This window comes from Lupinus angustifolius, unplaced genomic scaffold (genome assembly GCF_001865875.1).
Source record: "Lupinus angustifolius cultivar Tanjil unplaced genomic scaffold, LupAngTanjil_v1.0 Scaffold_134_32, whole genome shotgun sequence".
NCBI classification, from domain to species: Eukaryota; Viridiplantae; Streptophyta; class Magnoliopsida; order Fabales; family Fabaceae; genus Lupinus; species Lupinus angustifolius.
Window position 1 is genome coordinate 1 of NW_017725419.1, and position 122778 is coordinate 122778.

General features: G+C 32.7%; 8 protein-coding genes and 2 long non-coding RNA genes across 12 annotated transcripts; 5 read left to right on the plus strand and 5 right to left on the minus strand.

Annotated features, from left to right (window-relative positions):
* The first annotated feature begins 11679 nt into the window (after positions 1–11679).
* Positions 11680–15752, plus strand: LOC109340085 (E3 ubiquitin-protein ligase ATL59-like). Its single transcript, XM_019577657.1, has 3 exons — positions 11680–12169; positions 12852–12949; positions 14911–15752. The coding sequence occupies exons 1-3, from the start codon at positions 12011–12013 to the stop codon at positions 15335–15337; spliced, it is 684 nt and encodes a 227-aa protein (XP_019433202.1). The 5' UTR covers positions 11680–12010; the 3' UTR covers positions 15338–15752.
* A 1546-nt stretch (positions 15753–17298) lies between these two features.
* Positions 17299–30311, plus strand: LOC109340088. The gene is made up of 5 exons (XR_002106749.1): positions 17299–17309; positions 19858–19863; positions 25366–25370; positions 26627–26633; positions 30225–30311. It is a non-coding gene; the product is annotated as an uncharacterized LOC109340088 (long non-coding RNA).
* LOC109340087 (cytochrome P450 77A3-like) lies at positions 23607–25249 on the minus strand. The gene has a single exon (XM_019577660.1). It carries the CDS (start codon positions 25201–25203, stop codon positions 23650–23652), a length of 1554 nt encoding a protein of 517 aa, XP_019433205.1. The 5' UTR covers positions 25204–25249; the 3' UTR covers positions 23607–23649.
* On the minus strand, positions 30225–37293 carry LOC109340086 (conserved oligomeric Golgi complex subunit 1-like). The gene is made up of 7 exons (XM_019577659.1): positions 36408–37293; positions 34442–35935; positions 33370–33564; positions 32313–32590; positions 31664–31843; positions 31263–31437; positions 30225–30498 (listed from the first exon to the last, which is right to left on the minus strand). The coding sequence occupies exons 1-7, from the start codon at positions 37119–37121 to the stop codon at positions 30328–30330; spliced, it is 3207 nt and encodes a 1068-aa protein (XP_019433204.1). The 5' UTR covers positions 37122–37293; the 3' UTR covers positions 30225–30327.
* Positions 37294–39569: 2276 nt separating this feature from the next.
* LOC109340081 (glucomannan 4-beta-mannosyltransferase 9-like) lies at positions 39570–43677 on the minus strand. Its single transcript, XM_019577654.1, has 9 exons — positions 43107–43677; positions 42733–42831; positions 42193–42445; positions 41702–41812; positions 41471–41607; positions 41017–41130; positions 40731–40930; positions 40450–40644; positions 39570–39817 (listed from the first exon to the last, which is right to left on the minus strand). Exons 1-9 carry the CDS (start codon positions 43422–43424, stop codon positions 39655–39657), a joined length of 1590 nt encoding a protein of 529 aa, XP_019433199.1. The 5' UTR covers positions 43425–43677; the 3' UTR covers positions 39570–39654.
* On the plus strand, positions 39701–56895 carry LOC109340083. Its single transcript, XR_002106748.1, has 3 exons — positions 39701–40158; positions 47147–47149; positions 56824–56895. It is a non-coding gene; the product is annotated as an uncharacterized LOC109340083 (long non-coding RNA).
* On the minus strand, positions 55786–61135 carry LOC109340082 (glucomannan 4-beta-mannosyltransferase 9-like). The gene is made up of 9 exons (XM_019577655.1): positions 60851–61135; positions 60546–60644; positions 58878–59130; positions 58311–58421; positions 58082–58218; positions 57461–57574; positions 57148–57347; positions 56866–57060; positions 55786–56230 (listed from the first exon to the last, which is right to left on the minus strand). The coding sequence occupies exons 1-9, from the start codon at positions 61106–61108 to the stop codon at positions 56068–56070; spliced, it is 1530 nt and encodes a 509-aa protein (XP_019433200.1). The 5' UTR covers positions 61109–61135; the 3' UTR covers positions 55786–56067.
* Positions 61136–91834: 30699 nt separating this feature from the next.
* Positions 91835–95162, plus strand: LOC109340080 (GABA transporter 1-like). The gene is made up of 7 exons (XM_019577653.1): positions 91835–92191; positions 92417–92647; positions 93213–93310; positions 93412–93598; positions 93689–93819; positions 94114–94347; positions 94715–95162. The coding sequence occupies exons 1-7, from the start codon at positions 92062–92064 to the stop codon at positions 95093–95095; spliced, it is 1392 nt and encodes a 463-aa protein (XP_019433198.1). The 5' UTR covers positions 91835–92061; the 3' UTR covers positions 95096–95162.
* A 4131-nt stretch (positions 95163–99293) lies between these two features.
* LOC109340084 lies at positions 99294–103089 on the plus strand. The gene is made up of 2 exons (XM_019577656.1): positions 99294–99780; positions 102760–103089. The coding sequence occupies exons 1-2, from the start codon at positions 99427–99429 to the stop codon at positions 102874–102876; spliced, it is 471 nt and encodes a 156-aa protein (XP_019433201.1). The 5' UTR covers positions 99294–99426; the 3' UTR covers positions 102877–103089.
* Positions 103090–104424: 1335 nt separating this feature from the next.
* Positions 104425–118863, minus strand: LOC109340089 (phosphatidylinositol-3-phosphatase myotubularin-1-like). Of its 3 annotated transcripts, none has more exons than XM_019577662.1 (16): positions 118772–118863; positions 117988–118050; positions 114895–114944; positions 111301–111590; positions 111117–111190; positions 110910–110973; positions 110282–110341; positions 109255–109354; positions 109045–109158; positions 108445–108614; positions 108234–108318; positions 107676–107903; positions 107076–107135; positions 106882–106946; positions 105708–105984; positions 104425–105447 (listed from the first exon to the last, which is right to left on the minus strand). In XM_019577662.1, the coding sequence occupies exons 3-16, from the start codon at positions 114934–114936 to the stop codon at positions 104998–105000; spliced, it is 2079 nt and encodes a 692-aa protein (XP_019433207.1). In that variant the 5' UTR covers positions 114937–114944; positions 117988–118050; positions 118772–118863; the 3' UTR covers positions 104425–104997. The 3 variants fall into 3 exon arrangements, with proteins under 3 accessions (XP_019433207.1, XP_019433206.1, XP_019433208.1); XM_019577661.1 differs by having other exon boundaries at positions 117981–118050; XM_019577663.1 differs by having other exon boundaries at positions 105443–105553; positions 117981–118050.
* Between the last annotated feature and the right edge of the window lie 3915 nt (positions 118864–122778).

A 122778-nucleotide genomic window follows, 5' to 3' on the forward strand; every position in this document is an offset into this window, starting at 1 on the left:
TCACACTTTCAACAAATAAATGCTTATACAAACACATTTATAATTGTTAATATTCTACATATACACTCAAAAATCAATGTTAATATTGCACCTATATGAATGGGAAATATAATGTTTCAATACATGATTTATTGATATTATAAAGTATATGTATATTATATTTGCATTATGCATAAACAAAGAAGCGACTCGTGCAAGTGCACGGGTACAATGCTAGTTTGAAATTAAAACTGTCCTTTAAGGACATATGACTTTCCAAACAAAAAACTTTGACAAGTATAAGGTTTTTTGTAGAAGTCAGTTGAGATGTTTGGACTATGTAATTGTTTTAATAAGCAAATTTTGTTAAATGTAAATGCTAGGATTATATATTTTTTTCTTCCGCTTTTCTCTTCTCCTATTTATGTATTTCCCTACCTAATCATAATCACGTATACATATTTTTAAAACAAGTTTTTTGTTGCCTATTAATTGCAAATGATCAATTAATAATACACCAAACAATCCATGAAAAGATAGTAGATTGAATATGCTAATGTTATTTTGCTTTCTTATTTATTTATGTCGATGTTTAGTTTAAGATTCATGCAAGATTCAAGTGATTAATAAGTGAGGGATTAAACATATTCTTAAAACAAGATTGTTGTTGTATATTAATTGCATTTTGTAAATGGTCAATTAATAATAAATCAAACAATCCATGGAAAGATAGTACATTGAACAAACTCATGTTATTTTGCTATCTTATTTATTGATGTTGATATATGTTAAGTTTAATATCCATGCAAGATTCAAGTGATTAACGAATGAGATATTATCGATAAAGTTGGGATGTAGTTCTTAGTGTATTATGAGATGTAGGACTTGAATGATTTTTTTTATATGAGAAAGGAAATTAATTTTTGTTGTTGGCTTTGGACAAAGTGGTGAAAATAAGATACCAATAATGAAAGAATGATTGCACTTACTATTTGTGAAGTTTTATAGTTTTCATGTATATTTAGTTGTTTATGGTTTAGTAAGAATATTGAAATGGTTTACAAGATCGCATTTCTTCTTCTTCCATTCAATCTCATGTGAGCAAAAAGTTAGTGTAACAATGTTACTACAAAGATATGTTGCTAAGGTAAAAGACAAATAATTGTGTATCTATACTGAAAATAGAGGTTCAATGAATGATGTCTCTATGCACAAGGATATCGTCAAAATAATTACACAGGTTTTATAGTAAGCAGCATCTTGATCTAAAGTTTAGAGGGGGCAACACTATTTAATTACAATTTATAATTAAAATTATTGTGTAACAATAATATATAAAGATATATATATATATATATTAATTCTAAATAATAAAATTAATTAACAACTAAATATGTTAAAGTGAAGCTCTTTGTTCTTTTAAAGACTTATATTCACCACTCATTGAATTAGAGGTAAAAGATTATGATATTTTCTTTTCTATATAAATCACAATGTTGTCTATAAGAAATCATCTTACATCTTATTATGTAATCTTGTTTTGATTATGGTCATTGTTGAAAATGATCTTTTGATAGTAGTTGTAGAAATCGGAATAGTTAAGATAAAACAAATAACTCGATCAAATAAGTGTTATACATTCACCTTCCTGTTTTTATAAAACTACACTTATTTTAGAGATGGATGAGATGTTCTTCAAGTCGAATGACCGACGACATCAAAATAAAATATTGAAGTTGATATCTCAAACTAATTTTCTCTTGCTTATTGAAATCCATAGAATAAAATTTGTACACAAAAATAAATATATTGTAAATATTAAAAGTTTTATAGACATTGTTAGAATTCAAGCTAGTGTTGAGAGGGCAAAGTAAATATTTTATTGAAGAGGAAAAAATATATGCACTTACGATGTACGGATGTTGTACACAATTGGTTCATCATCCATCATTTATTTTATCATAGTCTCATCAAAAAATAATATAAATAATGAATGATGTATTAGCTATGTATAAATTTTTATACTAGCAGTACATAAATATTACACTCTTTAATAAATTAGTTAAAAGAAATATTGTAAACAAAAATTAAAAAATTCAGGGGGCAGCTGCCCCCACCTGCTCTTGAGATGATCTGTTTATGATAGTAAGCTCCTTTGAAAAAAGGCTATAAAGAAAAGTCATTCTAAGCCAATGCAATCTAAAAAAATTCAAAAAGGCTATGTGTGACACTATGCTACAAGGAAAATTGATCGAGGAATAGAAAAGAAAGTCTTAATATATTTTTATTGTTATGCTAAAATTTTCAAAATGCATGATTAACTTGCACTATATATTATGTTAGTGACTTTACGCGAAATAAATACTTCTTTTTTCTAACAAAATGAGTTAACCCTTCATAACATTTTTATTAACAATTCACATCAACAATAAAATACAAAGAAATAATCATCTTTTATGAGATAACCTTTCATAATATTTTTATTAACATATTAAGCAGTTATTTTTTAATTAATTTTTTGCAAAATACATTACCACCCATACGAATGCATAGGTATCCTACTAGTTGTAATACAAAAACATAATCTTACAACTTATAATATCAATCTAAAAATACATTCATTATAACTTTATAAGCTTTCTTGCTAATAGGATTGATTATTATTAGTACACATATGACGTAATAGATATTTTTTTTATGTTTTCCTTAAGTTTAATCACTTTATTAAAGTAAAATATTCATAATATAAAGTATGTCTCTTTCTTTTAACATAAGTCTTTGTCTCTAAGTTGATCTATATTGGTTGCTCACAATATATTTGATAAAATGCTCAAACCAATAGAATATATGTATATTGAAAGGTTTTGTATATGTAAATTGGTGTAAGGATGTAATTGTATACCAATAGTACGTAAAGTTGAAATAAAGTGATTTTAAGTATTCAATTGTCTCTTATAGCAGTTATGCTTTGTCTCAAAAATCACAATGATGAATAAGTCACTAATTTGGAACTTCACATAAGTAATGTGCACATGAAATTTACACAAACAACATGCATGAACTTTATACATCTATTTGCATAAAAAGCTCATTGGTCTTAAAATACAACATGATAAACACAACCTATTAATCTTAAAATACAATACATGTTAGGGTTAAACTTCTGCAATTTTCATATGTATTTATAGGGTGAAGATTCATATTATTCTTTGCAATAAGGGTAGAGGATTTAGGGTTTGCAAAGGAAATTTTAGGATTGAGGTTATTGGAGAGGAAATTGAGCATTAAGGGTGAAGATTCATATTATTCTTTGCATTAAGGGTAGAGGATTTTGGGATTTAGGGTTTGCAAAGGAAATTTTAGGATTGAGGTTATTGGAGATGAAATTGAGCATTAAGGGTGAAGATTCATATTATTCTTTGCATTAAGGGTAGACGATTTTGGGATTTAGGGTTTGCAAAGGAAATTTTAGGATTGAGGTTATTGGACATGAAATTGAGCAAATCGATGAGTTTAAAATAGTGTAAGAATGATTTTATAACTTAAGATTTAAGTATGACATGGTGTCTTAGTGGAAGTGGATGGTTGTGGAGGCGTCCTGCTGGAGAGAAGATGAAAGAAACACTAATATGGTGCGCATGGACTGAAATGAATGTTTTAAAAACCCGGTGAAAAAGGAAGGAAGAATGCTTATATTCTTTCTCTAAAGTGCATCATTTTACTTGTATATTCGAATAATCCACGTTAGAAAATAAATATTAACGGTGAAGATTCATATTATTCTTTGCATTAAGGGTAGAGGATTTTGGGATTTAGGTTTGCAAAGTAAATTTTATGATTGAGATTATTGGAGATGAAATTGAACAAATCGATGAGTTTATAATAATGTACAAATGATTTTATAACTTAAGATTTAAGTATGTCATGGTGTCTTGGTGGAAGTGGATGGTCGTGGAGGCGTCTTGCTAGAGAGAAGATGACAGAAAAACTAATATAGTGCGCATGGACTGAAATGAATGTTTTAAAAACCCGGTGAAAAGGAAGGAAAAATGCATATATTCTTTTTCTAAAGTAAAATCATTTTACTTGTATATTCGAAAAATCCACGTCAGAAAATAAATAAATGTCATGTGGAAAGTTAACATGACATGTCAACAAGTTTGTTAAGAATGACACAGACAAATAGATATAGGACTAGCATGGGTTAAAGAGAAAAACTTTGGGGGACTAAATTGATAAATAATTTTTTTAGGAATTAAAATGGTCACAATGGACAGCCATCATAAACTAAATGCATGTTCTAAGAAATCATGAAATGTCTTGTCCCCCACTAAGTGTCTTTGGGGCAATGAAAAGGCATAACTAGAAAGGTCATGCAATCAGAAATGAAAACCACGTTTATTCTTGGAAATCTAATACACGCAATCGTGTGTACCACTTAAGCACTTTAGGTTATGCTTGGCTCTATAGAAAAGGAGATGAAAGAAAAGGAGTGGAAAGAAAATGAGCGGAAAATACTATTTTCCATCATTTGGTTCAAACATAAAATAGGAGGGAAAGAAAAAATATACATGGGCCCACCAAAAAACTTTTTCCCCTACTTTGGATAGAAAATGGGTAAAGGAAAGAAATCTATAGAAAATTACAAATTTATCCTTACAACGTGAATGAATTGAAAGAACTATATTCTAGGTGAAAATAAACATAATGTAGTGAATTTCTTTGTTTATATTCATTTATATGTGATATTAATTTACTTAATTTTAATTTCATTACCTATGAGTTCACAAACAAATAGTAATTGTACATACTCAATAAAAATATAGTGAAAAAGTCATAATTTCTTAAAATTATATATAAACTGACAAATAATAAATAAATTATAAATACAAAATGCAAATGTGCGAAAGTGAAATGATTAAAAATATAAAAGTAGTTATCAAATACGAGTTATAATTTCTTTAGATACTTTAGTGAGAAGAAATATAAGATATTAATGATTTTCATTGAATTTTATAAACAAAAATGATTGTATTGAACTTTATAATTTACATTGTTAGCTAAAAAATATTAATTAATATTATCACAAAAAAACTATTTATGTAATTTGAAATAACGAAATTTAGTTTTTAAATACTAGACATGCTACATAATTTTTTTATATAAAACTAATTAGGGCATTTATGTCATTGTATATACATTATATTTTTTTTCCTCTTACTTTTCTTTCATTTTCAATCATACCAAACAATAAAATTATTATCTCATTTTCTACTATTTTTCTTTCCTTCTACTTTCTTTCCTCCCACTTTCTCTCCTAAACCAAATGTAGTGTAGTGTCCATTGTGCCACCATCAAATGATGATAAAAAACCATCCAAGTACCCCACCAATGATTTTTTCTCTACATGCTGCTTAATCAAAATAAACATAGTAGAACTCGTGATTCACACCCACCATTTCGAAGCTTCCTTGTAGTCTTCATATTCTTTTCATTTTGTCCTTCAAAACATTGTAGGTAATGGTTTTCCCACCATTGTGACTACTAGTGCATCGTTGAAAGGCTTAATTTCGATTGCAAGTTGTTTCAGATCGGAGTGATGAAAATTTTATTGAGTGGCGAATTTATTTAATTACTCTCTTTCGGGTTTTATTTAACTATATCATAAAAGGTCGATATTTTTTTATTAAGTTAACCATACCATTTCTTATGAAATGTTGGTATCAAATAATAAGATAGTAAAGTTAATATTTAACCGTACCACTTCATATGAAGGGTTGGTCTCATAATAAATTGTATCATTTCTTACGAAGAATAAAAGAATAAAGTAATAAATAAATTGTTAGATGTGGAAAATTAAATGACTGAATGTAAATAAACAAAATAAAGAATTAGTAGTTAGTTGCGCAATGTAAATGACAAAAAATAAATTTAGTAGCGGAAAATAAATAACAAAAAGTGAATGATAGCGGTTAAATTTATTAATTCATCACTCTTTTATTGTTAAGTAATAATTCATTGATTAAATTGTATATTTTTTATGTTGTTTCCATTCACCAAGTTACAAATCATGAATTGATTTGCACTTTTGTGAATAGACTTTGTTTTTAACAAGTAAAATTTATTGATAACACTTTACTATGTTACACATGCATCTCTTTCAAGATTTAATTGCAGTAAGTATAGGGTTATGTCAAACCAATGGCGGAAGTTCTCAAGGACAAGTGGGGGCAACTGCCCCCCTGAAATTTACAAAATAAATAGAATAATAATAATATTATTAAAATATGTTTGACCTAAACTTGGGTATTTAAATTAAATCCTAATTTCTAATTTTGGACGGCACATAAGAGGCACACAAAAGCCACACATTATCACTTTTATCATTATTGTATTCAGTATTCACACAACAACACAATATAGAGCCAACATCTCATTATCCTACTTAATATTCATCACTATTCACGCTATAGCACAAGCTGTACAGGAACAGTCCATAACAACAATAATTTGCAGGTGCGTTTTTTCACCAATACTTTCTTTATGTTATATTCTTATTTCCTCAATTGATGATTAATTTTGCAGTATCATTACTCCATATTGGGGTATAATTATTGACATTGTTGATACGTTTAGAATTTTTGTTATGACAAACACAGTGTTTTTTATAGCCACGCTCAGATTCTCTAATAATTTGATTTTCTAATGATTCATTATATGATTAATTTCAGGTTAATGAAATTATCTAAAAATGTACAATGTCTAAGCATAAAAAAATTGATTCTTATTTTAAAAGGAAACCTTTTGATAAAGATAATGAATATGATATAGCTTTGATATCTTTACCCCAACAAAAAATTTCATTTGGTCAAGTAGTTCAACCAGATCAGCAACCTTCAAAGGTTCAAAAGGTATCAATAGGTGAATATGATATTAATTCTTTAGAACGTGATCCTGGAAAATAACCTCAAATTTGGGAGTATCCAGTGAATCAAAGAGATGAAATTCAGAGAACTTATCTAAATTGGGGACCATATCCATGTGATGTTGAAGATTATCCATTAAATAAAGATAAAAATCCAAGACGATTTCAATCCACATGGCTCAAAATGTTTCCTTCATGGTTAGAGTACTCTATAGTGAATGATGCTGCTTATTGTTTACCTTGCTATTTGTTCAGTAATAAACCAAGTGCACAGGCTGGAACTTATGTCTTTACTAGAAAAGGATTTAGAGCGGGGGGAAAAGTCAATGTTGGGAAGAATTGTGCATTTTTTATTCACCTTGGTGGCTCGCCTCACAATAATGCAATAAAAGCTTGTTTTGATTTGTTGAACCAATCTAGGCATATTTGTAATATCTTCAATGTGCAAAGTTCTGATCAAATCAAACAAAATCGGCTACATCTTAAGAGCTCTATCGAACAAATGGCTATTGTTTTGAGGTTTGTAGATAAAAATGGTTGCATACAAGAACGATTTTTTGATATTGTGCATGTCAAGGACACTACATCTATCACTTTTAAAAAACAATATGTGGTGTTCTTTCTCAACATAATCTTGATGTTTCAAACATTCGTGGCCAAGGGTATGAGGGTACAATTAATATGAGAGGGGAATAGAATGGATTACAAGCGTTGTTTCTCAAAGATTGTTCTTATGCTTATTATGTGTGTTGCTTTGCACATAGATTACAACTTGCTTTGGTTGTTGCATCAAGAGAAGTTATAGTTGTCCATGAGTTTTTCTGAAAATTGACTTTTATTGTCAATGTTATGTGTTCCTCTAGTAAGCGTCATGATGAGTTACAAGCTGTCAAATCAGCTGAGTTAGAACATTTGCTAGAGATTGACGAACTTATAACTGGTAAAGGAGAAAATCAGATTGGCACTTTGAAACGGGTTGGAGATACTCGTTGGAGCTCACATTTTTCTTCAATTTGTAGCTTGATAAATATGCATAATGCAACTTGTGTGGTCCTTCTCAAAATTATAGATAACGGATAAAGTTCTCTTAAACGTGTAGATACAGATGTTGCTTATAATATTATGACTTCAATTGAGTTCATATTGATTTTACACATGATGAAAGAGATTATGAGGATCACAGATTGCCTTTGTCAAGCTTTGCAGCTAAAGTCCCAAGATATAGTTAATGTCATGCAGCTAGTTCGTACTACAAAAGAACTGATTCAGAAGTTGAGAGATGGTGGTTGGCAAAGTTTATTGAAAAATGTTACATTATTTTGTGAGCAACATGACATTTATATTCCTGATTTTAATAACGCTTATATAGCATGTGAAGGGCGTGCTCGTCATCAAAAGGATCGCAAAATATTTGAGCATCATTATATTGACAAACAATTACAATAGTTGAATCACAGGTTCAGTGAGTAAACAATGAAGCTTTTAACTCTGAGCACTAGTTTGGATCTTAAGGATGTTTATAAAACATTTAATATTGATAATATATGTATTCTTGTGCAAAAATTTTATCCTATGGATTTCAATGAGCATGAAAAGATTAACTTGAGATATCAACTTCAACATTTTATTCTTGATGCTGTTAGTCATTCAGATTTGAAGAACATCTCAACCATCTCTGAATTAAGTGCAACTTTGACAAAAACAGGGAAGGTGGATGCATATTACTTACTTGATCGAGTTATCCGTCTTATCTTAACTCTTCCGGTTTCTACAGCTACTACAGAAAGATCATTTTCAGCAATGAAGATAATCAAAACAAGATTACGCAGTAAGATGGAAGATGAATTTCTTGTAGACAACATGGTGATTTACATTGAAAAAGAAATAGCTGAAACATTTACATCTCATTCAATCATTGATGAGTTTAAGTCTTTAAAAGAACGAAGAACAATACTTTAAATGAATGTACATTTTTCTTTAACATTTTTAGTTGTTAATTGATGTTATTGATAATTAATATGTTATTTTGAAACTTCGAAATAATTATATATGTTTTTTATATTTTATTATTACTAAATTAATTTTAATCGTAAATTATAATTAAATATTGTTGTCCCCTCTGAATTTTTAATCAAGATCTGCCACTGTGTCAAACCACAAGGAATTACCTAATAGAAATGATCATATAAGCATATTATAGCAAAAATAATGATTAACAACTTTTAATAGTTTTGGTTTATGTTGTTGCATAAAATGACAATGAAATGTAAACTAATATTTACAAAAAATTTAGGGTAAATAAGTTTTGGTTTGAATGATGAAATTATTTCTTAACTTAAATGATTTTTAAAACTTTATGCACGTTATATGTTATACTTTGGTTAATTTCATACACCATGTATAAATCTTTCACCCAATGTCTTGGAATAGTAAAGATGATTTTCAAACCTTGTATAATACACTAAACAATAATTAACTGCCACTCATCGGACTAGGTTGTCACACCCTACTTTAGGTTTCGTTAACATTATTTAGCCTTGAATACAAGTTGCTTAAAATAAATGATGTGATATGACAAGTGAACTAAGGTATATGTTATACTTTTTGGTTCACTTGTCAACACTTTAAGAAGAAGCATGTTTTGGATCTTTAAATCAAATTTTAGGTGATCAAGCTAAAACCGCATTAGGAACTTCTTAAATAATAAAAATTAATTAAAAGTAATAACTTGAATAAGTAGAAATCAGAAGATTATACAAATGAAGTAAATAAATAACATTACATCATAATCCAAATCAATATGTAGGAGCATTATGCATCTATCCAAGGATGAGATGCTTTTGGATCCAAATGAGATTACAAAATCAACTTTTGTATCTCATTTGCCAACTCCCTTCTCCTCTTGAATTCTAAGAAGAACTACAAGAAATTAGGTACCTAAAAGGCTTGGAACCGTGGCCCCAAGTGTTTACAAAATGAGAGAATTTGAGAGAAGAGTTTGTGTGAAGAAGAGAAGTGAAGAATGAATGTATGAATGCATTGAAGTGCCTTCTATTTATTGGCTCCTACACACCACTAGCCTGGGTTTTCACACGCCAAGCTGCTGACCAAACCCTTCAACATGAGTTTGATCACTTGGTCAAGTAGCTTAGTAAGTTGCTTGGGGCTGACTCACCCAAGCTATGGTGGGCTACTTGGACCAACTATGGTGGGCTATCTCTGAAAAGCTGATGGAGACCATGTGAAGTGAGGTCATGCATGAGGTAAGCCTTGCTTGATGGCTAAGTCAACTTGTCCAACTTGTTGGGTGCAAACCGTTAGGCGCCTATGGCACCGCTGAGCTGTTTGCTTGAGCAGGTTGACTTGGCCAAGTTGGTGCTTGATGTTGAGTTGGCTAGGTGCTTGTCCAATCTCACCAGGTGTTTGGTTCCATGATGGGCGGTTATAGTGCCATGCTAAGCTACTCATTGAGCACTTGGCTTGTACCATGCTTATGTCTGACCATGCCAAGTTGGTGGACATGTCACGCTAGGTATGCCTTTGGTCCACGCCAGACTGCTTAGTGAGCAAGTTCATGTTGTTGAGCCATACTTAAGGTTAAGCACCTAGCATTCCATGCTAAGCCTAAGCATTCCATGTGTACATCACTTTGGCCTATGTGGATACATCTTGGCTTGATTTTTCTCTTCTCTTTTTCTTCTCTTTTTTTCTTCTACAAACTTTACATAAAGAAATGAAAAGGATGTGTACAAAAATATATATATCAACTACGAAAAAATTCATCTAAAAAGTGTTGAATTAAGTTGATTTTTTAAAGTTTGTATGAGATAAGTGTCATAAAAATATATAAAAATTAGGTATTTTTGATACTTATTGTACATCTTTCCATGAAACACATACCTCCCCAAAAGAGATTCATCAAGAGACACAAAGGGCTGCCAAATTCCCTTCTTCCTATACAACACCCATGAGATTCTCCATAATCAAGTCTCATTTCACTCTAGAGGTGGTAATTGTTTTTAGTCTCATATTTTAACTTTAAATGATACACAATCATACACATAGTTGGAATTATCTAACATCACATGTGGTCATTTTGCTGGTAGGGGAGGCGGTTCCTTCCTATGAGGAGAGAACACAATTCCTTTCATCCCCTTTAATAATAATTTGTGTTTACATAGAAGCAAACAAACGTAACATAAATATCTATTTTTAATACAAGATATTACCTACTTTTATTGAAAAGAGCACACATTAAGAAAATTATTAATTGCATTGATTTAGATGATATTTGTTATGATTTTTCCTAATATAATATTTCTTAATAAGTGATAAATAATTACATGAATTAAAAAATTAATTAAAAAATATTAAATAAGTCAAACATGAGAAATTATAATCAATCTATTCTTAAGACTTCTTATCCACAATAATAAAATCCATAATTAATTATAGGTAAATCATACTAAATGTAATTATATAAATTATTCATTTTTTTTTTACAAATATTGCACTACATGAAATATGTATTATTAAACTAAGTACCTCTACACAAAAGATGTAATATTTTAAATATGATAAATGTAATTAAGCCAAACTTATACAATTTACTCTTAAATCATTTAATCCTAGAATTAATTACATTCTTAATTAAGAATTTGACCAATCCAATTGACTTTCAACATTTTGATTTTTGATCTTAAAAATGCTGAGTCACCAAATCATAATGAATCCCGTTGAAAATAAATCAAAAAGGACACACTTTATTCTTTTCTTCTTCTAATCCAACTCAAAATGCAGCTTTCTCTTACTCACTCTCACTCTCTTCTCTCACCACCTTAATCACCATGTCTTATATTTCTAGGGTTTTCATTTTCTCACTCACTCTAACATTACAAAATTCCCAATTATTCTCACATTCTTGATACCAACATTCTCCTTCACTTCCCATCCACACCTAAACACAAAAAAACATGGTTCTTTGTTTCCACCTCCCCAAACCCACTTCAATTTCACATTCCTTTTCTCTGATCCATTCTTGAATTTGGGGGTTACGTTTGTAAAAATTGAATTTTTAGGGGTGCTTTTGGAAAAAAATTCTGGACAATGATTTCTTCTGGGGTTAACTTGGTTATGACTGTTATTGGGTTTGTTGTCAGCACCCTGTTCATTGTTTTTGTATGTACAAGGCTTATATGTGCTCGAGTTCACTTGAATGCTTCTAGGAGATCCTTCCCTGTAGCTTCCAGATCCAATCTCAGCATGGTAAAAAATTTGTTTTGTTGTGCTTTAATGTTCATTTTATAAGAAATGAAAAAAAAAATTGTTTTAGTTTTAATGTTTATAGTGTTACTAGTGAGTTTTAGTGTTCATTTTATAGGAAATGAATATATGGTCATTCTAATTTTAATGTTTATAGGATTACTAATGAGTAGTGTGTTTTAATGTTTCATCTAATAAGAAATGAAAAAGGGCGATTTGAATTTTAATGTTTATAGGATTACTAGTGATCAATGAGGAGTGTGAATAAGATGATTTGGAGTGCCAAGAAAAAGAAAAAGTGATTTTTTTGGTTCGGGTTAGAATTATGTTGTTGGTTGTAATGTAAATTATTACACTCTTCAGTTTTTTATGCACTGTTGCACTGAAACTTTAGTGTTTTCCAATTGAATGTGTCATTTTATTTGTATTGGGCATATCAACTATACATTTAATGAGTATAGATGATTTGGAGTGGCTATAGCCTATCCATGAAAAAAATAATCTTTTGGTTTTTTTTTATTCCGCGGCTCAGAATTGTGCTGTTGTCTGTTGGGCTGCTATGTAACTCATTACCGTTTTTAGTTCTTCATGCACTGTGCAGTGAAAATTTGGTGTAGTTCTAACCCATTGAACACGTCAATTTATTTGCCTTTTACTTATAACCTGGAAAATTTCATGCAATCAGATGGAACGGGGTTGCCATGGTCTTGAACGTGCAGCTGTAGCCAAATTTCCAAAAAAGAAGTACAGCGATAAGTTTTTTTCTGATGCTGAAAATACCCAGTAAGCTGATTTCTGTGCTTCTGAATTTTGTTTTCCTAACCTGTCTTCTTTATGCTAATGAAATTAAAAAATATCATTTTCGTATGGTCAGTGACTCGGTGGAAATAGTGAGGTGGGAGTAGTAAAAAAATATTGTAAAATACGGTTGGAGTATTATAATTTTCTTTGCTAAAAACATTATTAGTCTCCCAATCTGAGCTGGTTTTGGGTCTCAACTCTCATCCTAAAATCCTCACCTCCTCCGCTAGTTCAAAACTTCAAATTTTGATCATTTATACATAATCATATTGCGTGCCCGTACCTTAGATTTTCAAAAAATGTGGTATCTCATACTCGTATCTGTACCAGGTACTGGTACTGTAGCATTATTCGGGCAACATAGGCTCTCATGTTCTGGAAAATATGTATCTCATCTGAGAAAGTCTGTAATTATATTTGATTTATGTTGGTACGTCGATTTCTTGCTTTGGTATACTATAAAGTTGAAACCTTGAAATTATAGGCAGAAGTCAATTAAGCATGTGGATACTACATTATATTCTTATGTATGTAAAGAGATCGCTTTGTAGCCTTAAACCAGAGGCATCAATATTTACTATTGGTAAAACTTTTCTTCTGAAGTTGTGAAGATTTGGATAGTACCGTTCTTTACAGAACAATAAGTGTAAAAGAAACATTTGTTTTGGTCATGTACACTAACATCTGGTGAATATTCTTGCACACCATACCTTTTCTTCTAACACACTGCTTTCTGATGAGTGATGACCCACATCCACCATTCTCATTGAGTCAAACAGATATACTTAAAACAAAATCCTATTTTCTATTGATAGATGTGTTTATTCATCTCAGAAAATTGGGAATATTCTTGTCCTTCTCTTGAAAGGTTACACATTTGTTTAGTTGTTGACTATCCTATGTGTAGTGTTTTTCCAGTTGCATGGCATTCTAAAAGGCTTCAGAACTTTAACCTTTTAACTTCCTTAGTTTGTAACTGTGATTAACTTATGGACATCTTGTGGTATTTTTAATCAAAAATCAAAATTCACTGTCTTTGATCTTTTTAATTTTGTACTGTCATTGCTAATGATTTCTATACTTCAAAAGTTCAAATCTCTATTTGGTATTTGGCGGTTTTAGTAAAGATTCTGTTTCTATTTATTTACTTAAACATGGACCAATTTGGTCCATTTCTAAACCACTTTACTTTTACTTGGATGATTATCCCTGTTTGACTTGCAACCAAACATGCTGAAAGTGATCTGTTTTACTTTCCAAGTTGTGACAAACTTGTTCTGTTTGTTGCTAAAGGTAAACAGAAACATTGAAATTTAGAAATTTTAGTGCATGAATAAAGGCTGTCATGTTTGATGAGTTCAGAATGCTTGTAGAGAAATAATTTGTCACTCGGCTAATAAAAGATTAGTGTAACTGAGTGTCTCAATGATGAGCAGTTTCCCTATTCCAGGTGTATTATCACTATCATTTTCCGGGATGCTTATCAGCACAGTCTTTTGAAGTTCTGCTATTTTTTTAATGGGAGCAGGTCTTTAATCACGTCTTCCTTTTGCTGAACTGATAGTGTGGTACTGCTAACTGTCTTAGGAGTTAGGAATAATTCATGTCGGGGGGTATTTTGTCTTTTCTTTTTAGAGGAAAATCTACTTGCCTCTGCTGTAATGACTTTTCTTTGAACAAAATCTTTGAACTCTTTTCAACACACATACCTTCTTTACACAATCTTCCATACCAATGAAAATTATAAGATAAGAGAGGTTACTTTAACTTCAATGACTGAATGGATTTAAGTAGAACTAAAGCAAACGTCATGAGCGATCAGTCACTTTATTTTTGTTATTATGTGCTTTTATCCGTCTCGCTTCTAAATGATCATCAATGAACACTTCTCATTCAGATAATTATTTCCTGGTTACGATTATTCGATTTTGTTGTATGTGCAGATGCTCAGTCTGCCTCTCAGAGTACCAAGGTGAAGATGTACTGCATATCCTCCCCTATTGTGGACACTCATTCCATGTGACTTGCATAGGCATATGGCTGCAGCAGAATTCAACTTGTCCCGTTTGTCGAATATCATTGCGCGAATTTCCTGAGAGAAAGCAACTTATGCAACCCTTATCCAGCTCCGTTTTGCGACCTCATTATAGCATGGAATCATTTGACAGTGATCATTATTACTGTATGATGACTAATAATGGATTATCATCAACAATCCCTGAGAACAATGCGGCAAACACTACAACAGAGGATCATTTCCCACCCGAGGGTGGTCTTGAACCTGCTAGGGACACTATAACCTGTTTAAGTCCAGTTGATCTCATTAAAGACGAAAGGAAGAAACATGTAGAGAGCCCATCAAATTTATAGATTCGGTTCTTCATTGTGGTCCTTCGAAATCACAAATTGAGTAAAGGTCATGTTTCTAAATTGAACTAAAGTGTTTTGGCATGCTGAAAGTTGGTTTTATTGCTTTTCTTTCATTTTGCTGTATATATAGCAGAGAATCTTTTTTTCTCCCCTCATTGGGATGCCCTTTACTGTATTCTCTCCTTTTGTTATTTTCTTGAGCTTCAACACTAGCTAGCATTTGAGATTTATTTTCATTCTCTCTATCTCTCTTCCTTTTACAGTTGTAATTAGTTCTAAGACTAGAATTAGTTTAAGATCAGATGGTGTTTTTCTGGTGTTTCTTTCTCACTCTGACCATTGCATTAATACAGTTCATGAACTGCCATTAATGTATCTTGGTTTTGGCCAAGAAGTATATGATCTCTTTGTAAAACATGGGTAATTCTAGCAAAGTCGGTCCTTGGTGATTATTGTCCTCCTTGTTCCTCTATTTTTGGTATATTAATTATTTTGAATATGCAATAATTATGGTCCTTAGTTTCATGTGAAAGACAAACTATGTATGTTTGCAACATTTTCTGTCCATTTCTCTATTCATATGTACATTCTGATACCTTTTTCATATATTTTCACCACTTCTTTTGTTCCATTTCTCTCTTTTGCCAAACTCTCACATGAAACTTATATACAATCATATAGGTGTGTGCATGTTCATTTAACTTAAAAATTGGGAGCATGCTTTAATCATTCAAAGATTAGTTGTGTGCATGTTGCATGTTTGTGTGTGTATTTGTTTTCCTTTCACAAGATATTTTCGCATGAATAGATATGAGATTAATACAAGCATGTTCTCAAAGTGTTGAGTTCATATTCAAACCTCTCACCTTATAATGTAAAATTTGTTTAAAAGTGCTTGCAGTCTACCTCCACTGTGAACTACTCAGTGGATAGTTTCTCCTTGTGTGATTTGAACCAAGTTTAATGATATAAATATTAAATTCTCGTATAATATTAATCTACATATTTTTCTACACACTTCCAAATTATATAAGCAATTTGGATTTACCTACTTGTATTCACACAACCCAATGACTATCTAAATTAGGATGGATATTAATATGTTCATTAACAGAAAATGTATGATTTATTATGTCTTGTCTGCCCTAAATATGAGTAGGATGAACTTACATATCGTCCTATATCACGTTTTTAAAATTATATATTTTTAACATTGAAGTAAAATTAGAAAAACTTTGGAAAACTTTAAAATATATACCGGCCTGCCCACCAGAAAAGCTCATAGACTAAATGAGCATGATAGGTGGGCAAAACATGTTAATGAACATAACATTCATACAAGGCCTGCCTAAATAATAGCGACCGACGTGGATTCGTGGCTTGATTCGATTACCAACGCTACTCTTGAATATGAAATGTGTCATAAAATTAAGGGTGATAATTGGATTGATTTGAATGAGTTTGGATTCTAATGCATGCATGAAAAGCTATCCATCAATCCATATAAATTCATTACATCATATTTTTAAACTATTCAATTCATCCATATCTAGTGAATTTCAATCTATCTATTCTCTCCATGTATTTATTTTAATGGATTAGATTCATGGATATCCAATTTTTCTTTTTTTTAATTTGAACTCATCATTTTTAAAATTATCATTTAATAAAGCATTTTTTAAAATCAATTTCAAAAAAATAATTTTAAAACTTGTTTTTTTAAAAACACTTTTGAAAAATAATGTTTTTAGAAAACACTTTTTAAAGAATGTTTTTTAACAAACACTTTTAAAAAGTGTTTTTTTGAAAAAACACTTTTGAAAAGGTGAATCTGTGAAGTTTTTATCTATAAAAGTTTTTCGAGGAGCACTTTTAAAAATAGAATTGCAACATTATATATCATCTATACTTCTATATCTATACTCCTATACTATATATAAAGCCAAAGCATTTTATAACTACCTAATATGATGTAATTTCTTATTGCCTATTTTACCATTCTAATTAATTATATTACAATTTTTTATACATAATAAAAAATATTAATAGGAGTTAGAGAAAGTTACATACCTAAAAATAGCATATTATCAATGTACTTTTTTAAAAGAATTACAATCCATTTTCATATTTCTTTTATCACAAAAATATAATATGATTCTTTTAAATATTTAATACTAGGAAATAAGAATGTGGGTCGACATATACTAAGTCACACTAGTAATAATAACAACAAAAGGAATAGCTTGGAACATTAATAAATTATATCTTGTAATAGTTACCCACCATTTGTCATTAGTAACTATTACTATTAATTAACAATTCTTTTGGCCACCTAATAATCTAACAACTATACGAATTTTAATAGATTATATCTGTTAAATATTCTTGTGGCAGAAATTGGTAAAGCAATTATTAAATTTTAATAAATTAATATATCTGTGATAGGAATATTTGAGAAACATGTAAAAATATCATTGATTTTATTTCAGGCAATATGGATTATAGTTATGGGATTGAGGAATAAAATATCTACTATACTATGGATAATATTGTAAACAATATGATTAATTAAGAAGTAATTACTAGTTTGCTAGTAATAAGGTATGAAAACTTTTTTACATGTGGACTTTGCATGTTGTTTTTTGAGAAAAATAAATATATTTGTTTTGATGAATTGGGCATCCACCCAAATGGATATCCATTGGATATAATAGATGAATTTGAATTTACTCATTATCAATATTATTCATTGAATTATATCCATTTAAATACATTAGTTATAATAAATGGATTTGGATAAATTTAATTTGGGTAGATTTTGGATTATACATAATTTTGTCACCTCTACATAAAACAATATTTTTACTTAGTAGTGATTGTTTTGCAAGTAATACTGACTTTCTGATATATAAGAAGATTTATAGACTAATTTTATAGGAGAATATAACATTATTATTCATTGATACTATCTAACTTGAACAGGAATCCTTAAAAAGTGGGCAATGGAAGAAAAGTTATTTGTCTGATAGCCCACTAGACAAAATATGGCCTAGGCATACACCACATGTCCATAGGAAAAGAAAGTAACTAAAAAGAAGTTATGAGAGAAGAAGTACACATGTGAAGCTTTAGCTAACAATTCATTCTGGACTATGGCTTTTATGCTTCAATCAAAAAGAAACTTCAATTTTAAAAATAAAATATCTTTCATGTTTTATTTTTTTGTATTTTGATAGAAACCACATGTTTCTAAGATCTTTAAATACATATAGATTGCTGACATATGTACATATTCATCAAATATTATAAGCTTTGAAACAAATGATGTTTGAATCAGAGTTTTTTTTTATCTATGGGATGTTTAATAATTTAAACTTAAAAGGTGAATAAACCAGAATATTAAGTTTCTTATGTAAAACATTTTTTATTCAAACTTTTTATTGAATTTTATTAATATATCAGGTTAACTTTACACACAGTCTTGGAGGGGCAGTATGTCATAGAAAAAGACTGCATATGTTTTGGTTGTTTGCAATTATTGAGTTGTTGATCAAAACTCAAAAGTTTAATATTTGACACTTCCATTTTCACACCTCACTCTTCAGCAACCCAGTTTCATAACCTTATAAAAAAAAGTATAATCCTGTAATGTAAATATCTATATAGTCACTACATCATCCTTATTCATTTGAATTACTTTTTTGAATAGTTGAATAGCTAATGATAACTAAATATGAAAAATAAACGATACAATGACAATGTATAAACTCATATACTGTGTATACATTTTTTCTCAATAAAAAAATAAATTTGAAGATTTAAAACATTATAAATTGACTTAGGTACATCTTCAAGAATTACTTAGGTACACCTTCACCTTGAGCCACTCCACTCATATATAAAGGTGTGCATAAAGGATTATGATATTTTATAGGTCCTATGTGAAAAAAATTGAGTAACCTTATTTATTATAAAGTATATGTAAAATTTGTACAACAAAAGTTAAAAGAAAATGAAGAGTTCAAAACGGAGTAAAAAAAATGACTATCTGTATTTATATTTTTTTTAATAATTGTACTTTGAACAAAAAAAGTTTCAAGCAAATACACATGATATATTTTTCCTTCTTCCTTATTATTATCGTTGAATTCAATATATTTTTTTTATTTGGGGTTATTTTCTTAATGAATATTCAATGATTTAATACTTTGTTCATCCATAATGAACTATAATTTTAATCATATCAACTATGATAATATAATATAATAATAATATAGTCCATAATTTCAAATATGAGGTGTAATATTTTATAAGAGTAGGAGTGAACTTCTTCCGCATGAGTGATATTATTATCTACTAGCGTGTTGACCGTGCCTGTCAACCCATTTTTCTATTGTTTGTAATGTGTATTTTACGTATTAAGTTGTATTATATATTTTAATTTGCAGTTGAATATATATTCGTTTGAGGTAATTGTTCAATCTTAAAGAAATGATGCATATACAATTGTGTTCATCAAGAATAGAGTCTTCATATCTTCACTTAATTTTATTTTCTACCGTGTTGACATGTACTACTGTGTCTGTTAAACCGCTTTCATATTGTTTGTAACGTGTAGTCTAGATGTTTTAAATGTTGAATATTAACATACTCTTTACTCAATTGCATACATTGTGACCAATGCAATATATTTCATGCATTCCTATTTTTTAATTTAATGGATATACATTGTAACCAATGCAATAGATTTACTCAATAGATTTTAATTAATTAGATAAAAAATCACTTTTATATGTAGAATACACATTACTACAAACGATATGAAATCGGGTTGACAGACCCGGTAGTGCCTTTTAACACGCTAGAAAATAAAATTAAGTGAAGATATAAAGACTCTATTCTTGATGAACACAATTGTATATGCCTCATTTCTTTAAGATTGAACAATTACATCAAACGAATATATATTCAACTGCAAATTATAATATATAGTACAACTTAATATGTAGAATACACATTACAAACAATATGAAAGCGGGTTGACATGCACGATAGTGCCTGTCAACACGCTAGTAAAGATAAAATTAGAAGTTATAAAATATGTATAAGTATATATAAAGATGAAATTAGAAGTTATAAAATAAAATTAGAAGTTATAAAATATGAAGTATGAAAACCCAAAATAACTTCATGAAAGTTAGGTTAGGTTTTTCCTTTATTAAGTAGTATAGATATGCAACTTATAGTTAACTAGCGTGTACAGGCACTTCGTGCCTGCCGACGAATATTGTGTCATATTACATATTCAATTTTTATATATTTCATTATTTGAATTAGAATGTATTTGTTTGTTTGGTGTACTTTAAATTATATTTTTTTTTGTTTATGATAATGTTTAATTTAATGTGAGATATGTGGTTAATTAATGTATTGGTGGTAGTTACTTAGAATTATATAGTTTTTATGTAAAAATTAAATAATGTGAAGGGCAAAATAGGAAATGAAAATTACACCATGAAGGAAGTTATTTCAAGTTTTGGCTTTATATATAGTATAGATATATTTGAGGTGGTTATATAAGATTATATGGTTTTTTTAAATTAAAATTTTGAATGGTAAAATAGGAATATATAAATTATGTCATGGTGGTGGTTACACCATGTTTTGACTTTATATATAGTATAGATATAGATTAAGTAGTATAGATATGCAACTTATAGTTAATATATTTGAGGTGGTTATATAAGATTATATGGTTTTTTTAAATTAAAATTTTGAAGGGTAAAATAGGAATATATAAATTATGCCATGGTGGTGGTTACACCATGTTTTAGCTTTATATATAGTATAGATTAAGTAGTATAGATATGCAACTTATAGTTAATATATTTGAGGTGGTTATATAAGATTATATGGTTTTTTTAAATTAAAATTTTGAAGGGTATAATAGGAATATATAAATTATGTCATGGTGATGGTTACACCATGTTTTGGCTTTATATATAGTATAGATAGATAAAAATAAAAAGTAGTTACATCTGTTAAAAAAACATTTTGGGACCCCTTACATTTAGGTACTCAACAAAATTAAGTGATCGCCATTCATTCATTTTCTAATTTTTCATTATTGGATATACTTATAAGGACATTTATAATGATAATCATTCTCATTTTAAACACACTATACGATTAGTTAAGGTTAAAATTCACTCAAAAAATATGTTCCTCATCATGATATTGACCAATCAAATTAAATGTAATTATCATGATATCTTTACCGAAATTGAAAAATAGGATCTTGGTGATTATAAGTGATAATTTTTAATCCCTACCACGAAGCTTGGGCACCAATGGCCTAATATATAGTACCGAATGGTGGATTGTAGAATAATGGCATACACATGTGTTGGTTGAACAAATCTCAATAGAGGCTCCATTTCCATTTTTGAGGCAGAAATTATATGTCCCTAGTTTGGAAAAAATCACTTTATTAACTTTATAAAATGAATGTAATATCTATACATTAATATAATATAAATATTTATACATAATTAGTACATTATTCTCCATTTATTTGTTGACATTTATTTAAGGGTCAATAATCATTAAATATGAACATTGAATAATATAGTGATAATATAAAAATATTTTAGACTATTTTTTCTGTCTTATAAAATACCTATGAATACTAAAATGTCCAAGTTGGGCCAAAATTATTTTAGTTTTTTATAACTGCATAAAAAGACTAACCTGTGAGGGCTTAGTGCATGAGAGAAGCTTGCACTTATCAAGAGAGTGGTTTTTTGAGTTCTGGTTGAGGCTTGGGCTAGGGAAAATAAATGTTCGGTTATTTATGTAAACTTGATAAATGTTTTTTTTATTACTATAAAAAATATCCGTTTGTTTAATCACAACAAAAATAGTTTTGAGTTAAAGAGTAATAAATTGATTTGGATGATTAATATTAAAAATAATATTTTGATAAAATACCATTTTAATAAATGAATATTTTTTGTTATTTATAATTAAATTTAAAATATAAATGAGTTATTAGTTACTCTAAATTGGACACATTAGACTAAAAAACAATAAACTCATTAGGATGAAAGATTAGGTAAAGCGTAGAGATCAATATTTTATTAATGATCATTAATTATGATAAAACATCATGATGTAATTCGATCCATTGGAACTAATACTTAATTATTGTTATATTATTGCACTATTTTCATGTTGTAGATTGCTTACAGTATTTTAAATCCCAGACTTATGCAAAATTAGGATTCCTTTAATTAACAATTTTTTTAAGAGTGAAAAACTCAAATTAGTTATTGATTTTTTTCTTGAACAAAATTGGTCCCAAAAAATATTAAACCAACAAAAGCATTACATAATGATTTGACCACAAAAAAGCAAGCTTTTAATCAACAACTTTGTACCAACAAAAGCATTCCATTAACTATCTGGAAAGTGATGACTGCAACTACATGTGGGTTGCTTCAATAAAAATGGATTGAGATATCATCCACCGTTTTTCAATAACTATACTATACCCAATCTAGATTCTAGACTATGCAAAAATGTAATAGGCAAACCTAAAATATTGTAGGCAAAAGTAGGTTGAAATTGAATAGAAAATTATCATTCCATTAATTAACAATTTCGTACCAACTAAGGCATTCCATTAATTAACAATTTGTACCAACTAAAAGGCATTCAATTAAGAGTGTAATCTCTATCATTAACGGTGTAATTTATATACAATAAGTATATTGTCAACCATTTATTTGTATTGTTTTTATTTAAAAGTCAATTGTAATGATTAAAAATATCTTATACAGTTAGTATATATCATTTTCTCTTTCATTAATGTACGAAGAATTGTGAGTAATAATAAATATGAACAAAAATGTTCATATGAATAAGATGAAACTTTGAATTTCCAATACGATCCATTTTATGTGACTACCACAACAATTCCCTAAAACATAAAATACCAATTGAACATTATAATAATTATTGAAACATTCTTCTTCATGACATAATATTTGAACCTGTCTAGTTGTATCAAACCTTAAACATGATTTCTATATAGAAAACATAAATTTTTGTCATCAAATATTCTATGTGAAAACTATAACCAAACAAAAATTTACATCTTTACTATTTAAGTATTAGACCCTCTATTACCGGAATATAAGAGAAGAAAAATATTTTAATTTATTTAAATAAAAAATCTAGACTTTAGATTTTTTTGGTATTATGTGTTACTATATTGGGTCTAGTATCGGAAATGATCCAATCCTTAATTATTATGTTCTTGGCTTGATGGTTGCTCTTAGCGATTCCTTCATCACAACAGTGAACTCCAACTTTCCAGTGAAATCTAACTTCTTCCCTTGTGGATATGCACTCCACTCAAATTCCTGCACCATTCTAGCTAGCATAAGATGAATATGCACTGTTCCCATAGCCAAACCAGGACATATCCTTCTCCCAACACCAAATGGCATCATCTTAACTCCTGTTACACCAGTTATATCAGCATCTTCACCACCAGAAATGAACCTTTCAGGGTCAAACTTTTCAGGGTTGGTCCAAAGTCTAGGGTCCTCAGCAATGGCTGGAGTGTACACTTCAACATTTGCATGTGTTGGAATGTCATAACCTGCCAAAGTTGTAGCTTCAGTCACAGCATGTGTTAGCACAAAGTGTGTTGGTGGGTGCTTCCTTAGAAGCTCTTTCACTACTGCGTGTAGGTATGGCATTTTCTCAACATCTTGTTCATCAACTTTCTTGTCTCCAACAGTTTCTTTGATTTCTTGGAACAGTTTTGTTTGGACTTTAGGGTTAGATATGAGTTGTGCTATGCCCCATTCAAGTGCTGTTGCTGTTGTGTCTGTGCCACCATTGAGAAACTCTGAGCATAGTGAAACCAATTCAGGATTTGATGGTGCTGATTTCCTACCTTCAATTTTGAGATCAAAGAGTGTGTCTAGGTATGAAAAAGTTGTGGCAGTGTGATCTGAACCTGGGTTTTGGATTGCACTTTTTCTCTTTTCCATTATAGGGACTATAAACTCAACTTGTTCTTTTCTAACTTCCAAAGCTCTTTTTCTTTGCTTTGAGAAAAATGGACTTAGAATTGGAAGATAATCATCAAGTCTTGGATTCAAAGTTATGAGAACATTCTTCATAACCTGATCCATTCTCTCCACAGCTTCCTCATCCATTTCAAGACCAAAACACATAGCCACAAGTATGCAAAAAACAGCAAACCTAGCTTCTTTGATAACCAAAACAACACCATCACTATTCTTCTCAGCTTCACTTCTAAGCCTATTGATAAACTTCTCCATTGCCTTGTTCCTCACTCCTCTAAACTCCTTGATCCTACTTGAGCTCAGCATGTTCTGAACCATGTTCCTTCTCAGTGACTTCCAAACTGGTCCATAAACTGAAGCATTCACAGTGCACTTGTTAGCACTAAAAATGTTCCTTGTTGGATTCTCTGAAGGCCTAGTTGCATAGGTGACACCCTTTTGGATCATTGCTTCATGCACAAGTTTAGGGTCAGTGATGATTATCATTGTTGTAGAACCCATCTTAAGGGTGAATATTGAGCCATATTTTGATCTAAGATCATTGACATAATCAAAGAAAGGTTTTCCAGAACATGCAAATTGGAAAAGGTTCCCTACAATAGGCCATCCAGGGGGTCCTGGAGGAAGGTTAAGTTTTTTGGACTTACCTTTCTTTGCAAGTAAGAAAATAAGGGCTGATATGAGAAAAGCTAAGGCTGTGAAGATGAGATGGTAGTAGTGTGAAAGAGAAGGTAAAGAAGGTGAAGATGAAAGGGTAGCCATATTGGAGAGAAAATATGAGAGGGTTGGAGAAGTTGGTTAAGAAAAATGTGTGGAGATATAGAGGGTATAAAAATAGAAGGGTGCTTGAAATTGCAGGTGAGTTTAATTAAAGCACTTTCAAGTTTGCCATCAAAAACTGAAATGGTGGTTGTGGGGGCTAAGTAGTGGTTGTTAATGCCACAATGGTAAGAGAATTTTTAGTTTGAGGAGGAGGGTTGAGTAAAAGAGATATGTTTTCCTAAAATCTTATTTCAATTACTTTTGTTTAATAATAATAATGAAATAAAAACAATAATGAATGTTTAAAAAATTTAATTGACATTATATATGTTTTGATTAACTGAAAATAGCGTACAGTGTACATGAGACATCAAATGTTTGTTTGGGTTAGCATAAAGTTAAAATTTGGAGTGTGACCATTACAGGCGTGGCTTGTGATAGGGGTGAGCAGGACTCGGCCCTATCCACGTACGGTCTGATCACGATCGACCCCAAATATGGTCGGTTTCATCGGGTTTAGGGCTGAATTTTGGATTAAAAAATTAGACTTAGACAATATTAAGGACCAGGCAGCGATTAATCATGACATGGCCTAACCAGTTTCATGGCCACTCACTCATCATATTCGTATGTATCTCTATTCAATTGTGTACCGAGTAATGATACTTTTTTGGTCGAAAGTATCATTGATTGTCTGATTTTTTCATCATATATACATGATTAACAATATATATACATATATCATTTTACATGTCCAATAATATATTCATAATAATAAATAATATTGAAAATATTTTATCTAAAATGAGCATGCATTATTTTTAGTCGGATCTAAAGTCGGGTCGAGTTTAAAACTGATCCATCAATATTTAAGGTTTCAGATCTGAGGTTAGGTTCGGGTACAAAAAATGATTCGACCAATATTTAGGATCGGATAAGGGGACAAGTCTTAACTCATCCCAACTTAGCTCATGCTCGGGTTACTCCTACAACGTGTCCTTGTAAGCTCAAGGCTCTAGGTTGAGCAGCATAAGCAACTTTTAATTTATTATGAGTCCAAACAAAAAATTCAATAAGTTCTTGCCAGAGCATAATCTTTCTACTTTTTTATTTTTAATTAAAATATGATTCCCAGCTTAAGGGGTAACCATTCTCTACCAATGGGGAAGTTATTCTCAGCTTAAATTGCAAATTAAGGTGATCGGGTTTGTTTACAACAAAAAGAAACTTGCTAGATGATGATAGGTAGTTAATGGGACTCTGCATTATTGGAAGAGATGTTTGACATCATTGGATCACATAATAGGTGATGAAAATTTATGACTAGACTAGACTTGAAGGGAATAAATGGAAACTACAATTGGTGTGGGTCACTATTCAGGTCCACATCTTAGTAACAAAGAGGGGCTTAACTTTTAAATAGTTTCTCTGTATCATAAACTATTTTTACTGTTAGATAGCTTACTTAAATGATGAAACTTCTAACTATATTTTCTCTAAAAGAATGTTATTTAAATTAGAAATTTTGGCTCACACATGTTTAAATATGTTAAGGTTATTATTTTTATTAATTAAATTAAATTTATATAATTTAAGTAAAATTTATATTTATGACTATAATTGTCATGAAAATTATTATGTACATATCAATATTCTCATTTTTATTTTTATAATGGATAAAATTAGAAATGATGAACAAAATTAAAAATAAGTAAATTATGGAATAGAACTTCTCATGAAAGAATTTAAATTCAAACCATTCCTAACTTGTAGGTTTTTTAAGGAGTTATATGGCATAATGTATTTTACCTTTGCTTGTAGTGACTTACACTTTTAAATTTTAATATTTGAAGATCATTTAAGCAATTGTTTGAATATTCCTATAAGAAAATGAATTTTCTTTACAGCTAGGAGGTCATTCAATATAAAAGAGAAGATTGTGAAACATGTAGTTTACTAAAAAAAATAATACTAAAATACCACGCATATATCAACAAGACGTTAGTCTAGTACTTTAGTGGTGTAAGACTTCCTATTAGATTTTACGATGACCAAAAAGTTAAAAGTTTAATTTTTGAAAGCCGACATTTATTAGGAGAGATAACCACTCATTCCAAAAGGAATCAGTTTCTCACTAAAAGGTAAAAGAATATTCTTTATAATACATACTAACTTTCCATGTAAGTAGTCGATACTTTGTTAAAGTGTTGTGGTATATAAAACAAACAGTTTAAAATAATTTGTTTGAAAATCAATATTAATTAATATATGAATGTTGAGGATTTACTGATAGTGTAAAAAACATTTACAATGTCAATATATAGATATTAAATCCTAAAACAAAACTGATAAAAGTTGAGTTGCTTTTGAAGCGCTTTAGTTTCTACCCAATTTTTAGCATAAACAATATTTTCAAGTGCTGTTGAATAAATAATTTAAGTGTTGTAAATTCCTAAATTCGACATATTGGTTTTAGTAAATATTCAATTTCTAATATAAAACTATAATGTGAAAATAAATTATACTGCTAACATATATCCATCAAACTCTCATTGTGAAATGCTTCCACTGCTAAGAAGACTCTCAAAATCATAGATAAGAAAACCATATTTTGGTTGAACGGGAAATCAAAGAATTGGTTCTAATATAAGTATGATATAATAATTATATAGATAATATAATTATATTGATTAAAATTGTTTAAATTCACTAAGTAAGTCATATCAATCGATTTTCATTTAAATTATATTGGTTATACCAACCAATTTTCTTTTAAAATTATAATTTTTATAAAAGTGATTTTTTTTACCAAAACAATATGAACATGGTCACATGTTTGTACAAGTCACTACCTTTATTTATATTTCTAAAACATGTCTACCATAAAGTTACATATTTGTATTTAACCATTGATGTAAATAATAGTATTTATCAATTTCTTTATTAGTTTTTCAGTATTAATTTCATATGATATATGTATATATAATTCTACCTATGTAATTTTAGTTAATGAACTACTAATTAAACCATTATTTGTATCCAAAATTGTTTGATAATGAATATGATATTAATACTACTGCTCTAAATTAGGGATGACAAAAAATCCGACCCACAGGTATCCGTGGAAATACCAGCAATAATAGCTTATGGGCGGGAGCGGGTTTTGTGATACCTACTCCGCGGGTACCCGCAAATTTATATATTTAGTTTTTAATTAAATTTTTATATATATTTATTATTATTTTAAGATTATATACATATATTTTATTATTATTTCATAATAAATTCATGTAACAATTATTTTTATATATTGATTGTTACAAATTATATAAATATATAATTAAAATTAAAAACCCGTTGGGTATCCGTAAATACCCGCTACCCACACGGGTACCGCAAATATTACAGGTTTGGGCACGGGAAAGCATTACCCGCGCCCGCCCGCACTTGTTGCAACCTCAATTGAAGCCACTATTTAAATTTAAAAAACTTACACTAATTTTTTCTCTCCATGTTTTTCGGTTCCGGATTTGGTAAGTCTGTAAGCGAGTCTTGAATGATTGTCAAACTAAACTAAACAAAGCAGTGTTGTTGGAACCGGACCGGACTGGACGGTCCGACCGGTCTGATCGCTGACCGGACTTGAAAACGGTCATGGTTTGCCGTTTTAACCGAATGAGAGTTGGACCGCTTTGAACCGGAAAAAATCCGGTCCAACCATGTTTAACCCGGTTAAACCGGATTAACCCGGGAAGTAAACCGGACGGCTCACTTAAAAATAAAAAAAATGGGACAATGTTCTAATATTTTGTTTTACTACGGTCCAAAAAAGATAAAGGGGTATTATTTCAATATAATTATACATAATTATTAATTATATAAAGTTTTACATTTATATATAACTATATATTTATAAATAAAAATTATTAATTATGTACGAAATCACCCGGTCAAACCGGACGGTTTACCGTTTAAATCGGTTAAACCTAATACGGGACCTCTGCCGGTTTGACGTCCGGCTCGGGTTTCACAACACTGAAACAAAGCATTAATGTCCTCATGTCCTTTGATATATGTCCGGACATGATATATGTCCCTATCATGAGTTAAAGTCACTAAGTTTGGTTTGGTCCAACACATTTTAGGCCGAAGCATAACTTAGGAACCTAGAGGACATGGTATTGTGTGGCGCCACCACATTCTTTGCTCTTTCTATTGATTCTTTGAAACTTTGAAGATAGCACGTGTGAGGCTTCCTTAGAGTTAGAGGTATTCTCTAGAAAAAATATAACTTCAAAATCATGATAGGGTATATGTTATTAAGTTTGTTATATGGTTCATTAGAATAGAAATAAGATAGTTGATTATTTAAATTTAATAATTCAAAATATTATATAAGTATTTCCAGAATGTTTAAGATAATGATATAATAACAGAACAACACATATCCTATCAAATCACTTTTGTTTTTTTTTTTTTGCAAAAAATAAATTAAAATGGAATTGTATCCTTAACAAGTGCAATTTTTTAGTGAGTTCTTTTAGGTTTCAAACAAAGAAATGGCTAAACTATCTCTCTATCCTTAACTCTTCATTTTCATGCAACTATTGTTCTACAATTTATACTTCCGTCAAATGTTCTGAATTATCGTTTAAAAATGACAATAAATGACAATATTATTGCAAACCTAATTCATCCTCATATTAGGTTGCTATCTAATGTTTACATATACAACCACCATGACAGACAATAAAAATTAGAACCACATAATACAGTACTCACTAATCATAGCTGCTCTCAACTTTGATATTAGCAAGAATCCTTATCAGCTTCCTTTAAAACCAAATACATGAACATAAATCAGCCATCAACACTATTTCCCCTCCTCCTCAATCTGTCCTTAACTTCCCTCAGGCTTACAGAGCTTGTGCATTCATCACAGTTCACAACAATTTCCAAGCCAAAATGAACTTAACCCCACTCAACATTAAGAAACCGCATCATCCCTGTCTAAAAATGAGCTTGTTAGAATGGTGGCATGTATGACCGGTAGAGATTTGGGATGGTTTTATGAGATACCAAATACACTTTATAATAATGAGATTTTGCAAAAGAGCAAGTGGGTCATAATGAATCTGATCTGGTAGCTGTGAAAGATGAAAGAAGACCAGCAGCCTGAGCAGGCAGAATATCTCCGAATGTGGACATAGCTGATCTATCCTTGAAAATACCAACTTGCCCATCAGTTAGTATGGATCCCAGTTTAAAAGTACTCTCCCCAAACCTGCTTCCAACCTAGAACAAAGATTCGAAAAATAATATCAAATATCGACAAAATATGCCAATCAGATGACAGGAACCATTCAGACAATATATTCTAAATCAAAGTTAGATATAAAAGAATGGTGAAATATATGTTTCATGATTCATGACAAATGCATTTAAGACATTGTATAACTTAGTTAGCCATTTAATGGTCATTCGTGTAAGTTACTTCCATAATTCCCATATGAAGCTACTATTGCAAACAATATATATTGAAATCTACTTGGTCGTTATGATGCGCTTAATCACAAAGCATGACAATAAATAATACAACATATTTTGATCAAAAAATCAGTAACCAGAGATAACTTCCAAATAATTTGAAGGCATATGCTCAGCCTCAGCTTTGATCCCAAATAGCATTATAGCACTCTATTATAAAAGATGTATGCAAAAGGGAATTTAAGCCTTAGATGGGATTTATTGTTTACAGTTCAAGAAATTCACGACTTGAACCATTTCATTTGGATTATGTGTTGAAATTTCATAAAACAGTTGCTCCACAGTGTTTAAAGCAACTGTTTTTATAAAGAAGAGAATGCATTAGCATGGCTGCTCAAATGGATAGATTCCATCGCAGTGCCATAAACATATATATATATATAATATGCAAATGCAAGAAGTTGTGGAGTATCAAATCTCACAAGTTATTAGAAAATTCAACTAATTAGACAAAACCCAGCATTACACTAAACCAAGGCAAGAATTAGTACCAAAATTTGATAAGGACTTACTTGCATAAAAGACTTCAGGAATGGTGCTGCCACCCCCAGACTTGAGCTGTCATCCAAATTTATCTTTGGAGAAAGTTCTCCATTTGTAAGAGTGTTCCACGAACTTCTTGAAGAGATTTCATTTGAAGACGGAGTGAATGTCTTCTTTGTCCCTCTAGAGGACAATGCTGGGGCACTGCATTTACCAAAATCAAGTTTGTGAACAGGAAATGATATTTTAGAGTATTAATTACTTGCTTTGGTACAGTAACACTATTCTCAGCAAAAAGTACCATAAAAATAGTCATTTAATAAATCATTGGAATCAACTTATAGTAAATTAAACAAGTAGAATGATGGTAAGAGAGACAAGCACATAACTGTGAGTTCAAAGGACAAATAAAATAAAAAATGAAACTGACCTGATAGGGAGGTATTTAAAACGGGGGACTGTAGAACACCTCAGAATATTAGACTCTGAATTAGTAGGCAGTTTCTGAATAGTGTCTGTGTACATCCGGTTAAGTTGCACAAAGAAACCAAAGAGGACAGCATGTCGTAGATATGACTGCCTCTCATTTTCCCAGAGATATGGCTCGTACCTTTAACATATTAAGTTATATAAGAAATCATTACCAGATCTGACAGATCAACAGAAAAACTTGAGAGGATAGTACAGAAATCACTAGAACGACAAACTATCACCCCCACCGATTGAACTATATACAAGAAATGCAATAACATTTCAACATCCCAAATTGTGAATGCATTAAATGATGGTTGTTGCCATGACATGAACAATGAATCTTCAAAACTCAGGATCGGTTCTTTGACTAATAATATTTATATATTTGACTGTAAATCTTCGAAAGTTTGTGCCTTAGAGTGTCATTTTCCTTTTCTTCCACCTTTATTTTCTTTAAATTTACCTAATGTTATTTCCTTGCAGGTGTAATAATTATCATATAAGCTGTGTTCACTGACTGCACTTAGCCACTTACTATATTCCTTTAAAACACTATTTAAGTAAAAACAGAAAGACAATTGTTGAACAGAAGTGAGAATGCTTACGTAAGCCAGTCTATTGGATCCAGTCTCTGGGAAAGGGAATTTAACAACCGCTCTAAACTTTCTCTAACAGCTGAGGTTGGCAAACTATGTTCCTGCTTCCTTCGGACAGGAAACTTTGGCTTCAGGTTGCTAGATAATTCCCCAGAAGCATTTGAATCACCACCAGACAGAACATCGGTGACAAATTTGACATCTAACAAAAGCTGCAGGACTCCTTTTTCTGACACTTGTTGAGAACCACCTTCTGTTGAAAGGAAGTCCTCAAAGATTCCAATTACCTGTGCAGTAAAAAAGTCATTGTAGATATATACATAAAGGTACATACAGTCATTGAAATGACAACAGTATGATAATTTCTACTGCACTGAGTTCCGTGTGCCACACACCACAACTCTTGTGTACTCCTTAAATTTTAACTATAAACTAACTCAATGCAAATCCAAGAATACCAACCTCCATTCTAGACACACCTACGAAGTAAGTAGCCCACAGCAGACTGAAAGAACGATAGTTTAATAGGGACTAGAACTTGGGAATCTACAATTAAAACGACACTTGGATTAAATATTGATTTACTGAGGTAATAACTCTGAAACTACCAGGGGTCAAAGAGACTTTAGTTATGTTAGCGAAAGTAAAGATATCAGACAGAGTGGGCAGCCTTGCTGCATTCTTAGTTCTCATCTTGTTCTTATTTACTACTTGTATTCAATGATTTTGAGCATAAATTATCACCATTGTCATCTACTCCTTTTCTCTTCAATGAAATTTCATTTTTCTATAAAAAAATAATTACTACCAAAGGGAATGATTGGGAGGTTGAGCCTCGCCGTAATAGTAAGGTTGCTGCTTAGTGACCAAGAGGTCACGGGTTCAAACTTGGAAACAGTCGCTCCGCTTGGAGGGTAAGGCTATGTACATCGACTCTCCTCATACCCCATTAAGTAGGAGTCTTGTGCACTGAGCCGGCAAAAGAAATAATTGGGGAAATAAAATAAAAGGAGTCAATAGTAGTAGATTTGAAGATCAAGTGGGTAAACATCCACATAAAACTTACCCTTTCCAATAGTTTTGATGCAAGCTTTTGCAAAATCTTCTTGTCAATTACATGACCTCCAACTTGATGAACTTCTTCACATGCTCTAAATAGGAATGAGATGATATAAAGAGAAGGCATAGATGGCAGTGATATTTTCATCTCCGATTGGTTCTCATCAGACATATCTTGCTTGACTATGGTATCCTCCCAGCCCTGTTCACAAACAAAAAGTATTAATAATAATACAACGCTAATACAACAATACTTGAGGTTGATGACACCTACTTCCACTTCAAAAAGGCAAACAAAAGGTAAGCTGGTTCAATATTAAAAGGCTGTAAGTTTTCATTCGGCATATCACCAAAACATGGTTCTATGCCAAGGAAGTAAAGATAACAAAGAATTATAATTCTAACCAACCCAATATCACTTAAGGCCAGTCTCTTACAAAATAGTCACAATGAAGCCTCATCCCACATTCCTACCAGGTAGCATCAACTACATGGATCAATTAATGCTATTGAGCTCTATTATCAAATATTTGGATTTCAGGCTTGTTCAGTTCCTTGTTTATCATCCACAAAGATGATACCAAGGACTTGTGTCTACGCTTGTTCAAATCTGGTTAATGGTCTGAAAGGCTTGCTCAAGTCTGGTTAATGGTCTGAAAGACATGGTGTAACTTTCAAAGAAACATTAAAATGGAGAAACCTGCTCAAGATATGTCTGTTAAGGGGCTTTCCCTTCTACTGATATGATATACAAATGGATTGAAAAGCTTAAATTTATTGATTTTCTGTATTTCCTGTTTATTATTTTACTCTTTGTAAAGAATTTCTTATTCTCTTTCCCAATGCTTTCTTTCTTTATCTCTTCTGACTAATTATTTTACTTCTTTTAAGTAAAAAAGATCTTCAAAAGGAAAGAACATGTCCTTTCCTGAGAGAAAAAATCTCCAAATAGTAGAGGCTGAGAAGCAGAAGACTAATAAGAACTCAGAAAAAGGAAAAAAAAACAAGCTTAACTTAAGGCATAACTAGGTCATAAAAATAAAGGAAAATGAATAAAGGGAAAAGCAAATGACACTTACTCTCCAAGGTGTACTCAAATATAAGGCATCATCTTGTTTAAGATCCCGAGAGACAATAGCAGAAAGTTCATCAGACAGCCATAATATCCACAGGTTGTAAGCTCTAATGCAAAGATCACCTATAGTCCTATTCAGTTCTTCCAATTCATTGCTTGCACCTTCTCTTGCTCCAAGCAAAGCATCTGAGGCAAAAGAATTTTGTCTTCTAGAGCCAAGGCTCGTTTGTCTTCCCGGACTATCATAGACACTAGAATCACTTCCAAATCGAGATTGTTTCACCAGAGAAGGTAGTTTCCCAGCAGCAGATGTATTCCCACTGACCCAAAATCTTGGAGAACCAAGTATTAAGGGTATATGTTTAGAATGGTTTTGGAATGCAAACAATAGCCGCCCAATGAAAAGAGATTTTTCAACAGTAACAGTGGTTGGCACCTCCATGTCACCATTTTCCATGGATGCATATAAATTATCAAGTTCTTTTTTCAGTGCCGTCAATGTAACAGTCAAGCTTTCATAACATACACTCTGCAGATAGGGTGCCAGGTCCTTCAATCTTCGGGAGGCCTTTGGAGATTCTAAGAAACTTAAAAGATCCTCGAGAATACTCTGACAAGAATCATCAACTGCGTCCCTGATTCGACTTACTTCAGGACCAAAATAGGCATTAAGACAAGTCTGAAATTCATTCTCTTCAGGCTGGACTTTAAACCCAGAAGCACCTCCAGTTTTTCTGGAATTGGATTCAAAAAACCAAACACCACCAGCCCTAGAAAGCCTGTTCAAGTATCCCTGAACATCATTCTGCTTGGCAAAGGACTCACCTACTGTAGAAATTGAGTTCACCACATCAACAGCGCGAGTTAGATCCCTAAATTTCAAGTCAATGATTGCTTTCATCCTGCGAACAAAAGCATCCTCAAATATCTCATCCCAAAGATCAGAATCATCTTCCAGAACGAGTTCCCTAATCCTACTCCAAGGCAACTCAATCTCAGATCCAAAAACACTTTTGAGCCATTCTAGACTCCCTTCCAGAACTTGTTTACTTTCCATTGTCCCCCTTATTGATTTCTCAGCAGAAGCTAGGTCCTGGCCACTACCAATGGCATCAATCAAGTTTCTCCCACTTATCTTGTTTACACATTCCCTTAACCATGTAAAACAAGTATCAGCAATGTAATGTTTATCAAGCATTACAATGATCGATTCCAGTTTATCCCGAAACGACTTCCAAAGCCGAACTTCCTCGTCAGGATTGGGAATCCCACCAAACAATTGCGATGCCGGAGGAGATCCCAAAATGACTTTGTAGAAAAGGGGCATATCATTCAATACTTGCAAAAACAACTCACCTACCTGACCCACGCTGACCTGAATTATACCCAACACATCACACAAGACAGAAACCACCACAGTGGAAGCATCATCAACACCAGCATTACCCAAAACATGCAATATCCAGGACTTCCTTGATTCTAGAAACAAGCCCAACACCTGATTTTTATCAACAAATCAGTTTCAAACTACCAAAAGACAAATTAAATTAATCACCAACCCACACCTCAAATCACATAGATCTACAGAAATTGAAGCAAGGACACACTCTATTACAACCTAATTCTCAATCCAATTCCACACTCAAAAACCTCCACCCCATCCTACTATATGTTTTTCATCAACAAGTCATTTTATCCCTACCAAATTAAGAACCAAATTCCTAACTACAAACTCAAACTAATTACACACCCCTAACTACAAATCTACAAAATCCGAAGCAGTGACACACTATCTTACACCCCAATTCTCAATCCAATTCCGCACTATTCTACATTTTTACTACACGAGTTTTTCATCAACAAATCATTTTACAAACACCAATCAACAAATTACGAACTAAGCTCCTAACCACATCTCAAAATAAGACAACTCTACAAACTCAACGCACTATTTCAGCCTCAAATCATACCTGCTTTGGCTCGAGCTCATCGATAACAGCAACCGCAGCCAGAGCATCAGCATAAGCCGCAATAGGAAGGCCACGATCCAATAACCGGTCGCGACTCCTCTGCGAGATCTGCACCTTAAAGCTCTCAACGATCTGCCACTGATGCTGAATCAAAGGAAAATTCAACAAGATCTTATTCTTCTGCTCATCACCATTGTCTTCAAAAAGACGATGGTGAACGTGCTTGGCACGCACGTACCTGGAGGCTGCCTCGAGGAACATAGCTTCGTCGAGGCAGCCCCATATATTCTCCGGAGTATCAACGAGATACTTGACGCGGCACGCGATGCCATAGGTCCAGGCTCGGGGCTGGGAATGGAGTTTGGTTTGGGAATTGGAATTTGAATTTGATTGGGAATGAGAGAGGGACCGGATACGATCATGGATAACGGCAATGTTGGCGGAGATAGAAGTGGAGGATGATTTCATGCGGACGATGGAGTCGGCGGAGTCGATGAGATCGCGGTAGCGGTTACCGACGAGTTGCCGGAGCTCTTCTTTTTTGTCGTCGATCTGTTTACGGGTTTCGGATTCGGTTTTACGGATCTCGGCGATAGGTTTGGAGCGGAAAAGGGATTCGGCGTCACGGTAGCCATGGGTGGGATTGGAAATGCGGTGGTCGTCGGAGTGAGGCGGCGGTGGGGAAGCTGCTGTGGATGGGGATGATACTCTCATGGTTGGTTGTGGTGGTTAATTGTTTGGCATTGACGGTGGTGCGGTGAAGTGGTGTGGCGGAGGACGGTGGAGGAAGAGTGAGAAATGAGAGGTATGGTTAGAGAAGGGAAGAGAGAGAGGGTCAAGTATTATTAAGGTTATTTTTTTAGTTTAAGAAAAGTATAACGACGTCGTTTTCTTGATGGCAAAATAGCTACCATATCACGTGTCTTTCAAAAATGAGAAAAAGATATTACACCATTAAATCATTCACTATTACATTCAAGTTTAAATATATTTTATGATATTATACTCTAAAAATATATTAAAAATCATTTAATATGTATACACTGATAATGTAAATATTTTTTACATTGTCAATCAATCATCTACTATTGATTTATTAATTATCATTTATTCTCTCAAACAAAAAGTAATCTAAAATATAAATCAATACTGATGATGCAGTCACAGTGTAAAAACTGTCAGTGGACATATTTTAAACTTTATTAAAAAATATTTACCTATTATTATAGTTTTATTGTTTTGATTTAAAAACAAATTTTTTTCTATGTCCAAAAACCCAGCTTTGTAATGTTGGTTAAGTTTTATTAGAGCAAATTTTTTGTTAAAAGTATATGTTCTAGTCAACACTTTGTGTCCCAAAGTTTTAATGATATGTCAAATATATATTAATTTTTTTCTAAAATTGAACATGTAGAGTTACAGATCTTGTGTAACTGGGTTGAATTAGTTTGAAAATTGGTTTTTCTAGATTTTTGACAGAAGATTTGTGTACACAACACATTTTGGAAGAAGTTTCTTTATTTCATAGTTAGGAGAAAGAGATTAAAGAACTTTACAGATGGGTTAGGATCACATATGTTGTTTCATAATGAGTACACACTACGTATTATAACTTTATTATTGACTGAAAAATATATATTTTAATTAAAATTTAATTTTTAATTATTTTTTGACCAATCACACTACTTTTTTGGAGGCCTCTACCATGCACGGTGTTTGATTTCAAGTGGAGATTGAGAAAAAAAGTTTTGGTAACCTTACAAATCTAAAATTTAGTGATACATATAAGTTTTTTTATTATGTAACATCATCCCTTATAGTATATAGTATACTACCAAATGTATCCCTTTTCAAAGCTGATCCTTCTGGGTTTGTGGCTATAGGAATCCAATCTCACCTTTTGTTCATCCCACTCATCATTGTTGGTGTTTTATTAGAACAATTTGAATACTAAGTAGTAAGTACTCAATTACAACTTTTGATTTGAGGCTTAGGTCATTAGCCCAAGCATTCCACTTCCCCTGAGAATTGCATTGACTTGAAACTATGTGCATATGGACTAGAAAACAATATCTGTCTGGCAGAAAGCACAATCTTGAAGTGCAAATACATGAATTGATGGTTGCTTACAGCATCATGGTAACCGCCATCGAAGAAGTCCTAAAAAGTGGATTGGATGCAGCACTTATAGATGATAAGTTAGCTGCTGATTGAGGAACATAGATCTGTTGTCGGAGATTTTGTCTCATATGTTGTCTCGCGTAAATAATAATGAAGCAAAAACAACAATAATAATGCAGCGTATAGGACATGAGATCCCTGTTCCTGATTGGGAGGCTGTAATTTCTACTGTATTTACATATTTTCTGCACTTCCAGGTTTTCTTCTAATTTTTTTCCAATAATATAACTTTTACATGTGCTTCATATATTATATATGCAAATTAAGATTTTTTATATATAATAAATCACGACTCTTATTTGAGGTTTTTTCCATCTTCCCAATTATTAATAAATTATGGCGTTTAAATGAGACAAAGCAATATTTGAGAGCAAAGTTCAAGAAATCAACTTTTCAACCAAAGTTGAATTTGGATTTTGGCTTGGAACTTGAAAGCCAGAAGCTGTAATTGTAACAATTAACTAAGCAAAGAGCAAACTTTGTGCTACATTTTTTGTTTCTGGCTACTGGGCTCTTAAGTTCATTTATCTTTATTTTCACACAGCCAAATTTTCAGGCGACAGCAGTAAAAGAAGGGAGCAGAAGCTGTTTCAACTTTCAACTTGCTTCTAAATTCCAAATTCCAAATTTCCAATTTATTGATTATTCTTTCTAATGCATTTGAAGTAATAAACAAAGTTTGTATTGGAACTCAACATGGTGAAAAATATGAAGATTGTACTTTATTGATGATGATGAAAATTGATTGATTGATAATAATGAAGAACTTGCCTTATATAAGAAACTAACTAACATAACCAACTTAACTAACTAAACAGAAAACAAAAGAAGAAAAGGAGCTTTATATGAATAGCCCAATAGCCTAATACAATAAGCCCAATAGTTTGTTGTGTCATTTTCTGTCTTACTTAGCTATTTCCATAACAGAGCAATTAAAATGAGACAATATTGTTGTAAAACAGATTGAATGGCAGCTTCCAGCAGAAGAAACTGCACTTTGTTCCTTCATATAGTGAATAAGATGCTAAATGACTGACACTTGAATAATTATGCTGCAGGAGTTCCATTAAGAAATTGGAAGAAAAGTTCCAACATATCCAACCCCGGCGACAAAGAACGCGACAGATTGTACGAAAAGATATATAAAGTAGTGGTTCCTCCCAAAGGTCAGATCATAGCATCCACAGAAAAACAGGTAGGCCCCCACACCAAGTTCTAGGAAATGAAATCTGTTAATCATCAACAAGCAAATAGAAAGGTGAAATAGTTAGTTCTATTTATACAAAACACATTTTAAATTGTATGCAAAATGATTACTGCCATGCAAATAAAATAAGGGACGATCCAGTGCGGGAGGCTCCCACTTAGTGAGGTCTGGGGAGGATAGATATACGCAACCTTAGTCTTGTAAGCGAAGAGACTGTCATGTAAATGCAAACACTAAATGAGGGAATCAACTAATATTTGTAATCTAGTACCTTTTTTGGTTATAAATAGGGACAGGTTAACAAAGTTAGACATCCTTCTACCTCCTTGCTCAAACACTTTTTCAATAAGGATCACTTAACTAGTGAGACTTTCCATTCTAGAGAGGGGAATTTGATAGCCAGTGTACTCAGTGATTAAACTCTCTAATTTATTTGAGGAATATTAGTTTTTTGCACTTACGCCTTTGAAATTTATTCTTGTAGCTAAATTGACTACATTTGAGCAAACCATATCAAACATCACTTGATCTCTTAAACTTCGGATAAATTTAAAATGCATGGTTAGAGTGTTAAGGATTCCTTCTCTACACCATTTTACACCCGAGAATGAGGTGTAAGACAAACATTTTCCACAAGAATGTAATAAAACTTACCTTTCCCCAATCCGGATACGAGGTTTCTTCGGTGTTTTGCCACCAGATTTTGTTTTAAGAGCATCTCCCAATTTTTCGGTAACTACCCATTCATTCACTCTCCCTGTCTCTAGCAACCCTATGAGTGTTGCCTTTGTCCTATGCATTGACATAACATTTTCAAAAAGGATCCAGAATACCAGTAAGTGAAGTGACCTGCAAAAGATGGTGTTTGGAAAGTTACTTACAAGTGAAGGTAAGAAAACATACACTGCAAATTTTTCGCAAGTTAACATTCTTACCTTGGAGTTCCGACAGCGTTAAGGAGTGTAATGATACAAGGTATATAAACTGCACCCCACTTTGGAACTTCTACTTCTGGAACTAAAACAGTAGCTGGCAAAATGACACAGTAGAATACAAATGTAACCACATGTGCTATGATTTTCCGGACAAAGAAAAAACTATAAATCACATATAACTTCTTCCACATGGAAACTCTCTGCACAATATGGTAAACAGAGAATTAGAAGAGAAGATGCGTAATTATGATTTGACTGATTAAAGAAATTTCAAGGATAATGATACCTTGTTTCTTATGATTTCCATTGCCATTTTCCTGATGAGATTAGCAGGGCCACATGACCATCGGTGCTGCTGATAACGGTAGGCTTTGAAGGTGCTTGGCAATTCATTTTTCACCTAAATTTATTTAGATAAATTAGTGAAATTCTTAGTGTAGGAAAAAACCAAAATACTAGAAACTGGATATATAACTGTTTGCACAATCTTATTTTCTAAACAGTTTTTTGAAGAAACTCCTAAGGATGTCTATTTTGTAGTCTTAGCATTTTCGAAACTCGTGTCCTATTACTCATCCCAAATAGGGGAAACTAACTGCATTATCAGGTGAAATAACAAGGTTTAAAATCCTAGGCCCTTCTACCCAAAAAAGAATCCAGCTTGTAATGGATTAACTATTGTTTGGTTATTCCATTCCATAGCAAGTCATGCAATTAGTTGAAGTATAATTGAATGATACCTTAAGGTCACTAAGGTACACAAATTTCCAGCCTTTGAGACTAGCTCGAACAGCCAAGTCCATATCTTCGACTGTTGTTCGTTCCTTCCATCCTCCAGCTTCATTTATAGCAGAAATTCTCCATACACCAGCTGTGCCTGCACCATATAATGCCCTTTTATATGACTGCTTTTAACTGAAGAAATACATTTGTACAGTTTACATTTTGTTAGATTTGTCAAGCATGATTACCATTGAAACCAAAAAAGGCATAGGTTGAGGATCCAACTTCCTGCTCCACAAGGAAATGGTAGTCCAATGACATCTCTTGCATTCTTGTCATTAAGCATTCATCAGCATTAACTACAATACACAAGAAATGTTGCTCTTACTCAGTTCCAAATGAATCTACTACATTTTCAAACTGCATCACGTGATGCGACAGCGATATTGCGGTTGCGGTGAATCACCCTCGCAATTGTGGTGCGACAATGAATTATAATGATGTGGGCTTATCGTGCCGCAACTGTCAGTCCTTTTTTTTTTCTTTTCTTTTGTTTAAACTGTTGATATGTATCTACTTAGTTAAATGACTTTTATTCTGCACGAGTAATCACTGAACACTAAAAAAGTATTAGTGTTCATATCAAAATATTTTGAATTTTAGATTCCATCAAAATCTTTAAATCAAATTCTAAATGAACGATGCAATAATGAGGTTCATGAAGGTTAACAAGAACTACCGAATTTCCAGCGAGCTTGGACCAATGCAACTTTAGGGTTGTGAACCAGGAATGGTATGGTGCGCCAAAGGAAGTTAGGCTCAGGCTGGAAATCGGCATCAAAGATGGCTACATAGTCACACAGTTTGACATAGCTGTGTTTCATTCCTTCTTTCAGTGCCCCAGCTTTGTAACCATTTCTATTCTCTCTGATCTCATACTTTATATTTATGCCTTTGCTGGCCCATCTCTGGCATTCCACAGCCACCATATTCTGTGTTGTTTTTGTCAAAAGAAACAATGTGTTTAAGTTAGCACATGACAAATAAATTGTTCATAGATATGGTTTGTGAAGTTCCATGCAAGTTAATCCAGATAATGAGTCTAAGTTTTGTTTAAGGAGCTTATAAGAAATATAAGGAACCCAAAGGTAGAGGGAGAGTGTAAATACTTTGGAGCAAAAATAGGCTTATGTTGAGTAAGGTGAATAGAAAATACAAATATTTGGCAATGTTTAATCATTGCAAGATAAAGAAGCAAATTGTCAATGGTTATGTCAACCTTAATGATAGGATCTGTTGAGTCATCAAGAACTTGAATAATAATCCTATCAGATGGCCATGATAGTCCACATGCAGCTCCAATTGACAATTGATACACCTGCAAGCAATGGAACAGTATCCACAAAAACCTTCACTTTAACAAACAATTTTACCAGTATCTCAAGCAACATTCTAAAAGAGTGACACAATACACGAGACTCCCACTTAGTAGGGTCTGGGAATGGTAGATGTATGCAGTCTTACCCTCGCAAGCGAAGAGGTTGTTTCCAGGATTTAAACCCGTGATCTCAGGGAACATTCTATTTCATAATTTTTACTTTATATTTAAAAAATGTTTGTTAAATGAGAGATATTATTTCAATTTTCAAGTACCTCTTTCTCATTGTACATTGGAATTTGCACCAGAACCATTGGGTATGCAGTGTTTCCAAGCTCAAGATCATCCCTGAGTGGCTCCCATATGTAATGCTTCTCTGGCTTATACCCAAACAACTTCACAAAAGCTATGACCACACCCATATAAACTCTCTCCAAAAATAGCATCACTGACATAACTAGGCATAAAACCACACACAATTTCAGCACTGGAACAATAAAGGGTGACCTGACTTGCAGCCAAATGAAATTCATTTGGCTTGCAATGCCATAATGAACACCTTCAAATGTAGTTGCTGATGAAAACCCTTCCATTTGATGAGGCTTTCTTTGTTTCCTATGGTGAAACAAAGTGTACTTAAAATGTTAACTTAGAATGTGATGGTGCTATACTACTACTTGTGCTTGGTTATGTAGTAAGGTTTTAGTGGCTAGTTGGGTTTGCTAAAAGAACAAGATTTGTTTATAGTTTTCACTTTGGCTCATTCATTTGAGTGTTTCTTAGGAGTTACTTCAAGGCAATAAGATAGTGCTAGTGTCAGTGGGCACTGATATAGCACTGTGCTAAATATGCACACTCATTGAACTATCTAGTTGAGTTCCATGTGCCAGATTTGGCCACAACCATAGTGTGAAACTCACACCAAATATAGTAAAAGTATGTTGCAATGATTTTTCAATTTATCTCTCTACTTTTTCATTGATCATGAAAGAGAAAGAGAAGTATTTAGGTGTCTTGAACTTCTGAGGTAAAGCACTATTTGTTGTTCTTAAAGGAGCGTTTGAGGCATAGAAGAATAATGTGTTAAGTATTTATATAATGAGAAGTTGGAGAGTTTGTACCAAAGAAAATTATACAAGAAAATGCATTGTAGATAGAAGCTAGTTTGAAAGTAGAAATAAGTGATACATTCTGATTCTAGCAGCATTTGTAGCTAACAGAATCTAAAACATAAACCATGGTTCTACATGTTTCTAATTACTATTTCGTATCAAATAATTTGCATCAATAATGTTTTTTAAAGAGATTATATCATAATATTTTTTGAAGAGATTGCATCAATAATATTTTTTTAAAGAGATTACATCAATTTAATATTATTAATCATAGAAGTGACACTAAAATTTTGTATACCAAGAAAACTGTTATGGAGAATTTGATATTTATTAAGTTCTAAATTGATGTTATTTTCTAGGACCAAATTAATATAAGTTTTATTTAGAGAATACAAGTAATGCTTATTTTTAATTACATCATAGAAGGATGAAAGTGAGATTTAATTACATGTAAAGGGTTAACATAGACCATAATAGACTTTCCCTTAAATAAGTAGAACATATATAGTACACAAGTGCTTAGATTTGCCCTACTTACTTATTTAAAAATAATTTTAAAGTCTAAGTCTGACGTGTTTAAAAGTTTGACATAATTTGTTAGTCTATTTAAATAGTAAATATATATTGTACTATAAGGTCTTGAAATAGGTGAGTGTACTCACATTTAATTAGGCTAATATGTTTATTTTAAACTAGCTTCTTCTAACTCTTACAACTAAATTATATTTTTATATTAAAATTACACATTTAATAATATTAATATGAATCTAAATTACACATTTAATTTTAATATTAATATTAAAATTATATTATATTTTTAATCTTAAAGTCTGACTTGTTAAGCTAAATATTTTATAAAAAAAACTAAAAGCAAAATTTGATCTAATATGAGTTGTTATAATAAATAATAAGTTATTGATACCTATTTCACCCATAATTCACATTAAAATGCAAATATATGTATAACTGAGATAGCTAGCACCTTCTTACATGGTTGACGTTATTGCTCATGATAAGGATGACTTGAGATGGTAAAATGGGCAATTCGGCCAGTTGAGCCCGCGCCCGTAAATACCCGCAAAAATTTAGGTGGGTGTGGGCATGTCCGCGTTGATTTATCGGACAAAACTCAATGTCCTGCCCGTTTTAAAATGGGCTAACAGGCTTGCGGGCGGCCCGCAGACATTGTTGAATAATTAAAAAATATAAAAAATTCATATAATAAATAAAATTAAATAAAGTAGTTGAAGATAAAAAATTAACAAATTTTTTGATATTTTATATGAAGTTTAATAAATCACATTAGAATACAATTTATTTTAGGGATTAAAAATCACATTACATCATAGTTTATTTAAAATTTTCTTACGTTTTCCTTAAATTATGTTTATAGGCCGCCTGCATATCCAACGGAAATGCCCACGGACTTGGCGGATAAAACGAACCGGATGAAACAGATAAATGGACAAAATTTGTATGTCATGTCTGCAAAAAAATTCGAGCTATGCGGGCTCGCGTGTTCATTTTGCCATCTCTAGGCATGACTTGAGTTTGAATCCTTGTTCCCCTTCACCTTAAGCAAAGATGATATCTAATATCCAGCTTAGTTCATAAAGTTTTTTAACTCTGCATATCCACATGTGGCTTGTGAAGCCAGTTAAATATGTTCTTTTTCTAAAATGATTAGTCCAATTCGAATATCCAACATTATAAAGTTAATTTGAAGTCACAATACTTTCTTACTTCAATCAACTACTTTGGAGTATAACCCAATGAAGTTTTACTTGTTTGAGGCACATTCAGAAAGTTGAAATAAATTTCCATTCCTTTGATGATATGTAAAGGGAAATATGAAGTATAATTTTTTTGTGATTTTTACGTCTTGTGATTAATCTTCAGTTGTTAGGGGATACATTCGTATATGTTGGAAAGAAAAGGAAAACAGAAGAGTGTAGTTTTGTTTATGATTATTACTGTATATCAAACAATAATATATTAAACAATTATAACCAAAAGTATGAGATACTTGCAAATTTTATTTTCCACTTTACAATATCAGGATTGTCTAACTTTTGCTTTATCATATTGTGTTACAGATAAGTTCTCAATACCAAGGGTGAACAGACCCTACTACTCATGTGATAACTTAGTGGTGTAAAGTTCTATTAGATTCATGGGTAGATCAAAATGTAAAAAATTTGATTTTAGGAGTAACACTCGTTGAAATCAGTAACCACACACCCTGAAATAGATTAGTTTCTTATGCATAAGGGAATGAGTAATCGTTGGTTATACTAAAAAAAAAGTGAATTGACTCTACCATACCCTCTAACCCAATTTAACCAAAACATAATTAAACCGTATATGGTCGGTTTACATCATTTTTAGGGCTAGGTTTGAATTTAAAAATTAGACTCGATCAATATTTAAGTTCAGGTACGGGATAAAAATGTCTAACTTGTCCCTTGATCACCAATGACTTTTTTTGAACACGCCTATTCAATTTATACAAAATAATGACATTTCTTTGACCCAAAGTAAATATATTTTATTACAACAACCTATCTACTGATATAATTTTATATTTTAAGCATATATTTACACTCTTTTGTAATTGATTTATTGCCATAATGTTTAAATCATTTCATATGTAATTTATTATCTAATTTTCATTATATATACATATATGTAAATGGTTAACAAAATATCTATATGTATATCATTTCATATTTCAAATTATATATATATATATATGATAATAAGTCATCTTAAGAAGGCTTTATTTAAAAAGAGAAATACATTATATTTAATCAACTCTAGGTCTTAAGTTCAAGTTAATTAACCCAGTCGATATTTAGGATCAACTTATCTTTTTGGAACTAGGTTCAAAATACAGTCTTATTTAAGTAAGTAAGGGATAAGTCTTACCCGAACCAACTCAGCTCATATCCTTATTGTAACATCCCTCCTTTCAGTGCCTTGCTTAGGTAGACATAGAACTATAAATGTGTGTGTGTGGATGTGTGTGCTTATATATATATGTTTAATAGTTGTTTTGAAATAAGAGTTATTAGAATAAGAATTAACTTACTTGGATAACAAGTAATTACGTGTAGAGTTTTGTTAAGAAGTAGTAGTTAGAGAATTTCTTTACATAGATGAAAGTATATTAGTTCTTAATATATAATTAAGATTAGAAGTGGGTTTAGAATGAGAAAAATAAGTTAGTCTAGTTTAACTTCCTAATGTGTCAAGCTCAATTCCGCCCTATGTGTTTTAGTGTTCATCTCAAGATAATAATTTTTCTGAAGTGAATCCGAGCCTCCTAAGTCAAATTCTAAGTTTTAAACTAACAATGTCTCTGGAAATGTTTTCGTGCCTGATTAAGATCTTAGTTATATCCAAATTAAATATTTGGGTACCTTCTAATGTCTAGAGCCCCATTAAGGTGTTTTCCTTTACAATCTGAATAAATTTAGTTATATCGAAATTAACTGTTTATGACCTAATTAGGTACTCGGCACTTGGGCAATCGACAACAAAGGAACATTAAGTTCAATAAGGTTAAAGGTATGGATAGAAGTGTCTTTATATAGGAGCTTAGAAATGATGCCAAAGATATTCGTGCATCTCTAAGCTAGGCCATATACGGATATAGTTACATACTATTTCTATGGCTGCGAATAATCGAGTAGCGAGACTTAGTTGTTCGTAAATTGATTTAATCCTAAGTTATGATTGATATGTTTGACTAAAGTGATCGAATGAAATTGAATGTTTATGTATGTTTATATAAATGATTATTATGACTGAAAATTGATTATGAGAGTACTAATTTAACTGAATATTCTGTTGAAACTCTAAACTGTGAACTATCGTTGAGTTGATTGTTGAACTGTCGTCAAGCATTTTCATGGCATAGCATATTGACATCCTTGATGGAACTTAAAGAATGAAAGACTTTGCTTATGAAAGATTTGACAAAGGGTGAAGGGGAAATGTTTTTCTGAATTTTATCGGAACTGACATATTTTTACAGTTAATAGAAAATCCTTTCGATCAGTAAACCAGTGAGTTAGAACTTGAAGAAAATGTCATAATTGAGTTTCAATGAATTTTTTTTGGTTATTACCCTAAAAAAAAGGTTTCCCCTGATTCTTCTTTTTAAAATAACGAAAAGGTATGCTTTGTATGAATCAGAAGATTCACGTCACTATGTTTACCATTTGTAACACAATCTACGAAAAGATACAACACTAAGATTGTGTTGAGAACCCATAAGGGTACCTTGTATGTGTGACTTGGTTGAGGGGACATTGTGGGTGGAGATTGATTTGTCAGGAATAAGGTAGCTCACTTGAGCTGATAGAACTCTTCGTAGTAACTACATCGACCTCTCACACCCCCTTGAAGGTATCATGCTCAGGATGATGCATCGGTTATCTTTGTCGACCGGTGGGTATTCGGCGCTATTGAGTGCACGATAGCTATGTGTCTTTTGGTTACCAATGGTTGGCACGACATTGTATTCGTCCTGTTCGCTTCCTAAGAACAGAAAATGGCTGGTCGGGCTCGATCAGTCGGTACCATTGCTGTTGATGTATTGTTAAGGGCCCAGTTAGGATATGTTTTCTCCATGCACTCATCCACAGAATAATTGGTCTTATCAGATTAAAGAGTGCATTCATCATTACATCATGCTCATACGAATGGTTAAATTGTCATATTAATACATGTATAATATGTTTTATGTTATAACCTTATTAATTGTTGATCGTTTATCTTATATAGAGATACTTACTCTCCAATCTCACATTACAGGTAGTGATGGACTCCAAGGCCTCTTTTGTGGTTCCTCCCTATCGAATAGAGATAACACCTCTCCCACTAGGGGAGGTTGAGGTGGACCGGTTTAGGGTGGTGTTTAGGGGAGAGATAGAAATCAGGTGTTCATTCTCTGATAGGCATAAAGTGATATTCCCCCGCCGCTCTACCGTTCCAGCAGTTTATATTATGCACATACCAGACGGTTACGAGTTATAATGTATACCTCCTCTTGCTACTGCCAGATATATTCCTTCTCCTACTACTCATCTTGACTTATCTTCTGGATCATATTATGCATGTACAAGTAGGGTTGCGCCATTTTGGTGTACATCCAAAGCCTCGGTGAGACGTTCTGTTGGGGGACCACCTGTGACCCTAGCTAGTCATACTAAGACGACTCGATGAGTTCAGACTTGTCGATGTATTTGGTGTCTTTCTTTATATGAGAGTCATACAGATTCATCCGCTATTATCGTGAGAGAGAATCTGGGGTTTACTCCTGGATCCTCTTCTCATGGAGTTGATATTCGTGGCTCGGTAGGGAGGGCCCGTCTATCTCCTTAACCACCATACTCTCTCACGCCAGCCGAACCTATGGTCGGGGATGATATCATATATATTTCCAGTGATGATGAGGATCCAGAGGAAGACCCTGAGGAGGATAGTTTTGAGGGACATTAGCATGAGGATGTTGGGTGGAGATTTTGACGGTCCGTTTGTGCATGGTATGGTTGTGTAGTTTTGTTTTGGTGTAGTGGTTGTGAGCTTAGTGTATAACAGTATATATATATATATATATATATATATATATATATCATATTATACTGGAGTGTATATATGGATGACATGACTTGGATGGTGTACTCTGGGGCTGAAAACGAGCCGAACCGAGTCGAACTAGAGTTCAGCTCGGTTCAGCTCGATAAGGATTGGTTCAGCTCAAAACTCGATTTGAGTTTGATACGAGTTATTTTTTTAGCTCGAGTTCGGTTCGGTTAAAGTTCGCGAACTGTTCACCTCAGTTCAATTGGTTCATTTGGACAATTTAAATAGTTAATTAATTTTTTTTTAAAATACTACAAAAAATTTTATACATATAAATATAACCATCTTTATATATATAATAGCAATAAATATAAAAAATAATGTATGAGTCATAATAAACATAAAAATTAGTTTTTATTTATATATATATATCGAGCTAGCTCATAAACCTAACGAGTTGAGCTGTATCCAACTCGAGTTTGGTTCGTTAATTTAACGAACTCAATTTCCAGCTCAAGTTTAACTCATTTGGTTCATGAACCAAGTTTATCGAGCTAAATAACAAATCGAATTTCGAACGAATACCAAGTTGGTTCGGTTCATTGTCAGCTTTAGTATAGTCTTTCTTGGACTGTGACATTTGTTTTTGAACTAATGATATATATATTATATCAACATATGTTATGTTTGTTACATTATGTATTGTTGTTTAGTTTATAATTTAAATGGTGAATTCTAAGAGAACCATATATTTATATGTTATAAAAGAAAAAAAAATTATATGCTATTTTAGAAAAAGAAAATATAATTAACCAAAATGGTAAACAATAGTCTTGTATATAATTGTTTTAACATTAAAAAAAGGTGTTACACTTATATAGTCATACTCACCCTATTCAATACCATTTTACTTTCACTAATTAAAAAGAAACACTATTCTTAATTCCTTATTCGATAGTAATACGTCTTTCTCTATCATCCAGATTTGAAAATTTCATTAGTTATTGCTATCTAAAGTTTGCTTGTGTTATTGTAACTGTTGACCATTACCATTTGAAAGAGAATACAAGTTGGGCTGATTATTATGTCTTTTTAAAAAAGGTCAATTTGGTTAAAATCCATTATGGATATGAACACTATAATAATGAAATTTTGCTTACAAGAACTAAACTACAACCACGGAATCATGATTGTGCAAACAGTTTCCTATAATCAGTGTTTGAAGGATACACGTAAAACATGCCTGCATTCAACATTTGAAAAATCAACCAATGAACCATGTGATTGTTATATATATCACTATTAGAGTTGAAAAGGTGTAGATACATATTTTTAAACATGTTTTATATTATGGGAACTAATGTTGGTTTAGACCATTGACTTAAAGTTATTTTTTATTAAGAGGAAGTGTTTATTTGAGGCTTTTATGTTTTTTCGAGTTTACCAATTTGGTCTTTCAACATTTGAAAAATAAAAGGTAGTTTCCAAAAATTTAAAATATTGGTCAAATTAATTATTTTATAGTCAAATTAGTCAGTTTTATAGTCAAATTAGTATTCATCATGTATTGTAAAACATGTTAAAAATAACTAATTTGACTCTATTTAAAATTTATAGGGATATTAGATTTTTTAAAATTTAAGGGACTAAATAAATAAGATCAAATACTTTTATAAATAGATAAATATCCTTTGTACTTTGACGTTGTACGGTCATCTCAATTACATGTTCTAATGAGAATGGGAATTCGATTTGATTACTTCTTATCCACCCACTTGGCTTATGTTAGCTCTAAGTAATGAGACTCCTCCATCTTGGAAAATAAAAATCCTCTTTTTAAAACGACTTTCTATAAATTGTATAGCATGTTGGTTTTTTATATTATTCTAAATATCTTAATATTTTGGAAATTTAATATTTATTTTGTCCTTATTTATTTTATCATATTTTTTAATTTATGTCTCTCTTCATACACCAATATTCAATTAACTTTATTTTACGTGTTTTAATAAGAATATATTTAAAAAACTTATGGAAGTTTGATGTATAATTTATGATCAAAATAATTAATGTGATTAATTATAAGGATAGTATAAGAGTATTCAGGTCAAAATAAATCAATTTTTTTTTATTTAATTATTTCTTAATATATTGAGAAAGAGGAAATACTTTGTGCATGATAATATAGAATTATAGATATAATTTATATTTTTAGTAAATGTTTTAAGGCATTGTTTAATACAAAGGAAAATAAGATTTTGTCTTTGAAAATGATCTTTTAACATATGAAAACTCATTTCTTTTCTATTTCTTAAACAATACTCTAAATGTATATAATGAGATAAATTATTTTCGTGCAGTAATTAAAATTATGACATGTGTCATATTTAATTATTTTTTATAAAAATATTTCTAAAATTAAAAAAAATAGTACAATGCCATACTTTTATTGGCTGAAAGAGTTAAATTATCTCCTGATATGCGGAGATATTTTATTCTCTTATAAAAAAATACCTCAATTGATTGTTACTGATTTGGCATTTCCACATAACTTTTCTCTTTTTTACCCTTATTCCTAAGGTACTGTGGTAATTTAAACTTCTACATCACACTTGTGATGTAAAGAAAATATTAAAAATAAATATGATATTATATTGTATTACTTAATTAGAATAATTTTCAGCAATAAATAATATATTTTGGTGTATCTTTGGAAAATATTACCAATTTAATACATAATAATAAAATTTAAAATTAAATATATTAAGATTAAAATAAAATTATAAAAGAATGTTACATTAATTTTAAAAAAATTAAACTATTTCTTGGAAATAAAAGAATATATTGAAATGAGTCAATAATATTTGCACTAACAACAAACTTCACCTCTTGGATTGATTAAAGCTCATCACCATAGAGCTATATTTAAGATTTCTTACATTTAATGAATAAAATATCTTCTCATATCAGAAGATAAATTATTTCTTCTAGCTAATAGAATATGACACATGTCATATTTTTTTAGTTTTTAGAAATATTTTTACAAAAAATAATTAAATATGACACATATTATTTTACTGGTTGAAGAAGATAACTTATCTCCTAGTATAAGGAAATATTTTATTCCCTTATAATATGAGTGCTAAAGTGTGGTTTTCTTTTTGGTGTGCTAAAGTGTGATTTTTTAAACTGCATATGAAGGAGAAAAAATAAAACCAAAGGGAGAATTTATCATAAGCATTTTCTATGTCAACAGTCGTGTAGAAATTTAAATTTATGATTGTAAAAATTGTTCAAATTCAAGTAGAAGTTATTCTAGACAATTTACTATAAAGAATATATATAAATTATAAATAAATTCAAATAAAATAAAACTAAAATAATTTACTCCTAAGTAAGATAATGATCGATTACCCTCCAGGAACTAAAGTTTAATAAGTTGTAAGCTAAGCTTGTTTCAAACAATTATTTAAAAATGAAACTAATCAAATAATCATATGAGCTTCATAAAAAATGACTTCAGAATCTACATATATGATCAACATTAAAATATACTAATGTGAAAAAGGTTACATCTAATATAATTTAGAACAAAAGACATCACTAGAATGATGGTCGATATGGAAAGATAAATCAATGGTATAATCACTATAAGAAAGATCGTCAACAAAAAAAGACATCAACAAAATAAACATAAGTGAGAATAGAGTATACTGATATAATTACCTACAGAATGCTCGTTGGTGGGAAAAGAAGTCAATATTAACATAATCGCTAATGAGAAATGTGTGATATAAAGATTATCATATACATATAAATAAAGGAATGAGGTGAATTGTTATATTGGAGCATGTTAATATTTATTTATTTGAATAAGTATTGTATGTAATATCCAATTGAGATTGAAAAAAAAAATGAATAAATACGAATGTGAATATAACACAACAAAGATAGATGACTAATTCGAGTTCTAAGTTTTCAACACATCAATAATAGAATATTAGCAGAAAATGTCACAAAGGATAAAATAGCTATAACATCATGTAGAAATTCATGATAGTGAAAATTGATCAAATAATCAAACATAAAATAGTCTAAACAATTTATTATATAATAGAAATTGTTACAAATAGTAAGATAATACCTTTATATAATAACTAAAAAAATAAACATAAATTATAATAAATTTAAATAAAATAAACTAACTTATTTTAAATAATTATTATCTCTTAGACTCCATTGCTTGTGGCTTAGTGATAAGAAGAATAATCCAAATGCAACTACTATTTATTAGATTAAACAAATTTACGAAAACCTTTTGTCTTTCTTCATTTATTTGTGTTTGTTTGTTTCTATTTCATGAAATAAGATAACTCTACAATGAAATTAGTGTTAAAATTACAAGTTGAGATTCATTGTTCATGATCATTGTTGTCTTCTTCCTTCGTCCTTGAGTTGTAGAGCAACAAGGCCACATGCCTTCTTTGGTTAGTCGTAACTATTATTTCAATTTTTAGTTTTTCAGTTTCTTAAGTTAGTTTTAGACTTGTTTTTTTCTTGTTACGTATAAAAGCAAGCCTTTGTAAAATCAACTTCACTTCTAACAAATAATATTCTCATTTTACTTTTCTTCTTCTCCTTCTTCTACTCACCATATTTAGTGGAAATTATGATGGTATCACTTTAAAAATACTAGCATATTGATAGTAAACATTATATACATGTTTGCCAGACGTTTTATACATGCCGACCTATATTATTATTTTATATTTAATTTTTATATATTTTATTTTAAAGAATTATAATGTTTTTTTATGTATTTGGTACTTATAAATTGTTTATATTTATTATAATGTCCGATTTAAGGTGAGATAAATAGTTATTATATTAAAAAATATCAAGAACAAAATAGAGAATTAAATTTTCCCCCGTAATAGTAGTTACATAATATCAACGAATATTGGTTCAATTGATACATGTTTTATTCTCTTTAAGTAAGGTCTTGAGTTTGAGTCTTGTAGATGAAAAAAATACTTGCTGAGAGAGTTAACTCTACATACCTTTGGATGTTTCTGACTCGAACTAAATTGTCTCTAGTGCGAGAATACATGTGGAATAAAACAAAGTAATAGTTACATAATGTTTGCCTTTACATATAGTAAGTATAGATATTAAAATATATTTACTTATTATTATAGTATAGACATATATAATAGATATTAAAAAATATTTACTTATTATTATAGTTTTATTTTATTGTGTTGATTCAAAAAACATTTGTTTTCTCTGTCCAAAAAAACAAGCTATGTAATGATGGTTAAGTTTTACCCAGCAAAATTTGTGTTAGAAAACAAATGTAAATATTTATTTTAGTTTTTTTATGATTTTCCATTTTAACCATTTGATATCTCAAAAATTAAAAAACTCATAATAATTACCAAAATTTTAAATAAAAGTTAAATTGGTTTTTTTAACATGTTTTACAATATTTAATATAAATTTATTTAAATCTAAAAATGACTAATTTGATAGTGATGGAATTGTTTGGGAGTCATTTTTAGAATGGGAGAAAATAGACAACTTTGTAAAAATTCTTTGAGATGATTCTGAAACCTTTCATTTATCTTCCTCCTCTCTAAAACCTAACTGAGGAAGAAATCCTAAGTTGGTTGGTATTTGATTTCAAGGGAAGATCTGAAAAGAAAAGAGTTTTGGTAACCTTACAAATCTAAAATTTAGTGATATAAAATGTATTTTTATTATTTATCTAACATCATCCCTTGGTATGAGTTTGGCAGAAAACGCGATGTTGAAGTGCAAAGACATAAATTGATGGTTGCTTACCGCATCATGGTATCCGCCATCAGAAGAAGTCCTTAAAAGTTGTTTCGATGCAGCACTTACAGATTATAAGTTAGCTGCTGATTGACGAACACATATCTATTGTCTTGTCTCATATGCTGTCTCGTGTTAATGATAATAAATAAAAAACAAGAGTAATAATACAGCCTATGAGATAGGAGATCTCTATTCCTGATTGAGAGGCTGTAATTTCTAATGCATTTACATATTTTCTGCACTTCAGGTTTTCTTGTATTTTTCCCCCAATAATATAAACTTTACATATGCTTCACATTTTATATTAAAATTAAGATTTTTTATATTATAAATCAAGTATTCACATTTATCTTTATTTTCACACAGCCAAATTTTCAGGTGAGAGTAGGAAAAGAATGCAGCAGAATCTGTTTCAACTTTCAACTTGCTTCCATATTCCAAATTTCCAATTCATTGATTATTCTCTCTAATACATTTGAAGTAACAAACAAAATTTCTTGTGCATTTTTGTCTTACTTGGCTATTTCCATAATAGAACAATTCAAATGTGACAAGATTGTTGTAAAAGAATCTACACTACTAAAACAAAATGAATGCAGTAGCCAACAGAAGAAACTGCATTTTGTTCCTTCATGTAGTGAATAAGATGCTAAATGACTGACACTTGAATGATTATGCTGCAGGAGTTCCATTAAGAACTTGGAACAAAAGTGCCAACATATCCAACCCCTACGACGAAGAATGCGACAGATTGTACGAAAAGATATAAGAAGAAGCGGTTCTTCCCATAGGCTAGATCATACCATCCACAGAAAAACAGGTAGGCCGCCATACCAAGTTCTAGGAAATTAAATCTGTTAATCATCAACAAAAAACAGAAATGTGAAATAGTTAGTGCTATTTATACAAAGTGCATTTTAAGTTGTATGCAAAATGATCGCTGTCATGCAAATAAAAGAAGGGGCGGCCCGATGCACGAGACTCCCACTTAATGGGGTCTGGAGAGGGTAGATGTATGCAGTCTTACTCTATGAGGGGAGAGGCTATCATGTAAATGCAAACACTAAATGCGGGAATCAAATGAACTCATGTCTATGTAGCTCATTCTATGGGATGATAGATATACTATTTGTAATATAATTTATTTGAGGAATATTAGTTTTCTGCACTTAAGCCTTTGAAATTTATTCTTGTTGCTGATTTGACTACATGTGAACAAACTATATCAATCATCACTTGATATCTTAAACTTTGGATAAATTTAAAATGCATGGTCAGGGTGTTAAGGATTCCTTCTAGTTTAAGAAAATGCTGAAGGGATCACAAAACAGTGTTTCATTCCCTTCTTTATTTCAGATCTGCATTCAATTTTATTTGCCTTTATTAAGAATTAAACCTTCCTTTGCCATCTGTCTCTTCTCTACACCATTTTACACCCCAGAATGAGGTGCACGAAAAACATTTTCCACAAGAATGTAGTAAAACTTACCTTTCACCAATCCTGATACGAGATTTCTTCGGTGTTTTGCCACCGGATTTTGTTTTAAGAGCATCTCCCAATTTTTCAGTAACTACCCATTCATTCACTCTTCCGGCCTCTAGCAACCCTATGAGTGTTGCCTTTGTCCTATGCATTGACATGACATTTTCAAAAAGGATCCAGAAAAACAATAAGTGGAGTGACCTGCAAAAGATGGTGTTTGGAAAGTTACTTACAAGTGAAGGTAAGAAAACCTACTCTGCAAATTTATGCTAACTTAAAAATTCTTACCTTGGAGTTCCCACAGCGTTAAGGAGTGTAATGATACAAGGTATATAAACTGCACCCCACTTTGGAACTTCTACTTCTGGAACTAAAACACTTGCTGGCAAAACGATACAGTAGAATATAAATGTGACCACATGTCCTATGATCTTCCGGACCAAGAAAAAACTATAAATCACGTAGAACTTCTTCCACGCGGAAACTCTCTGCACGATATCGTAATAAAAGAATTAGAAGAGAAGATGAGTAATTATGACTTGACTGATTAAAGAAACATATGGACATTAAAGTAAAGAAATACTAGGATACTAATTGATACCTTGTTTCTTATGATTTCCATTGCCATTTTTCTGAAGAGATTAGCAGGGCCACATGACCATCGGTGCTGCTGATAACGGAAGGCTTTGAAGGTGCTTGGCAATTCATTGTTCACCTAAATTTATATTGGATAAACTAGTGAAAATCTTAGTCTAGGAAAAAAACCAAAATACTAGGAACTGGATATATAACTGTAGTAACTGATTGCACAATCTTATTTTCTAAACAATTCTTTCAAGAAACTCCTAAGTATGTCTATTTTGTAGTCTTAGCCTTCTCAAAAAGTCATGTCCTATTATTCAATAGGGGAAACTAACTGCATTTTCAGGTGAAACAACAAGGATTAAAATTCAAGGCCCTTCCACCCAAAAAAAAACCCAGCTTGTAAAAAGTTATTAGTGGTCATGCTTAGGCATTACTCAAGTCAATTGTGAAGAACTTATATGAGGTTTATCCCAGGTAAAAACAAGGAGTATGACCTACATAAGCAGGGGTGTTCATGATATACTCTTTGCATCAGTACAGAGGGCTTTTGTTTTTAGTATGAATAACTGATTTGTACCGATGAATCTTGTGAAAATAATCTTAAAGTTATGCAATTAGTTGGAGTATGACTCAATACATGAAGGTCACCAAGGTACACAAATTTCCAGCCTTTGAGACTAGCTCGAACAGCCAGGTCCATATCTTCTACTGTTGTTCGTTCCTTCCATCCTCCAGCTTCATTTATAGCAGAAATTCTCCATACACCAGCTGTGCCTGCGCCATATAATGCACTTTCATATGAGTGGTTTTAACTGAAGAAATATATTTTTACAGTTTACATTTTGTTAGATTTGTCAAACAATTACCATTGAATCCGAAAAAGGCATAGGTTGAGGATCCAACTTCTTGCTCCACTTGGAAATGGTAGTCCAATGACATCTCTTGCATTCTTGTCATTAAGCATTCATCAGCATTAACTACAATACACAAGGAATATTGCTCTTAATGCATTTCCTACATTTTCTATGTTGTGACAAATTTATTCCTGAAGAAGTGAAAATGATTGCTTTTGTTATATTTGTTTAGCTGCAACCATTGTATCAAATTGCGTACCGCGTCACGTGATGCGACAATAATATTGTATATGTGGTGACCTCTGCAACCGCATCACCCCATAATTGTGGTGCGACACCGAACCACACTGATGCAGTTATATCGTGCCACAACGGCCAATCCTATTTTTTTTTATCTTTTGTTTAAACTGTTAATATGTATCTATTTAATCATTGAACACTAAAAAAGTAGTACTACTGTCCATTTCAGAATATTTTGAATTTTAGATTTCATCAAAATCTGTAAACCAGATTCTAAAGCAACCATGCACTAAGGTCTAAGGAGCTTCATGAAGGTTTAACACTTATGAAAAAAACTACCGAATGTCCAGCGAGCTTGGACCAATGCAACTTGAGGGTTGTGAACCAGGAACGGGATGGCGCGCCAAAGGTAGTTAGGCTCAGGTTGGAAATCAGCATCAAAGATGGCTACATAGTCACATGCTTTGACATAGCTGTGTTTCAATCCTTCTTTCAGTGCCCCAGCCTTGTATCCATTTCTTTTCTCTCTGATCTCATACTTTATATTTATGCCTTTGCTAGCCCATCTTTGGCACTCCTCCTTCACCATATTCTGTGTTGTTTTTTGTCAAAAGAAACAATGTGTTCAAGTTAGCACAGGACAAGTAATTTGTTCATAGATATGGTTTGTGAAGTTCGATGCAAATAGGGGTGAGCAGGACCGACCCTGCCCGCTCACCCAACTTGGCCCGATAATGATAAGGCTCGAATAAGGTAGGGTCTCATCGGTTCTAGGTCGGGTTCTGGTTTTAAAATTAGATCCCGTCAATATTTAGGGTTGGTAAGGGGACAATTATGACCTGGCTCAGACCCATCCCACAGTTACTCACTCATAATGTTTGTATGTGTCTCTATTCAATTATATAGAAAGTAATGACATTTGTTTGGTCGAAAATTTCAGTAATTGATTAATTTTTTCATCATATGCACATGAAAAACAATATCTATACATATATCATTTCAATTGTCAAATTATATATCCATAATAATAAATATTAAATAATATTGAGAAGACTTTATCTAAAACGTATGCATTATATTTAATCGGCTCTAGGGTCGGGTCCGGGTTCAAAGGCTGTCCTCGTTAACATTTAAGGTCAGATTAGCTTCGAATCTAGGGTCGGATCCAAATTTAAATAAATGACTCGATCAATATTTAGAGTATGTTAACGACAAATCTTAAGCGGCCCAACCCGATCTATGCTCACCCCTCCATCCAAATTAATCATGATGATGAGTATAAATTTAGTTTAAGGGCCTTATAAAATAGAGTAAATTACACTGACACCCCCGAGTTTTAGTGAAATTACACAAACCACCCCTCACTTTTCTATACCTACACAAACCCCTCTCATTTTTTATACTTTCATTACACTGACTACCCCTGCATGAAAATTAAGTGCAATTTTTTTAAACAAAAAATGTGATAAATACAATTAAGTTAAACAAAAGATGATATATGGTGGAGATAAGTCCAAATAATATATGAGTTCATACCTCTTTATTATTTTTGGTTCGTTACGATATAATATAAGAGCGATTTAAATAATAGAGTTTAAAATCTGTGCACTGACAGTATAAAGTTTTTTATACTGTCAGTACATCATCCACCATTGATTTGTTTTACTTTTGTTTGAGAGTCAATGGTAGTTAACAAATTAATTTGATGCATTTTATACTCAATGATATATCTTTAGAATTGTTGATGCATTTTGTAACAAAAAATAATAAAGGTACATTGATTTCTATATTATTTGGATTTTTCTCCATAATATATCATGTTTTGTTTAATTTAATTGCATTCATCACATTTTTTATTTAAAATATTATATTTATTTCTCATGCAGGAGTGGTTAGTGTAATGAAAATATAAAAATTATGAGGGTTTGTGTAGGTACAGAAAAGTGAGGAATGATTAAAGAAGCAAATTGTCAGTATAACTTTATATGAATAGGAGGTTATGTCAACCTTAATGACAGGATCTGTTGAATCATCAAGAACTTGAATAATAATCCTATCAGATGGCCATGATAGCCCACATGCAGCTCCAATTGACAATTTATACACCTGCGAGCAATGTAACAGTTAGTGTCAAGCAAACAATTTTACTAGTATCTCAAACAACATTCTAAAAGGTGGCATAGCGCACGAGGCTCCCTCGCATGTAAAGAGAGTGTTCCCAGATTTGAACCTGTAATCTGAAGAAACACTCTATTTTATAACTTTTATTCTATATTTAAAAAACAAGAGATATTATTTAAATATTGAGGTACCTCTTTCTCATTATACATTGGAATTTGCACCAAAACCATTGGGTATGCAGTGTTTCCAAGCTCAAGATCATCCCTGATTGGCTCCCATTTGTAACGTTTCTCTGGCTTGTAACCAAACAACTTGACAAAAGCTATGACTACACCCATATAAACTCTCTCCAAAAATAGCATAAGTGACATAACTAGGCATAATACCACAGACAATTTCAGCAGTGGGACAATAAAGGCTAACCTGATTTGCTGCCATATGAAATCCATTTGGCTAATTATGTTGTAAGGTGTTTAGGCAAAGCTCTATTTGTTAGGCATAGAAGAATAATGTGTTAAGTATTTATGTAAGAGTTTGTATCAAAGAAAAATAAATAAGAAAATGCAAAGCAATTAGGATCATATGGATTATAGGCACCAAGCTTGAAAGTAGAAATAAGTGATCCTATCCTCCTAACAGAATCTAAAACATAAACCATGGTTTCGTACTAATCTCTTTTAGGATGGGTTACTATCTTCCCAACAATTATCGCTCATAAGAATCGAAGTCTTCACATTTTGATCGTTCTAGGAATATGGTAGAGTCTTATACCATTAGATCACATGTTTGTTACTACTTTCCTATAAAAAAAGTATGTGGTTTTCTATTATTGTTTAATATATTAAGGAATAATTAAATATTAAAAAATGACTTATTTTAACAGGGATATTCTTATATTATTTTATAATAATTAATCACATTAACTATTTTGACCATAAACTTCCATAAGTTTTTTAATTATATTCTTATTGAAAGATATAAAATAAAGTTAATTGAATATTGGTGTATGAAGAGAGGCATAAATTAAAAATTAATAAATATGATCAAGTAAATTAGGACATGATAATATTAAATTTCCAAAATATCAAGATAGAATAGTATAAAAACTAAAACAGGCTATACAATTTATAGAAAGTTGTTGTAAAAGGTGAATTTTTCTTTTCAAAGATGGAATATTATTAATTAGAGCTAACATAAGAAGACAAGTGGGTGAATAAGGAATAATCAAATCGAAAACCCATTCTCATTAGAACATGTAATTTGAAATGACCGTAGACTATTCTTATACTTAATCACATTAATTATTTTGACCGAAAATTATACATCAAACTTCCATAAGTTTTTTATACTTTTAGCCACTGGTTTTGAGAAAGAGGAAATAATTTGATAATATAATTTATACTTTTAGCAAATGTTTTAAGGCATTGTTTAATACAAGGGAAACTAAGATTTTGTCTTTAAAAAATGATCTTTTAACTTTTCACTTTTTTTTCTTTTTTTGGTATACTAAGGATATCATCTCATTCAAATAAAAAGAGTTATATTAATAATTCAAATAAAACGAGAGAATATGAATTGTATAAATTATAAATGAATTCAAATAAAATGAAACTAAAATAACTTGATAATATTCTATTATGTCATCAAGCTAAAGTTTAATAAGTTGTAAGCTTGTTTAGAACAATTCTTTTAAAAATGAAAATAATCAAATAATCACGAGCTCCATAAAAATTGTTGAAATGTGATGTGAACTTCAAAATCCATATATATGATCAAAACACCAAAATATTGTTTATGTGAAAAAGTCATTGCTAATATAATTCATCAAACAAACAAAAGGCACCACCAAAATGATTGTCGGTGGGACGATAAACCAATTATATAATCACCATAAGAAATCATTACTAACATAACTCGTTAATGAGAGAAAAGGCATCACCAAAATAAACGTAGGTGATAATAGAATATAATAACATAATCATCACCAGAATGATCGTTGGTGGGAAAATAAGTCTCTAGTAACATAATTCGTTAACGAGAGAAGGTGGATGGTATGAAGATTATCATATACATACATATAATAAAGAAATAAAGTGAATTATTATATTGGAGCATGTTGATGTTTGTGTATTTGGACAACTGTTGTATGTAATATTGAATTGAGGTTGAGACAAAAATGAATGAATATGAACGAAAACATGAGACAACAAAGAGAGATGACTAATTAGAGTTCTAACTTTTCGACACATCAGTAACAAAATGTGACTATGAATACTCAATTTTGTCCGCTAAAAAAGAAATATACTTATTCAAAAAATGAAATTCTGACAAAAAATGTATTATGATATAAATTTAATCTTTAGTGATTTGCTTTCATCAAATCTCGATCAACAAATAATTTAAAGATTGCGATATGAAAATATGCAACTAGATCAAATCAAATAATTTTCATATCAATTTGATTAAGTTGAATAAATTACTTTGATAAAAAATAAAATCTTTAGAAATTTGATCAAAAGAATAAATCAAGGACTGTAATATAAAAGTATGCTAATCAATTGAAAAAAAATTCATATCAATTTAATTGAGGTGCATTTTTTAATATGATAAATAGGGGATTAATATTGTGAGAGGGAATATCAATTTTAATTCATATCAATTTTTCATATCAATTAAATTCATATCAATTTTTAATTCATATCAATTAAATTCGTATTTTTAATTTAAAAAAGGGTATTAATATTGTGAGAGGGAATATCTCTCTTTAATTCTTTCCAAAATATTGATGGTAAATAGGGGATTAGACAAAATGAGAGACTCTCTCTAAAAAATAGCAACAAATACTTTGGTGGTTGTAACCCCTCCAAAAGATAGCAAAAAAATATTTTGATAATGTTATCCTCTCAAACAAAAAAGAAACTAGAAAAATCTAAAAAAATCCAACAAATCCCTACCACACAAAGAGATATTAGCAAAGGACAAAACTTAGGTACAATGTCTTAGATGTTAGTGAATACTGATATAGTTAATCTATAATAATATGACACATAGTTTTTTTCCTCTTCAATTCTTACCTCAAAATTATGAACTCCTTCACCTAAATGGTTCCCATATGCACTCACCATATGAACTCCTTCACCTAAATGGTTCCCATATGCACTCACCATATACATATTTTCCCATTTGATGTTGTTAATCATAAGCTATCTTCTGAACATACTTGCTGCAACAAAGACGCAGAGCATGTAATTTCCAATCAAGCAGAAATAAGAATGGCAACCAGGCGGATTGGGGTCGGGTTTGCACATACCCAAACCCGAACTCGAAATTCAAAACCCGAACCCGAACTCAAACTCAACGGGGTTGAAAACAAAAATATCATACCCGAACCCATGATGTTTCGGGTAACCCGAACCCAAAAAAACCCAAATATGATAAAGTATTAAAGAAAATATGATATTATTTTCGTATAATTTTTCTCTAACATTTCTATTTTCTCTTGTATTATTTCATTTCTTTTGTGTTTGAAGATCCAATAGTATGTAAAGTAAAATTAGAAATTAAAAACAATTGGCAACTGATAGAAATTTCAATTTTAAATTGAATTACCTTACTTCGGGGCGAGTTCGGGTTAGAATCTTTGCTATACCAAACCTGAACCCAAATCCGAAATTTAAACTCGGGTAAAACCCTAATCCAATCACATCGGATTTCTCCGTTAAATTCGGGTTCGGTTCGGGCGGGTACCCACGGGTTCGATTTTTATTGCCATCCCTGAGCATAAAGCACATGTTTCATCCATGCAGCCATTGTTTTCTGCAAACTCAACATCTTAGCATAACCACACCTATCAAAACTCAAGTGAGCTATCACCTTCTTGGAATAATTTTACTTGAAGAGATTTGGTTGTATTAGTGATCCCTTTATTCTGAAAAAACATCTTTATTCTTTCCTGAATTCGTAATTGAGATTAATTTCATTGTGATAATGCATGACTTGCTTGCTGGATATGGGCTTTGCTGTGCGGTGGAAGGTGGCAAAGGTGAAGAAGGAACATTTCTTAGATTTGCAATAAAACACCACTTGACCTTGGATATGAAGTTTCAATCCAACTTTAACCTTCTAAATAAAGAATCAATGGGATGTGAAGAGGTGTCCCAAAGCAGCCTTGTTCATGGTAGTGCATATGGGAAGCATTTAGGTGAAAGAGTTGACAATTTATAGGAAAGAATTAAAGAGAGAATGAGGAGAGTCATAAGCATCGGTTAACTAAACAAAAGTCCATGTGTCATACTACAATAGGTTACCTATACCACTAACATCTATGGTACTACCCCTAAGTTGTCATTAGAAAACGATCTCCAACACAATCTCCAATACCAAAAATCTAACCCAAAAAAGCTAGAAAAATTTAGAACACCTAACACAAAAAATATATCAAAATATCTACCATTGAGCAGTCATGACATGAAGTATCTCTCCTTCACCCTATAACACCGTCGACCTACACAGAAGCAAAGGAAGAATTTTGGGTTGTGCACTTTGATCTTTTGCATCTCAGGCATCCATGCACTGCATATTAACATGCTAGTAATGAATCTCCTAATATAAACAAAAATTAATGAAATATTTGAAATATATTGATGACAATTTTTAGATATGATGCAGTCTTGGACACAAGAGATACACTTCACTTTCTTAAAATTGGTCAGGAATTTATTAGAGTTGTGTGATATTAAAAATATTTTTTTGCAATAAAATGGTGAAATTTTCATAAGTTTTTTTCTACTTAATATGAGATGTGGTATCGAGCATGAGAGTTATACTTCACTAATTTAAGTTGGAATCACAAATTAAAGTTAAACCTTCTTCAAAATAAAATCCAACCAACAAAACTTTTTTTACAAAGAACTACGTACTCCCTATTACTCATAGGGATACGTAAGAGTAAGAACCTATCTTGTCAGACACAACAAAAAATAAATAATATTTTCCCTTTTATTAATAATAAAATAATCAAACAATTTTTAGGGTATAAAATAATCCATGCATTTAGTGATGATATTATCTTAGTATGAGCGGATAAGGTGCTAATACATTCCATGATCTATAACCAACTCTTGAACCCAAATCGTTAACTTAAAAGACTAGTCACCTCCAAAATGGGCTAAAAATATATTTTTCTATGTTTCAACCTAAAAAATATAGTGTCGACTCCAAAGAGGTGCGCAGCCAAAAATCGAGATGCGATAGTGACCAAACAAGTTACGGAGGGTAAAACCGCTATGATACCATATAGAAATTTATGATGGTAAAGATTAGTCAAATAATAAAGCATAAAATAGTCCAAACAATTTATTATATCGATAAAAGCTGTTGCACATGATAGGATAATAACCTTAAATAATAACTAACAAAATAAACATAAATTATAATAAATTCAAATAAAATAAAACTAACTTAGTCCAAATAATTATTCTCTCTTATATTGTGACTTATTGATAATAAGAATTACCTAAATGTAGCTACAAATAAATGAAAACTCTCCCATTTAGTTTATTAAACAAGTTTGTGAAAACTTTTTATCTCTCTTAACTCATTTGTATTTGTTTGTTTCTATTTTATGAAAGAAGATCCATACGTACAATGAAATTAGTGTTAAAATTACAAGTTCAGAATTGTCCATAGTCATTGTTGTCTTCTTCCTTTGTCCTTTAGTTGCAGAGCCAGAAGGCCACAAGTTTTTTCTTTTTTTCATTTTATTTCAACATTGGGCCTTATTTCTTAAGCCCATTTTCGTTACCCTTTAGTGAGTCGTAACTATTACTTTTCCTTTTTACTATTTTTTTTAGTTTATTAAGTTAGTTTTAGACTTGCTTTTTCTGGTTACATAAAAAAGCAAGCCTTTGTACAATCAACTTCACTTCTATGAATAAGATTTTTTTCGTTTTACTTTTCTTCTTCTCCTTTTACTCTCCATGTTTATTCGAAATTAAGATGATATCACAACATCAACTCTAATATATCCCCACTCTCGTGCTTTCTTCCTTTTCTCCTTAATATATCCTCGATTGATTCACTTCTTTCTTCTTCTTCATTTCCTTCAAAATGTCAATCCAAATCAGTTCTGATTTCCACACAAATCCAACAAAACGCTATTTCCTTCACTTCAGTGAAAGCCTCATTCTAGTTCTTGTTACCATTTTGTTGAATGAGAGAAATTATCACTCATAGGCATGAGCCTTCAAGTTAACATTTCAATCCAAGAACAATATCAGATTTATTGATGGAAGTTTGACACAACCAATTGTTGATGATCCTCTGCATGATCACTAGATAAGATGCAACACAATGGTGCTATCTTGGATTCAACATTAAATAGAGGAATCCATAATATCCATTGCAAAATTGATTCTTTGGATCCATTCACTTGTCGAGGTATGGAAAGACTAGCAAAATAGGTATTTCGAAGGGGATATCTTTCGCATTATTGAATTACAAGAGGGGTTTTACCATTTGAATCAAGGCAACCTCATTATATCTAATTTCTTCACCCAATTAAAGCCCATATGGGAGGAAATAGAGAATTTTAGACCAATTAAGAACTACATGTGCACTAACCCCTACACTTGTGGTGCAATTCAATCTGTAACGAATTATAGAAGCAAGACTATGTTATTAGATTCTTTAAGGGCTTGAATGGGCAACATGCTCATGTATATTCCCAAATTATGTTGATTGATCCCCTACCAACTATTACCAAGGTCTTCTCAATGCTCATGAAGCAAAAGAGATAGTTGAACAATTTAATCCTTACGAGCCTTGAACCATATGGTAGACTAATGTCTATAAACTCTAGAAATGAATATCAATACAAAAATGGAAGTGTAGGAAATAGTTCCAATTTCAGAGAAAGAAATATTTACACATGTAAGGGGATAGGTGGTAGATAAAATGGAATAGGTAGGAATTCAACAAATATATTTTGTATCTTTTTGTGATGGACTAATCATACCATAGAAATATGTTTTCTTAAACATGGAGACCCTCATGTTTTCAACCTAACAAACCTAGTAGAATGACAACCCATGCCACTAGTTTCCTTCTAGGCAGTGAAGAACACACTTATGCAAACTCTTGTATTGATCAACCAAACATAAGAAGGTGATAAGATTTTTATACAAGAGGAAATTCAAGGAACTCTGGATCTTCTCAATCAATCCAAACTAGAACAAAATCATGCTGCAAATTAAGTAGTTAACATTACTATGCCTGCTTCTTCATCAGGTAAAATACATTCTCAGTCGATACTAGAGCCACGGTTCACATCAATTACAATATGAGCAATTTCAATACATACAAATGTAAATAACCTATGCTAATTACTTTGCCTAATGGTAGTAAAGTTTCCAGCACTATTTCTCATACAATTACCCTTAACAAATCTCTTGTATTAACTAATGTGTTATTTGTTCCTCAATTCCATGTGAACCTAATATATGTTAACAAACTAATTCAATGTTCACAATGCCATTTAATATTTTCTAAACACCGGTGTCTTATTTTGAAAAGCATTACTAACAAGATTATTGGTTCAACTAGATTACAACCAGGGATGTTTATGATGAACTTGTGACAACCAATTCATTTTACATCAAGTTCTTTTTCTTTTCATAACAATGCTACACCTTTTAATAACACTACCCTATGGAATTTAAGATTTAGACATGCCTCTTATTCTATTTTAACATTTATTAGTAGACAATTCCCTTTTATCAATAATAACCATAAATCTTTGTTGTCTTGTGATATATGTTACCTCTCTAGACAAATTAAATTGTCTTTTATTAACAGTAATACTCAAAGTAGAAAAGGTTTTCATGTTTTACATACTAACATTTGGGGACCCTATTCAGTCCCACTACTTTTTATCCATAGATGTTTCTTAACTTTAGTATATAACTATACTAGATACACATGGACCATCATAATGAAAACCAAAGCTGAAACTAGGCATCACCTAACCAGTTTTATGTCCTACATTGAGACACAGTTCAACACTAAACTTAAGTGTTTGAGAAGTGACAATGGTGTATAATTATTTATGCATGATTTTCTTGAATCTAAAGGAATCATGAATCTAAGAACTTGTATAGAAACCCCCAACAAAATGAGATAATGGAAAGAAAGCACCAACACATTTTAAATGTGGCAATGACTCTCTTCTTCCAATCCCATTTAACCCCTAAATTCTGGAATTTTACCATACAACTTGTTGTGCATATTATCAACAAGGTGCCCTTGCTAAAAACAAAAGCCTCTGATAACTTATTTATCACAAGTTACCATATACCGATCATCTTAAAATCTTTGGTTGTTTAACTTATTATAACACCCTTCAATCTCATAGAACCAAATTTCAACCAAGAGCCAAAAAGGAAGTCTTTTTAGGCTTCAAAAAAGGGACCAAATGATACATTTTATACGAACTTAATTCATTTCTAGTCATATTTACTTTTATGAACATGTTTCCCCCCTTTTCAACACCATTACCACTTAACATTCATTAACTTGTATAACTTTGTCAGCTACTGAAGATATAAATCACAATATTCCATTAGATGAACTCATCATTAACCTTGTTGCACCTACCCCATCAAGTCTTGAACATAATGGTCCTTTTCCTCCTCCCATGTGACATTCTCCCAGAGGTAAGAGTTCCCCAACACACTTGCAAGGCTTTCATTTCAATCTTGCCACCTCTCATCCTGATCCTACTTCTTCTTCACATATCCCTTATCCTCTAATCTATGTTATTAATGTAACACCCTGAAAATTACTCCATAAATATTATGCTAAAAATGAGTAATTTTTTTTTGAATAATGCAATGTAAATTATTTTCCTTATATTCGTTTCATTTTCGGGACATTACTTTAAGTAACATAAATTGCGAAAAATCAATAATTGTTACTTAATGGTAACAAAAAATAACCCAACATATCTTTGAATAACTCTCCATTAAAAGAGAGTGAAACGTTAGCACAAAATACAATGCGGGATTCTGATCGTCGCCCAAATGAAACTACTCAAAATACCCTACACAAGTGCCCCCTACTCAAAAGCAAAAGAAACAACCAAATGCGCTTAAAGATCAGCTCCAACACTAGCAGTGATGCTAGAGCCCTCACTCGGATCTTCCTCTATCTCAGAATCCAAGGAGAGGTTTATCACCTCTATAGAATCCTCTATGTCCCCTAGCTCCACACACTCGTCGTCTTCGGACTCATGTTCCCATATTGTATTTGTCCATAGATCGAGCATGATCCTCCGAGCAACCCTCATGGTTGGTGGGGAGTTCATCACCTTATTCCAAGTCCTTCGTCTCGTCGACGACCTTGCCTCGGCCGGTCTCCGAGAAGTTGAAGCCTGAGAGTCTGACTCCGTATGTGTGGGCCTCCTGCCTGGTAAGGTGAAAAAGGCTTCCAAGACTATGTGTTGTGAAGGAAGGGGCATAGTGGTGTCGGTGCATGCCATCTCCAACTCCAGGCCACACATGCATGTGTAGGAATATATATATATCTCCTTCAACCCTCCATACCCCCTCCTCGGACATAGATAATCAGTAGCTCCAAATCCTGGTCGCGTTGTCCATCTTACGAGAACATATCCGGAAAGCAAGTAAGAGAAAATGAAAGGGAGTAAGACATCTAATGAATATTATTCATTGACGGTGTGGAACTACATAGAATATCACATCCAGAAAGATACACATAATATACATAATATATATCACATATATAAATGCAAATGATGAATGATGCTTGTAACTCGGATACGGGGATTAATATCCACGAGTACAATGTAAAAATGCGATGTTTATCTCATCCATCCTTACACCAATATCCTCCTAATAAACTATTCGGAAATAACCGAGACTACAAGTCTCATAACAAACCGATTTGAATGCACCAACTTATTCCTTGCAAAGATATATGATCGATCTGTTCCGAAGGAACTGTCCATTTCAGGACGATGTCGTATCAAACACTTTCTGGGCATCCCTCTTATTCATCCTGATTGCAAAGAGGGATTGTCATAGATCGTATAGTTTGCATTGTGAGAGTTGTCTGATTCAACATAATACCTCATTCAGGAATACGGGGGACTCATCTCACCTAGACTTTCCCTCAAGGCTTTGTTGACGAATCACCGCCATCGCCGTCCCTCTCAACATCGCGGGGCTCGTTCATCTCCTGTAAATTTCCTATCTACTACTTCATTATCCATAATGAGTATGCATGCTAACCGAGGCTAGCACCTTTAATCTTTTATCACTCTTATTATGATCGGCCCTTCCTAAGACATTTTCCATCGAGAATGCTTCTAGTGGGACCCGATCTTAACATGAACAGAGGAAAAATCATCTCCACTACGAACCATCACTGAATAACCATGGACGGACCAATGGCCAAGCCTCTTATGGTCAAACGATCTCGCTGCGTGAAAAAACATAACCTTTCAGGCCTCACCCTTAACAATGTAATTTTTAGCACTTATTACTTTGGTTATGATGAACTTCTTGTACAAACTCCGAAGAGTCTAATGTGATTGTTCTTCCTTACGAAGTTTACATCTTTGGAGGGTTAATCAATTATTTAAAGGGTTAATCGATTATTCCCAATCCGCTTGAAGACCTCTCGCCCAAGCGAGGTCTGACGCTCAAGCGATAGCTCTAATAATCGATTATGTTGAATGTTAATTGATTGTCTCTAGTTACAATAGCTATCAGATTCTGATTTTTTATATCGATAATCGATTATATAAAAAGGTTAATCTATTATGACCATCACACACTGAGTTTTAGATATGGAAAATCGAATATCTCAAGGGATAGTCGATCTTTCCTAGTTACAGTTATTCGAGTAATGTTCATCCATGAATAATCACAACATTACTCTACATCTATACATATCCTAAATAATATAACTTAAGAAATCATCCATATATAATCCAACAAACTATCAATTAAGTACGGGGTTTCTTAATACACAAGACGACTCCGAACTTTGGAGGTAGTTTAGGAGATCCGGATGTCATATTCAGACACCACTATGTCACGATGTATTCTCCCTCACCTTAGAGTGTCGTGTGGGTGATTCCTTCGGAAAAAAGTATGAAGCGATCTCACGGTCCAACATCGAAAGCTTCGAAAATAAACACAAGAGGAAATCGTTAGGTTTGAGAGTTTCAAAACTTGCATGATACCCCTTAAGTACAAACATTATTTTTAACCTATTATGGGCTTGATTACTTTCATCCATCCGGTCCAAGTTTATTTATCCTTGAACCATCCTTTATCATTGAAAGTTTTGTTCACAATTTCTATCGTTTTTAAGGTAAGGTTTTAATAAAGTTATACTTTCATCTCAACATAAATTTATACTTTCATGGAGACTTTTTAAGTCATACTCACCCTTTTAAGGTAAGTTTCTTAATCAAAGTCCATACTTTTAAATTATTATCTCCTAAGTTGATGTTATCATTTTAAAGCAAGTCATCTTAAGTAGATTCCATATTTTGTATAATAGTTTTCCATGGTCATTTCAACAAATTCTTTTCTAATACAACTACAAGTGTTGATCCCATACTTAAAACAACATTTTAAATCAAGATATCCTTTATTAATCTTACCACTTTAAAGTAAGTTAACTAAAGTAGATTAAACAAGTTCCATGATTATTTCAACACCTCCGAATTTTAGGTAACCCCAAAGGTTAATAGGTGTTGGTTTCATAGTCATGAACAACATAATAAAAGTTAGCATTTTTAAATCCAAATATCATTTGTTAAACTTACCACTTTAAAGTAAGTTAACTAAGATAGATTCAAAAAGTTTCATGAATATTCCAACACCTCCAAATTTTAGGATAACCACAAGGGTTAATAGATGTTGGTTTCATAGTCATGAAAAACATAATAAAAGTTAGCATTTTTTAAACACGAAATATCCTTTGCTAAACTTACCACTCTAAAGTAAGTTAACTAAGGTAGATTCGATAAGATTCATGATTATTCCAACACCTCCAAATTTTAGGATAACCACAAGGGTTAATATGGGTTGGTTTCATAGTCATGAACAATAATGAATCATCTTTTCAACAAAACTCATCCAACTTATAAACATCTAACTTACAAACATGGCAAAATAAATACTTTCTATCTTGTCCAAGACTATGGTTTCTCAAGCCAAAAACAAATGAAAATATTCAAACTTTACATGATTCAAAACTCCTTAAAGGTTCTTTGATTTCATAATCATCCCATTTCACTAAAATCAACAAAATGCATACTTTTAAACACTAAAAGCAGCCACATGAACAACAAGGAGTTCATGATTTCAAAAACAACTCTCTAAGTTCAAGAAAGCGCATATTTAGAGTTTTGAGCATAAAAAGAGTTAGGAAGATTATTTGAAAATTTCAACGGTTGAAAATGTTCTTAGCATACAAATAAATATCATACTAAAATTTCATAAACATCTAATGGTTATATCTTAAAGGATGAAGAATAAAAAATGGAGAACTTCCTTGAGAGTTCTTAGAAATTTCAAAAAGTAAAGAGAGAGTGAAAATGCCAAGTGTTTTCTTCAAGCTAGGAGTTGACTCTTAAAGAAAAAGAAATTAGATTTGGGGAGGGGAAAGACCAAAATATTTTCAAAAAGTGGATTGTGTAAGAGGTAGATGAATGATTTAATGGATTTTGTGTAAGAGATTTGTACTTTTGCTTATTTAACAAGCAAGCTTCACTCATGAATGTGATGTGACCTCTTCGGCGAAACATTCCTGATTAAACCATGCCCGAGTATTATCGGCTAATACTTGGTCGGATATTAAAAATCTCCCGATTTTGGTTTACGGTTAGAACTTCGAAACACGGAATTCGGAGTGAAAAATATTTAGAAATGCGTTATGGACGAACTTAATGTCTATCTTGACTCGAAATATTATTTTGAAGCCAATGGCGCAATCGGAATTTGATTCTGAGTTACGAAACTCAAAACACGTTTTTGGGCTGAATTCGGGCCCGACAGCAGCTCAAAAACTTTCTGTCACAGAAAATTACAAAAATTTACCACAAAATAGGAAATCACAAACAATGACTAACACTTAACTAAGATTTAGCCTAAATCAATACCGATTAATTTCCAAAATTACTTGTTGGTAAAATAAATAATTAATAAAACATACACAAAAAATTCACGGTGTTACACTTACCTATTCTAATTGCTCAAAATCTTACAAATTTTTTTTGCCTACTTATTTCTAATACCATCCTTTTACAAGCAAGCGTCTACAATTCCCTGCTGGAAAGAGGCAATGAACCAAGAACTTCAAGCCTTGGACTGTAATAAAATTTGGACTATATTCTCACTCTTTGTCAATAAAATTCCCATTGGCAGCAAATGTGTTTATAAAGAGTCCCTCCTTAGCCTCAAACAAGCCAACAAAGAGTGACATACCACCTTATCAACCAAACTCCTTTCTCAAGGCTACTCACATTCAAGTGGTGATCAAGCTCTCTTTTTCAAATCCACACATACGCCATCCACATCTATTATGATTTTTGTTGATGACATTGTCCTCACTGGAAATGATATATCTAATATCTAAAAGTCAAAGAAGTTCTTGATCAGACATACAAAATCAAGGATCTAGGATCCTTAAGGTATTTCCTTAGCCTTGAGATTTCCAGATCTACATCTAGAGTCCATTTAAATCAAAGGAAATACACTAGGTCTCTACTAGAGAACCCAAGATCCTTAGCAGCCAAACTAGCAAAGACTCATTTTGATCCATCCATTAAGTTGTAGCTCAATATTGGATCCCCTTTCTCTAATCCTTCTTCTTATAGAAGATTTGTAGGAAGACTCATTTACCTAACCATATTTAGACCTATGATATCCTATGTTGTTCAATAGATTAGCTTGAACATGGAAAAGCCCATTGACGCACACTATAAGGCAGCCTTAAGAGTATTGCATTATCTCAAAACTTCCCCTACACAAGGTTTATTTTTCTCTGCCGATACTACTTTGAAATTGTCTGCTTTTGCATATTCAGATTGAGCATCCTGCCTAGACGCTAGAAAGTCATTAGCTGGATTTTGCATCTTCCTTGGTTCATCTTTAATTTCTTGTAAAATAAAGAAACATGACATTATAAGTAATTTTTCTTCAGAAGTATAATACAGAGCTTTAGATAGTCTTGTTTGTGAGATCCAATGGCTTAATTATCTCTTCATCGGTCTTCATATTCCACTGGCCAACCTCACTTCTATTTATTGTGATAATCGTTCTGCAATATACTTGACACATAACCAAGTCTTTCATGAATGCACCAAATATCTTGAGATCGATTGCCAAGTGGTTAGTGAGAAGATTTAGAAAAGATTGGTTCGTATACTTCTTATTCATTCTTCTGACCAATTAGCGGATGTTTTTCCAAAACTGTTGAGACTTTGTATGATTTGCACCATCCAACTTGAGGAGAGTGTTAAAATTAAATGTTCAGATTGATTGTCCATAACCATTATTGTCCACTTCCTTTGTCCTTGAGTTGTAGAGCAACAAGTTCACAAGCCTTTTCTCTTTTCCATTTTATTTGAACATTGGACCTTATGTCTTAAGCCCATTTTCTTTTCCCTTTAGTTAGTGGTAACTATTATTTGAGAAAGACTTACATGAAGACATATATATGTGTAAACAACCAATAAAATCTCGACAACACATTAAACATTTAATTTTAATTAAAATTTGGTCATTAATGATAACACAAAAAAGCAAAAGTACATTTGTCTCTAAATATGACGTGTTATATATGTCTCTATGCAAGTTTTTCTCCTGCTATTTTCCTTTTTTAGTTTTTTTAGTTTGTTAAGGTAGTTTTAGACTTTTTTCTCTAGTTACATAAAAAGGCAAGCCTTTGTACAATTAATTTCACTTCTACATAAATAAGATTTTCTTTTTAATTTTCTTCTCCATCTTCTACTCTCCATGTTTCCTAGAAATTAAGAAATAATGTAATAATGGGTAAGTATCTTCCTATGTTTTGTAAGATGGGGCCTTTTTGTTAATACGCTAATGAGAAGTGGTGTGATAATTATTGGAGAACAAAACTATCACATTTTACACATTTTAATCATTTTACACATTTTACACATTTAACACATGTTTAATTGTTTTACAATATGTGTTTATTAGTTTGTTAGCTAGTTAGTTAGGTAAGTTTATTTTCATATTCATGTACTATAAATAAGGCATCTCATGCCTCGATCAAATAATGAGAATTCATCATCATATTCATTTTACGCTTTCGTAATATTTTCGTCATATGGTATCAGAGTCCTTCGTCCTGAAGACTTTGGTTATCGTTGTGCATTCTCTAAAATTATTATATTTCTCTTCTAAGATCCAACAAATGTTGTGGATGAGAAGGAGAAGGAGGACAACAGCTGCACTTCCAAAAATAAGAAGAAAAGTCACGATTGCAATGTCGCGAGGAAGATGCAAAGATAGAGAATTCTGGTGATTTGAAGAATTTATCTAATGAGGTCAAGTTGGTATCAAAAGCAAGTTCATTCCCATTAGAGGATTACTATGACTACATCATTATTGGTGATGGAACAACAGAGTGTCCATCAGCATCTACACTTTCTTACTCATTCCTTGTCCTCCTTCTAGAACGTGGTAGCATTCCTTATGGTAATTCCAATGTTATGAACAAAGAAGGATTCTTTACCACTATCTTGAACTCACCAAACAATGCAGAAGAAGATGAAAACAAAAAGAAGAAGTGCAAATATCACCAAGATCAACAACAACAATAATAACAACAACAATATCAACAAGATCAACAACAACAACAAGCAAAGAAGGGGTCGCACCAACAACAACGTGCTCCTTCTTCTTATTGCCTTAGACTTTTTGCAACTGATAACAACCATACACACTCTGATCATCACACTATCAATCTTGTTCAAGAACAAGAAAAGATGCACTTTCTTGGGTTCTTTTGCATACTCAAAGAATCCTCTAACAACGTAAAATCATAGGAATATGGTCAAGATTTATGACCAGGAAAATAATCAAGTGGTTGAGAAAATTCAATCACATAAGGATCGAGATTCCGATCCATCACATTGTTATCAAATCAAATTATCAAGTTGGAGTGATTAACATTTATCCTCCAGCTTGATGGGGCTATTGGAGAACAAAACTACCACATTTTACACATTTTACATATTTTACACATTTAACATATGTTGAATTGTTTTACAACATGTGTTTATTAGTTTGTTAGCTAGTTAATTAGGTAAGCTTATTACATATTCAGATCAAATAATGAAAATTCATCATAATATTCATTTTACATTTTCGCAATATTTTCGCCATAATAAGATTTTGCATTGTTGTTAGTGAATGGTGATTATGATGTTTTCATTTTATAGTTAAGATTAATGACAAATTTAGAGGTTTATTGAGTTGTAATTACTAGGATATAATCTGAACTTGTTGTTAACTCGTCGGTTGTAGTGATAGTTTATACACATGATAAAAATTAACACGAGTCAAAATGATGATAAGTTTATTGGTAGTTGGTAACTATTTTGATAAGTTTATTCGTAGCAGGTAACTAATTCGATAGGTTGTTGTTTTAGGATAGCCAACATTCAAGTTTAATAATATTAGAAATTCATAATTTCTAATTAAGGTATATATTATATATTTAATATAATTAATTAATTAGATATTGTATATTTAATATAATTATATTGATTATTTATTTTATGGGTTATAAAATAAATGATTTAATTTCTGACAACTCAAAAGATTAAACTGATAACAAATATGAGTTCAATGAGTTGATACCCAAACAGTTGGTCTATACGAAATAATGAAAATTTTATAAGTTAACACATAAGGAATGGTTAGGATGCCTAAAACACAAAATCACAAATAGTTTCATCTCTCTCATTCGTAGAGAAAACAAAGGTCTAAAATAAATTCAAAATTTGGTTGAGGAAGACCATTATACCAAAACTATTTCCAAAGACATGCAATAAGGAATAGATTTGAGAAACATGGATTCCATTATGACTTTGTATCATTGTTTTATATTATGTGTGAGAATCAGGAAATGTGATTTAAGATTCTAGGATTGATAGCTCAGCGATTATAAGGAATTACCAACAAAGCATTCCAACAATATTGATACTTGTATTGTTGATGATGAAGTTAATGTCTTGACACATTTAATGGTGAATCTTCTAGTTGGGAGCCTAAAATAAGGATGCCCATTTCTTATGAAGAGGGAGTGATTTTTTTTACATGAAATATGCATATATAAAGAATTTAAGTTGCAAATTGAAACTCCAAAGAAATGAGGGAATGATATGTGATATTACTTGATTGATTCTAGCATGCTCATGTGAGAAAACTCTTATGTCATCAATACCATTTACATTGAAGACGCTTCCAAGTTCCAAGTTCCAAGTGAAGTGATAAATTGTCCTGCAAAGATTACAACTGAGTTTGGATAAGATAGATAAAAGTTGAATGGAACCACACTTTCATGAGAGTAGCCCTACAAAATCTAGGTAGGTTCCTTAAGGTTAACAACAACATCAGTATGCATGTGAAAAGAACAATCCAAATCCTATGATTTAGCATTCTTCCCTGGAAAGTGGTGGTGATATCGTGTCTAGAGTGGGCGCGCTACTCACTAGCTATTGAAAACTCATAAGGTTGAGAAATCCTACAATGTAAATCGTGTTTTTGACAACACTGGTGGTGAGGATTAACAAGACTTACTGTCTCTTGTTGTAGATGCAGTATGACATGAGAATCTATCATTTGGTGAATGATATGTGAGGAATTATATTCATAAGTAAAGACTTGAAATTAGTAAATATGGTGATGAAAGTCTCACAGAAGCTAAAGGATATGGTGATCATAATACACTCTTGCATTTCCCTTTTCTAGCATTAGACATGTAATTCCATTTTGTTGGTGCAACGGACTCCATTATTGTACAACTTTGGGTACAATTAATCAAATAAGGGTTTCAGCCAATTGTAATTAAGACCGTGGAAGCGATGAGTAACTACCAAAATATTAGTACAGAATAAGGTTTACAAGCTCTAGCATATCCATGTACTAAAATTTTCGTGGGATATTTCTAATTGATGTGTATAATTGGTGTAGTACAAGTAATAACAAGAGATTTGAATTCAATATATTATCATTATGTTCCCCTCCATTCTAATACTAAACAATGCTTCATATAATAACATATTTGAAGCATCCCAACACATTTATTTATTTCTGGCACTTAGCCAAAATTTCATGTGAGAGAGCAGGAAAAGAAGGGAGCAGAAGTTATTTCAACTTGCTTCTAAATTCCAAATTCATTGATTATTCATTCTCAGGCAATTCAAGTTATAAAAAAACTTTTGTTGTTTCATTTTCTACCTTACTTGGCTATTTCCATCTGCAATTATTCAAAATGTGACAAATGCTTGTTGTAAAAGTACTAAAACAAATGTAATAACAATGTCCATAGAAGAAATTATATTATGTTCCTTCGTATAGTGAATATATTTCTGATGCAGGAATTCCACTAAGAAACAGGAACAAAGATGCCAACATAGCCAAACCCGACGACGGCGAAGGCAATGAAATGCATGAAAAGATATGTGAAGAAGTGGCTCCTTCCATAGGTAAGATCATACATCCACATAAAAACAAGTATGCTCCCATACCAAGTTCTAGGAACTGAATCCTTTGAATCATCAACAAACAATAAGAAAAGGTGTATTAGTGTTATAAAGAACACATATTCAGTTGTATGTAAAATGTTTGCTATCATGCAAATGGAAACACCAAATTCCATAGGACAATAGGTATTATAAGTTGCTCATTGAATGATATCATGCATGTTTATGTTGCTCATTGATTCTGGGACAATAGGTGTTATAATTTGTAATTTTGTTGGTAATGTTCTCATAGAGTTTACTTGTTTAAAAAAAGATGAAACAGTAAAACGGGGTAGAAGCTAAAAAAATTGCAGAAAAGATAATTCTTCATTCATAGCCTCCATGTACAACCTGATGAAATTAAATACAAAGAGCTAGAGGATTAGGATTATAACTAATAATGGGCTTAAGTTGCATGAGGCACAACACAGAAATAACATAACATAAACATTAATCATTTCTTCACCATAAAGTCAGAGAACCAAACATGCCTATGCTTTAATCTAATGGGCATGTTCCCATCATTGCCTAACTCTAGAAGAATCACCTCGTCCTCAAGGTGCAATTTGTTTGAGGTAGAGCCCAATCCAACTTGTGTGTTGTTTTGGACAACTGGAGTCGTGTTCAATTCGTGTTGTGGGGAACAGCTGTATGGAGAAGACTGTTGAGAAGTAATTAAAGGGACAGTTTTTGAGTCTCGTGCCGTATTAACAAGGAGCCTGCAGCATTGATTTTCGTGGATGGTGAGGATTTGAAGCCAAAATCAAACGGCTCTTTTTGAATTGGGTGTGTGCCACGAGGTGAAGTACACTGAACCTGTGTACATTGGGAAGCTGAACACGCCTCTTCTTGGCAATTGGGGTGGAACAAATTATTAAAATTATTCACTTTGCTTTTTTCCACATAAGTTATCAATTGTTTCTCTTCCCCCATTTTGTTTCCACCATCCTCTATGTCTTCCTGCCTCACTCGTTTTTCATTGCTTCAGTCCAGTGAGGCCAATTCGAGTTGTTCCGTTTTTTCAACTTCCCCCTCTTGGTTCAAGGAATCTGAATTCACCCTCATGATTTCTTCTTCCTTTTTGTTATCCTTTCGCATGTTTTTCATATTTTCCGTTAGGACCATGCGGGTTGAAGTATTTTCCATGTTTGGTGGCACAGTCACTGTGTCGGTGAACGGTTGGGAAAGCTCCTCGGTTGGTGTGACTTGGCGTTCACGGGGAAGGTCCACAAAAGTGCTGTGAGGGTTGCCATGAAATCGCCTCAAGAGGAGACATGGAAAACTAGATGGATCTTTGCCGATGTTGGAAGAGCGAGTTTATAAGCCACTGGACCAATTCGGTCGGTGACCATGAATGGTCCAAAATATATTATTGACAACTTTTAGGAGCGTCGTCGTGCTAAGGACTACTGTCGATACGGCTGAAGCCGTAGAAGAACCCAGTTTCCCACTTCGAAGGTAACATCCCTCCTCCATAAGTCTGCTTGTGATTTAATTCGATGTCGAGCATGTTGCAAATTGAGTTTAAGAGTTGCTAACATTTATTTTCGTGTTTGCATGGTACTCTGGACTTGTGGGAGAGACGCTTAATCGGGAATATGGTCCCGGAGTGTCGGAGGGGGATGGCCATACAATGCCTCAAATGGTGTAAGGTGCAAGGCTGAGTGACGGTTTGTATTGTACCAGTACTCGGCCCAGGATAGATGTGAATACCATTGTTGAGGGTGTGAGCCAAAGAAACAACGGAGGTAGGTTTGAAGTCTTCTGTTTACTACCTCCGTTTGACTGTCAGGTTCAGGATGATAGGCGGTGTTATAGTAGAGAGATGTCCCGAGAAGTTTGAACAGTTCTTTCCAAAACCCGCTGAGGAACAGTTTATCTCGGTCAGACACGATGGTTTTAAGGACCCCATGGAGCTTGCAGATCTCATCTAAGAACCGACGGGCCAGATTTGCAGCAGTGAACTTTGTTGGTAAGGGAATAAAATGCACATACTTGGTTAGCTGGTCAACCACTACCCATATCACATTGTGGCCATGTGAAACAGGTAAGTGAGTAATAAAATCCATAGATATGTCTTCTCATACTTGCTTTGGTATTTTAAGAGGCTGTAGTAATCCTTGAGTCTTTTGTGGCAGTTATTTGTTGTACTGACACTCTGTACATTGCTGAATGAAGTTCTTAACATGCTTAGCTATTCCCGGCCAGTAACATGATGTCGTAAGCCTTGTCAAGGTAGGTTGCCAACCCGCATAACCAGAGACTGGAGTTGCACGGAATTCCTTTATCAATGATAGGCGGAGATCGGCTATGTCCGGTATGAATAGTTTGTTTTGAAAAAATAATAGCCCTTGAGAGTAATGAAATTTGGATTGCCACACTGCATCTGATTCATTGTTTCTAATGAATTTTTGGCCTTCTGGTGTCTGAAAATATTGGCGCAATCTGTCGAGGATGATGGGAAAACTGGACGACAGTGATGAGTAGATGGTCGTGGTAGGAGAATAACAACGAGACAAGGCATCTGCAACTCTGTTAGAACTACCAGGTCTGTATTTGATTTCGTAATCGAACCCGATTAATTGTGTTGCCCATTTTTGTTGTTCAGGGGTGTGAAAACCCTATGTCATGAGATGTTTAAGACTTTGTTGATCTGTATAAATGATGAATTTCCTGCCAAGAAGGTACTGACGCCATTTTTTTTACAGATTCTGTAACAGCGAACATCTCCCGAACATATGTTGACGAGTGTTGCATGCGGTTGGACATTTTCCTGCTAAAGAATGCCAACGAATGGCCCGCTTGTGAAAGAACAACGCCAATAACGACAACTGATGCATCTGTTTCCACTGTAAAGGGTTGGGGAAAATCAGGGAGATGTAAAACTTGGGTGGTAGTCATAGCGGTTTGTAATGATGTAAAGGCCTTATGTGCCTTCAATGGCCATGTAAAACTATGTGACTTAAGTAAATCGGTGAGGGGAGCGACAAGTGTGGCGTAGTGTTGGACAAACTTCCGATAAAAACCAGTGAGGCTCCGGCCAGTCAATTATTGCTTTTATTTTTTCTGGATCGGGCTTCACCCCCTAGGATATAATGTGACCCAAATAGCTAACTGGATTGACCCCAAATAAACACTTGGATGGTTTAGCATAAAACTGGTTAGCAACCAATAGGTTCAATATAATCCTCAAATGCATTAAATGATCAGACAAACTAAAACTGTAAATTAGAATGTCATCAAAGAAAACAAGCACAAACCGACGTAAATGTGGTATGAGAAGATCATTCATGGCCGCCTCGAAGGTGGATGGGGCATTAGTTAGCCCAAAAGGCATCACTAAAAACTCATAGTGGCCATCAAATGTACGGAAGGCTGTTTTATGAGTATCTTCTGATTGTACCTTAATTTGATGATAACCAGATTTTAAGTCAATCTTTGAAAAGATTGTAACAGTACCCAGTTCGTCTAGAAGCTCCTCAATGGTGGGAATTGGAAAGTGATCACGCATGGTGATTGCATTCAGGGCTTTATAGTCCACACAAAAGCGCCATGTCCCATCTTTTTTTTTAACCAGCAAAACAGGAGAGGAGAAGGGATTGGTGCTGGGAATAATGATTCCTTGCTTCAACATATCTTCTATCATCACAGTCATAGTTTTTTTTGGTAATGGGGATAATGGTAAGGTTTACTTTAAATGAGAGTAGAGTTTGGTAGTAGGGGTATTGAATGGTCATGTGGTCTATCTAGGGGTAACCCGTGAGGGGTGTGAAATACTGTCTCAAATTCTTGTAAAAGTTGTTGGAGTTGTTGGTTAGGTGGGTTGGGAGTTGGAGACGTGAGGTTTGGATTAGGAAGTAAAGGTAGGAATGTGATAGTATGGAGAGAGGCAATTGAGTATGTGTGTATGAGGCGGGTGAGTTGGTGAAGGGTAGAATGGGAAATGGCGAGGGTAGAATCTCCTTGTAACGTGATGGTGTTGCTAGCCACCTGAAAAGACATAAATGGAATTGCAAAATCAGAAGTGACTGGTCCTAATGTACGTAGCCATTCCATGCCCAAACAGACATCTGCCCCCTTGATTGGCAGTAAATAGAAAGGAATGTGGAAAAGTTGTTTCTGCAGCATGATAGGAGTGTTTGCACAAAATCCAGAACAATAAATATGTGCTCCGTTCCCCACCGTGACTGGGAAGTTAGGAGTTAGATTCACAATCAATTGAAGGTAGTGCGCGAATCGTGGTTGTATCACATTGTGGGAGTTACCTGTATCAACCAAAACTATCACTGGATGTTCAGCGATTAAACCCTGGAATTGCAATGTTTTAGGTGAGGGTTGGCCTTCTAGAGTTTGTTCAGAAAGTTGGAAGTGGATTAGCTCATCTTTGTTTTCCACTATGTCCTCAATCTGAGATTCCATGGATGGTGATGGGGTCTCCTCATCTGTTGGGATCTCCTCAGCCAACATCAGCAAAAATTTCATTGGTTTGCATTTATGGTCATAGTAGTATTTTTCATCACAATTGTAGCATAGTCCTTGGGCACGTCGCTCTTGCATTTGAGCAGTAGTGAGGTGATGTACAGGAAGGTTGGGTTGGTTATGAGTGGACGGTGGTAATGGGGTATTTGAGTTAGGAGGGCGTGGGTGGGGAGTGTTTGGAATTGGGGTTGTGAAACGGAAAGGTCTAGGAAATTGGGGTTTAGAATCTTTGATTTTGGATTCCACCAATTTGGCTAATCCCAAGGCATTAGAAATATCAGTGGGCCGGAGTATGGCCAACTCACGCCGTATTTCTGGAGTAAGTCCAGACAAAAAACAGTTAAGAATTACCTCAGGTGACAAACCCCATATTCTGTTGCATATCTTTTCGAACAACTTTTGGTATTCTGCAATTGTGCCAGTTTGGTGGAGTTTGAACAATTCTGCCTGGTGATTCTCATAGTTGGAGGGCCCAAAACGGGATTCTAAAGATCTGGTGAAATTGTCCCAGTCCGTTAAGGATGTGTTGTGGAAAGCCCATTTGAACCAGCTCGGTGCTTCCCCCTTCATATAGAATGAAATAATATATAGACGATGGTCTGGTGGAACCTGGTATACCTGGAAAATATGCTCAGCTTGAAATAGCCAGTCCAAGGGCTTAGAGCCATCAAAAGAAGTGAGTTGTAACTTTGGAGGTCGAGGTTGGGATAAGGGTGGAGCCATAGGTGGGAAATTTGGTCATATATACGGGTTTGTTGGGGTGAAGAATGGAGAAACAAGAGTGTGAGTATAATTTGGGAAGTAAGTAGGGGTAGTTTGTTGTGGTTGGGGATGGGGTATGGTGGTGGTGAGGTTAGGGTTTGAGATGGTAGAAGATCCAGCTTGGTTTGGGGTGACAGTGGGTATATCTGGTGGTGGAGGTGGCTGAGATGGTTGGGTGGATAGATTAGCAAGTTTTGTGGTGATTGACTTTAGTGCTTCAGCAATGGCTTCATGCCTAGAATCCTGTTGGTCTTGGTTCTCCCTAAGCTTATCAGCAAGGAGTTGCAATAATGTATCATCAACATCTTTACTAGCAATTTTGGGAGGCATGATACAAGAATGAAAGCACCAAATTGATAGAATTTACTTGTTTAAAAAAAAAGATGAAACAGTAAAATGGGGTAGAAGCTAAAAAAAATTGCAGAAAAGATAATTCTTCATTCATAGCCTTCATTTACAACTAGATGAAATTAAATACACAGAGCTAGAGGATTAGGGTTACAACTAATAATGGGCTTAAGTTGCATGAGGCCCAACACAGAAATAACATAACATAAACATTAATAATTTCTTCACCACAAAGTCAGAGAACCAAGCAGGCCTCTGCTTTAATCTAATGGGCCGGTTCCCATTATGTTCTGTTAAAAGTTATGACAATTTAATAAAATTCGATAGTTCTTTACTTAGGATCACTTAACTAGTAAAACTTCCTATGATAGAGAGGGGAATTTATTTGAGCCTTTTAGGAATCCTAGTTTTGTGCACTTCAGCTTTTGAAATGTATTCATGTTTTTTTACTTAGTATGTTATATATCTAATAAATATAAGTATGGTTATGTTGTGGATTCATTTTTGTTTTGAAAATTTTTATAGACCCTTCCCCCTTTTTATTGGGATTTTCATGTAAGTTTTATTCAGACATTCCTAAAAAGACAGGAAGGAATATAGTCTCAATAATGATAACTTGGAACTTCATCATGATAAAAATTTACCTTTCATCAAACCTCCTAACTAGGTTTGGTAGGTGTTTCATCATCCAATTCTGTTATAAGAGAATCTCCCAATTTTTCAGTAACTATCCATTCATTCACTCTCCCTGTTTCTAACAAACCCATGATTGTTGCCATTGTCCTATGCATTGACATAACAATTTCAAAAAGGACCTCGAATACCAGTAAGTAGAGTGACCTGCACAAGATGTAGATTTGACAAGTTACTTGCAAGTGACGATAAGAAAACTTTTTGGGCAAAATTTTATGACGACAACAACTAAGCCTCTATCCCATTGGTTGAGATCGGCTACATGAATTACACAATATGATAATGTTTTATCGTAAATCATATTTAATGACAAGCCTTAATAGTGGCACTCTCCCCTTCCCTATTAAAGAAATTAATAGTATGCTTACCTTGGAGTTCCAACAGTATTAAGGAGTGTAACAATAGAAGGTATATAAAATGCACTCCACTTGGGGACTTCCACTTCTTGAACAAAAAGACAAAATAACACAGTAGAACACAAATGTAACCACATGAGTTATGATCTTTGGGACAAAGAAAAAACTATACAACATATGAAACCTCTTCCACGTGGTCAGTTTCTGCATGATGTGGTAAAGAAGGAATTTAAAAAAAAGAAGAATAATTTAAAGAAAAATATAGATATTATATATATATAAAAGGAAACTTGTACCATGTTTCTTATGATTTCTACGCTATTTTCCTAAAGAGGTTAGCTGGGCCACATGACCATCGATGCTGCTGATAACGGTAGGCTTTGAAGGTACTTGGCAATTCATTTTTTACCTAAGCTTATTTAGATAAATTTTAAAATTAAAAATAATTTAATATAGGAAGAATAATCAAAATATATACTATAAACCTTATGTTTAACTGTAGTAACTATCTTTACAATTTTATTTTCTAAACAATTCCTTGAAGTAACAACTAAGCATATCTATTTTTGTAGTCTAAAATTTTGAAACTAATAAAAAATACAGTGTTATTCATTTGAGTTGATTAAGTAGTTAAAATACTATAAAAATGTATAAAAATAATCAATTTGATCCTTAACAAATGTTTCTACAAAAAAACAACATAGAGAAGAGTCTTATTTCTCACTAATTTGTTTATTCTCATCAATTTACTCTCATTTCTATTACCATATGGCATTACTGCATCAATAATTTTATCATAAGCATTAAGTAATAAATGAATTTGTGTGAGTTCCTATGAATGTCTTGCTATAAAATGCAAGAGAATAAAAGCTAATGTGAGGGTTGAATTGAATGTGTAAGGTTATCTCTCGTATTAGGCTCTTTAGTACTTAAATATGAGAGAGAAAATAAAAATAATATGGACTCTAAAATAATAAAAAAATGTGCAACCTTTGATTTTTTGGTGTCGCATGTCAGAATCTAGAACTACCGGAGAGAATCTCAACTTGAATTAAATAGGGTGAGACCGAAATTAATTTGAGTACCTTCAAGAACTTATTCAATGATAATCTCAAAACTTTTCATGATTTAATGACCTATTCTAGTTAAGTAGTCGTGGTAATAGACAACTAGAAGAACAAAGATCATGTGCTTTGAGACATGTCTCTTCTAAATTTCTAACTGTGGATTACTCTATCTATTTATAGATGGTTGGGTTAACCGTGTATAAATGATACCAAGGTGAATCAAAGGTGTGATAGAACCGCAAGTGCACATGCAAAATGTATTTATTTAGGTGGACCCAAAATAATATTGAGTTAACGTAGGCCCAATCTCATCAACATATACTCGTTCATCTCACTAGTGACTTTACCATACTTAGAATCTTTTTTTATTCAAAGTTTATACTTTATAGGGTTAACAATATAGAACTCTAAACATTAAAAATATTAAAAAATACAACTTGTCTTCATAGAATACTCTTCCCCCCTTTCAACAAACAATAATCTTTTATCCCCAAATTTTATATCGCATCGATGAAAACATATTATATCAATTAAAAAAATTATATTTATTATTTTTATATTTTATGTTTATTTCATTATCATTATACAAAACAAAACATGATTTCTTTTTCACCAATGTTGTGATGCTACCTGCATCTTAATTTAAATGGGATGAGGACAAAGGGTATATGCATGTATTAGAAAGATGTTAAATGCCAAGAAAATATATGGTTAAAGAGTGTAATACTATGCATAACCTGTTTAAATATTCAGACATATTTAATATATCACCTATTACTCACTTGTATTATATTACTTATATTTAAAAAGTCAATATGGATAATATAGTGATAATATAAAAAAAATATTATCAATATATACATTTTATTCTCAAAATTATAATAGAATTATTAACGATAAATAATTTTTAGAATTGTACATGGTTAGCTGGAAAGTTTGAACGAAAACTATACAACAAAAAGGAATTTAAGTGAGAAAAAAAAGTGATGGATGCATAGTTCACTCATTCCATTATTGTTTGTATTTGTAGCTTTTGGTCAATGACAAAAAAGTGCACACATAACACTAGTTAAGATGCAATGCATACAATTTTGAATTCCATATTAATGAGACATGGTCTATGTATCATATAATTAAGTATGGTGGAGTTAGGTTGGTTAATAGTTAAGGAGAGGTATTTACATTAGTCTTATTAATATTGTATTACTCATAAAACAGTTAGGGTACTAATATAATTGTATAGCAGTTCAACTAGTAATTCATTAATTAAACCACATACCGACGAAATTAGATGTACATATATAAAATATATTAACATTAATGATTAAAAATCAATAAAAAAACAAATAAATTTTTTATTTTCATTAAAAAATAATTATAAATAAAAACTGGCCGGTATGAACAGTACGGTTCAATTGAAAACTGGTTGGTATGACCGATTTTGACCAGTATAATTGCATGACCGGTATAATTATTATATCGTACTAGTATTGGGACCGGTTTACGGTTGAGCCAATCGGTATGAACCAGTTTTTACGTTTACATCCCTAAAATTCACTGTTTCCAATTCAATTTGATTCTATTAAAAATATAACAATAATTTGATTCAATTAAAAATATAACTATAATTTGATTCTATTAAAAATATAAGTATGATTTGATAAAAGAGGGTGTGAATAAGTAATTTGGAGTTCCAATAACTTCATCCATAATTTAAAATATTGATGCAAGACGAATAACATATGAATTATAAATAGACAAATGGAAGTGTTAACAAAAACTATACTAGATTTGTAATTTGGTAATTTTTACAAGTATATTAATATATCCCATCATTCATTTGTATTATATATAATAAATATTGATTCAAAAAATGAATGTAATTATAGCTTCTCAAATTTTATAGTTTAAGATCAAATTTAGTTTGATGATGAGATTGGTTTTCCATAGTTGGCTCAATCGGTTAAATTAATATAAAAGAAGATGCAGTTAATATATCACGTTCCTTTCAAAGTCTTACAATGTTTTTAAAATTAAAATGTAATTTTAAAATCACAAAATTAAGAAAACGTTATCCACTTATCCTATTAAAACAATTATTTCACTATAATTTTCTAACTAAGTTAACCTCAGTTCTTTTTTCAAACTCTTAAAACGTCCACTAATAATTATTTAGTTGTGAAAAGATTATATAATGTAAGTTGTTTTTTTTTTAAAATCAATGGAAGGATTTTCTATGTAAATGTTAAGAGTTAATTATACTTATAACCTCTAAGTTTTAATGAAATTATATAAATTATCTCATATTTTTTGTACCTATACAAATCATTCTTAGTTTACATATATTATCATAACTATATTTGTATAAGAGATGCATGTAATATTTTAAACAAAAAATATGATGAACATAATTAAGTTTTTTTTGGTATATTATATTTTTTTTGGTAGTATCAAGGGTATCTCCTCCCTTTTTTGGGTAAGTAGCTAATCATTTTTGGTTCATGATTATCCCTCCCAATAAGTGTCGTTCACATGAATCAAACTCTCGACCTTAGAGATCCAGTTGGGTCTTACACCAATAGACCAATGCCTTGTTGGTGATGAGTATAATTAAGTTAAACTCAAAAGAATATTATTGTAATTTACTCTTAATTAATTATACATTAGATAAGATAAATTAATCATTTGTAAATTTGCATATAGAATTTGATTATATAATCATTTTCTTATTTTGTATATTTAAGCAAATTCTCTTTAAAATTATTGATGTATCTTCGAATGAATTAAAATGAACTTTTTAAAATTTATTCTATTTTTATCCTCTTTGGTGTGTGTCACTGATCATTTAGGAATGAACATGAGATAATTTTTGACATATATCCTGTTGTTAAGCATGACAATAATCATTTCTACAAAAAAAAAAAGTATAGTTCAACTTTCTTATATTTGAATAATAAGCTATGCGCAAATATTTTATTATTTCTTAGTAATGACATTTTAATATAAAAGTATACAATTCTAACATTATTTACAATATTATAACTTTTTTATATATAAAATACAAAACTTTTTTTGATTTTGAGTTGTCTTTAGTCATCTCCAATAAATCTTAAAATAATAATAACAAAATGACAATCTACATATATTATTTTGTTTAAATCATTTATTAGTTATAGTCTTATATCGTTAGCAATAATTAATTTAAATGTTTGGAATAAAATAAAGTATATAGATATCAACTTTGAGTTTGACTTTCTGGGTAATTATGAATCGTCATTTATTTAGCAAACAAATATATATGCTAATGACAATGATTATAGAAAAATTAATATAATTTTATTTAATTACACACAAGATTTTCACAAAACATGATATACTATGGAACTAGTCCAAATAATATAAAACGAAATGTTTCTTTATTATTTTTTGTTCATTATAAAATGAGTCAATAATTTTATGGAATGTTGTTTAAATAACAAAAGAGAAGAGTGATTTCATAATTAAATTTTATATGCAAAATTTATAAATAATCAATTTACTTTATATAATATATAATTAATTGAGAGTAAATTATACTAACATCTTTTAGAGTTTAACTTAATTATATTTATTATCTCATTTTATTTAAAAGATTATACTTATTTTCATTACAAATATAGTAAATATAATGCATTTATATAAATTAGATGTGGTTTGTGTGATATCATTAAAAGTGTGGATGTGTGAATGCAATCTACAATTTAGATAATTTATTTGTAAACGTTAAAGTAATCTTATAATGACCCAAAAGAGGTATCAATTTGAATAACTTGGACACGAGCATATTTTACGTGCTATCCAAAACTTGCAGGATAATTTATTACACAAAAATGAATACTTGTATAAAGTACAAAAGCTATCAATTTGAATTACTTGGGTTTGACTAAATGAGGAATCATCCATATAAAATAAAGACACAATATAGTCCTTCTACATGAGGATTACTATATTTTTATTGATAAAATATTAATATTTAAATTTTTCTTAATCATTTCAATTATATATTTTTCTCGCCTTCTCCTTTTTTTTATAAATTGAATTAACATTCATTTGATATATTTTTGTTAATCTATACACACATGTTTAAACCAATATATAATATATTCAACCCTCATCTCACCACTATAGCAATGTAATTATCATAACAATTTAGTTTAGTTTATGTTTGTTCTGGCATTCAAAGAATGTGGAAATTTGGGTATCTGTACAGGTTGTACCAGGTCAACTTTTTATGTAACAAACATATATAGAATTTAGCATATGATAATAGTACAGCTGATTAAATTGACCAATATCCATTTGGACTAGTCACCTTATGATACTTTATGTCAATGTATCCAACCTCATAATGCCATAAAACTCTACTTTCCCTAATAGACTAACCATGTTGCAATTTGTTATATATGTATGTTTTTCGGGACACATCTTCTATTTCACTCACTCCATTTACCATCAGTTTTAATTTGTCAGAAAATATTACTAACTAAACTTGTAACTTAAATATATTTTTTAACCGATTATAATGGATGACACATTGAGTGACACATTTTATCTAACACCTAGTCATTCAAAATTATTAGTCCAACGTAGTTTCCAATAAACAGTAGTTATGGTTCTTTGACCACCACACCCTTCAATCATGTATCTGCTCCTAAACTAATTCAAGTCCTTTTCAACATTCATGTCAACCTGATCTATTCATTCATTTTTCTTAGTTCATACTACAAGATATATATATATATATTGTTGTTGTTATTATTATTATTAGATCAAGGTACAGATTTGGACTTAGAATATTAGCTGCAGAGAAAATTGAAGCTTCTGCAGAAACATTACAGAAGAAGATGGGAACTAATGCTCATAACTCTGGCGAAGTTTATACAAGTGACAGTGAAAAGGGTTTTGCTATCAACCACTCTCACTCTACTCCTCCACAAGAAGATGCAGGGTTGAAGTTTGTTCTTAAGTCTCAAGGTGTAGATACTTTACCTATTGAATCTAATATTACTTTGTCTAAGCTTAGTTCTATGCTTTTGACATCTCTCTACACATTTCTTAACTATAAAGTTACTATTTTAATGAACAAAAAATCAAGATTTGTGTTGTTGTCACTGATTTTGATGGAGTTTTCAGCTTTTTACCATTATGATAAGAAAAGGGTGTTGATCAAATTAGTATATGGTGATGTATCTTATGCAGGATCATGGTTTCACTGTGGGTATCATTTGACAACATCTATTGTGGGTCCAGTGCTTCTAACTCTTCCTTTCTCATTCACTCTTCTTGGTTGGGGTGGAGGAGTACTATGGTTGACCCTTGCAGGCCTTGTTACTTTTTACTCATATAACCTTTTGTCTATGGTCTTAGAACATCATGCGCAACTCGGCCGTCGCCAGCTTCGATTCAGAGATATGGCTAGAGATATTTTAGGTGATTATCTAGTCTCAGTTTACTGCTATGAATTACAAGAACTATAGTCACATTTTTCACCTGGCTATCAAGTTTATTTTTTGGCACAAATTGATCATGTTCTATTTTCTGTTTGTCTAAATTCTTATCCAAAATTCCTTCTTTTTAATAACTTAATTGTCACATTTTTCTCTAATCAAGTATGAAAGTTTCATCTTTAATTCAAAATAAGTTGCTAATGCTTTTAAAGCTGAAACTGTTACTTTTTGCTAAAGTGCTTTTCTTTATGAAAGATTAGAACTTTTGTTTTAGAAAAAGCTACAAACTACAGCTTGCCATCACCTACAGGAAACTATGAAGTGCTACTACTTTATTTTTTGCTGGATAAGTAACCAATAGCAGGTAAAAATGTTCTAACAGTAATTGCTTATTATCCACTAATATAGTTGGTATTGAACCTGTAGTTTGATTCTTATTGTCCCCTTTAGAGACTAGTAGTTTCCTTTATTTCCAAGTTTTAATTGTTTGCTATCCCTTTATTGGGGTAATGCAGGGTTATTAATCAATAGCATATATTATATTGCAGGACATGGATGGGACAAATATTATGTAGGCCCTCTTCAATTTCTCATATGCTTTGGTACAGTAATTGGTGGTCCTCTTGTGGGAGGAAAGAGCCTCAAGGTACTAATACCGAGTATCGATTTCGCACTATAGCTTATGTAATTTTTCATCCAAAATCTGTATTTTTATATTGAGAAACTACATTGTCTTCGGTTGTGCAGTTCATTTACGCACTCTACAACCCGGATGGTTCAATGAAGCTTTACCAGTTTATCATTATATGTGGAGTTATAACACTGCTTTTAGCTCAACTTCCATCATTTCACTCCCTGAGGCACATTAATTTGCTATCTCTGGTTCTTTCTGTGACATATTCCGCATTAGTCATGATCGGTTCGATATACATTGGTAAGAAAATATACGAAAAAAACACTATGGCATTGGAAGCCTAAGCAGAAACTTGTAATCAACTTGATGCCATGCTTGTATCTACTACAGGTCACTCGAAGGACGCGCCGCCTAGACATTATTCTCTACAAGGTTCTCATGTAGATAAACTCTTTGGTGTTTTCAATGGTATTTCAATCATTGCTACTGCATATGCTAGTGGAATAATTCCAGAAATACAGGTAAGTTGAACATATTCTTCTCAATTTTCATAGAATAAATGTTGGATTTGTAATCAAGCAAGATTAATATGGAACATTCTTAAACTTTGTTTTGTTCTAACACAATAAACACCAAACATATTTTCTTTTTGGTCTGAATCAGACAATGCATTGATGAAGCATCTTAGTGACATGTATATGGGCTAATATTTTATTCTAGTACTCTTCTACTAACCTATAAAAAATGCATTTTAATCAATATAAATAAAAATGTGCAATGCATGAAATAGTTATTGGTTATTTTGCAATTTGCAGGCAACATTGGCAGAACCAGTGAAGGGTAAAATGTTGAAAGGACTATGTCTGTGTTATTCTGTTATAGCAGCTACATTTTATTGTGTTGGTATATCAGGTTATTGGGCATTTGGAAATGAAGCAAGTGGAACAATTCTTGCTAATTTCATTGGAAAGACAGAGACTTTGTTACCCAAATGGTTTTTCTTGATGACCAATATATTCATCCTTGTGCAAATGATGGCAATGACTGCGGTAAGAACAACCACCTAGTATATATTTCTTAATTTTACAATTTTACTTCATAAATTTAGGATCCGTTTCACAAAACTAGCTAAATGGGAAAATGAGAAACCAATTATTGGTTGCTCCCAACACTAGCTTATAGCTTTTGAAAATTTTAAGTCATTTTTCAAAAACCTACTTTATAAATCACCCTTTATTTTTTGTTCTCCCTACAACTGTACACTTTTTTTATCGAGTCAATAAATTATAATCTACCAAATAAGCTATAAGCTAGCATTGCCAAACAAATTCTTACTATATATTGCATCCATTTTGCAAGTATAACATTACAATTTTCTGATGAATAAACTATATACATTGGTTATATATGGTACAGGTTTATCTGCAACCAACAAATGAATTATTTGAAACAAGTTTTGGAGACCCAAAAATGGGACAATTTTCCATGCGAAATGTTATACCAAGGGTACTATCTAGGTCACTATCAGTGGCTGCAGCCACAACATTTGCAGCAATGTTACCATTCTTTGCAGATATATTGTCCTTGTTTGGGGCATTTGCATTTATTCCTCTTGATTTTATTTTACCAATGGTTTTCTATAATATTACTTTCAAGCCTTCAAAACATAGCATAATCTTTTGGGTGAATACATTAATTGCAGTGGTATCATCAGTTTTGGTTGTAATAGGAGGAATTGCATCAATTAGACAAATAATTCTTGATGCTAAAACGTATCATTTATTTGCTGATGTGTAAAAATTATAGAAATACACTGAGAAGTAATACATACAAAAATAAATATCATTGCAATTCTTTTAATTGTTATCTCAAATCAACCAATTGTTTCAATGGTTTGGATTTCTGACCCATTAAATCACATAGATACTAAGGTTTATCTTCACAAAACAATCCATATTATTTAGAGTGTAATATCAGTAAAATATTTGTACACATTTATTATATGATTCATCATTTATTTATATCATTTTTTAAAATGGTAATATATCAAACTTTTATATTGTGAGTGTATATATTCTTTTATCTATTATTTAACTCATTCCATATGGGCAATAAGTTTATGCGATGACACATTAATTGAAAAATTAAAGTATACAAAGGTACTCTTATGACATCTAGTAAAGTAAGGTCAAAACAAGAGTGGGAATAAGTTCTAATCATCAAGATATTTAACATAGGAACTTAAACTTCTAGTAAGTAATAACATATGCATAAAAGGTTCATTATAGCTCTAGCCATGAATTTCATAAAACAAACAAAATGTAAAATAATCACTTGTATTAAAACACTTTTTAAATAACACTTCAATAAAAGATTTTTATCGAAATGGATGTCAAAGATTTATAAGTTTTATTAAATTATTTGTATTATAGCTTTTTTATTAAACCTACTTTAAATCATTTTGTGAAATATATTATTTAATCAATTATTTCAAAAAATATAATTTTTATGGAAAATGTTTACATATGTAAATAAAACATACATTGCTAGAAGGAAATTAATGTGCTGACTTCTTAGCAAAAATGGGGAGTATTACTTATATGGGGTTTGTGGTTTGGATTCTCACCCTTTCTTCTTGTTGATGCCATGAGAGTGGCTATTATATTACTAGATCTTAGTTTTCTTCTTTGGTCTAATGTACAAAAAAAAAACATATTTGTATTTTATATATTATTTTTTTAGAAAGAAATATTTTTAAAATTTTATTCGAAACATGAAATATTTTCTTTACAATAGTTTATTTATAATGTTTTTACTATTTAAAAAATATTTAATAAAATTATTTTATGAAATCAAAATGACTTAAAAAATTTATTGCACTAAAATGCTTTGGATATTACAAAAATAAATAAATTTTCAAATCTAAACCTTTTAATTAATAAATATTTTAATAATTAACAAAAATATTGTGGAAAAACACATATTTTATAAATGGATTAATTTATATATGACATTAAGACTAAAAGATTAGTGCACAATCAATGTAACTAGATTTTTTTACACACAAAACAAAAATATGGGAAATTTATTTGAATACTATAGGAATTGATTCCAGCATGTGGAAACATGAGAAAAAAATATATTTAAGAGAATTAGTAAAGGTAGCATACTTGTAGTACAGTGTAAATTTAACAAACACTAATGTGTACTACAAAATACAAATATACTAAGTTGCTAACTATACTCCTAGCTAACCTTAATGCTAATTATAGTGAAAAAATAATTAAGGGATAATTATATAATTAAACATTCCTAATTTTTATATTCCAATTTTGCCATTTATTGTATTCGATGTTTTTATGCTTTCCTTGTAATATATAAGTGACTAATAATTTTGTAATACATTTTGCAAATAATTTTGCAAAACAGGTCGCAAATAATTTTGTAACATACATGTTGCATAAAACATAAAAATAAATAAAATTTAATTAGATTTGATACATTTCCTTAACCCAGAATTCTACTATGCTAATAATTTGTTAACATTCAACTATGCATAATTGAAAAAATATTGCTATGAAGTTGAGAACTTTGAAGTAGGGATGACAAAAAAACTCATACCCATGGGTAAAACCCGTACGGGTATGGGTTACAAACGGGTACCCGCAGGTATTATATACGGGTTTTTAAAAATACTCGTAGTACATATGGGCAGGTACGGGTATTATGGTACCCGTGTCCGCGACTACCCATTATTTATATGATTAATATATTATATTTAATTAAAATAAAAAGTACATTATTCTAACATTCATTACACTATGTATATTTTTTCTTTTACTTTGTTTACATATTTTACTGAGTTTGGTGGTGAAACATCTTACAAATATTATTACATGTGTAGAAACACACATATTTTACAAAAAAAAAATATATTTTTTGTTAAAGAAATGAGAACAAAAAATCAATCAAAAGGTACAAAAATAATTAAGTTTTATCTCATTTGAAACATAATACAAGTAAAAAATTAAAAAATCATTTATAATATAGGAAACATGCGGGTACCTAGAAATACCCAGAAATACCCACACACAGTATTGGAGATCAAAGCTACCATGACACATTTTGCACATTTTACACATGTGATTAATATCTTAGTTAATTTGTTAAGTTGTTAAGAGTTTGTATTGTGTATATAAGCACATGACTTGTAATCCTTTAATCTATCAATGAAGATTCACAATATTCATTTTATGCTTCCGCATTATTTTCGCTATATGGTATCAGAGCTTTCATCCCGAGGCTTTGGTAACCACTGCACATTCTCTATACTAATTATTATCTTTTGCTTACAAGATCAATAAAGAATCATCTCAACAATTTGACATGAAGTGGAGAAGTTTGTAGAGAGAGAAGATCGAAGGAAGACATTGCTCAAGAATGATGGGTTCTTCATCAAACACCATCAACAACAACGTGCACCTTGTATGGCATTCAAACCCGCTTTTGCTCAACCTTAGGCACTGATTGCTCCAATTTACGAGGAAGAAATAAAGAAACATGCAGAACATCTTGCAAATCAAAGCTGCCAGATTCTTTTGAGCAACTGGTTGTTTATATGAAAGATAATCCATATGATGCAAAAAAAAACTTTTGCATTCATGTTAAGTGGAATGATGGCACTGAGGTTGTATTAGTCTTTTCGAAAGGCACAACCAATTGTTGGAGTGCAGTGATTTTATCCCCATCTTCTACCAATGTTCAAGATCATCAACATCAACAACATCAACAAAAACAACAATATACATACTCTAATCATCACACTATCAATCTTGTACAAAGAATAAGAAATCCTTTAATCAATCAATGAAGATTCACAATATTCATTTTATGCTGCATTATTTTTGCATTACACGGGTACCCGTACGGGTATGATAATGTTCTCCTATTTTGAAACGGGTAGCGACTAGCTACTACCCGTGTCCGCCCATGCCCGTTGCCATCTGTACTTTGAAGGAAAGTTACATACATCTCTCTATAAAAAATTTTAGAAATTTATGGGCACATTGAGAAATTTATAAAAACTTTATGTATACACTTAATAATAACAAAATAAGAATACGAGTCAATAGATATGGAGTGTTGTCCACACGCAAATACTAATAATTTACGACTAAAATAACTTTGTATTGTTTAGCAATGCTAGGTTTGTCGTGTATCTCTATTAACCCCATTACTAATTTTAAGGAGTTTAATTATAATTACATTTTCACACTTCACTTATTGGCACAATTGAAACATAAAATTTATGATTTAAAATCAATTTTTATTTTGATTAAATCGAAATTATACTACCAAACCAAACACCAATTTCATATGTAAAAATTCTTACATCGACTCAAATTAAAGGGGGACAAGTTAAAATGTCAATTGTTCCATTTTTCCTTGAGAAAAAGACTTATACATTCTAAAAAAGAGAATAAAATATCTCTTTATACGAGGAGATAACTTATCTCCTCCGACCAGTAAAAATATGACATAAGTATCGTTTTGTGTTATTTTAGAAATATTTTTGTAAAAAATAATTAAATATGATACATGTCATGTTTTCATTGGTTGAATGAAATAACTTATCTTCTTATACTAGGAAATACATTATTAACTTCTAAAAATATTAGTTGGTTATATATGTTTTGTTATAATGGAATTTCAAAGTAAATTTAGTGAATAATATTCTCAAGAATACATCGGATGTTACAAAAAATATGTATTATTATTTATGATTAGTTAAAAAGTATTTAAAATAAAAATTTAATAATAAAATATTTTTCTGATTAATCACGTAACAGTAACATATTTTGTTGTATTATGATATTCTTCAAATTCAAAAAAATGCCAACAACCCTGCATTGAAGATTGGGACAGATAAAGGAAACAGAGGGAACCCTACATTTCAGGTAGGAAGTATTGTTCTCTGGAACCTCCGCACCTCAACAATCACCACGTGACTTTTATTTTTCTCCATTTTACTTTTATTATTCTTTTTTGGTGAAATATTTTCTTCAAAATATAAATACTGATTTTTCATACACTCAAAAGTCACACAAAATCCTCAGAGCAAAACAAAAATGGCGAAAACCACAACCCAAATAGTGGTGATTGAAGAACAGCCACCAAAACAAGAACATGAACAAGAACCCATCAAAAAGATTTTGTCTTTGTTCAACAATTTTAAGATTGAACTCCAGCAACTCCCTTTTTTCAATCCTAAACCAAAACAAAACAACAAAACATCACCTTTAGTTGTTGCTGATGACCAACATAAACATAAGAAGGAACAAGATCAAGAGGTGGAAGGTACACAGGTTCCTAAGATTGTTAGGTTTCCAAAAAACCAAGTTGTCGTTACTTCACATTTGGAGACTAAGGTTGACCCGCAAGACTCTTCTTATAAGACTTCCAACCCTGTTATTCTCTGGCAGGTATTATTATTATTAAGATATTAAAGATTCACCCTTTTATTTATTTTTCAATTGTTGGAAGAACTATAGTTATGATGTTGAAAGAGGCATGAATTGAAATGGTTGGTTAAGGTTTTTTGTTTTCTTCAATGAAATTTTGTAATTGTATAGTGTGGGTATTGACGTAAGGATAAGGTTGTTGCCTTTTGACTGTGAGATTACGAGTTCAAATCTTAGATAAGACTGCATATATCTATCATTTTGGAATCTGGATCCCAGTAGGGCCTGATGGATTCTCGTGCGCTGGGCCGCCCCTCTAATGAAATTTGAAAATTTTGTGGTGTATTAGTTGTTTAGCTACATTTGTTGGTGATGTCCATGCTTTTGCAAGGCTGCTAGAAACTTTTTTGGAGGATCATGAAATTTAAAAATCATCTGTTGTGCATGATAGATTGATGGCCAAACTATTTGATGAATAAGTAAAGTGATGACCTATTAGGTTGACATGGAAACTGTTTTCGGATGATACTAAGCCCTAGGGACGTTCCCAGCCAAGTGAGTCATGGGACTTATTTATGAGGCATATAAACTTATTCATGAGGCATACAAACTTATTCATGAGGCATATAAACTTATTCACGAGGCTTACAAACTTATTCACGAGGCTTACAAACTTATTCATGAGGCATATAAACTTTGAAGTACAGACATATGTCTGTCTGTGTGTAATTGATATGTATCACATGAATGGCAATAATTGTAATCCCTTCTTGAAACAAAGAGGGTAGCCTCACAGTCAAAACATACGGTTACATATGACTCGCGTGTGTTGGGTTGGGTAATTGGAAGAGGATATTTTTTAATTGACACATACAGTTACATATGACTCGCGTGGCATACTGTGTCTGTATTGGGCATGTGTCTGTCACGTGGGCACGGTCACAACTCACAACACCAAAATGTTGTGTCTGTGCTTTATAGCATATAAAGACTCAGTATACAGTCCATTTGTAAGCAACGGAAAATGAAGTGTATGAATGGAACATCATGTTTCCGTAAACAGTTAGAGAGACTCTCTTCCCTTTCAGTTGATTAATTGATAAAGATTGAAATGGAAAATTTCAGTTCAGAGTTCAGACTGACTTGGGACTGAATCTATTAGCATTTGATGTTTGCCTCCATGATTTGCATGATTCTTTTTAGAAGTTTGTACCGACTTTAAATCTTGTGTCACATGTTAAACTATGTTTGGTTAGTTATGCTGCCTGAGTACTTTTTAAAATAATGTGAGGGATTTAGGTGATGAATGCTTTTTGATGGTTTTTGAACTGTGGCCCTATTTTACGGTTCTGGTGGGCTTTACAACCACATTGCGACCGTAATCTCAATTCAAAACTTTGACTGCTTCTAATACCTATTGTATTTTCAAGCTCAGAATTTGTAAATAATATGAACTATTCGCTGTCTATGGATCGCACAGAATTAGGTGCATTATTTGGTATTAAATGTTGGAGTGATGTCAAGAGGTAGTTGTTTTATTCAACTAGTTGTGTCTATGAGGGAGATAAAAGTTGTGTTGATTTTACACTTTTACTTTTTGATGTGAAGACTTTAGTATTTACTTGACAAAGATTCTGCATCTATGATGGTTTGAAAGGTTCCCGACCATACTTGCATGATAATTTTGGGCCTTCATACAGTGCATCTGTTTCTTATCAAATCATTTTCATATTTTGTTATTGTAACCTATTGTCCTATATTATAACACAAAATATCCCCAAAGAATGAATTTTCTCAAGCAGCAACCATAAGGTTATTATAGGACAAGCATTAGAAACCATGATTTTGTCTAGTCAGAATAAGAAGTTTTTGTGAAACTTTCTGGTTAACGGTAATGTCCAAGGTTTTCAATGGTGGTTGTCATCACATTGTTTTGTCACTGTCGTATTGCGGACCAAATATCAATGGGGGCTTATGTGGCTGAAGTGGTTGCTGCAATTGAGATGTCACATTCATATTAGGTGATACAATCCGTGAATTAAGACCTTGATAGTCACTGCTGACTAATTATTACTAGGAATGCTAAATTTATTCTGAGATTTCCTGATTTACTATATGTGTATGGATAGTTTTATGTATGGTTTGGGTGCCTAGTTTTAAGGACTTGCCCATCCCCCACTCATCAGTATCACCAAAGCATTAAATCCCTTTACATCTGTATCTCCACTGTAACTGGAACTGCTGATCCCATCTACCCGGCTTGGTATCCATTCGTAGCATCGTCAACAGCGAGTGCCCATCTGCCATTACACTCATATACAAATCGAAATTGTCAAGAAGTTTTGGATGGGGAAGGGAGTATTTATGGATAGATTGAAATTTACTAGTGCTGATAAAGTTATTGGTTTAGTTTAGCTTCTGCTCATTCTCGTATCTTGTAGTTGTAACCCTCGTCCTTTTTAATGAATCTTTTTTCTATAGAAAATAAAATAAAAGAAATATCCAGCTTCTGTTGCACTTCCATGTGAAAGGGATTAGATTAATCAGATTAAAGACCCTTCACTCTGATTTTCATTTTTATTAAGTGGACAGCTTAATGGTCTTATGATAGAAAAATCTATCTCATGGGTGGTTCTTCTTTCCCCATTTAACTAGAATTAAACAGTGGTCATTCTAGTACCTTGTTTGTGATATCTTTCTTTTCTTGTTTTCCTATATGATACTACTCATACTTCCTTGTTCCTAACATAAGTTTGAATATTTCATTTTAGCTTTAAAATGCATTGGTCTATTAGTGTAAGGCTCTGCTAGATCACTAGAAAGACCAAAAGATCAATAGTTCGATTCCTGTGAGTGATACTTGTTGGGATGGACAGTCACACACCCCGAATGTATTATTTCCTCACCCATAGGATGAGAGGATACCTTGTTGGGATGGCTGCTTAACCTTGTTATACTTGTTAAATATATAACAAGTCCAATTGCATTTTTTGATTCCAGGTTTATGCATTAGGGGCATTCTTCATTTCAAGATGGGCATGGGCAAGGTGGAATGAGAGAAAGGGTCAAGGGAAGTCTCCAAATGATGATGGTCCTCAATCTTCACAAAATGAATAGAAATTTTCCTTAGTTGTATGCAGTACTAACTCAATATTTTTTTACATGCAAATTTGTTTCATTTGTTAAGAACAGCTAAATGTTGTAGCAGATGGTCTCTGTTATTTACCTGGAGTTGGTATATAATGGCTTTATTTTTATAATTTGGTTAGCTTTTTAACTGCATTTTGGTGTGTAGGAAAAAGTTATCAATTCATGATTACAGTTTTAGAATTGAAAATCAAATTGTGTTGAGCTTTATTGGCGGGTTGATCCATTTTAGTAAATGGATTGTAGTGCACACATCTTATCATATTTTTTGACAGTTCGGGAAATGACTTTAGTTTTTGATGAAAAATATTGACTCAATGGATTAGGTAGGCAAGCTTGCCTAAAAACAAAAAAAATGTAGTCAGTTACAATAATATTAACTTAGAGAAGGCATAAGATAAAGTGTTTAGATAGATAATTAATTTGTCTGAATTGCCTATATTTGAATAATTAAAGATGTGTACAAAGAGGTCAAGTCTAATATGAGAATGTAAGATGAGTCTTGTAAGATTTTCCTATTACCATATGACTATATTGTGGATCAACATTGAGCCCTACTTGTTTATATTAGTTTTGGATGTATTTACTAAACATATCCAAGAACGAGTGTCACAAGTGCATCTTTTTGTAGATGATATCATTCTAGTTGAAGATTCGAGAAATGAATTAAATGAGAAACTAAAAATGACTAGACAAGATGTATAAGACATTAGTTTGATATAAAGTGAAGTAAGACATTATTTAGAGTGGAGTGTAAGTTTAACGATAGATGAATAAGAGATACCATAATAACTACATTTAAGTTTCTTGAGTCAATCATACAATAAAAATTGACATATATAAAGATATGATTCAAAATTGTAGATGAAATAACGTAATCATATGTGATAGAAAAACTGGATGAAATGTCTGTTTCTAGGGGCCTCACCTCCATATGAATGTATATGATGGCAATAGCGTACTTTGAAGTGAATTAAATAGCTGGTTGATGTTTTCTCACTGTTTTTATCCAATGTCTTTTATTATATCTATTTTTCCTCTGAAGTATCCGAGAATGTCTTCAGAGCATTATGTGAAGATCAAGTTGGCACTTTGATTGATCAAACAGGATGAGTCGAGCATCCACTTCTTAGTTAATCATGTATATAATTTGTTGTTAACATAAACATATTACCTCACACACCACGATTTATTAGATTAGAAGGGAATAAAAAATGGCGACTTAAACTAATAAACTTATACAAAAAATGAGAACTTAACTCCTGAAATTTTGTACGTATTACTAATCTAAATAAAATGATTATTTCCATATAACTGTACTCGAAATTCCGAGATGGAAACGAGTATGGGTTATCTGCTGAAATTAGGTGATGTTTGGTGTTCTCATTTGAGTTCAAGCTAAACCCAACACCTGCATGTCAAATTATCTGCTGAACTTTTGCATTGCCACTAAAAATTCAAAGAAATTGGGTCACATAAAACTCAGCACCTTCGTTACCAGCTGTAAGGTGATCTATATTTTAAGATGCACATGGTATCCATAGTGATCACCCACAAGAAAATTGATGCAGCAATTCAAATCCATGTCAACATTGATCCATTTTATAAGATTCGCTACTCCACCTTTTTATAGGTGGGACAAGAAAATTGCAAAATTGGGTGTTCAAATATGGCAATGAATTATTCTTGCTATACATTGATCCCTTACAAACTTAACCATCTATACAAAATTGATCTTATTAAAAAACAATTGCAATGTAATCAGCGACTATCCCTGATTAACACCAAATTTACAGTTAACAATGCAGACCACCATGATGAGCATCATCAACCTTCTACATCTACCATTCAAGCTTACTGAGCTTTACAGATGTCTGCACCAAGATAGTCTCAACTCTGACCAACTCTTAAAGTCTGTACAATTCCCGAGATTGAATACAGATGCCAGGATTCGCCATTTCTCCTAATTTTTTGTCATAATGAGTGTTCGAAAAAATTATCAACTATTCTCATTGCAGAAAGAAATCAAAATTGATTGATTTGAGTCACTGTTAACTGCAGGAGTCTTTTAGTAAGCAATAAATGCACAGTCTACTCCGACTTGAAATAACTATCATTAATTGACAGTTGGTCGAATGCATCAAAGTTAGCCTTCAGACCGACAAACTGGCTACCGAATTGAGCACAATCACCATTTGGCCACCTGCACCCTCCATCTGCAGAGCGAAATGGGCATAAAGTTTCACATACTCGACCAATAGCATTGATTCCATCATTGTCACCAGTGGATGAATACAAACAGTTTGGTGCTGCTTCCAATGTGTTGCTTTCAATGTCAACATTGCAATCACCATTACTGGAGAAGTGAATCTTGTACCCGATCGACTGAATTGCACGCTTTATGGCCATGTTTTCTTTGCTTGTCCTCTTGGCAATGTTCATGGCTGAGTTGTTTTGCTGCTTCTCCATTCGTAGTTCTGCATTCAATGACTCCATGGCATTTATGATTTCTTTAGCTTTCCTTTCAGCCACTTCTTTAGCCTGTTATCATCCCACACAGCACTCACAATATTAAAAGGAAAGCCCAGACGGATCAACTGTTCAATTCATTTACACAAATGAAAGAAATAGAGAACCATTCTGGTACCTGATATACAAAAAAAAATAGCACGAGGCAGTGACCAGAATTAAAGACACACTAACATGATGTGTTAAAAAAGAGTAATGGCTATCCACAAATGGGGGAAGGGAATAACTTTTAATGGGATATAATAATAATCTGAAATGAAGGAAATCACTACCTTCTGCATCTCTGAGTTTTTCATAATTATCTTCCTACATTGTTCTTCAATCTCCCCGGCTTTTGCTTCTTCTGGACAGGCCCAACGAAGGTGAAATTGGGGCCATAAGGTTGGGGCCAATGCTGCTGCAGGGGGCAGAAGAGGACCATTGTGCTTCAGGGGTTCATAAAAGGGATTATAATGCACATGGGAACCTCCTGATTTACGTAAATCAGCCAAGTATTCCCACAAGCATCCACAAGCTTCGAAAACATTGCATTGCAGCCTCTCTTTCTCACTAAACAAAAACATACAATCAAAACAAAATACAATGTCTAAAACAACAAGCAACATGACAATTACAATTCCTCTTATGTTTATTTCACATACTTCATTCTTATTTACACATTCAACATCTAATAAACTGTCCTTACACTGACCATCTACTTAAGTGACAAGTATTCTGGATTCTTAAGTTATATAATCAGGGCAGTATCACTTAATATGGGTTATATTCCCGTGCAGGGTTAAGTACCCTTGTGGTGTGTGAGTGTGTGTATATATTCATTATTGCATAAATGTGGAGGCCTTTTTTTGGTGTACAAAAGTTTAGATGGGTTGGGCCCCGAGGGTTCACTAAGGTCAGGGCAGGCCTCACGGCTCGGAGAGCACTTATAGAGTTACTTATGATTACCGACCAACAAAGTCCTCATATCTGTAGCGGGATTCAAACTCACAACCTTGTGCATAATGAGCTATTGCCTTACCAACTAGGCAACCTTCGTTGGCATAAATGTGGAAACCTTGAGTGCACTATGCCAACCACAACATTAATAAATAGATAATACTTAATAATCAATATAGTAATCTGCCATAATAATGATGTGATTGGCCTAGCTTATGCAACTTCAGTGCTCCAAGTTTATGGAAGAATCTGTCTCTCCAGTGATCAACCAGGTACTCCAAGTTAATAATTATCCTAATCTACAATAATCTGACCATATATATTTAGTTAGAAAAATGTGAGACTGATACTAATCTAATGTGATGATCATGTGTTGAGGTGATTGCAAAATGTGGAGCATAGAACCAAGTTATCTTCACTATCCTCAAAATGAAAAGAGCACATCAGGAAAATGCATGTCAATGATAGCATTCATTTCATTAAAAAAGAAGTTGCCAAAAAAAGAAATACCAATTACAGAAGAAATTTCCGAAACCACAAGAAAGCATGCAGTCCATGAAGTCAACCAGGAAAGCCTGAGTCATGAAACAGTTGAAGTTACAAGCAGGAAAGATACTAGAAAGAAAACCATACAACAAAACAAATGCATAAATATTTCAGGATAGAACCCTAGCAAAAGTGACATGTGTAGGAAGGGTACACACCGCAGAAAACTCAAATGCAGAAGGATACATCCGCAACAATTGTGAAACACAGTCAATCCACTGAAAACACATACCAGACAGTGAGCTCATGATAAACAAAAATGCTGGACATAATCATTATGCAACATGTAGATTCAAATCCAACTCAATCATAACTGTAAAGCATAGAAATAGGAGTTAGGATTTAAACTAATCTTAATTGCATCAAAAACTTTGCACAGCCTCTCAGGTGTATGCTTGTGTTAGCTGTTTTCCTTTCACAAAGAAAAGTACTCATGGCCCAAACTCAGCAAGACTAACAAAATCTCAGACTAGCCAAGATTTGGATCTAATTTGGGCTAAAAATCAATTAAATCAATTGTAATGCCAATCCTTAATGCCAATCGTATCATCAAATTTGAAATGACACCTACCTTCAAAGGATTAACTCAATGAAAATTTAATAATATTAAATTGAAATATTGGTCTAGCGAAGCCTTCAATTTGAAGGTGAGATTTCTAGGAAAGAACCGTGCAAAGAGAATATATAATCCAGTTTATCAATTATAAATTATTACTGTATTTGAAAAATGATACCCAGAGGTTATTCAAGGTACAAACCTGCAAAAAAATGGGGGAGTAGTTGTTTGAATTATGTGTCTGAGATGAAGCTGGTGGTTGAGATGTGAATGCTCCTGATGACTGGCGCATGGATGATGTTGAGAAACTGCCAATTGAAGACTGTCTAGATAACTCGGAAGGCATGTTACCACTTCCAGGGAGAGATGGCATTCCCACACGATCAGAAAATGGATGACCAAATGCAAGCCAGTCCTTTTCAATAAGTGCCTGCATAAGGAAGAAAACCGTGAGGCAGAATTAAAACAACAACAATGAAGCCTTAATTCCGCTGGCAGGGGGTCGGCTACATGGATCGAACGATGCCATAATCTTTATAATAAACCATTTTCATTGACAAAGTATTGATCTGTAAAAGAGCAAATCTTTTCTCTCTTTACTTCCAACATGGGACACATACAGCTAATGATTCTTTTGACAAGTATTGGATGAGTTTAACTGAGATGCCAAATTGCAAAGAGGAGTAGAAATTGTTCATTGTCTTATAGTGGCATTGAAACAAAAAGAAACTGAATTGGTTGAGTAATGTCAATTCCATACCTGAAACCCTGCGAATGTCCGGTAATATGGATCAAGCAACAAATTAGCAAGTGAAACCAACTGACTAGTTCTATCCCATCCATCACTACACAAAGAAAACAGTCAGGTGGTAAATACTAAACAAATTTGAATATCATGAGGGGTTAAAACCTAAGATCCAGATTTAGATTTCATAATTTTAGAAAAGTGAGAAAATACATCTTTGTAATACCTGCAATGTACAAGAACAGAAGCCATTTCCATAGCAATACGAGCAGCAATCCAAGCTGAACCAGCCAAGACATTTTGAACATGCAATAACCATCCACTATCCCCTAGGGTTGATACTGAAGTAGACATACTACTTAAATTGCCTCCACCCCATGTGGATGCACCATGTCTCTAGTCGAACCCATAGACACAGTATTAATCCAACTTACGTAAAGTTAATAATAACACAGGTTCTGTTAATTGAACACAAAATATACTCAAGCCAGTCATGCACAGTTCAGTAGAATAGCATTAAAAATATCATTGACTCAATTCCTTGCAAAACTAAACAGTATTTATGTAAAATTAAGAAAGTATATATCACAATCATGATTTGTATGATGATTATTAGTGGGAATATGAAACTGGAAACATTACACATAAAAACCGTCCCAGACAACATTTTAATATCAACCATAAATGTAAAAAGTTCTAGTTCAATACTAAAGTTGTCTGAACAGATTTCTCCAACACCTCCAAATTCCAAAGCATGTCATTTTCGTACCCCTCAATACATCAAGGACACAAAATAGCTAAATCTTTTTAACTTTCACAGACTAACCAAAAATGATGACATTCCATCTGATGATGCTCTGCCATGAGTGTCCACGTACTCTCGGAGCCGAGCATAGCTCTCTCTCATTGCATGAATATTGTCTATCCCAAGAAAGACTATCTGATCAAATCAAAAAAGAATGTAGATGCTTAGAAAATAATGTCAAATTTTATAACCCAAAAAAAACATAAATGGACGGTTCAACCCATTACAGACCTCAGACTGAAAATAGTTTGATGATGATTCCGAACCACCTCCCATGGCTCCATTAGCTAATGCATTTTTCCTTGGTCTTGCATCTGCGATATATAGCTTTCTACAAGAGAAATGCAGTTTTAAAAAAAAAAGGTTCTAAAAAAATGCAAATCAAATCAACAACAAAAACTTAAAATACATAACTGACTAGATTGCATTTTACTAACACCCCTAAAACAAAAAAGAATGCATCACTACCAGTGAATAGGACATAGTATATATTGTTAATTATTTAAATTGCGGTATAACTATTTAAGAAAATACAAGGGCGTAAGCCTACACCTAATAATTTAAGGTTCGAGGAGTTGGCCCTTCACATAGTATAAGAGCTTCTATAACCAAGTGGTCCGAGTTCAATCCTTGATGCACATTCTTCATAATTAAGTTGAATTCATTAAAATGTAGAGTAAGCTTGTGTATTGTCCATGCTTCAAGCCCAAATGGCTTGCGAAGGGGCTTGTCAGAAACATACAAACTAATCTTGAGCTTTCACCTAACAACTTATGTTTTTAGGAGAGTTGGTGCTCTGCCAATATTCACCCAAGTTTGATATTCAATGTGGACATTGAATCTATGTTGGTATTCATTAAAATAGTAAGTAAATCACACAGATAAGAAATGCTTTTGCACGCTTGGCTTCCACTTGCTAAAATGACTGGTCTTCTTAAAGGAGTTTCCCTTACAAATATGTTCGAGAGTTTGAGAAGCTTTACTTCATTGATGTATTCTTTTTGTCTCACGGTTTCAAATCCTGGAAACAGCCTCTCCGCTTGCGGGATCTGCCCTCCGCACACCCCACTAAGTGGGAGCCTCGTGCATTGGGCTGCCCTTTTTTGTTTGTTCATTTTAAGGAGGATCTATTATCCTCCAAACTCATTGTTTCTGTGTCAACATTTCTTCTTTTACCCCAAAATAAATTATGCATTCGCTTTATGTAGCAATGAGTAACATATGTTCACAATACAAGAAAAAAACATAAAAAACTGACCTCTGTAAACCATCATCAAGTTTGCTGCAAAGAGCAGCCACGAGTTTTTCATCCATGTTGCTGCAAGAAAGTACATAACTAGTCATTGTTTTGTTCAATTTTTCTTATAAAATAATTTATTAAAAGTGGATGAAAGAAATTGTCCAACAAGAACTAGACAACAAACAAAAAAGACAAATCAAACTTACTAAAAGAACACACTGCCACATGGCCTAACAACCCCTCCTAACAAATTAAATAATCACTTTTATAGAACATATAGAAACAAAATTTAAAACATCAAACCTAACGAATTGACTTGATAAAATATCCTATATCATCATGTTTACTATTGCTGTTTTACGTAATCATTAAAAGAAAGCAGCCAACAAGGCCTAACACTGTTGGTACATAGTTTGGTTCCTTAAGCATGATGTTAGTGGTTCTATTCTTGCTGTGTGTATGGAGAAGTCTTTGTTGGGAGAAGCAAAACTGGTTTTAGTAATCACTAGGCCTAGAAAGTGACACCCTTGGTGCACACCAGAAAGAAAAGGAGAGCTACTATATTGTTCTTTCTCCATATGTCCAAAACAAACAATTCATTTCGTTTTATTTAAGAGAGTGCATTCGGTTAAATAGTTAGCATTACCTCCTCATATTCATCATTAGACCAACTAAGGGTTGAGATGAGCGTGCAAGGACTGCTCCAGTACCTATAGGTCACCACTTCCATTAAATTACGACATCCTTGTATTAAAATAATGAAACGAAAAGAATGAAAAAAAACAAAATCAAAAGAAGTAGCGTAGAACTTTTGCAATTATTTGAAGAAATATAATCAATATTCCATGCATACCAGGGTGACACCATGAAACTACAGGCAATCGACCTCTTGCACGAAAGTTAGAAGCCTGGAGCAGTTCATCATCACTGGCATTAGGATGATACAAAAGTTATTAAAATGAATGGCCTAGTGAATTAAACTTTATGAATACATGTAACTGGGGTAAAAGCAGAAAGTTTGGCCCTAAATAAATTACCTAACAATATTTGGAACAAGCAAAGCAAATGGATAACTCTGGCACATTTTGTAGTTGAAGTTCACACTGCTTATTCTCCACAAGTCATTTGACAAGGTGAAAGACCCACTTTCAATCATGTTGATTGATGCACGATAGGAACCTTTGCCAATAAGTCGAAAATACTCATCCAATAAGCGCACTTGTGGAGAAGTGTTCTTAAACCTAGAAGGTCCAGATGCAAAAGCATAAAGATCCCAAAATCTCGCTGGCTTTATACACCTCTGTAGTGCATCAAATATCACACGTCTCTGTAAGAACAATAACTAAAATTAGATACTAAACATGGAAGAAGAAAATAACCCACTCAAAATGTTCACTGGCTTACAACATTTAAACAATACAGATAACCGAACTACATATATCTTTGATTGCAAACTTTAAATTAAATGATAATAGTACAAACTACAAAAAAAGAAAATCTAACGAATAAAACAATTTGACTACTATATTTGCCTATTTACTCTTAAACTTCTTTTCCTGACAATAAAGATTAGCTCAACTGGCAAGATTGATATTCAAGCTGCATTGACTAATGGGTCTTCCATTCAATTCTTTCCAGTAAGCCCTCATGGGTAAGCCTCCCCTAATTGAGGCCCTGCCTTGGTTGTGGAATAACTTGTTCATCTTCTTATTAATTTTAATGTTCTTTTTTCAATAAAAGAATAGTAAGAAACCCAACTACAGTCAGTAATAATATATGGAAATTACTAGATATAAATGTAAACCAGGCTCCCATGTATGATTTTGGAAATCCTCATTACCTCAAATGAACTTTAACAGCAGAAATACAAAATTATAAATATATTATAAGTGTGGATATTTTGGAAGAGGAGATCAGAATGGCGGTTTGGAGTTGTACCGCTGACAAGAGCCCAGGGCCAGATGGTTTTAATTTCAAATTCTTCCAGGATTTTTGGGATGTGGTTAAAAAGGATGTCATCCTTTTTATTCAAGAATTCCAACTTAACGGAAAGCTCCCCAAATGTTTGAATTCTTCTTTCGTTGCTTTGATTCTGAAGACAAAGAGCCCAAACAAAATCCAGGACTACAGGTCGATTTCCTTATTGGGTTCCTTGTATAAAATTCTTGCTAAGATCTTGGCTGGTAGACTTAAAGGAGTCATGAGTTCATTAATTTCCCCTTCTCAATCGGCCTTCATTCTTGGTAGAAATATCTTGGATGCCACTGTGGTAATTAATGAGGTTATCCATTCCGCGACTAAGGATAAGGATGGGTGTTTCTTGTTCAAAGTTGATTTCGAGAAAGCTTATGATTCTGTTGATTGGAACTTCCTTGATTATATGCTTATGCGGTTTGGATTCTCCAGAAAATGGAGGAAGTGGATTTATACTTGTCTTTCCTCAACCTCTATGTCTGTCTTGGTTAATGGAAGTCCAACGGCTCACTTCTCAGTCTCTAGAGGTATTAGGCAGGGGATCCAATGGCTCCTTTCCTTTTTCTTATGGTAGCGGAAGGCTTTGCTGGATTGGTCAGGAAGGGTAGATCTCTTGGTGCTTTTGAGGGGTACAAAATAGGAGGCAATGATATAGAAGTTTGTGATCTTCAGTTTGCCGATGATATTGTTATTGTTTGTAAGCCTTCAGAAAAAAATCTTTGGTGCATGAAGACTATCCTTAGATGTTTTGAGTTAGCTTCGGGCTTGAAGGTTAACTCCAACAAGAGCTCTCTTTTTGGTATAAAGGTGTTCGATTCGGTTCTTTTAGCAGCAACGAATTTCTTGTGTTGTAAGATTGGCTCCTTCCCTTTTCTTTACTTGGGCATTCCTATTGGAGCAAATCCGATGAGACTTTCCACTTGGCAGTGTATGATTGATATGGTGTCTAAGAGGCTTGCTTCTTGGAAATGTAAACATATTTCTTTTGGTGGGAGAGTAATTCTTCTAAATTCAGTCTTATCAAACATTTCTACCTATATGCTTTCTCTATACAAAGCTCCGAAGAAGGTTTTAGCTAAAATTGTTAGTTTGCAGCGAAGTTTTCTTTGGGGTAATAAGAGAGGTGGTAAAGGTGTTGCATGAGTAGCTTGGGATGTTGTTTGCAAGCCCAAGGAGCTAGGAGGTCTCAGTGTTAGAAACCTTGGTCTATTTAATCAAGCTCTGTTGGGGAAATAGAGATGGCGTAGATTGCATGACGACAAGGCTTTTTGGGTGAAGATAATTACTTCAAAGTATGATCCTGATTGGTCTTCGAATAGTAAAAACAATGCTTCGAGATGGTAGAAGGATTTAGGTAAAGTCGGCTCTCCTATAGGCGATACAGGTGGTTTGTTCGTCGATAATATTTGGAGGGCAATTGGTAATGGTCTTCAAACTCTTTTTTGGCAAGATGTTTGGGTGGGTAACCAGAGCCTTAAAGAGGTTTTTCCTAGATTATTTAATCTAGCAAGGAACAAGCTTGCTCGGTAGGAGATTATGGCTATTGGAAGGATGATGTGTGGTCTTGGGAAATTCCTTGGAGAAGACCATTGTTTGGTAGAGAGGAGTCCATTGCTAGCAACCTGTATGTCTTGATTCAGAACTATTCATGCAAAAGGGAGATGTTGGATAGATGGAGGTGGGGGCTAGATGCCTCAGGGGTCTATATGGTTAAATCTACTTACTTGGCTCAGGTGAATCAACAACAATCTCCTTTAGGTAAAGTTTTAAAAAAATGTTGGATTAATTGTGTGTCTTCAAATATCTATTGTTTTGTTTGGAAACTCCTTAGAAGAAGGCTTCCGACAAAGGATGATTTGTTCAAGAGGAATATTATAGTGAGGGCAAATGATTTGATATGAAATTTATGCAAAAATCATGTCAAATCATTTTATCACTTATTCATATCTTGCAAGTTTGTTTCAAGTGTGTGGAAAAGTTTTTACTCTTGGTTACAAACTCCAATTACTTTCCCTTCAACAATTCTTGAGTTCTTCAATCTTCATGGTTCTCTTGAAAGAGGTAGAGGTGCACAAGTTTGGAGAATGTTGTGGTTTGCGGTTGTTTGGTCAGTTTGAGTTATGAGAAATGAAGCGATTTTCTTAGAGAAGGAGCCTAGTTATATTCACCTTTTTCATTTAATCCAAACTAGATCTTGGATTTGGTTCACCTCTTTTGTAAATAAAAATTCTTTAACTTTTGCATATTGGTGTATGGATCCAATCTGTATTTCTTTAGCTACTAAAAAGATCATCGGTTGATCTTTCTTTGTATTGGATGGGCACCCCTTGTGCTCAGTTTAATACATTATTTCTTTATAAAACAAAAAGAGGTGTGAAAGCCAACCCTACCTAATGGGACTAAGGCTTGGTTATTGTATATAATAAGTATGAAAGATCCCTTCCACTATGAAAAAACTATTGAACGTGAATAGTAGGAGACATATGCAAGAGACATAAGAAATTTGAAATTGTAATGAAATTTCACCTTTTAAAAAGATAAGACTCAAAATTACTAAATCTTCGCATAGTAAATATGTGACAGGATTAAGAACCAAGGCAAAAACTGTGACTTGTGATTTTATAAGAAAGTCATGGCTACTATCGTAACAGAATTACCTGTTTTGTACGAGGCCTGAAACCAAAGACTATAATTCTCATATCTTTACCTGCATACGCCAGCAAAGGTAAGTTTTTTTGGATAAAAATGAAATTAGTTAAGATCAAAGAAAAAGAATACAACAAATTTGGAGGATAAGGAATCCTCCTTAACAAAAAAAGGAAAATATAACCAACAAATACGGGAAAATGTAGCAATGCTGCCAGATCACTCAGCATATCTATTAAGGAAACCCACTTGAAAGGCTCATGTGCTTAAATACCAAATAGAAGCCAAATACCTAATCCTATCCCAAATCAGATGCTGACCAAGATCAAAGACAAGTTACCAAACCATGCTGACTAAAATTAAGTAAAACTAGCCAGAGCACTAAAAATCACAGACAAAATTGAAAACTCAGAAATGTATTCATGTTTATTGTTTTCACCATTGAGTTTATTATACTAAAAAATTTACACAAACTGAAGTGTGTTTGGGGGGTGAGTTTATACAAACTGCTCGGTGTGTGTGTGAGTACAAACTACAAACTAGTGTGCGTGCATGTGTCTCTGAGAGAGAGAACCAACTTATTGCAAAACCAGAGTATACACTGATGAAAATGATTACAGAAGACTGGATTGTTTTATTTTCTTCTTACAGTGATAAAGATTTCAACAGAGAATTTCAAAATTCAGAAACTTATTTGTGCTTATTATTTTCACCATTGAATTTAAATTTGTTATCAGAATATTTATAAAAACTGGTTTTGTGTACGTGTAAACCGATTTATAGACAAATTTCAATATTGTGAAATCATACAGGATATAACATTGTGGGTGTGTTTCTCTCTCTCTGCATGTATATGTAAACTAATTCATAGAAACAAATTTCAGTATTGCAAAATCATAGAGGATATAATATTCTCCTAAACTAAACAGGCTCATCAGTGCAAAACAGCTGTCCAATCCCCCTGCATATTAGTTCAGGAATCTCCCTCCACAACAATGGGTGGCCAGATCCAGCACCGAGGCTGAGTATTGGAGTATGGCTGTTACTTCACAAGAAGTTCTCTGGATCCAGTCACTGCTCACAGAGTTAAAAGAAGCTAGTTCAGTACCTGCTATCTACTATGATAATTTAAGTACTGTTGCTCTTGCCCACAAGGCCACAACCCAGTTCTGCAGTCCAAGACAAAAGATATTGAACTACACATGTTCTTTATCCTAGAACAAGTGATTGCCAAGACACTCATTGTTCAACATGTTCCTGGTCTTGATCAGAGTGCAGACGTCCTTTCAAACCCTCTCCTGAAGCACATCTGAGCTTTGAAGCACGGATTCGTCAAACACCCTCACGTGTCGGTGTCTGACACGGATACGCTCGGATTCACGAAGGATACGTATGCGTAGAGTATCCAAAAATTTAAAAAATAAAATAAATAAATATCAAGACACGTATCCGATTCGTTTTCAATAAAATATATGATATATGGATTCGTTTTCAGTAAAATATAGGATATATAGATTCGTTTTCAATAAAATAGGATAAGAAAGATTCGTTTTCATTAAAATAGGATAAGATAGATTTGTTATGGAGGACAATGATTTTCAATTTCCATTATATTTTTTACTTTGTATATTTACACTTATAATCTTATCATATTTTATGTGTTTTTATTATTTTATACGCGTATCCTTGAACGTATCATATCCTGTATTTTAGAAAAAATGTGTGTCGAAGTATCGGATATGTATCGTATCCGACACACATATCTGTATCCGTGCTTCATAGCATCTGAGGAGCTAAGAGACAAGGTCAGGGTGTTTGACAGGTTTTAAAACATTTGACACTATGAGTTTAAGGGGGTCAACTGGAGTATATTTTGGTCTACACAAAGCTAGTTCTGGACCCACTGCACTTACATGCAGTGTACATTAGTGTAGGAAATAACAATAGCTGCTGAGTCAGGATGTTGGTATCATTCTACTAGGATTCAGTTCTAACTGAATCAACTGTGGCAGCTGACAACAATGTACTAGCAATGTACTCTCACACATCAAAGAAAAATCAGTTTACACTTTTCTCAGAAATCTCGGAGCATTTTCTTCTCTCTTCCTTTCTATTAAAGTTTTATTTTCTTAGTTTCTAGGACTGATTCTAATACCATCCCTTAATATGTCTAAAAGAAATGAGGCTGCCTCAAGATACATGCATTCTACTCCTTCTAAAGACACCGAATAAGTGCATAAATAGTAAACATCATAACCTTGTAACATGTACCCTCCTTACTGCAGCCAAACATCCAAAACTAACTACTAAAAGCTTCTACAAATTCAGAATTACATCCAGTTGTAGCTCAAACTCAACAATCTTGTTCCATATGGAGCTGGCTGCTTTACCATATAAAAAACAAGGTTTCAAGCTACAACTACACATACTGCACTTACCAGAAGAGAAAGTAATTTATCATGTCTACGAGTCTGCAAAGATATCACTGCATTATATCCCATTTGAGTACCAAAGTCCAAATGAAGGGCTTGAGCTTGGAAGGAAGGAGTCTTACATTTAAAAAGGGTGTCATCAAGGAAAATCTATCATCCATATATCGGTGAGAGAGCAAGAAAAGAAGTACACTTAGGGTGAGTACATGGTAGCTTCAAAAGCATAAACATAATCAAATACGAAAAGAACAAGAAGAGTGAGGTTGCATTTGGTAAACATGTTAGAAAAAGATGAAACAGGACAAATGGGTTTTGTTCTGTGCTTGGTGTATTTTGTAAACAAAAACAGGACGAGACAAGAGGCTAAGTAGTTTAATATTTTGGTTCCAGTGAAGGGGTGGAATCAAAGAGAACATATAATATCTCCACAAACATCATTACTTTTAGACACAATACTTATCCACTTAATGAGGACCAAAATACAATACAGCTAAAAAGCCAAAATACTTTATAGATGTAGCATTTCATGATTATAAACCTAACTATATGATCTTTCTTCCATTTATCAATTTATAAGCATTATCAACAAATATTGCATAGTAATTTTATCAGTTAGATATTCAGAAATCAAATATCAATCAAGAGGAGCTTATATGAGAGCATACCAAGCACCTGGAGCAGTCTTTGTGGTGGTATCTTGTCTAATTGACGAGCATTTGACTGAACCTTTACAACCTACATTTAGATGATAGCCATACACGTGAGGTTCCAAATAATCGATACAGAAGAGCACTTGACAAAAGTGGGCATTAAAAATTAAGATGCACAAATACACTTACTGGTTGGTAAGACGCCATACCATAGATATAGTTCAAAAATTTTAGAAAACAAAAATAGAGAGAATAGAAACATTCATTTTTGTGGCTGGCATGAAACATATAAGCACATGAAGCTGTAGCACAAGTTCATCACATAGGTAGAAGGTCAATCAAAACAACAAATTCAGAACCAATCAAAACATTTTTTTCACAGGAGGAGCCAATTATAATATTGAAGTCCTATATTCCCTTTATGAATCTATTGAGGTTCGTACATTGTTAGTATTCCAATTGTACCAGTTGTAGCCACAAGCATTAGTAATGATTGGAAGAATATAAATATTTTACAACCACTGAGTAAATTTTAACAGAAAAATAATAAAAATATAATGTATGTTCAAATGAGAAGAAAACCAAAATTAGTAAAGAAAGCAAAGAGATAAATGGGATAAAAAGGAAGCTGAAAAACTCAGACAAGAGGAACATGGTCACTCCAAAATACTAACTAGATTTCAATCATATATGTGAGGCAGACAACACAAGAGCTTTAGGCTGCAATCCAACACAACATATCCAAATTATAGCAAAAAAAATCATACAAAAGAGAGTGGTTCATAATTTTTTTTGCAAGAACTTACTATCTTGTTAAACTTCTCGATGGTTGCTAGTGGTATTGTTCCAAGGGCGATAATTTTTCTAGTTCCCTCACTCTACAAAATGTAATGAAGCAAATTAGAAGATGAGCCAGATAATTGAATAAAGGGGAGGTAAGCAATGGCCAGCAAACATAGATATTTTTTCAAATAAAAGAAGAAATTTGTCAAGACAGAGAAGATAACTACAGATAGGGGGCAGATAAGAGACCCTATTTATAAAATAAAATAAACAGCAAGTATGGACACAAAAACAAATAAATTTCTTGGAGAAGAGAATAATGAGCCATTTTGTTCAGTATATGAATCAAATCATATTCTTCAAACCACAATTGACATACAAGACAAGGTAAAGACCAAAGGTGCCATATTTCAAATAGTTAATCAAGTGATCATACCACCATGATATAACAATATGTAAAGATATTAAAAGAAGAAGAAGACTAGGCAGTTATAGAAGCTAGAGAGAGAAGAGTAACTAACTTTTATTCAGTTAGTTTGTGATGGACCCCCAATCCAAAGGGTATATCAGAGACAACGTAAGAAAGATCAGGGCAAATTAGGAAGAAAGGAAGAAATAGAAATTGAGGCACATGGTAGTAACTAACTTCACACGTGGCAGAAAGAGAAAGAAGGGAGCAGATTCAGAGGGTGTGTATTTGAGGAAGGAATGTGGAGGTTTGAAGCAGGCAATCATTTGGTAGTTTGGGGTGGCAATCTGTCACAAGGAGAGGAAATATTCCTATTGTTATTACCTTATCTTTTCTTCCAATACTATGTTATTTCCTATTCTGTTTACTGCACCATCAATAAAATACTCTGCACTGTTATTTTCTTCTCAACTTCTTGTACTATTTTTCTGCTGTTAAGAGATTCCTATCAAGCTGGTATCAGAGCTCCCGATCTTGGGAGCTTCTGGATGGTATCAACACGAATGGAGAATAGACTGGAGAATGTAGAGAAGAGGTTGGAAGGATTGCAGAACTCCTTTCAAGAAACATTAAGGCAGCAGATGGAGGCCTTAATGAAATCTGTTACAGAGCGATTGGAGGAAACGGTGGGTGAAATCAGAGGTTTAGGACGTGAGGGTGTAGGAGAAAATAGTAACCGAGAGGAGAGGCACCATGGTGAATGGGTAAGAGGGGAGGAAGAAACCAGAAGAGGTGAAAGGGTGAAGAGGGTGGAAGTCCCGTACTTCACAGGGGACGATCCTCATGGGTGGATTTATAGGGTGGAGCGCTACTTCGAAATTAATAAAATTCCAGAGGAAGAAAAGGTGGACACGGCGGTGGTGTGTTTGGAGGGGAAGGCTCTGAATTGGTTCCAATGGTGGGAATCACGGATGGTAGTGGCTGTGAGATGGCCTCTATTCCGCCAATCATTGATGAGCAGGTTTCAAATAGCGTCATCGGAAAATCCGTATGAGGTGTTGATGGGGCTGAAGCAGAGAGGCACGGTCATGGAGTATAGGGAGGAATTTGAACTTAGGTCGGCGACTCTTCGTTTTGCTGATGAAGAGTTCATGAAAGGGGTTTTCATGAATGGTTTGAAGGAGGACATTAAGGCAGAGGTGAGGATGAGAGGATCTGGGGATTTAAACGGAGTAATGGAGATGGCACAAAGGGTTGAGGAAAGAAACCGGGTTCTGGGCCGGTCTAGTGGGTACCCGAACCGTAATCACGGGTCTGGATTTGGCAAACCCGCATTAGCTGGGCGATGGGCCGGGGCCCAAGATCTCAAAGAGGGCTCCCAGGAAACACATGTTACGTTTGGTCCCAAGGAAACCCAATGGTTTCATTTTGGAAAATCTGAAGGCACAGAAGTGAGAAGTGGAATAACCACTCGTGACGACGATAATCACGGTGGAAATCGAAGAGGAGCAGGTTTCCGGCGGTTGACAAAGGAGGAGGAAAATGAAAAGAGAAGAAGAGGACTTTGTTTCCGATGTGATGAGAGGTACGTTCCGGGGCATGTTTGTCGCAACAAGCAATTACACATTATTTTGTTGGGGCAAGAGGAAGATCAAGAGGAAGGTGGGGTAACGGAGGAGACGGCGGAGGAAGTCAATCTGCAATTGAATGTGAGCAGTATTGCAGGGATGACCTCCAAGAATTCCTTAAAGCTTTGGGGTACTATAAAGGAAAAAAGGGTTATAGTGATGATGGATTCAGGAGCTTCTCACAACTTCTTGGCACCATCCATTGTCGAGGAGTTGAAGATTCCAACGGAAAATACGAAGGGATATTATGTGGAAGTAGGGAATGGCCAGCGCTTAAGTAGTCAAGGAGTGTGTAAAGGTGTGGAGCTTCATCTTCCTACTGTGAAGGTGGTGCAGGATTTCTACTTGTTTGAGTTGGTAGGGGTGGATGTGATTTTGGGGTATGAATGGTTGAAAAGCTTGGGGAGATTTACGGCTGACCTGCGACATTATTTGTTAGAGATAAAAGAAAATGGCAAGGTTATCGAAATCAGGGGTGACCCAACATTGTCCAGAACAGTGGCGTCGGTGAAGGCTATTATGAAAGAGATGAGGAATGAGGCAGAAGCGTATTATGTAGAGTTTGGGATGATGAGCATGAGTTGCTCCTCAGAATCAGACAGCCAGGAGGGGATTCAACCTCTCATTCGAGAATTTGATGATGTTTTTCAGAATCCGGCAGGGTTACCACCAACAAGGTCGTGCGACCATGCTATAGTTCTAAAGGAGGGGGCGGATATCCCAAATATACGGCCTTACCGTCATCCCCATAGTTACAAGGCGGAAATTGAAAAGTTTGTCAAGGATATGTTAGAAGCCGGCATGATTAGGCCTAGCGTGAGTCCGTTTTCAAGCCCACTGATTTTGGTTAAAAAGAAGGATGGAGGATGGCGATTTTGTGTGGATTACCGCGCTCTCAACACAATTACGGTACCAAACAAATTCCCAATCCCGATAATAGAAGAGTTGTTGGATGAACTAGGTGGAGCAACACTTTTTTCTAAGCTAGACCTCAAATCGGGATATTATCAGATTAGGATGAAGGAAGAAGACATCCCGAAGACGGCATTTCGAACTCATGAAGGTCACTACGAGTATATGGTGATGCCGTTTGGTCTCACCAACGCACCGTCAACCTTTCAAGCTTTGATGAATGATGTGTTTAGGCCATATTTGAGGAAGTTCGTCTTAGTATTTTTCGATGATATTCTGGTGTACAGCCACGACATTACGACACACTGCACTCATTTAAAAAGGGTGTTTCAGGCTCTAAGGGAAAACAAATTGTGGGTTAATTACAAAAAGTGTTGTTTTGTGGCTGAAAAAATAGAATATTTGGGTCACATTATTTCTGGCACGGGCATTCAAGCTGATCCTGAAAAAATTTCAGCAATGAAGCAGTGGCCGGTACCTCGCGATATTCGGAGTTTGCGGGGATTCCTTGGTCTCACAGGGTATTATAGGCGTTTTGTGCGGAATTATGGAATTTTGGCTCGACCTCTTACACACTTGTTGAAGAAAAATAAATTCTTTTGGTCCGAGGAAGCTCAAGTCGCTTTTGAAGAACTAAAACAAGCAATGGTGGAACTTCCTACCTTAGCGCTGCCGAATTTCACAATCCCCTTCGAAATTGAAACGGACGCATCTGGTTTCGGTATAGGAGCTGTCCTCATGCAACAAGGAAGGCCCTTAGCATTCGTGAGTCAAGCACTTTCGGAAAGAGCAAGGCTTAAGTCGGTTTATGAAAGGGAATTGATGGCGATTGTGTTTGCGGTCCAAAAATGGCGGCAATATTTATTGGGTCATCACTTTGTCATCCGCACGGACCAGAAAAGTCTCAAATTCTTGTTAGATCAGCGTGTTTTGGCAGGTGAGCAGCTTAAATGGGTTACCAAACTGATGGGTTTTGATTTTGAAATTCATTACAAACCAGGTTCGGAAAATAGAGTGGCGGACGCACTATCTCGGGTCATGGAATATAAGTCTACGTCGATGGTGACCAATGTGGATTTGG

Coding starts and splice junctions, on each gene's coding strand:
- LOC109340089 (XM_019577662.1), bottom strand. CDS start 114,936: ATGAGAATTATAGTCTTTGGTTTCAGGCCTCGTACAAAACAG. Junction 111,591..114,894: donor TCAGGCCTCGTACAAAACAG/GTAATTCTGTTA, acceptor TTGTTCTTACAG/AGACGTGTGATATTTGATGC. Junction 107,904..108,233: donor GGACATTCGCAGGGTTTCAG/GTATGGAATTGA, acceptor TTCCTTATGCAG/GCACTTATTGAAAAGGACTG.
- LOC109340086 (XM_019577659.1), bottom strand. CDS start 37,121: ATGAGAGTATCATCCCCATCCACAGCAGCTTCCCCACCGCCGCCTCAC. Junction 32,591..33,369: donor CATCAAAACTATTGGAAAGG/GTAAGTTTTATG, acceptor TTTACTGCACAG/GTAATTGGAATCTTTGAGGA. Junction 30,499..31,262: donor TCCTGAAGTCTTTTATGCAA/GTAAGTCCTTAT, acceptor TCTTTGTTCTAG/GTTGGAAGCAGGTTTGGGGA.
- LOC109340085 (XM_019577657.1), top strand. CDS start 12,011: ATGATTTCTTCTGGGGTTAACTTGGTTATGACTGTTATTGGGTTTGTT. Junction 12,170..12,851: donor CCAGATCCAATCTCAGCATG/GTAAAAAATTTG, acceptor TCATGCAATCAG/ATGGAACGGGGTTGCCATGG. Junction 12,950..14,910: donor TCTGATGCTGAAAATACCCA/GTAAGCTGATTT, acceptor TTGTATGTGCAG/ATGCTCAGTCTGCCTCTCAG.
- LOC109340087 (XM_019577660.1), bottom strand. CDS start 25,203: ATGGCTACCCTTTCATCTTCACCTTCTTTACCTTCTCTTTCACACTAC.
- LOC109340081 (XM_019577654.1), bottom strand. CDS start 43,424: ATGGAAGGGTTTTCATCAGCAACTACATTTGAAGGTGTTCATTATGGC. Junction 41,131..41,470: donor TGTACCTTAGTGACCTTAAG/GTATCATTCAAT, acceptor AAATAAATTTAG/GTGAAAAATGAATTGCCAAG. Junction 40,645..40,730: donor AACGCTGTCGGAACTCCAAG/GTAAGAATGTTA, acceptor CATCTTTTGCAG/GTCACTTCACTTACTGGTAT.
- LOC109340084 (XM_019577656.1), top strand. CDS start 99,427: ATGGCGAAAACCACAACCCAAATAGTGGTGATTGAAGAACAGCCACCA. Junction 99,781..102,759: donor ACCCTGTTATTCTCTGGCAG/GTATTATTATTA, acceptor TTTTGATTCCAG/GTTTATGCATTAGGGGCATT.
- LOC109340082 (XM_019577655.1), bottom strand. CDS start 61,108: ATGGATTTCATATGGCAGCAAATCAGGTTAGCCTTTATTGTCCCACTG. Junction 58,422..58,877: donor CCAAGCTCGCTGGACATTCG/GTAGTTTTTTTC, acceptor TGTGTATTGTAG/TTAATGCTGATGAATGCTTA. Junction 57,061..57,147: donor AACGCTGTGGGAACTCCAAG/GTAAGAATTTTT, acceptor CATCTTTTGCAG/GTCACTCCACTTATTGTTTT.
- LOC109340080 (XM_019577653.1), top strand. CDS start 92,062: ATGGGAACTAATGCTCATAACTCTGGCGAAGTTTATACAAGTGACAGT. Junction 93,311..93,411: donor TGGGAGGAAAGAGCCTCAAG/GTACTAATACCG, acceptor TCGGTTGTGCAG/TTCATTTACGCACTCTACAA. Junction 94,348..94,714: donor AAATGATGGCAATGACTGCG/GTAAGAACAACC, acceptor TATATGGTACAG/GTTTATCTGCAACCAACAAA.